Here is a 138502-nt window from a genome sequence, read left to right as displayed (position 1 = left end):
ATTCTCTCACCTGTACATGAGCTACACCCACTTTTCCAAATGGGGTGGCTGCAATCCCTCCTCTCTCCATTGAAGAAGCTGTGGTTTCGTCTACATTCAACTCCAAAGAAGAGTATGTTCTTCGCACCTATAACTGCATTTTCATGCTGTCTTCTCTTGTGCTAGTTTCTGCACGGTTTTTCTTTGTTATCTTAATTATTGTTCTTGGCTTATTAGAGAATGATCAAGCAACATCCTACCATTGGCACAGGACTTTCTTCATGGCCAATCTGTGTTCAAATTACAGTTTCAGTTCCAATATCCGAGCATCTTTCTCCTGGCATTTTCTTTTCTCTCTTTTCTAATGATTCCATGTGAATTTAAAACCAGTTCTCAAGAAATCCAAACACCCAGATCCAATCTCCTTTTTATGTTTCTATAGAAATCGTTTTGCGAATTCTGTCTGACCTGCCACTAAAGACTCCTTCAATTTTTTTTTTTAATTGGCTGCATTTAATCAAACTTCATCCTAAATTTTATAATTACTTAAGTGCAATTTGTTGCATTTTTCTTTTTGTTTCAGGAAGAGGGATATACATTCTGTATGAGGATGTAAAATCCTGCCAATATGAAGATGTGCACGTCCTATGGTCAATACTAGTGGAGTCACAGACACCTTCCTTGCCATCAAAACATTGAAGTCGTATACACCAACAAAAAAAATTCCCAAGAAACTGAGAGATGTCCACTCATGTACATAAGTATTTATCTTGTTTTATAATCTTTTGAAAGGATTTTTGGTTTTCTAGTTTGCTTCTTGAGTTTCTTGTCATCTGGGATATACATCAGAGCATAGCTTTTCCTCAAAATTCGTGTTCTTTTTCTTTTTTTCTTTAAACTTTATGCAGATGGTTTGCACCAACTCTGAATTAAAAGGCAATGGGTGAAAGAAGGCTCTATTTCTCTTCAATTTGCTCTGTTATTTTTCCCCCCGTCAGTTTCCAGCAGTTGGGTGTAGCAGTTTATTTCTTCTTTTCTTATCAACCTGAAGTTGACTCGCGAAAACTATAGAATGGATGGAGTAACCTCCATGATGTTCATGTCTTTAATTAATTCTTCCACAAATATTATTAGCTATACGCAATTCCACCGCTGTTTTTTTCTTCATTCATTAATTTTGTCTTAAAAATCCACAAGATAGTGGGGGAGACTACTTTATATAAATGTGAATTACACCACATGGCATTTTTAAAATTCAATCGTCATTATATTTTAAATGTAAAATGTGCATATAGCTTTGAATATACTAAAAAGATAGCACAGATTACCTATCTTTGTCTAGCAAGTTAGAATGATTGGATTTAAAAGGTGCCTTCCATATTAAGAAAAAAACAAAGATTTGAACTTTGGAGGGAGGAAAGGTCGGTTGTGTGGGTGAGTACCTAACAATTGAAATTTTTGACATCTTCAGTCCATTTCAGGGAAGCACAAATCCATGATATATAGAGAATATGGCGAGTATTTGAAAACAATTCCAAGCCATTCTGCTGGTCCCGAAATTGGAACTTCTAGGTTGTAGGCATTTATTATTCCTTGAAATGTTATTTCACTCGAGGGAAATTTTAAGCTTAGCGCATTAACAGCACCACATATGTCGCAGAGTGTAGTCAACTATATTTCCCAGCCATGAACATATAGCATCATGCAGAAACGGAAAATTCAGGCAACGTTATCGTAACTTGAAGGAAATGCACAAGTTATTATCATATTGACCAGAGGGTCTGTAACAGATTGCACGGGCTCTTCTTGCTAAATATAGTATTTCGAAGCATTTATGACATTCTTAATTATTGGAAACGAGTGCAATTACAAAAAAAAACCTGACAGGTTGGAAGCTGGTGAAACATTGCCATCATTTAGCAAGGAGCCAGACAATCACTTTCTAAGGATATTTTATTTAAAAACATATTAAAATAATATTTTTTATTTTTTAAAAAATATTTTTGATTTCAAAATAATATGTAAATAGAAAAAAAAAATTAATTCAAAGCTAAAAAAATTAAAAAGTATTGTTGAAACGCAATACGCAGTACCAAATGAGATCAAATAACATCTGCCCTGCTCTGCATTTTTCAGTTAAAAGAAAGCAGAAAATATTACAAGCAAAGCTAAATAAAATGGAACTCTTGCAAGAGTAATAATGAAGGGAAAAGGGGTCAATTATGGATATTTATGTTATGGAATTCAGTAAACCTGCAGTGTCAGTGAGCAACCTTCGGACCAGTAAGATGAATCTACTCGCTTAGCCATTTCAAAACAGTATGCAGATTTCTTGGCTAAACACTGGATTATTTTCCCCTGGATAAGTCCAGTTAGGTTACACCACTGCCAACAACATATCCCGTATGCAGACATTTTGGCATGGACAGCAAGCCTCAGGAGATATAGGGACAAGTTGAAGAAGTACCAAAGCATGATCATTCTTCAAACTAATACAAAGGAATCTTAATATTTAGAAAAAAAACCCGTAAAACTCACAATCCCTAGAGCACCTATTGCCTACCCACCACAGAATTAGTAAAAGAAGAGAGCGTGAAAATCCTCACAAATCTTACGGCATGCAAGTTTCAGATTTCAATTCTTGGAATCATGTTCGATCTTCTTCTCCTTTGCTGCTTTATCAAACTCTCACATTTCACAGTAAGCTTCCAAAGTGTAATTATCTAGTTTAAGCACTGCAGGACACAGAGGAAGCAATCGCATGAACTGATATGCAGTGGATGACACCAGCGATAAAAGCTGGAGAAATTAAGGGGTAACAAAGGCTGTTAAAGCTGTGTTACAGGATTTTGAATTATTCTACAATTAACACATTAAATCAAAGTGGAAACTACCATGCTTTTCCTTCAAAGTTTAAACAACGCATAAATCTACCTCTATGATAATCAGATGAAAACCAAACAACAAATTCAAAGGGTATAGGACAAAGAAATCGTCAAGGTTGTCCATTGCACGGTCTCCAATTTGTCTTGTGCTATGTAGTTCAACTCCTGTAAGTGAATTCATTAACAGAGCTTGTCTAACGTGGAACAACACCTTCTCCCTAATACTTAAACTAAAAGAAATACCATTTTCATCGTGCTTTAATGCTTAAGCCTCTCTCTGTCTCTCTCTCTCAGGCTACCTTACATGAACCAAAAAACTTACTTCAAAACATTGAAGAATTTTTCAAAATCAATAGAGTAGAGACTTCATATTCAATTAGTCCATATTGAAATCTCCAAAAGATTAGCAACTCTCAAATCCTTTCCCTAGTAACCATGCAATATTTGTCAAACCCATCTTGCAATTATTTCAGATTTTAAAAGCAAACATGATTCTGAAAGTAAGAAATCCTAGCTTCTTAAAATGAACCTAAAATAAATTCATTGCGATTTCAAGTTCTAATTTATCAGTAAAACATTGACAGGCGCTGCCATCTTGTGAACCTAATGATCAGTCATCGTATCTACATAGCTTATGATGCTATGCCATTATTTGATTTTCTTGAATATTACGAGATCTTGCACCTTGTGTTTTTAACACTTGCAAATTAAACACAGCTGTGGTTTATAGGAATTGTTTATAAAAAAGTTATAGCAAAAGAAGAAAAACTAATTATTTTTCTTCACTTATAATTAATTCCTAACTGAGTATACTACACTAATTACTCAAAATTCTTAATTAGTGGAGATGATCAATTGTTAAAGGGTCCAAATGCAACTTAGTCCTTCAAGAAGACCAATAAACCCATTGCTAAAGAAAAATAACATTTTTCCTGCCAATTAACAGAGGATATATACACAATGTCAGGGTATAAGTATAAGGAAGTTCCAAACTTCCATTCTATTATGGCAGAATAAGTTTCCAATTATTGAAGCCATGCTCTGATTATTTAAGGAAATTGAAACAGTACATAGTTCAACAACGACACGAGGAAGTATAGTTCTGATACTATTGTCGTGCATAATTACCAGCGGTGATTGAGAGCATATTAGATATTTTTTAAAATATTTTTTTATTTAAAAATATATTAAAATAATATTTTTTATTTTTAAATTTTTTTTATATATCAATACATAAAACTATTTAAAAACACTAAAAAAATTCAATTTTTTTTAAAAAAATTCACAGTCAATTGAGTCAATTTCAAACAATAACTTAGAAGGTCTGTGTTGTGTGGTTTTCACTGGGCAATAATTCAAAGGATTACAAGGCTGCCGTTCTCCCACTCTAGGTAGCCAATCTTTAAAGTGCAAGTGGCAGATTACTTATCTCTGCATGGAAGAGCCGCCAAGGGGGTCACAGTAATCTTAAACGAATTGAATGTATGGCGTTCATTATCCGGCCTGAGAATTGATTTGATTCACTTGATAAAATCAATTCATATATTTAGAATCTGTTTAAAGATTTTGATTTAAATTTTAAATGAAATTTAATTAATAAAAAAATCAAAATGAAATCAAATGAGAAACCCCCTCTAATTTGTTTAAAAAACCCATCAATCTAGTTAACATTAAAAATTATTTTTGAAAAATATCATCTATTTATTTACCTCTAAAAACCCTAACTTGCATCTTTTCTTTCCACACTCTTTTCTCATCTCTTCTTAAAAAAAAGAAGAAGAAGAATACCCGAAGTGGAAAAGTGATTGTATTCCATATAAACGATTAAATTGTTAAATAAGTCTGTATACCAATCATGTCATATGGAGATGGCAGGTGTGTGTGTAAAATTAAAGAAGGCAGCATTTGAGGGCCTAGCTGTTGTGGTCACTCGTGTGAGTTGTTCTGTTCCTGTCCCGGGTTCGACCCTCTATGTGCATGCTTGTCACCCCCGCGGTGCCTAACCTGCCCCTGGGCTTGCAGGATGTCCAGTGGACCGTGGGGAATAGTCGTGGTGCGCGCAAGCTGGCCCAGACACCCCACGTGAATCAAAAAAAAATAAAAAATTAAAGAAGGCAAGCCTCTCGAGCGCCAGCGACTGTTCCTGAGTACACACTGCAAATCCAATGAAAGACACTTTTAAGTATAGGTTGACAGATTATTTACATTTATTTTTTCTGCATTTTAAAAGTTTTTTTTAAAAATAAAATATTTTATTTTTTTAATTAATAATTTTTTGATATTTTTAATTTTTTTTTTTGTGATGCTGTCAAAAATAATTTTTTAAAAATAAAAAAAATATTATTTTAATATATTTTTGAATATAAAAGTATTTTTAAAAAAATTATTAATACACTTGGAAACACTGTATATATATAAAGACAAATTTCTATAAAATTGTAGCCCCATGCTGTGTAGGGTAAGCAGCACATCAATTATTGTAATCAACTTGTACGGAAATTCTATCTGTCTGTAAAACCACAAGTCTGCTATTCAATTTTGAAACAGATTAATTAGATTTCGATGTCACAAGAGACCAAATCAATTGGGGACAGGTTCTGGTATTGACGTGTCATTTGTTGGATCTGTATGATGAATCAAAAGAAAGAAAATAATTATGGATCCCACAAAATCATTTATTTACTTAAAATCTCATAAATGTTTCCAATTCATCAATTGAGTGATTGGAGAGGAGAAGTTTTTTTGGATTTTATGTTGTTTGTTTTTAAGAGTTCACGTGTTGAAAGGGAGGAGAAGGCAGATAGATGCATTGCACTCAACAAAAATGAGAGACAGCGGGAACTTTTTTAATAGTGTTTTATGAAATTTAAAAAAAAAATTTATATTTTTCGAATCGATTTAAATATACTAACATTTTAATGTTATTTTAATATATTTAAAATATATATATATATATATATATATATATATATATATATACTTTAAAAAAATAAAAATTTCACAAGGTTGGCCCAGAAGAAGACAGGCAATGTGGTTCTTCAACAAGGTTTAAAAGCCACTTTTGTTTATCTTCTCCACTCTTTCCTTCTTTGACCTTAATTAATGCTAACATGTGATAACCTTAATTAATACAAAACAATCAACTTAGTAGATAAACCAAAAAAAAAAATATCTAATATATATTTAACAATGGTCGAATTGTAATTTCTCGCTGCAACGTGAATCCAAAGGCATTATTTTTCAGGAATGAAAAATGAGATCTTTAACATTTCTATAGGTACAATTAAATCCATTACGGTCCAAAGGACTCTCATCAAAATCCCTACACTAAGTGGAGAATCGATCCATTAATCTCCTCCGAGGAAAGGGAATAGCCCTTTCTTTTCTCTTTTTTAAGTATCTCTATATTGTATTTTCATAATGGTTTATTTTAAACTCTATATTGTATTTTACTTTAAAATATGTTAAGATAATTTTTTTAAAAAAAAAATTAATTTTTAACATGAACACATCAAATAAATTTTAAAATATAAAAAATAATTTAAAACAAAAAAAATATATATTTTTTAAAAAAATGTTTTTGCTATGACATGAAAAAAATTCCTCCTTCCATTGTGTAGTCAATAAATTACTTTTTTAACCAATATATATATATATATATATATATATATTTGATTGTTACAAGGAAACTACTCGAATTTGAATTTTTTCTTATTTTAATTAATGTGGGTATTTGGGTCAGTTTGCGCGTACCTCAACTAATTTCACGAGTCCTGAAGTTAACGATTATGTAAATCTCCAGTGACTATTATATTAATAATTATAGAATTTAAACTTAAAATCAAAAAAAAATAAATCTTTTAATCTTAAATTTTTATCACCAAACCATTTACTAGATAGTTATATTGGCTGGAATTTGAGATTTTAATTTTGAGAGAGGAGGTTAAGAGGACATAACTGTCATTATGCTACAACCTAGCTAATAGGCATTGTTTATAGGTCAAGAATAGAGGACCAAGGTAAAGATGGATTAAAAACGTCACTATAAATTTTCAAAAGAAAAGAACTGTTGCTAGTTAGTAGATGAAACCCTGTTTTGGGTGTTAATCAATTTTTAACGTTTAGGGGATTATGATTTTGCACCATCCAAGGTGGGTGGAGTTTAGGTGTATCTCAAACGCTAGGTAAAATGTGTCCAGAGCACAATGGATCTTTTCAATCTTCGTGCACTGAGAAGATTTGTGTATACCCGGCCCCGCCGTATCATAATCTAGCCACGGAAATATTGCGATAATATTACAAGACAGGTTAGTGTCCTTCTGAGATCGATAGGGTATTAATTTACTTGATCACTGTGTTGTTTGTAATGCTTGATGCTGGTCTTTTCTCCGTGGTTGAGGATGATCTCTTAAAATACAGCATGTGCAGGGAAAAGATAATTTGATTTTTGGAGGGTGGTTAATTAAATTTTCATGTCAATATTTCTTTCTTCTTGACCATAAAATTAATGATAAAAGTCTTGATACTTTTATCATGTAGTTAGATTTTAAAAAAATAAATTTGATAGCTTATTAGATTCATGATATTTTAGATTTAGATTACAACCGAACATAGATATATTGAGTTTAACATCTTATTATATCTATAATAACTTAAATTCAACTCATGGTTGAATCAAAGTGTATTGAGCCTAATATTTTATCAGACTCATAATGACTTAAAATCAGCTTATAACATTTTATGCAGCTGGAAGATCAGAAAAGATATGTCACTTTTAGAAAATAAAAAATGACGACTAAGGAAGCACTAGGGGCAAAGTTTAGTTCATTTAGAAAAGAGATCAGTCTTAGAGGAGACCATGCGAATGGTTGAATTGATAACTTCGCTTCGATCTTTCCTGTTAGAAAGTCTCTTTCAATTCTTTTTATTTAACTAAAATTTATTGAAATTTAGGTTTAGTTCATAGCTGAATTAAATATCATCTAGCATCTTGCTCCGTTAATATTTAATTTAGTTGATATTATGGGTTTAGATTTAAAAATATCAAGTTGAAAATATTAATTTGTTAGGAACTGAAATAATACTTGATTAAGGAACAGATAAAATCAACGATCATAGCAAGCAAGGTGAAAGGAAAAGAATAATCCCTTGACAAAATCGTCACCTAAGATATCTTTGATTACCAAATTATGTTTCAATCGACATTGATATAGAACATTTTAGATGCTCCATGCCCACGAAACTTGGACTGCACCCATGTTTACCAGTCAATAACGTAAACCAACGACAACAATTCTCTTTCTCAAGTGGGATTACGTGCTTGCTGGTGTCATTAAACATTTTTTGGTGTATATCGTTGTCATGGCACAGGACTAGTGGCTTTGGTTCCAGTTTTGCCCTGTAAAGTTACAGAGACCTCTTTGATCTTTAATGGGCCCAGATACCTTTTCAAAGACGGTTCTCTGACTAAACCACTCTGATCCAAACGAATCGGATGCATGAGTAAACGGAGTGGTCTACCAGAACTACGAGGCTGCAATGATCTTGTGGCTGCACTGAACTGAGGTTGACACGCAGTAAAAATATTTGTTTTTTTTTTAATAAATTGTTCTGAAAAAATTTAATATTTTTGTAAATTAATTATTTTTTGGAGTTTTTGTATATACACTGATATTAAAAATAATTTAAAAATAAAAAATTATTTTAATATATTTTTAAATAAAATAAACTTTAAAAGATAACTAAAATAACAATCAGTATTTACTCAAACATCTACAGTCTCTTTGCCTTCCATTAGGTGCACTCTTTGCCTTTGATGTTAGTGTGTCGTGTCGGCTTGTTCTCATCGCTGACATGAAACGAACGCAACTAGACGTACTACGGACTTTGATATTTCAAGGGACCTTGGAACTTCCTATTTTAGAATAATACTAGCTATTAGACACGTCCTTTGCAAAAAGTTAGGTAAATTTTATTTTTAAAAAACGAATATATAATCTTTTTAGATGTATTTTTTTATATAAAAAATTATAACTATAGATTAAAAATGTACTATATACAATCATTTCTACAAATAAAAAAATATATTATAAGATTAACTGTATATAAATCAATAAATTTAATCTTGTAATATGAATTATGTCGTCAACAGTGTTTAATGATTTTTTTTCTTTAAATTAATGTTTTATTTAATAAAAAAATAATTAAAAAACATTTAAGAAAGTTTTTTTAAAATTAAACATGTCTATGCCAAAAAAAATACTAATATCATAGAAAATAATAGAAAATTTATTCATAAACTAGGAAAAAAATTCAATTGTATAAAAAACATCATAATTTTTTTAAAAATATGTTAGAATAAAAAATAATAAAAACTTAACATTAAAATACATGGTTCATACGTTAAAATACATGGTTAGTAAAAATAATAACAAGAAAAAAATCAATTGACTAAAAAAGAAAGGCTCGGGATCACGCAGGGCTAACTCATTGTTTTTGGGCTTTAAAAAGCCCAAGCGAGCTAGCCTTCCAGCCTAAGCTGTTTTATTTTTATCAAGTTTTTAAATGGTGAGTTGAGGTGGTTAGGAAATCATAAATGATGAAATTTTTATTTAAAAAAATATTTTTTTACCAAAAAGTTAACTTAACACTCGATAAACTCACATATAACTTTAGATAATAAAAAACCAATCCAAAAATATACAGGCAAACAAAAAGTTCATGTGTACATCTACCATATCATGTGATGAGATGGCCAAAAAATATATAGGTAAGACTACTCCCGTCAAATAGAATTTATTAATACTGAGTTTTATATTTTTTATAGTTAATGTCAACTTAAATTTTCTCTTTTATTCTTCAAACTAAAACCTAAAAAATAAAAAAAATAAAATTTTAGATTAAAATTAAATATATAAAAAAATTAAGAAATTGAAAGTTTATATTTTGAAAAGTAAAGAATAGTAAAAATAAATAAAAAGAATTACAAACTTCTTGGTTCTACCATAAATATTGTTTACTTTTAATATATTGTACAATACTTCATAGTAAGTAGTGATCATCGTGGGAGAACTTAATAGACAGGTTTGTGATCAAGGAAATTTCGCTATTTTACTTTGCTCCTTGAATTTGGATTTTACGATCAGCATTCAATAAAATCTATTAATTTAAATGCACTAGATCATTATAAAAACTATGGTTTTGAGATTATATAAAAAAAATATTAAACCTCAATTAACGCCTAGCCGATTCAACAAGACTATGTTTGTTTTTTGAAATTCACCTTCCGAAAAACTATTTTTAAAATTTTTATGTGTTTATTTGATATTAGAAAAGTTAGTCAACAGAAAACACTTTCTAATCAAAGAAAAATTTTGCTTGATTTTCAGGAAAGTGTTTTCCTGAAAAATTTGGACGGAAAACACTTTCCGAAAGTTGTGAAAAATTTAGAAATATCATATTATTTCTTAATTATATTAAATTTAGTCCTCAAACTTTTGATTGCTATATATATTTTGTTTTGAATATTTATTTTTTAATTTCATCTCTTAAAATTTAATTTTTATATTAACTTTGGTCCTTATTTTTATAATTGTTATTTGCTTTTCTTTTATTATTTTTCTATTGAAATTTTTTATCTATCAAATTTGGTCATCATTCTTTTGATTATTACTTATTTTTTCTGAAATAATTTATGAAATGTTAATTATTATTATTTTAATTTCTTCATCTTTTTTTTAATTTAATCTCTATTATTTTGATTATTATTTATTTTTTTGAGATAATTTATGAAATTATATATTGTTTTAATTTTATTTTCATTCAACTTTTTAATTTGTAAAATTTTTTCCTCATTATTTTAATAAACTTGAGAAAAATAAAATATTAATAAGTTATTTTTCAGCTTATTTTCCATGACATAACTGAACACTAAAAAATATTTTCCAACTTATTTTTCATTATACTACCAAATATCAGAAAATAATTTATTTTATTAAATTTTTTTTTTCAAAATTTACTTTTTTAAAAAAAATTATTTTCCAGTAAATAAACAGAGTCTAAATCTAAAATGTCATTGTCTAATAAATAAAAAGGCAGATATACCCTCATCTTTATTTTTTTATGTTGGTTAGATTTTGATTATTTTTTGAATGAATTTTTTTGTCCATGTCCTATTTCATTCAGAAACGACATAGTTCAATCCCAGTACCCTAATAACCTCACAATCCACCTTGGAGTCTGGAGATATTGTGAGGCGGTGCAGTTGACGAATCATCTACTCTGACACGCTTGTACAATGACACCACCATCATTATGTCGTTAATGCTCAAAAGTAGTTCATAGCTCGTGGTTTACGAGGAAACAAATAAAAATTGAAAATTGCTTTAAATAGTGAAATAAACATGAAACCTTTTTAAAAGTTCCACTTGACTGATCCCATAGTGGCATGTACATGCTGACTCCATGCCATGATCTCCGACGACAAGACATCGTCCTAAATTAAATAACCCAGCCACATAGTCCGAGGCTACCTTAGGTGTTAATTAAACATGAGATTTCAATTGAGAATATATACAATACAAATAAGGGCTTCCCAAGTTCCCAATCACTGTTCTAGACACTCATTAAAGTAGATTAATTGATCATATTTTAAATTTATATTTTAATAATTTTAAATTTGAATTTTTTTAAAATTACTAGAAATTTATATAAATATTAATTTTAAAGTTCATAAAATTAATCAAAGATATATTTAAACTGACTTGGATATCCAAAACATGGTAATAAAAACAAATATAAAGCTTCATAAGATTTCCATGATGCAAAAATGACCTTTCAACAAAAATTAAAAATCCTGGTTCCCACCTTTTCTTCCACAAACAAACCTTCTAGAAAAACTGATACAGAAGAAAAACATGGTTGGTTCAGGTTGATGCAAGCTGTTGCAGGATAGAGAAAGTCTTGGTCTTGCAGCTCGTGACGAGATGGAGATCGGAGAAACAAGGTATGCACTTGCATAGAAAGATAGCGTCGACCAGACAGAGGCTGTTTTGTTGGGTTCTGTCCTTAAGTCTGACTGTAGTAATTGTTATTTTTTAATACGATTTTTATTTAAAAATATTTTAAGAAATATTTTTTTAATACAACACAGAATGATTGGAAATTATATAAAAAAATTAATTTAAAATAAAAATATTTTTAAAAAATTCAAAAATACTTTTTAATGAAAACAAAGAAAAGTCATGGTAGTTGGCTTTTAACTTTGTCCTTCTCATGGACTCACCGAGGCAGCCACTACCCTTGTGACTTCCTCTTTTTTTCAGTTACTAAATAATAATTATTTTTTCATCTTCTTTTAATCTCCTTCCTTCACAAAAAGAAAAAAAAATAACAATAATATTTCTGCTCTTCAGTTTTTTCTACTACTATTAATATTGTGGAGAACCAGCAAAGTATACTTCCTTCCTTCTCTCTTATCTGCTTAGAAATTTTGCAGAGCTTTAAGGATACATAGAATGAATGGCCTTACAAGTCTTGAAACAGATTACTTGGAGTTTGTTGAAGTTGATCCTACTGGCAGATATAGAAGAGTAAATATGCATTTACGCATACCCTCTTTCTTGCATGTTGTCATCAATATTTGGAAATTTGAGTTTTGAGTCTTACATAAATGTCTTTTCTTTATGCTTTCTGCAGTACAATGAAATTCTTGGCAAAGGAGCTTCAAAGACTGTGTATGGATGTTTTCTTTTTTGGGTTTTAATTTGTGGGTGGTTTTCCATTTAAATGCGAATCTAGTTTTTTCTGAACGCGATGGTTTCTATTTTTGTATATTGCGTTGCAGTTATAAAGCCTTCGATGAGTATGAAGGAATTGAGGTAGCTTGGAATCAGGTGAGGCTTTGTGATTCCCTCCAGAGACCTGAGGATCTTGAGAGGCTTTACTGTGAGATTCACCTACTCAAGACCTTAAACCATGAAAACATCATGAAGTTTTATACTTCTTGGGTTGATACTGCTAACAGGAACATCAACTTTGTCACTGAGATGTTCACCTCTGGTACTTTAAGACAGTAAGCGCTGTTCAAGTTTCAAGAAATTTAGTCTTTCCTTCTTGTTGGTTTGCTTATCTGGGTGATTGAAATTCATTAATTATTCAATGTGGGCACGTTTCATTCTTTTTTTGAATTTCAATTTTTCTGCGTAGGTATAGGCTAAAACACAGGAGAGTAAATATTAGAGCCGTCAAGCATTGGTGTAGGCAGATACTGAAGGGGCTTCTCTATCTTCACAGCCATGACCCCCCTGTTATCCACAGAGATCTCAAGTGTGACAACATTTTTGTTAATGGTAACCAAGGAGAAGTCAAAATTGGTGATCTTGGCCTTGCTGCAATCCTTAAGAAATCCTACGCTGCTCACTGTGTTGGTAAGTTCAGTTCTAGGTTTCTCAAATTCCTTCTAAGCTCTAATCTCATCCTTTGGTTTTTCAAACTGAACACTTACATACGGTCTATGCCTTTTTACACTTTCCCATGCAATCATAATCACTTTTCAAACAGAAATGCTTGCAGATGATTTTTTCTAATCCAGAGTGCTTAAATTAAACCAACTGCTGAAGCTTCTTCAGTGTAAGTATATATTGGAGTTTATTTTATTACCCAGGAACACCAGAATTCATGGCTCCAGAGGTGTACGGGGAGGAGTATAATGAATTAGTTGACATCTATTCTTTTGGGATGTGTGTCTTGGAGATGGTCACCTTTGATTATCCATACAGTGAATGCAACCACGCTGGTCAGATTTACAAGAAAGTCGTATCTGTAGGAACTACGAACTCTTCAGTTTTTTTACTGATCCAATTTATCTTCATTACTTCATTTTACAATTTCTTATTTTCATGTAGGGGAAAAAACCTGATTCTTTGTACAAAGTGAAAGATCCTGATGTGCGGCAATTTGTTGAGAAATGTCTAGCAACTGTGTCCACTAGGCTCTCAGCCAGAGAGCTTTTAAATGACCCTTTTCTTCTAATTGATGATTGTGGATTTGATTTGAGACCAATAGATTATTACCAAGGAGATTTGAATGGAGCAGGTCCTCTTGTGACACAACCTCTCTATGGAATTCATTGCAGCAACAGCTCTTTGACCAATGGTTACACTGATTATCTGGGTTATGATCTTGAGAATGAAATAGAATACCATCAACTTGAGCTTGAGACAAGCCCAATTGATCTTTTCATCTGTCAAGAGGATGAACATTTGGGAAATGTTGACATTGCAATTAAAGGGAGGTGGAGAGAGGATGATGACATCTTCTTAAGGCTCAGGGTTGCAGATAAGGAAGGTAAGAGAAGTTTCAAATTTCTAGACCTTATTGTATTTTGACATGGATGTTGACTGAATAATGCTGCATAAAAATCATACTGACACTGTAACTTCTCTATGCAGGCCACATACGAAACATCTACTTTCCATTTGACATTGAGACTGATACTGCATTTAGTGTTGCGACTGAAATGTTCGATGAGCTTGGTATTACAAACCAAGATGTTTTGAAGATAGCAGACATGATCGATGGTGAAATCTCAACCTTGGTACCGGAATGGAAGAGGGGGACGGGAATAGAGCAAAGTCCACAGTGCACAGATGCAAGTTTTTGTCAGAATTGTGCTTCACATGGTAACCTCCAGGATTATTTTTCATCAAACAGTTCAGGTACCAGGAACCTGGAAGTCCTTCCGTGTTCTAAACATGGATGTGCTGCCGTGCATGGGCGGTTCGAGGAAATCACATATCAAGTCAAAGGCCCTGAGCAAAGTACTAGTACTGATTGTGCCCCTGTTTCACCAAGCCAATTTACAAGCATCAATTGTACTGACATTTGGGCTCAGCGGGATGCACCCAATTCACAAGGATCTAGAGAGATTCATTGTGGTCAGGGTCACAGCACGACAAACCATACAATCTTTGAGGAGCAAGAAAGAATCGTAAACATGGACACTCTTAGAGAATCCAACGCAAGAAAATCTACCTGCGAGAAGCCTTCAGCATTTAGCACCACTCACTGGGATGATCATGAGAACGAAATTAGGCAAGAATTAAGATGGCTTAAAGCCAAGTATCAGATGCAGTTAAGGGAGCTCAAAGACCAACAGTTGGGAGTCAAATCAAAACCTTCAAGCCTGAGTCCTAATTCAGATGACATGGAGCACCAGAAAGGTAACGTGCCTTCTCTGCCTTTGATGTTGCCTAAAGAAAAGAGAGGAAACAATGAAGCTGCCCTGAAGTTTCTTTCCTCTGCCAAGAATTTTACTTCTTATTTCCCTACAGATGCTGATAAAAGATGTGCTGACTCAGCAAATAAAGAGGTCCAAAATTGTGAGGAAATCAACAAGGCATTCAGCCCCGAGCAAATAATCACGGCCAAGAATTTCTATGCAGGAGCTTTGCTTCCACATTCCCTTCACAGGGCAACTTCCCTTCCTGTTGATGCTGTAGATGTCTAAATGTATTTTTATGATTTTTCTTACGAATTGGTCGACGGGTAAGTATGAATTTAAATAAATATCATGGTTATAAACTGAAATATTAATTAAAATTTTATCGCAATTCCAACCACAACATCCAAAAGTATGCAATTTCAACAAAACTTTTTATTTCTGTGTTATTTCACCATTTATTTGTATTTTACAATTTACATGCTAATTGCCCTCCTCTAAACTCTAAAAGCCTGAAGTCTTGAATTCCCAGAAGTTCATGATTCCTTTTAATGAAATCATATTGTGCCCACTGCCTCTACTTTTCTCTCACATAGTCAGAGCCTTGTAGGATAGATTGACTCACGGAGCAAACTGAAGTGGAATGGTCCCATGCAATTTGAGCGTTCATATACCTACTACCTAGTAGCAGGCTAGTAGCAGGCATATGCTTCCAGCGTGATGTACTGGGTGATCACAAGTTGCCAACTTGAGCTGGACATATCTGAAGGATGTGTGACTGATGCAATACAGCACTATTCCAATGGGCATATATGCCTGCCTCATGCCATTATTGCGACCTGCAAATACCTTGCGTCAGTGCCAGCGTGTGGAAGAAAGCAAAAGAAAAACTACCATGCTGTGGTTCTACTTCGTTAGTTTAAGTCCTCTTCACGTCAGTTAGTTGATAATGTAAAAGTCCTCAAACTTTTTATCTTCTTCTAATTACGTGCTGATCCTTTGATTTCAAGCAGTTGAGTGTGACGACTCTGAACCCTCTAACCTCCTGCATACGATAACGCACGCATTTTTATGATACAATTACTTGAGTGCATGCGAAAAATTGTAGAGTGCTCATAAATACATGGAATGTCCTTTTTTTGTCATCAGGGGATTTTCTTTTCATGGGATTGAAAGTGTTTTCGTGGTTTAGAAAACAGTAAGAGCACTGTTGAATTTTCAAGTCGAGGCTAAAATAACATAAGTAGATCAGTTATTTATAAATTAAAGGATTGGGACTGAATTACAACAAATTATGAGTTTGAGGGCTTGTATCACAGTATTAGCACATCATTGATAGTAGAAGGACAGATGGAGCTAACGGAGGAAATGAGAGTCATTTCCCCCCTTCTATAGAGTAGCTAATGATGTAGGAATCCATTCAAAAGAAAAGAAAATTCCATCCTAGAAAAGTATTAACTTTGAACTTTCGCTTTTGGAAACTTATAGATTTGTGTCATGGCGGCATTCCAAGCATGGAAAAACTTGAGCAGTAGAAAAGTTATCCAACGCGGAGAGAGCTTCCTTTATGACCTCTCATTATTGATCTTTTTTAAATGCTAGCGCCCTCCCAACTCAACTTTTTCATGTAGAATTCAATGTAGTATGTGTTTTTTATTTAAAAATATATTAAAATAAATTTTCATATTTTAAAATTTATTTTTAATATTAATAAATTAAAATAATTTGAAAAAATAAAAAAAAAATTAAACTTTTTTAAAATTATTTTTAAAACACAAAACAAATGTAATTAATGCCGGCATCCCACCCCCCACTTTCTCACTTATGGCTCCATGACTTCTTGTTGGGTTTACACAGGGCTGTATGACTACGAAGCCTATAACGTGCCAAATATACTGGTGTGTGTCTTAGTCGCCCATTAATTGGAACCTGCTACACATAATTGTAAATATCTGTTCTTCAGAGCACGTACCATTATTGTCATCTGTGGAAATTCGAGGCTTCACATTTCCGATTAGTTTACAGAAACCAAACTTGCAGCTCGATTTCGGTACTGTTAGCTTGAGAATATCAGACACAATTTATCTAGAATGAAACATCTCTACCGAGGGATATGGCATGGAGTTGCAACCGTGGCTTGTACTGGGCACACTTCTCGTTTAAGTTTGATTGATGAAATTATTCTTCTCTAGTGAATAAGCTTACATGATTATTTTACACCTTATTATCTGTTATCTTTATCTGAATATAAGACTACGTACCCCTGCAAATAACTTTAAATCAGGACTGTCGATTTCAGAAATTAGAGCTTAAAAACAAATATTTTTAAGAAATTCCTGCTCAGTCAAGGTATTATTCTCTGCCTGCGGAGTCCATAGCACCTCGACAGCCCATATAGAACAATGGTAACGTATATCAGATACAACGTACACATAGTGGATAATACAATATTTAGGGTGTCATTATTATTACCTCAAGTTCTTCTGCATCAACATTCAAAGATCGCGATGCACCTTTGATTTCCTCTGTGAATGAAGATAGGTAGTTTATAGAAAGTGAAGAGTCAAGGTAACAAAACTTGGCTACATAAATGGCACCAAACTGTTTGTGGGATATATGTGAAATTAAACGGGATGGTCGCATCAAGTTACAAGAACAAAAACTATCATCCTCATAAGTCATATCCATCCTTTGTTGTCAGATTAATTTCTTATGTTCGCCCGAAAAGTACCTGAAGTACAAAACTATGATTATGATACAAACAAGCCCTGGGTAGAGCTTGTTTATTTGGAAAATAGCAAATCAAATGGTAAGCCTGCAACAAATTTCTCAACTGTTGTGCTATTCGCAGAAATTGTGTCTAAATGAGGTTAGTCTTTACAGGCAGATATATACAGAGTGATGTTTCTTAGCACATAGAGGTGTCAAACATATCCTAGAGTATATTGTAATCAATCCTACAAGTGGGGGAGACTCTTGACATAACGAAAACATCTTCCTACTTGCAGTGTATTGCGTTCCAAAACTAAAAATTGCCTGCCATCAAAGTTTCGAACAGATGCCTTTATCAGGTCATAAAATCCGGCCTCAAACGTGGGTAGTTTTGGATAAATCCCTGCTCAGACAATGTTTCATTCTCAGCCTGCGGAGTCCAGAGCACCTCTACAGCCTATATAGAACAATGGCAATGTATATCAGATACAATGTACTTATAGGATCAACAGGAGGCCCAAACTGAAAAGTATTATATAGTGGATAATAAAATATTTAGGATGTCATTGTTATCACCTCAAGTTCTTGTGCGTCAACATTCAAAGATAGCAAGGCACCTTTGATGTCCTCTGTGCTTCTAATAGCAGGAACTTTATACATGCTGTTAGCAGCCACCAGGATTGTCACCTGTGAACGGGTGTCAGGAGAAAAGTATGGGTAGAATAATAAAAAATACAGATACTTCAGACTTTCAAAATACGTTCTGCAAGAGGTCAAGTTAACAAGTAGGAGCCATCTAAAGACAAGAATAAACAACTAGTATTAGCTTCTGTCCAGCTTACGCATCACTTCTTTCTTGGATAACAAATATCCCCTTATTTTTCTCACAACATCATTTTAATTCCATTTGAAGGAGGACGCAGAAGATTTCACCATAAGAAGATCTAGATGCAGATAGTCTAATGTTTACCAATGATAGTTTAAAAAAGGAGAGATTCAGCAGACATTTCGGAGCATCAAATAATGTCTGGTTTATACATGTTTTTGTTTCATTTGAAGCTACAGCGAAGGCTATCTTCAAGTTAACAATATTCGTGATACGGAACTTCCTTGATCAATTAAATAACCACTTAAAGTAGATTCAGTAACAATAAGAAAATGAAAGAAAAGGAGAGTTTGCCCCTGTAGCAGTGTTCTGTGATCATATTCCTTTTGTAGAATTTGCATCTAGGGGTTTGGTGACCATGTGCTACTAAAAAAAACGAAAAAACTCTAACGTTCAGAAGCGTATGCTGCTCCAATTGATCAATCCAAAGTCATCCTAAAGAGTATTTAGTAGACATGTGTAGTACTTTGAAAAGGATAAAGTATTACGAACAAATAGTTAGCTCAGTATGTCAAAACAAACAAGAAAAGTAATCGATTTGTCAGAGGAAGTACTTGAAACAGATGAACTTACTACTTCGTAATTTTTTCCAGGAACGCCTTCTCTTTGTATATTGACGTTGTTGAAATTTACCAGTGATCCTGCATGACACTTCTCGTTTTCTTCACTCGAGAGCTGCTTGAACCTCATTAGCAATACTCCAGTGGTACTATACTTTTCTACCTATTAGAAAATTTGTGGGGCACATAAAAACGTTCAATCGTTATATGATTTTTAAGAAGAAATGAAGATAAACAAAGATTAGTGGTCAGCTACAGCTTCTATTGATTGCTTAAACATAAGGCAGTGACTATTTCATAGGTATGCAGTAAATAGAGGGGCCGAAATCATTTACAGAATAAAATAGGTTTGACATACCGATGAAAAGCCAGAGATCATGTATTCTGGATATCGTAGAAGCGCCGACACTGTTTCTGAATCCATAGTTGAAAAAGAGACACGGCATTAGTTGAATGCCACGGAGTAAAAAACAAATCATAAATATAATGTTCCAAAAAAGATACAAGGAAAGTCCTGATCATAACTCACTTGTCAGTATGCGGTGCCATCCCCTCGCTGTAGAAGTGTTTGCAGTGCTGGAAATTTCATTGAGCTCGTTTTGAAGTGAAAGAGCCGTGCCCATTAGGCCCACCTACCATGTCAGGATTGCAAAGAACTATAAACTAGCTCTAGCATGTTTTGGGTATTGATTTCTTTACTGCATCAGATTCCTTCTTTTACAAATGAAAGCAGGAGTCCTTTGTTTAGAAACCAAAAGGACAGTTGATTTGATTTGAATCTTTGTTCTGTTAAAGAAACCAAAACACTATCACTATCCGATATTCAGAGTGTACCTGAACCATTATAAGCGTGTACTGTTCTGATTTTATTGGCTCTCTCCTGTACTGTTCTGATTTTTTCCTTTTCCGATCTTTTTCGTTTTCAGAGCAGCAGAAGGCAATCATAAAACCGGCACAGAATAAAACTAAGATCACGACGCTGGTAACGAATATTATAACATCTACTTTGCTGCCTCTCCGTCCTCCTCCCTGCCCTCTACTTCCCCCAGAGTCTATATAGTCCCAGGAAGAGGAGCCTCTTCCGCCGGAGGAGAAAGAAGAGCCACCGCCTGAAGAGACGGGAGAACTTTCTCCAGAGGAGCCACCCATTGAACCACAATAGGGGGCCAAAGATATATACAAGGAGGACATTAAGAGAAGCAAAAGAAACGCAAGAATTGGTGGTCTACTAAACTTGATCGTTGATGTCATTGTGCTCTGCTTGTCTATATGTATGAATTATGTTAGGCTTTTAAAGATTCTTCTTCTTTTTTCCTGTGGGTTTTGGAGAGATTACGAGTTTTTTATTTTTATTATGGATAGAATTACGAGAATAAAGAAAGTTAGTAGGGGAAAGGGGGTTGGTATTGGACTATATACGTAACGGTTTCGCTTCGCCCTATAGTTGCTAGTTAGTTAGAGTTGTAGCTTTTGGAACTGGGGAAGTATGCCAAGTTCAATCAGGTGCGGGCGTGTCAACTAACAATTGGTCCCATCTATTATGAACCCATGAATCTGGACCGTTTATCAATTCAGACATGTAATCTATCTGATGTTGTTGTGGATGGACTGGAAAGTTACATTTGACCTGAACTCAGGCCCGTATTAGGCGAGTCTTTTTTGCAGGCCCATGTCCTTTGATTAGATATCACGAGCTGGAGCCGGTTAGATCTAATCACACACTGGAGCGTACAACCACCGAGAGCCAAACAGAACCCAAACTGCTTCATTCTGTTACTGCATAAAACCCTAATAATAATACCTTCATCTTCCACTCCTTGCCCAAAGGCAGCCTCCGTCCGAATCAAAGCCTATCAGCGTCGTCAAGGAGAGAAGAAGCCTATTAGTCACAGACAACCATGGCAGACAAGGCTGTGACTATTAGAACAAGAAAGTTTATGACAAACAGGCTTCTTTCTAGGAAGCAGTTTGTGAGTTCCATCTCTTCAGTTTCCTTTCTTTGTTCCTTTTTAGGTTGTTTGGTTTCTAGAATAATACATTCTATAAACTAACCATGGTTTTTGAAACAGATCATTGACGTCTTGCATCCTGGGAGAGCTAATGTTTCTAAGGTATGTGGTTAGTTTTTTTTTCATGTTCTTAACTGCTTTTTTTTTCCTGTGATTTTTGGTATCTGATAATGGGATATTATGAAGGCTGAATTGAAAGAGAAGTTGGGAAGTTTATATGAAGTGAAAGACCTGAATTCGATTTTTGTGTTCAAGTTCCGTACTCATTTTGGAGGTGGGAAATCAACTGGGTTTGGGCTGATTTATGACTCTGTTGAGAGCGCCAAGAAGTACGAGCCCAAGTACAGGCTAATCAGGGTAACTGCCAATCTGCTTAACTCCCCTGCTACTGCTCTAGAATGTTCATCATCTGCTTACATTTAGTGCATTTGTTGAATGTCTTGTTCCTTTGTTAGTGTCGAATCATCTTTATGCAGCTGCAATGCGTATGCATAACACTCAATATGTTAGTGAGACTAATAGTTAATTCAAGGAAAGAATGGGCAAAATAATACCTGCTGATAGATTTTTTGAGCATTATTTGATTAAAAGAAAATGTGATTATCTAACCCTTTGCTTGATTTCTGATTATGTGGACTTTTTGGTTTTTGCTAGCTTGAAATTTCTCTGTGAATGAACAAACCTATTCTGTTAATTCAGATTATAAATAGAATCATGTGTGCGGGTAGCCTACTCATAGTGCAAACAAAGAACAAAACCTAGTGTAGGATAGACATTTTCAGAACCCTTCAGGATGCTTATTAAACTATAAACATATCAAAACCTTTTCATGATCCAAGCTACTCGATTTTTTTCGCAATAACTTTCCTTGCATCAACTATTTCTCCAGTCATATAAGCACTTTGGTCAAATCAGCTCTTCTTTACATCCATGTGGTATGTATGGAAGTAGCCTGGGAATTTTCTAGCCAATACCTTAAAACACACCTTTCAGTTTCTCTTAACTTTCAAATAGAATTCCGAGAGCCTATATGTATCACTTCTTTCTATAGCCTTTTGCACATTATTCACGGAGAGTATTGTCTCCAGTTTTGAATGCAGAAATGCAAATGAATTTGTGATCCTAGGATAGCATTAGTTTTAATTGGTAAGATGGTTTGAGGGGTTATGGATAATGTGTCACTCTACATTTCCATCTAGTCTTCACGTAATTGAGAGACGACAGAAGTTAGCTGCTATAGAAGTACTTTGCTTGCTGGTTGGATCATTAACTTGTCAATTTTTTGGAAAGTCATCTCCTGTGTTATTGATTTAGAGTTCAAATGCTCTCCTTTTTCCTTATGTTAATGAGCTGGGGAGTTTGGAGCTGAGGTGAGCTAATATTGACAAACTGTTGTATGATGATGCTGGATGCATTTTTTATTCTTCTTTAGACTTGTCTCACAAAAGCATCTGAAACCTGCATTATAAAGGTTTTTTATTATGTTCAAAGACAAAACAGATTCAACATTTGCTTACAGCTTATATGTTTAACATTTTTCTTGCTACAATTCAAATTTGACTGAATTGATTCTGGATCAATAACAAGGAATTTGGTACCGCTAAAAACTATTCAAGGTGAAGAGAATATCTTTTTTGCCAATGCAATGGAAGCTGATATAGACAAGCTACAGTATGAAGATGTTGAATGCCTTTTTTACTCTTCTTGAGACTAGTATCTGAATTTTTATGTTCAGACAATGCAGACTCTATTTGTGCACTGCTTTGGTGTATTTGTTAGAATAATTATGTCTGCTTTTATTGTTAAGCCTCACAAACATCTACAGTTTAGGATATATGCTAGCTATTAGCTCTTTGATCTGGAACCATATTTGCCATATGACCACCACATGTATTGGTGAAACAAGAAACTGATTTAGTTTTCTGAAGTTCAACATGATTTTGTTAGTGTATACTGAGTACTCTAGTGCCTGGGTTTTTTGTGTTTTATGCTGAATAATTGCTTGTTTTTATGATAGAATGGACTAGCCACCAAGGTGGAAAAATCAAGGAAGCAACTAAAGGAAAGGAAGAATAGGGCCAAGAAAGTTCGAGGTGTAAAGAAGGTAATTTAGCAAGTTTTCTTTGGCTCCCATTCCTTATTATTTGATTTTTCTAGCCTCCACATCCAAACTATTGATCCTGAACATGTTTCTTCTATGTAAAGACTAAGGCTGGAGATGCTGCAAAGAAGAAGTGAGATCTAAGTGAGTGAGCTACCTACCCATCACACTAATACGACTGGGAACCTGGATGTTTCCTTCTTGCATTTTATCTACCAATCCTCCAATGAAGTTTTGCAAAGTTTTTTTTTGTTTTGGGACGCTTTAGTTATTTTTGCCAGGTGTCTGAACATGCCCGTATAGAGGTTTAATATCCGAGGAATCATTTGTTGAGGTGAGATTGTTTGACAATTTTGCGTTGGTGATGTTGTTTTGGGTGGTCCTGATGCTGCTAATGCAAATTGTTCTCGCTTCACTCTTCACTCTTTTGGAATTCTTATGCCCTATACAGGATTATGAATATTTTTGTTTTCCAAGATTTCTTGTTAGTTTCTACAAGCAATTCTTGATTGTAACGCTGTGTTAGTCCTGACCTCAATTTTACTGCAACAGAAGTTGACTGTCAGTTTCTTCAAGGGGAAAAGGGTCATGGCCTGAGCGTTAAATTCTATTCTGAATTTTTCACCTGTTGTGAGCGTGGATAGTCTGGATGCAAACGTATTACCCGGCGATATAACTGGATGGCATTGGTGCTGCATGGTGAATACTAGTTTTCAGTGCCTCCATGCGACATCAGTAGCTGGAAAAAATTGACTTTAGCAAATGACAATCAGGTGTAAAACTTAAGCATGAGCTGTAATTGATATCTCAATCGATCATTTCGGCGCGTTTCTATTTCGATCTTGAGCGTTGACTATCTCGAAAATTCCTCCCCTTTTTTCCTCCTTCTCCCTCTCCCGTCACCAATCTCCTTCCTTCTCTCTCCGGCCCTCCCATCGCCGATCTCACATCTTTACCATCAACATCCCAAACCGAAGAAAAAAACTTAATCTCCAAAACCCACAAATTCACAACCGCTCCATCTATATTCTATCCGATGAACGTGCAATAGTAGCTTTAAAACATGAGAATGACCCTTCATTTTTCTTTGAGCTACACCACAGCACTTCAGAAGCCTCTTGAACAGAAAAGGCACAATTAACACACAAGTTCTAGCGTCCAGTGATGATGTTGGTGGCCCTTTTGAAGTGCAATTGTTTTTCCTTGTACATGGTATCTGAGTGTGAGAGTCGATTGTGAAAGAACTTGGACTTTACACTGTTAGAATATTGCCTAGAAAGCAACCATGTAAGTAAGGCGCGCACGGGGTATGCTGGCGGGGCAGGGGCCCGCACCAGCATCAGATTACTCTGGTAAAACTGGCAATTTCACCATCATAAATTACAGATAACACAAGAGTTATAGCAAGGCATGAGATTATTGAACATAATCTATTACTCGTAATAATTCTTCATAGTATTCGTTCTTGTCAGGTGACGCCCATGGAAAACAAAAAAAAAAAAAAGACTAGACATAGGCTCCACATCACTCTTCCAAAATGAAGAGTGGACTATTCCTTTTGCAGGCAAGGATCGAAATCTTTGACTGGAATATGTGAATGTGAAAATGAAAATAAAAGCTCAGCGCACACATTCATATTTTTATATTTTAAAAGTGTTTATAAAAAATTTAATTTTTAAAAATTAATATTTCTGTAATATTTTTATATTATTTGAATGTGCTATTAAAAAAAATTTAAAAATAAAAAATATTATTTTAATATATTTTCAAAAAAAATATTTTTAAAAATAGTTATAATAGCACTTTTAAAAAAACTTATTAAGGTGGACGCGCGTTGGTGCACCTTTTATTAGAAAAGAAATCGAAAGTCTTGCATGTTTATGGCAGTAAATGCTTCGTGAGTTTTTATATTGCAGAAAGTGAGATATAAAGGAGAAAAAAGCGAGAGCAAAGGACAATGGAGTCCAAGAGAGTTTTGAGTTTAAGCAAGTGTTCAACTTGTTGAATAATGACTTACGGAGCTTGACTGAGAAAAAAAATATAGTTGGTTACTTTTCAATATTATACTGATGAGATCATTTTGAGATCCCGTTGTTCTAATAATAAAAGTTTTTCTAGTGGATTTTGATTCTATGATTTTCCCCTTTCATATTGAGGTATTTTTCCATGTAAAATATCATTAATTTTTACACAAAACAAGGTTGAGTTCTCTAGCTAGGATGTGGTTATTTAAAGTGTTGGTTCAGTAGTAAGAGTTTGAGACTAAGAGGTTTGTTTTCTCTGTGGTCTCAAATTCGAGCCATGTAGTTGCTCATATAATGACCACTGAGACTTACATGGTCGTTAACTTCAAGGCCCGTGGAATTAGTCGAGATACACGAAAGCTGACTCGGATATCCATATTAAATTAAAAAAAGAAAATATACTGCAATTGAGGTCATGGTCTAACGAGGAAAGGGACTTGTTTTCTTTTTCTATATTTGGGTTCGATTCTCTCTTTGCATATATGTCATCTCCGCGGTGTTTTACATGCTTGCTGGGCTTGCAGGATGTTTAATGGACCCGTGTAAGCTAACCCGAACATCCTAAATTATACATACACGCACCGCACACCATATATTTCATTAAAAAACAAATATTATATTTTTTTTAAGGTATATTCAGTTGTATATTTTACAAACAAATACTATTGTAGTGTGTTAGAAAGTGTGTTCCAAGCCAACGGATTGGTGGCATGTGAAAAAAAAAAGAAAAAAGAAAAATCAAATTATAATGTGCTTGGACATGCGTTATAACATGATAGAACGTAATCTAAAGTCAGACTCTAATCTTCCACTTCAACTAGTCGACTGGTTGGATCTAGTTATATTGATTAGTTAACTGTTACATACAAAAATTATAATTTTATAAAAAAAAAATTTCAAATATGTTTTACGAATTAAAAATACATTTGTCAAACTTGCAAACTCAAAAATATACAACAATTAAAATATTTAAAAGTTATTGTTCACATGATATGGTGATTTTGAGTTATGAGTCTGCCATAACTGAATAAGGATATGCCACATACAGATTATATTGATTGCTGGCAGGTGTATTTATGGACTAGTGAGATGAGATTAGGCTCAAGAGGAGGTCTGATTGCATCAAACTAAAATGACAACTCAAAAGGATCATAACTTTCGATTCAACAGTTGGATTGCACTTGAATTTTCACAAGAGTTTTCAGAGGCAGTTTTCCTTATATTAGCTACTATAGCGCTACACAAACCGTCAGATCTTTAGATATTAAAAATCTCACAAATTCCTTGGTTTTGATAGTTTTGAGATTTTTCTTATTATTTTTGGAACCAATTAACTAATTTCACTGGTTAATACAGATTGACCGATCAACTGAGTTAAAAACAGCATGGTGTGACCATGACGCGCTTTAGAAATGTAATATTTACTAAATATTGCTATTTTAAAGGGCAACAACGATTTTACTGTGCTCATGGAACCAGCACCATTTTATTTTACAGAGAAACCTTTTGTTTTCATGTCAATTCATCAAAGTTTTTGTGTGTGTTAATTATCAAATTTATCCAATTCAATATTAAATCAGATCTGGACTCGCAGTGAAAAGAGAGGTTTTAGGGGGAGAGAGAAAAAAAGAAGAAGATACATTCCCAAGTTCACACGGCCTTTTTTAATTTTTTTTATGTTCAAAGCATTTTCAACGTCGCTTTTACATCCTTTTGGAGATCAAGTCTTGACAAGCTATTGATGTTCAGATAATTCGTTCCTTTTTTTTTTTCGAGATTCAAACTTTTGCGGCAAAATAGCAGTAGAAATTATCTTGTTAGCCTTTTTTTTTTTAATTTTTTTTTATCGAGTCGTTAATTAAATGGGAATGAATGAAATCAACCTGGGAGGTACTATTCCACTAGAAGCAAACCAAGAAGAAAAAAAAGCCTCCTATGCATTATGTAGTTTATTGTTTGTAAAATTAACTCGTAAAATTATATGTTTTGTGTTATTGTCTAAATTTCATCGAAAATAATCTTAAATGATTTTTATTGATGAAATTATTTATTGTGTGTATAAATCATGCATGGATTTATTTTTTAATGATTTTATAATTTATTTTAACAATTCAAGTGTATATTATATTTTTCATACGTTGTAAAAAACATATATTCTCAACAACGTTGTTGTGGTTGTTAGGTGTTACTATAAGAGCTAATTATAAAAATTAAACCGGAACAGCCTGATCTCATCAAAGGGAACCAAAATCCAGGTTCTCCACCTATAATCCACCCAATCTACTGTCGTCCCTCCTGCTCCCCACGCGCTCGACCTCGCAATTCTACGTCACCTATCTAACAAGAGGACCACCATCTGAGTCATCCCGCTATGATCTTGCCACGTCATAAGAAGCCCGGGCACCATTCCACCTGCCAAAATAAGATTGGTGACGCCACAGGGAGAATTGGAGGGAAAACTGGAAAATAGTCATACATGCATGCAATAAAGAGAAAATTAGACCAAGAGAGAATAAAGAAAAAAGGAAATAGAAACAGAAAGAAAAAGAAATGACATAACAGTAACAGGGAAGCTAATGGCTTACTGGCTTCTTTGCTTATAATTTTAGACAGGCTACTCCTACTTCCTTAAAATAAAATTAAAAAAAAATACCCCCTCTCCATTGCTTTCTTCATCGGAAAGTAACGTCAGCAAACGGTGATGCACCGCTTTTAGATTCCAAATTTACAGAATCCGGCAAGGTACTACTATTCTTTTTCTTGATAATAACGCTGAAAACCCAAATCCTCGACTTCTTTCTATAGTTAGTGGCATCAGATCTGGTGGCGTTTACTTTGATATTGTGATTTGAGATAGATTTAGACGATAAAATCTGTTCCTATTGGAAATATTTTGTATTTTGAGATGATTTTGAAGGGAATTTTGAAAAGTTAGGGTTTTTGGGTGTTTTTTTTTTGTCTTTATGGAAGAGGGAAGGAGATCTGGTGACCCATCTGGGTATATAGTGAAGAATAGGAGTTCTTCAGGTTGTTTGATTGTGAGAAAGAAAGGTAATGATGGTGTGGGAGGTGCGGGGTCTTCTGGTTCACACAAGGTTTTTGAGTCAAAGAAAGAGAAAAAGAGGCTTAGGGTGGAATACAGTGACTCAGGGTCTAGTGACGAGTTGTTAATGCCACCGCGTAGAAGGGTAGGCCCTGAAACATCGAGGGCATGTAATGGTTTGAGTGGTTATGAAGAGAGTTATATTGGCAGGAAGAGAAGCAGAGGGGAGGATATTAAGCGTAACGAGGTTGGTTTGATTGGTAGGAATGGGGGGGATTTGAGTGAAAGGAAGAGGAATAAGTTGGATATGTTTGGGTTTGATGAGTATGATGGGAATGGCTTGGAAATGTCGAGGAGGCAGCAGTTTGATGATGGTGGAATTGAAGGGAGGGGGTATTTCAGGCCGATGATGCCAGGGAGAAGTGGCATTGCAAGGGAATATGAGTCAGGCTCCAGCAGGCATGCTGTTATTGATAGAAGAAAGAGTTCATATTTTGAGAGGTCAAGTGGGCCAAGTCAGGGAGGTGATATGGTTGGAGCTCGGTCATCTTTGTCGTTTTTGAGGGATAGTTATGATTCTGATGAACCCATTCGGGTTCAGGGGAAAAATGGTGTTTTAAAGGTGATGGTCAACAAGAAAAAGAAGGTTGGTGGGTATTTGAATAGTTATGATCTTTTGGAAGCTGAGGGAAATAGAAAGGTTTTGAGAGCAGAGGAATCTGTGAAGAAGAATGTTCTAATTCGTCCTCCTGTCTACTCTGATCCTAAAAGCCTTGATAAAGCTGGTTCAGTTTCTAGGACAGAGAAGAATGCAATGAATATGAAGAAATCGGTGTCAACTAAGAATGGTAAAGTCAGTGATAGGAATTCAGAAGACAGTGAGACATTGTTGAAGTTGGGACCAAAGAAAGTTGAAGCTCACAATCCTATGAAGACACCATTGGCAACAAAGAAAAGCAAGGACCTTGACATGGATTCTGATGACAGTGATGCATCTTTAAAGCTGGGACCAAAGCACGAAGGCAAAAAAGCAGGGGACAAGCAGGGGACAAGCAGCGAAGGTGAAAAAACCCCTTACAACCAGCACTCAGAAACTAGAATCAAAGAAGGAAAAGTTAAGCGAGGTAGTGGCACGGAAAAACAGAAGTTGCGAGAACGGATAAGGGAGATGCTTCTGAATTCAGGCTGGACAATAGACTACAGGCCTAGAAGGAACAGAGACTATCTCGATGCAGTTTATATAAATCCTACTGGAACAGCTTACTGGTCCATAATCAAGGCATATGATGCCCTTCTAAAGCAATTAGATGAGGTTGAGGCAAGATCCAGAGGTGATGGTTCTCCTTTTACGCCTTTATCAAATGACGTGCTCAGCCAACTAACAAGGAAGACAAAAAAGAAGATTGAGAAAGAATTGAAAAGGAAGAAAAGAGATGTCAGCGACAGTGAGGATGCAAGAGAAACTACTGTAAGAAAGTCAATTACCAGGTATGATGAGGAGAGCCTGGACAGCGGTAGCCGTGAAGAGAAACTAAGCTCCTTTGTAAAGCAGGTTGGAAAGTCATTGAAGAGCAGAACTAGTGGCAATGGTTCTGTCAGTATAAACTCAATAAGTGAGAGTTCCACGCATCATTTACACGACGGCACTGAGAAACCATCATCTGGGTCCAATTCTCTTCTGGGAAGTAAAAGTAGAAAACTGGGCAGATGTATGTTGTTGGTACGGAATTCTAATGAGGGCACATTGCTGGATGGTGATGGATTTGTTCCATATTCGGGGAAACGGACACTCCTCTCCTGGTTGATTGACTGTGGAACTGTGCAGTTGAGTGAAAAGGTGTGCTACATGAATCGTCGACGAACAAAAGTGATGCTGGAAGGGTGGCTTACAAGAGATGGAATTCATTGTGGTTGCTGCAGCAAAATCCTCACAGTATCGAAGTTTGAGATCCATGCAGGGAGCAAACTGCGCCAGCCATTTCAAAATATATATCTAGACTCTGGTGTTTCTCTTTTGGACTGCCAGATTGAAGCATGGAATAGGCAGGAATCAGTTAAACGCCTTGGTTTTCAAGCTGTAGACATTGATGGTAACGATCCAAATGATGATACATGTGGCCTCTGTGGAGATGGTGGAGATTTGATGTGTTGTGATGGCTGTCCATCAACATTTCATCAGAGCTGCTTAGATATAAAGGTATGTGTAGTGGCATGTTCTTTACTTTGACTTTGTGATCATGTTGGTGTCTCCTGTTTTCTCCTGATGTTCCCATGTGGCCTCTTTTTCCATCCCGTAGTCTTGAATGGTATGGGAACAAAAGGATGGGAGAAGTAAATGGCTGGAGTTGGATACAATAATACTGGCAGAATATGTGCGTGTGTGTGTGTCTTTTGCGTCCTCTTATGTTGAATTACCCACAAGTATGCTTAGTAATTGTGCCCTATAAATGGTCCCCTTGGCTCCACCACATCATACAGGTTATAGTTTGGTTGGACAGAAAGAATAACGATACATGTTTTTTGATGGTAGAAACTTTACAGATGCTTGGATTTTGCATTTTCATAGATGGAATATATCACTCCACTTGGGAATAATGGAATTTAAGAAATCCACCTATTTGTTATCTCACAACCCGGTCCTAGATCTGCCACTTGCATGCGAGCTTGGTTGAATTCACATGAACCATTTTGGTTGCTCATTTGGGACAATCCCAACAAAGGTAAACCATCTTACTAGATGGTTGACACTGGAAAAATACTTGCACATAATGAATGTTAAGGTTGATTATTACACACTCCAAATGATATTCTGATTAAAACACTCATCGAGCATTTGGTTTTCTTTTTTGGGGTTGGGTTCAACTTGCACCTTAAAAGTAGGGGGCAAGTTTAATCCACTTGCTAATAACACAGGAATTTATTGGCTACGCTAGCATTTTTGTTTAATAATTGTGCTTAGTAGCTTTGCTTTCCTCCATTTGTTTTGGCCTTGGCATTCAAAATACTCATATTTATCTTCTCATTGCAGATGCTTCCCCCAGGTGATTGGCATTGTCCAAACTGTACTTGCAAATTCTGTGGGATAGCGAGTGATAAAAATGCCCAGGGAGATGATACAACAGTCTCCAAGCTTCTCACCTGTAGTCTGTGTGTAAAAAAATGTACCTGTCCTGTTCTTCTTTGGTTTGAAATCTTCTGCTTCTATGCATATCTTTGTTCGCACTATTGTTCTGTTTTCATTGACATTAACTTTGCATGTCTCTGTAGATCACAGTTCATGCACACAGGAGTTTGATGCTCTTTCCATTGACACCAACAGTCCAGTCGCTAGGTTTTGTGAGAAGAAATGCGGAGAGGTAATTTTTCAGGGGTTTTGTGAATTTTAGCTATCCTTTTCAGCAATTTCCATGATTTTAATATTTTAATTTCGTGATTTTGATTGAGTTAGTCTTACTTGTATACTTTAGACTCTATGAGGATCATAATTTAATATTTTGCGCAAAACCTTTTAATTTCATGATTTTGCAGAGTAATGGTTATTAGGTTTTTTAGCTTTGTGAAACATTTGTAATTTTATGAGTCTAAGATTTTTGGCTTCACTATTTCAGCAACTGTATCAAGGCATTGGTTAATACCAATGCTAAATCAGGAAGCTATTGAGTTCTTAGCTTTCCAATTCCTTTTCCCTTTTGCTTTGTCTATTTCAAAGGGTAGCACATGATTTTTGTGTCATCACACGATGGATTTGGTGTTGGTAATCCAGTATCCTGTAGCATACTGCCTTCCAGGTCTAAGCTTGGTCTAGAGCATTTGTTGTTTTGGAAATTAGATTCTGTTGCATAAGAAATTTCATATTTCTAGTAAAACTTTTAAAAATGTTTTATGGAAGCATTACTCTTCCTTTAAAACCAGAAACCTTTCTTTGAATCTTTCTGTAGCTTATGCATTTTAAGATCTTAGATCTAGGGATATCTTTTTATTAGTTTTTAATCCATAAAATACATCTGGTTTTGTTAGTCGGTGACACTTTTTTTTCTCTTGCTGGTTGGTCTTTGCTACATTGTTTTCATCTATATTTGCAAAAGATGCACTATATTGATGAATCCTTTTATTGCTTGTACAGCTCTTTGAACAGTTGCAGAAGTATCTTGGGGTCAAACATGAACTAGATGCTGGGTTTTCATGGTCTCTAATTCATAGAGTAGATGCAGATTCTGACGCCTCTCTCCAAGGACTTCCACAAAGGGTGGAGTGCAATTCGAAGCTGGCTGTTTCTTTGTCTGTCATGGACGAGTGCTTTTTGCCAGTTGTTGATAGGAGGAGTGGGATCAATTTAATTCAGAATGTTCTCTACAACTGTGGGTAAGCATTCTCAATTCTCAAATAACATGGAATGAATGTCTAAAGACATTCTTTAGACATTCTACTTTGATTGAAAATTGTGGCTATATTATCGCATACATTTGTGAGCATGGATGCATGAAGCATTTATGGGTTAAAATAATATACACTCAGAAAACTTGTTTGTGCATAATTACTGACAATTGGTTTGGTCTTGAGGCAGTTTTTGTTGAATGCAGTGTTTTGGATTTTGCTGCAATTCTCTTCTGGTTTATGATGAAGTCGATCAACAGCGTTAAAGTTGTGTTTTCATTTAACATAAATAACTTCTTGGATATGAATGCTCAGTTTCAAAGTATCTAGCTGTTAAGTACTATAACTTACATTTTTTTTAATGGAATCACTTTGCTGTTAGATATTATCTTATGAAGTTTTTAATGTGATTTGCATTGCCAATTGTTAGGAAGAAGTATGTGTATGTCAACAAGGAGATTAAACTTCCTTGCATATTCAAGTTGTGTATACCTTTGCATAGAATGAACCATCAGATGCACCTTTGTACGAGGTGGTAATTTGCTAAGCTTAGACCATAAGAGCACAGATGCTACAAGTTGCATGTCTGATGTAGAGGATTTTTCGTGGATCTTTTTTGGCTCGATCACTTGGTGTTTTTTGGTTTCCCAGCTCACTCAATCCAATCTGGAGCAAAACACCTTCTAAACGAACTTAAAAAGTACTGAACCTGTATGCTTGTCTTGTTAATAGCAGCAAGCTGAGATTTGCTCGGGCAGATGCATGCATACACACTAGTAGAATTGGAATTAGTTCAAGTCTTAACTTCCACAGAAAAAATAATTCGAGCCTTTATACTTGGCTCACCATGTGGCTCTTTTTAAGACTGATCCCAGTAGCTGGTGGCAGTTATGTCAATCCCAGTTATGTCTCATGTCTTTAATCCAAGCCACCTTTTCCCCCTTGGATTTCGGCATAGTCTCTCTTTTTTACTCACCAGGCACAGGGCATCTAAATATCAGTCTAGTCTTATAATAATGCCACACAGTTCATATTTCCTTATAACCTAAGTCAACCAGATGGAATTACATTCTAGCTAGAAATTACCTCATAGTATGAATTATGTTAAAAATCTGGTGCAAGAGTTCTCCATGTAAGAATAGATCATTAATAGGGGAGCACAAAATTCTTAGGCATCTGTGACTCTCATGAGGGTAACAAGGGGCTGGCAAAAAGAAAACGTACAGCTGCTAATGAGGAAAAAAGGAGGGGGAGGGGCTTGGGATTTTGAAATCTTTCTTAGCCGCTCAAACTGCCTTTGCATTACTGGATTAATGCTGGTGCAGTGCATCTACTCGATCACATGCCTGAGTGATATCCTCAAGTGACATTATGAGAGGTGGGTTAATGCTTCTATAATGAAAGTGGAGTCGTCCAGGATCACAGTGCTAGACTAGAGTTATCTGGTAGTGGCCAGGGATATGCTGAACCTTTGCTTAATTTGCCCAAGATATGGGGGAGTAACCAATGGAATGGATAAGCTTCCTTGTCTTGCTATCTGTCACTGTGCAGCTCTTGTTGAAGAGAGAATCATGAGGAAGGCAACTTGTGCATGAATCATCTACACATGTTTTATGCCCATGTAGAAAGCACAGGTTATTTCAATTGTTGAGCATGGTCTAGCCATCTTCACACCATTCTCTCAAATTGGGCGCCAACATATATGTGCTTTTGTGTCTCTGGTTTAATAGCAATACATTGATTTGAGACTGCTCTGTGTGACCCATTAGCTCTTGTTACTTTGTGGTGCCAATGTCTCTTCATATTGTTATTGGTATGACTGCTTCAGTGACCCTGTGTTTTTCTTTCTTTCTTTCTTTTTTCCTGGAGGTTGCTAAAGCTTTGCTGATTGTTCGAGTTCCTAATTGCTTAGAACTTGTATGAGATATTTTCTCTTTTTTCTGTTTGTCCATCAGGATCATGACCGTGCGACTTTATGAATATATATGCCTGAGTGTATAAATTGTTGAGAGTCCAACAAACATCTTTGGTTAACTTGGAAGCATCCTCCTCCTCCTCCTCTTCTTCTGGATAAAAGTTCATGTGCCTTGATTCTTTCTTTTTTGTAAGCATGCTGCATGGCTTTGTTATATGACGAGTTCTTAATTTTTCTGCCATTCCTTAATTGTCATTATCTTTTTCAGATCAAACTTTAACCGGCTGAATTTTGGTGGCTTTTATGCTGTTATTCTGGAAAGGGGTGATGAAATAATATCTACTGCATCCATCAGGTTCTAATCTATGGTCATTTGCTTGCTATTCCTAGTGCAATCTCTAACTTTTGAATGGAGTTTTCTAGATTCTTTTAAAAAGTGAGTGACTGCAATTCCTGGAATCAGATCTTCTTGTTTGGAAAATAATGATCACATGTTATGCAGGAGTCATTCTCTTCTTAAGACTGTTGTCTTTTATTAATTTCTTGTTATAGATAACTCTGCGAGTCTATTGTCTATACATTTTTGGTTCCCCTGTCATTTAATGTAGCAAATACCTGTATGTTTTACCAAGTTAGGTTTTGGTATGGAGGACATCGTGTTCAGTTTGAATACAACTTTGCTGTGTGTGTGTTTGAGTGTAGATTTGCTTCAGTTGAATTCTGATAATGGCACCGTCCTGGTTGGTTAGGTTCCACGGAACTCGGTTGGCAGAAATGCCATTTATTGGAACTCGCCATATGTACAGGCGTCAAGGGATGTGCCGTCGGCTTTTCTATGCTATTGAATCGGTAAGGAATAAGAACTGTTTTGCTAGTATTTACATATTTAAACCATTGAAACTACAAGTTCTTATTTGTCTTGCCTTTGATTTGTTTTTTCCCTGCTATCTGTTGATAATCCAATTAATTTTATTTTTTCTTCTCAGACACTATGCTCTCTGAAGGTTGAGAAACTGATTATCCCTGCAATTTCTGAACTCATGCATACATGGACAGAGGTTTTTGGTTTCACTACTCTTGATGAATTACTCAAGCAAGAATTGAAGTCTATGAATATGTTGGTGTTCCCTGGTATAGATATGTTCCAGAAGGAGCTCAGGCAAGAAAATATTGATGGAAAGAGGAGTACCAGCATAGGTTTTGGTCAGATGCTTTGTTCAATTTTCTCTTTTTAACTTTATATTTATGTTCTGTTGTATTGATCTACATTTTCAACAGGTGCAAACCAGATGGAGTTCGAAGAAGACAGTGAATATATTAAAACTGTAGTAAATAAATCTGATGCAGATTCTCCAGCTGGGCATGATGCTCATGATTGTGATAATAGTGGTTTGGAATGTTCGATTAGGAAAAATGAAGTGGCTAGTGCTAGTTCTGATTCCCAATGCCCTGATGTTTCCTCGAACAATATCTCTACTATGAATAGTTCTTTGGATGTGTCTCATGGACTTCAAAGTGCAGTGCCACTCAAGGAGGAAACCATACAGACAAATTCTAAATCAGAGGACAAGTTGGTTCAATCTGCTGTGGATAAGAAAAGTGAATGTGTCTCTTACACAACTCATGATGTACATGAGATGGTTAAATCCAAATCCAATTCTCCTGTTGAAGATACCTCTCTGACTTGTTTCAAGGGAGATGTGGCAGCTAAGGATACAGATACCCAACTTCCAGGTGCTTCCCTAGGCGATGCCTCGGTGATGAGTGGTTCTTTAGATGCTTCTTGTGAACTTAAAGATGCAGCACCTTTTGATGGGACTTCATCTGCTGATTCTGAATCAGAGGGCAAGATACTTGGGTCTGCTTCTATAACAATCTTGAACGTGAGTGGTGACAGTCGAGAGGAAAATAAATCTGAAATGGGTTCTCCTGCCAAAGACAGTGATCTATCTTGTAAAGTGGATGGAATTAATCTATTTCATTCATTGAATCTGAATGAGTCTGTGTCTGGGGAACTTAAAGTTTCAAATTCAGTAGAAGAGAGTGGATGTGCTGATTCTCAATCAGAGGAAAAGTTTGTGGAAATAACACTGAAGATGGAAACTATGCCCCTATCAGATTCCTCAGTTGTAAACAATAACGTGGCTTGTAATGATGGTGATTTGGGTGATATTCCTACAGGAAGTGTCGATATGGTATCTCTTGAAGCTGTCCCTTCCATAGAGAAGACAACTGAAGAAAACTTTGTTGAGAAGGTTAATGAAATTTCAGGTGTATCTGTTTCTGGATTCAGTGGTGCCGAGGAGAATAACATGCAAATCGAGTCCAACCCAAATAGTGAAATTGGCCATGAGAGGGGAATCAAATTAGACGTGGTTCCAGAGGCTGTTTCTGATGCAATGTATTGTGGAGGAGCTGCATTGCATGTGCCGGAGGAGAGTTCTGTGATTGATGCAAGTGAAGGGAAAATCGAATCTGGCTCTATCTGACACTAACACTTCCACAGAATTCCTGCTATGTGTTTCTGTGCTCAACTTTCATGCGGAACTTGGAATGCTCCAACTGGTTCGTGATTGTTAGGGCACTGTTTTGGCATAAAGAAGCACCATCAATCGTTGCAATCAGCGCCGATACCATTTCTTAGGATGATTTTCAAGATTCAGTTTGTACTATGGCAAGCACCAAGATAAATTTTGATACCAAAGAGTTGCAATTCGATCTCTCGATGGAATTATCAGGTGTCATATCCGCTCGACGCTGGAGGAGAATCTACTGTCGTGAACCGCAGGCAATGATGGAGGCTGGTGGCAGATATGTGGAGATGTTCAAGTGTTGATGATCAACGTATTGATGCAATGCAGTGTACATATCTGAATCTGCCGAGATCCAAATTCCGAGTTTCTTACGAAGTCTTGTATTATTTCATTTTCATATGGCAACATCTTGACACATGACGTAGGCGGTTGGAGAAAGATTTTGAACTCTATTTTTCCATGTAATTATAACTTATCCTCTGTTTTTTTCTCCTCATTCCTCCGTTTCCCATGATGCCTGCACTTGATTCATAAATTTTATGTCATTTGCGAGCTGCCCTTCTCCATTGAGTTTGAAAAATATCATACTATTCACTTCTCATTAGATGGGTCTTTACAGAAACTAAGCTCCCGAAGTTCGTACTCAGCTTCTGATTGGTAGTAGTGCTCTGTGTGGAGCAGGTGACTAGGTGAGGTTATTTTTGGGCGGGAAATGTTTAAAAACACCGTACTTTTATTTATAATTTATCAATTTAAGCAGGAAAATTAGCAAGAGTGAAAAAGGCTGCCATTAAAAACGACGCCGTTACAGGTTCTGGTGCCTTCATGTGGGCGACTTGTTAATGAAGTTGAGAAAAGGGCTGGAAACGAGTGGAATGGAGGTGGTGGCGGTCCCTCGTCATCTCCAAAGAAAATTGCCCCCACTCCTTTTCTTCGACTCCTTTGCTAATGGATTCTCATACTACTATTACTACTACAACCTCAAAACCACTTCAGGCCTACCGTTCCTCTCTAACCACCTCTTCTCCAATCGAATCCCGTACAAATCTCTACATTATTAACAACTCTATTTTCATCAGTTTCTTTCCACAATATTTTGCCAAATTTGGTTTTTTTTTTTTTTGGGTGGTGTTCAGCAGCAAGTGCTCGGATTGGGGAAGCGAAGAGAGTCACTAATGAAACGAATGTTTCAGTCAAGTTTAACTTGGATGGGACTGGAATTGCTGATTCTACTACTGGCATTCCCTTTCTTGATCACATGTTAGATATTAGTTATCTTTCTTTTTTGCCTTTCTTCATTTGGAAATTTGGATTTTACTATTTATAGTTTTTTATTTTCTTATAATTATTTAGTTGGTTTGTGTTCTTAGCAACTTTCTTCGCACGGGCTTTTTGATGTGCATGTGAGGGCAACCGGCGATATTCACATTGATGATCATCACACTAACGAAGATGTTGCTCTTGCTATTGGAACTGTATGTCACTGTTCTTTTTTTAGTCTCTCTCCCCCCCCCCTGTCACTGTTCTTTTTTTAGTCTCTCTTTTTTATTTGAAACTTGTAATTGTAAAATTAAGCATGAATCATCAGCTCTTTTTCTTTTTTTTTTCCTTTTCTTTTGTATATGCGAGTTTATATTTCTGGGAAATGAATGGGAGGCAATATGTAAAATTTGCCTCTGCAGGCTTTGCTGCAAGCGCTTGGGGATAGGAAAGGAATTAATCCGTTTGGCGACTTCTCAGCTCCTCTTGATGAGGCATTAATACATGTTTCCTTGGTAAATTATGCGCTTAGTTATCATATAAATATCTCCATGCAGCTATTAATGAAAAAAACTCCTCCTTTTCCACCTCTCTAAAAGCTTACACCTCTACCTGTACCGCTACCCTCTAAGGCAGACAAACACCTAGTCCATGAGCATGTGATCTTCGCTCACGCATATGCAATAAGCATGGTGAAGATTGCACATTTGAATCCCTTGCGACTTTGCTTAAGATTGCTTGTTTTGGAAAATGAAGAAGAATGGCATCGTTATGATGCTTTTAAAGTGTGAGATGGACTAACACGTTATGAGGTCACTAAGGGTGGGGCTGGGTGGAAGTTTGGAAGAGAGATACCTAAACATAATTTGTGTCACCATGCTTGTTGAGTGCCTTATAGCATGACCATGTAGACTCGTATACTTCTGTGCAAAATGCATGGGCATTGCTTGATGCCACCACTGATTTAGTTGTATGATGAAATTTTTTTGTATGCATGTGATATGGGGTTGCTGGGTTGGTAGTGACATAGCCATCACAATTGTGGGTGATGTGACTTTGTCATTGTCATTGTGCACGCTGAACACCCGTGCTTGTGGTTAAGTGGTCGTGATTTGTGTGTGCAACTTCTTCATAGGAATTGCACAGTTGCATCACCTGCCACTTTGCTTGGCATTGCTCATTTGAAGGTGGAGAAGAGCAACATCAGAGATTCAGTTCCATGATCATAATGCTTTTTATTTATGAAATGGACTTAGAGGTTGCAGAGGCATCATGGAAGTCGAGACTAAAATCTTAGTGCATGTAAATCATATAGCTGTATAGCCTGTATTTACTTAAGAAGAAGGATTAGCTTCCCATCATATCATGCTTTTTTTTTTTAAGTTATGCATATTTGTATTGAATTCAGTTTTATTTCCTTTCAGGATTTGTCTGGCCGACCATATTTAGGTTATGATTTGCAAGTTCCTACTCAGAGATTTGGATCACATGATACTCAGGTGCTCCACTTTACTTTCTTCACTTCTGCAACAATGATTTCATGTTCTTTTGCCTGTTGCCAACTCTTGGATATTGGTCAAAGCTTCAAGAAGACAATTTGATGCGGATAAAGTTCACACCTTGGAATTTCTAACCTGGTCTATCATTTTGATAGGTGAACACCTTTCTCCTTGTTTCTTTTTTCAAAATTTTCCATTTTCTAAGATTAAATGGTCAATGATATTCATGATTAATTTTAAATATCTGTTTTTAGCTGGTGGAACACTTTTTCCAGTCATTGGTGAATACTTCTGGTATGACGCTACACATTTGGCAGATAACACTATAATGTAATGCTTAAATTTTTCAATTTAGCCTGAAGCATTCCTGTGCTATTGACTGTCCATGCAAACAGTCTTCACTATCTTTGTAATTAGATTATTAATATTCTCTCATTATAGCCTTTGAAAAAGAAAAAGAAAAAAAACAAGAAGAAAAACTCCAGAGCTCCTGTTGCACAGTTAACTTGGTACACTTCCACCCTAAACCCTGTCACTTCTCCATTTTTTCAACTAATTTTATGTAAGTTTAACATTCGCATGATAAAGTCTTTTGATACTTCACTTGTGCTCTCTCTAATATATTTTGTTTCTCATCTTTTCTAGATTTTATAAAAACAAAATGATTTTTTCACTCCTCTCTTCAAAGCCATCCGTTTATGTTTTAATTATGGCCTGTTTTTACCCTTTAAGCATCAAAAGAACATGATGAGATCAATGGCTAGAGTCAACAGACAAACCCAGAAGTGGTTCAAAGTACAGTTTATGGACAAGAATGGTTTAGATTCCTTGAAGAGAACCCAAGATACGTAACAAAGCTGATCAGAATCCTTCGAAGAATTAGCAAGGGATAAGGATGTGATAGGAGTAGATCTCCTTTTGGTGGAAGGGCTGCATTAGAATTAAACGTAGGTTTTCCTCAAGTTTAATTTGGATCCATTAAAGCATAAAATGTAGAAAGAGTGGCAGATATTGGTCCTAACATTTACTCATGTAATTGAAACATTATATGTTGATTTTATGGTTTCGTTACTTATATGATATGGCAAATTGAATACACATCACATTCTGGTGTAGAGATGTACCAAGTTGATGGTACAATGGTAGTACTGGAGGTTTTCCATGAACTTTGTTGCAATCTTCAATCTTTTAGAAGTTGGCTTGCTTGTTATTTTTTGTACAATCTTTCCCTTTTAATTTTATAATTTGCATTTTTCCTTGTATTGATTAGCTAGCTAGCTTTTCTAATCCCGTTTGCTGTCAGATTTATATTTATAAAAGAATGTTCCAATGTGGACCACAGCTTGCTGGAAGAAATTCTCATCATGTTATTGAGGCAACCTTCAAAGCTTTTGCCAGGGCTCTTCGACAAGCAACAGAATATGACCCACGTCGCCTCGGGACTGTGCCAAGGTTTGATTTCTCCTCTTCAGCTGTGACTACACTGGCATTGAAAGCATCTCCCCTTGTAAACATACTCCAAATTTTGAAGTTGATTTAAAGCTGAGAAATAGTCGTATAAGTGTATTGCACTGCACCAGTTTCGATTCCTTTTTTTTTTCCTTTCATCTTGTCGCTACATTAACGAAAGAGTACGGTATGCTTCTACTTTGTGGATCTCAAAAAGTTCCTGCTTTGACATCATTTCTCCTTTTTCAACCTGATATGTGATTTTGTGACTTGTCCCCTTATTATAAGATTCTTCTTCAGTTCTTCATGAGCAAATCATTGCATCAAAGTTTTTGCAGCTAAGAAACCATAATTTTTGTTAAATTACTTCAGCAAGATTTCTTAGATTGGCTGGTAGCACCTTACAAATCATTTCCTATCACTTGTTTGCATTTTCCTTTTCTTACCTTTTTAGCATGTTCACTATCCATTAGGAAGCCAATTTTCATGGCATGTTGTAGAGTTCTTTAGCATTAGAAGGTTTTCTTGCTTATTCCACATAATACTTCTTGCAATGAAAACGTTAAAGCACGTCTGATTTGTTATGTGCAGCTCAAAGGGGGTTCTATCGAGATCGTGATGATTCATTATTACTTTAAGAATGATGGTTTAAATTCGAAGGTGATGTGACTTTGGATGCATTGTCTTCAAGCATCCTCCATGAGATCCATGTTTGTGATCTCTACTAGTTTGTCGTTATGATAATCAGTTGAGCGCCATTTATTTATATGATAAACCGAAAGTGATTAAGTTACTGTTCTTGCTGATGCAGTCCAATATGGGGACATGGATGCTGTGAAGGATAGGCTATTGCTCGTATGGTTAGTTGTATTTTGAACTCGTAATGAATTGATGTTTTTGTATTCCAAACGTTGTTTTACTCGTGGCGTAGGGAAAAGGAGGGAGCAGCAGGGAAGATGTGTATTTGTCAAGAACAAACTTTTGAGCTCGTAGTTATTTGTCCGTTCTCACCTGTCACTTTATTGAAGCTTCTTGGTGGTGTCCTCTGGGAAATGTACACCGAGATCTCTTGAACCGTGGCCTTTGGTGACTTGATTTCTAGTGATTGCCAAGTTGTTCCACTGTGGTTTAGACTAGGCACTTGAGTGATTTTTTCTATTTGTCGGATTCAGTACCTTTCTCTAGTCATATGAAATTCCCCTACACTTCTTTACTACAATCTTTTCAAGCGGAATGAAATGTGTTGCTTTCCAAGTGCAGATTCTAATGGTTTTGTGATTTATATGAGAATGAATTGGCAAATGCTAACCCCTCCTTTTTATTACTTCTCATATTTATAATTTACAATGCTTTTGTTTTGGGATTCATATGCCTAAATCATGTCAATCTCATTCAATTTGGAAAGAAAATCAATATGCATTAGTCCATGGGGTGAGATTTTGGTTCCCCCGAATTTGCTCAATGCATAAGCGTTGAATGCTGCCCGACCTTTTATTTTCTGGTGGAGTGAAATTTTCACAGCCAACGAATATTGTATTGGATATGTAATGCCAGAGATGTGATTCATAAAAGAAAGGGAAAGCAGTTGCGGAATTTGCTTAAACCATCCTGCTTTCTTGGATGGATGCTAAAATGAAAAACAAACAAACCAACCAACCTTGTAATTATCCTGATTGCATGAACTCAAAAATGATAGCTAAGAATTTCACAGCATGTAACAGTAGTTTTTCTGTTCATATTTCAAAGGAAATAGACGTGATTGCAAATAGAGAGCACAGCCTGAATTTCCCATCCAGAGTTGGGTTCGAGGCCATTTAGCTGATGTGCATCTGATCACTCTACAAAAATTCTTCAGCGGTATTCAAATCATTCAATATCTCTGATCTAACCTCTTCCGGGAGTTGTGCAGATGGACCAGCCCTCGAATAGAAACTGGCCAAAGACCTAATTGCCTTCTCTAATTCTACATATGATTCCTGCAACAAGAAAGTAAAAAGTGGCAGATTGAAACAACTCTTCAAACGATGGTAACGAGTTGAAGGTGCGTACCTCACGAACTACCTTTTCTTGTCCCCTCCAACTGCCCAGGTATTCCCGGATGGACTCCTTTGCTGCATCTGCAGTCCGTCTAAACTTGGCAATATCCTTGGTATCTTCCTTGAGTGACTCGCGGAGGTTCTTCACAACTTCTCTTGCTGCCTTTAAGTATGCCTTTGGCAACAATTTCCCAGATTTTGTTTTCTCATTAGGATCAAACAATGATTTAATGGCCCCAGCGACTCCGTCGTCCTTTTCTTCCTCTTTGGCCCGTGCTTGTAATGGTGTAAGAAAGCAATTTAAGGTCAGAACTGTAACAAATGAAGCGCTAAAGACCAAGACATGTCGACGACTTGGCAAAGCAGCTTGAGATGATAGAACAGCATTACACCTAGAATTCAGTTTGTCTGTAATGTTGCATTGAAACCATCAAGAAACAAGGTTGGTGAATGGTGCGCCGTTGTCAATACTGATTTACGAAAGAAAGAATACAGGGAGGGAATTAAAGTTGTTGCTTACAGTCCATATCAGGTTTAGAGGTTCTGTTCATTGTCTTGAAAGTGACAAATGAGCATATTTTAGCTCCAAGAAGCACAGCCATTCTTGTTCCTGTAACTCAACCAAGCTAAATCCGCGGCATCCTACAAACCAACAAGCATTTACTATGGAGATTAACGAGTTCAGAGGAAAACCAAAAACGAAAAAGGAGAAACAAAATAAAACATGCATACCCACACAACCCCAGCTAGAATTGGATGCAGAGTTGTAGGTGGTTTTACCCTTGATTCCTTCCCTTCCACACACACTTCGCTTTCAATCCTTTCCTCCTTATAAAGAACGGTCTTTCACTAGTTGTTGAATTTATCCAGAAGACACCTTAAAACGTCGAGGTGACGTGTCGTTCCGTAAAAAACTGAACGACGTGCAGTTGGCCTTGGGATCATCCGTTTTTAACAGACCGTTTTCTCATCCTCAGAGAGAGGCTTAGGCCAGAGCATCTTTCCCCGCTGAAAGTAAAACCTCTTGCACTCTACTCTCTCCTCTTCTCCGCTAAAAATATTGATATCCATTTAGAATCCCTAATCACACATTCTGCCGAGGGATGGCAGGTGGCTCCCACCCCAAATCCTCGACTCAAAAACCCCCCCCCTCCTCCTCTTCCTCCACCCCTGCCCCCGACCGCAAATCCCGTTGGGAATCCACCGCCACCAACAACAACAATCCACAACCACGGCAATCCAACCAGAAACTCCATAAACCAAACCCTACCCCAAAGCCCAACACTGGCCCATCCCCCAAGCCCGCTACTTCTACTGCATGCCCAATCCAACCTCCACAAGTCCCTCCGTTCCCATTCCCAGACCTTGGGCCTCCTCCACCACCTACATACGGCTTTCACATGCTTGAACGCCGCACTATTGTGCTCGCCAACGGCAGCGTCCGCTCTTACTTAGCTCTCCCACCAGATTACCAAGACTTCCCTCGTCCTCCTCTTCCGCCGCGGTTCCTTCACCGGGGGGGCCACCTCGACTTTCTCCCCACTGGGCCCCGCTTCCCTCCATCGAACCCTGATGCGTTAGGTTTTCAAAACCAGAATCAAAATCAAAATAAGAGGAAATTTGATGAGGAATCAGTGAAGCAAGGGAATAGTAGTAGTAGTTATTCAAATTGGAAAAATTACACTTTGGGGCCGGATAATCGAGTTTCCGGAACGACTAGTGTGGCGGGTGAAATGAGAGCAGGAAAGCAAATGAGGATTGGTAGTGGTGATGATGTAGGGTTGGCTAATAGAAATAATAACAGGAATTTTGATGAAGTGAACCAGAGTGAATTAAAGAAAGCCTTTTTTCATTTTGTGAAGGTGATTAATGAGAATGAGACCGACAGAAAGAAGTATTTAGAGGATGGCAAGCAGGGGCGGCTTCGGTGTGTGGCTTGTGGCAGGTTTATTACTTTTCAATTTTGTTTGTTCTTTGTTTTTTTTTTTTTTTTTGAGTATTTATTGAATGTTTTTAGCATACAGATGTTGGTGTGTTAGTTATATAATGTTTTGTTTGGGTTTAATGGGAGCGAGATGGTGGTTTTCCATGCGTTTAGAAGTGGTTTAGTGTAAATTCTGTTTATAGGTATAAAAGGATATTTGTTGCTCCAGGTTTGGTTAGAAACTATTTTGTAGTTTTTGTTTGTATTTGCAAGAGGGAAGATACTCCACTTTTGGTCTGTCCGGGACTGATGAACCCCTAAAGCCTCCCATAAGTGAGGCTTTTGTGTGTGCGACTGTGCGTTTAAGCTTGTTGCTAATTACATACACTTTTATCCAAGGATTAGTGAGTTTGAGGGTGTTAACCTTCTGATATGCCTGGTGATATGTATGGTAGGTTGCTAGAGTATTAGGGCTGGAAGAATAATCATTTCTCAATTTCTGTCATAGAAGGTTATCCTCTGTCAGTTATTGTCAACTTCTATATGGATACGGTTCCTTTCAACTTAGGGAAATTATCTGTTATTTAGTGGTTTAACTGAGTGCATGAGGGGTAGGCCTAAGACTGGTAAGATGCTAGCAATGTTGATAGAAATGCACTAACTGCAGAAATCACATTTGATTAACAAATTATCACTGCTATTGCATGTAGTAAGACATGAAAGTTCTTGACTGGTACATGATAGTTAAAGAGCCTTTCCTCCTGTTAGAGTAGTTTAATGAATTCTTTCCTAGCCATTTGTTTTGTCACGTGGTTACTTCTCTTTATTGTTCTTACTCAACTGTAAGTTCCTTATTGTCATAGATGTCAAGTTGGCAGCTGAGTTTGGACTTGGAGTAGTAATTTTCTGTGGTAGAACTTAGGTATTTCTTTTGGTTCTCACTAAAACTGCTAACATCATCATAGGCTTAGTAAACTTATTGTAGATAAAAATATAGGTTTCTGGTCTGAGTTTCAACCTAGTTAGAAAATGAGTTTGATCATTCACCTTTTCATGTGCACTTTTTGTAGAATTAAAAATATACTGTCATCTCTTTATGCTTTTGCCAATAGATTCATAGATGCTTTTTTGTTTGGAACATGTGTTATCCTTTGATGATTGCTTAATTTCCGTGCATGGTGAGAATATATACTGCATTGAATTGGATACTGGTGCGTGAAATATTCTTAACTTGGATGAACTTCATCACATCTTTGCTATTACATTATCAGGTTAACTTTTCTGACAATTTCCAAATGTTGATTGTTCATATACTACCTTTGTTGCTTATGATTAGTCTTGATAGGGATGCCTTATTTGGAAAGTGAAAAAAAAATCTAGTTTTTTGCTTGGTACTTCAATTAATCAAGGAAGGTAGTTGGAGCTTGTTTCCATGTGTGATATTCTTTATTAGATTTTCATTAATTGGCTTATATGAGACTGTACTGGGGTGTAAAAGTTTTAGAAGTTATTTGCAGATTAGCTGTAGTTATAGTCTAGCTGTTTGTCTTTTCTTCTCGTTTCTTTTCTTTTTCTTTTTTCCCTTTTCTACTTCAGATTGGTAGGCCTTTTGGTTGTATCTTGCCTTGTTATCTTGTTCTTATATCTGACACAGAATAGTTGTTATTAAGTCGCTTACCTTGAGTTATGAATGTCAGCTTGCCTACTGAATTGCGACTCACATTGTAAATTTCTGTGATAGATCCTGTATAGACTTGGTTTGCAATTGGTCTTAACAACATTGTAAAGTTAGTGCATTTATTGCAGACATATGCAAGTTCCTTCATTGATTTCAAACTTTCAAGTTGGAAAACAGTCTATGCATTCACCTTGTCGTTTCACTTTTTGTAAAGAGAAGATTAGCTGTCATGTCTTTATGCCTTTTCAAATGGGTTTACGGATTTGTTTCTCCTATGTAACCTGGCAGATTGTTATGCTTTGAGGATTGCTTAATTCTCAAGGGGCAGTCAAAATGTACATCTAAGAGCATTTTGATGAGTGAAACTTTCTGAACCAAGTTGACTTTTGTTTTTTCTTTACACTTATAAACTCTAAATCATTCGGATAACTTACCTCATAAAAAAATATTGGCTGTACATTTAATGCTCATGGTTTTTAAATATGGACATGTATTTGGAAAGTATGAATAGTTTCATTTCCTTGTCTGGTGCTTTAGTTGACCAATAAAGGCAGTTGATGCCAGTTTTCTTGTGCAATATTATTTATAACATCAAATCTTGGATTTTATGCTTGCACTATCAAGGTATAAATATCCTAGAAGTTATTTACAGGGTATCAGTTTGCTTCCTTTCTCATCTTTTCTACTTCAGATGAGTTTTGACCATTTTGTATGATAGACTTTTATCATATAGATCCTCTCTTTTATGATCTCAAGATGGCATCAATTCCTGCTTGTGCCTGTTTGACCATAAGTTGCTTTGTTTTGGTTGTGGGCCATTTCTCTTTGCTGACTATTATGAGGTTTGCATGTTGGCTATGAACTAGCTATAATTCAAGCAAGGACTGTTTAAGGTGCTTTGCCTTGTCCAATGTGGACTTGCGGATGTACAAGGTGCTGAAGAGTAACTGGTTTGGAGCAGTCAAGAGGGAAAAGGTGCAAAGATGGATGGATAATTTAGGTGTAAAATATATCATAATGGAAGAGAAAGTATCAAACTAGTTTGAGGTTCAGCTTTAGTTTGAATTGACATTATGCTTGCGAAACATTTCTTCTTAACTTTGGAGTTCCCAATAACCCTTCTATTTTATTATTTTTAGTACATGCGCACTAGTGATGCAGGACAGCAAAAGGAAAGTTTTTAGATGATTTTGTTAGAGTTAGGGTTTGTAGAATTTAAAGGCTTTAGGGACTGAACGTGTGAAATTGATGGGGGAGGAAGTGAAAAAATCACTAGCCTGACACAAGTAGGGTTAAGAAATCATTCCTTGGAAGAAAGCATCAGAAGATTATTATTCTTGGTGTTTATTGTTTATCTCGGTCGAAGCACAGAAGGCATGGTCTCTATGATGTGTGCTTGACGTGTTATTTGTCTGTTTGTGCCTTAACTTATCGAAAATCTGGTGGTGAATGCGTCTTTGCTATTCATTCAGTTAGAACTTGTAGACTTAACGATATCTGAGAGAAAGCTGAATTATTATTCTTCGATGCCCTTGATATGCAAAATTACAGGTCTTCCAAAGACTTCCCAGACATGCATGCGCTTATAATGCACACGTATAGCTCAGATAATGCAGATGTGCGTGTGGATCACTTGGGCTTACATAAAGCTCTCTGTATTCTAATGAGATGGAATTATTCGATGCCTCCTGATAACTCAAAGGCCTATCAGTTCTTACCTGCTGATGAAGCAGGGGCAAACCAGGATGATTTGATTATGTGGCCACCAATGGTGATAATTCATAACACAATTAGAGTGAAGAGTAAAGATGGGCGAATGGAAGGTTTGGGAAACCGATCAATGGATAGCAAAATGAGAGGTATAGTGTGCCCCTTGGTTCCTTTCTGTGACTGGCACCATATACAATGGTATTTATCTTCTTAATAGAATCCTCCCGTTATATAGGACGTGCTTCTCACTTTGCATCAGTTCTTGAAGATGCCGGTAACTTGCTATATCCCAATACACCACCGTGTACTTTTTGCTAAAAATACTGATGATATCTTGATGCGAGAGCAAACCTAAGTTCTCGCTCAAGATTGATAGGTGACTTTAGCAAGTGCTCCAGCATACTGTACCTGGTTTCTTTGGGTTAGGGTTTTCCAGTTTCTAGTCTCTTTATGCATATTATTTTGTTATGGTATTTAAGGACTAGGGTTTGTCATGTTAGGGTATGCTTAACTATTTAAGGGCTGTTGTTTCTGTAATGAAGGATTATTTATACTTCTGACAATTTTGTTAAGTAGTTTATTTCTTTTTCCTGGCCATACGGACTGGAAGACCAGCCATGTGCTTGTTCACTTCTTCACTCTCTTTTACATTATATGAACTCAGAGAAAACTATCAAGGAGAAATCATTTTGAACTCTACGCTTCCCTGCTCTTGTGAAGCTCACATGCAGTAACTAGCTTCCAAGAGTTTAGTTGCTACACGAAGGACATTCACCAATAAAAAGTCTCAGAAATGCATCATATTACTAGAAACTTTCATCTACCCCAACTAAGAGATGGAATCGCTATGCAAAAGGATAATTATGAGGTAAATAAGTATATTGATTGCAGACTTGGGTCAGTTGGTCCAAAGCTTTATGATGTTGAGCATATTTAAATAATCTGCTCTGTGAATAGATGGTTTCTGTCTAGGGAAGTTTGAGTAGCAAGAATTTGGGTTGTAGGTTGCAGATTTTCTGGTGCTGTGGCTAATTGTTGTATTTAGAATTCAATTTGATGGGTCAATCAACTGCATGAACTGTTATGGATGTTGTAATGTTGTTGCATGATTATGGATTAGTAAAGCAAGCAAAAAGAATGAAATATGGAGGCTGCCTGGGTGCTGTGAACGGTGCCCGGTGCTACATCATGAAAGAATGGACCAGGATACAAGTCATGGGTGGGTGTCTTAGAAATGAAATGAGAGTTGATTTGATGTGAGAATAAGTTAATGCAGTGATGGAAGTTGGGAATAGAGATAAAAGAACAAGCAGGTAAAGAGGGGAAGAGAGAGAAATAATGGACTCACTGCACATGCATGGGCCTCCAAGCTAAAACCAAACAGTTTTAATTCTGTTATCAAAAGTCTAAGAAAATGAACTTTATACATTGGTGCTTGTAAAGGCTACTGGGACTTTTTCTAGTTCTTGTTCTTGCTCCACAGGGATTGGAATTTGTAATTTGAGAATTACAGAAAAGCGAATTGAGGTGCAAAGATTAGAGACAGAAATTCTTAGAAGAATATGTACTTGCAAACAATAACAGGTTCTGTTGCTCGAGTACTCGTGAAAGAAACACCTAAAACCACAAAGTTTGAAGATCCCAATTAAAGCAGTAACTAATTGTTCTTTTCAATGGCTTTATTACTTTGCTTGATGCAATGACAAGCATGCTTTTGATGAGAGTTTAGATCATCAACTCTGTTCGGTGTCTTTTTTGCATGATACTGAAGAGCATGTATTTCAGTCAGGGGCTGAGGTTAAGGCTTTTTAGTTGATTTGGATCATACACTCTTCTTATATTCTTTCTTTTTAGTTTTAACTTCCACCCCATCCAAATCCATTACTGAAGGAGAAACAAAATATCCTTAGGGCCCTGGTGGGCGACTCAATTGTTTAGTGTTTCTAGATTTGTCAAAATGGAACCTCCAGTGGCTTGCTGGGTTTCAATTTTTATGCACACAATTTCTGAGGCCGTACATTCTAACTTGTTTTATGCAGACCAAGCTACGTATATTTATTTTGTATTCCTTAAAGTTACCAGATTCTTGGGACCTTCAGTCTTACACCACAGTTTAGTGACTTGTTTGTGCTTCGTTCCATGTAATATATTTATTTGTATTTTGTTTCCATGATTTATTAATTTGCTTTCTCTTTGCTTTTCTGTTTTAATATTAGTTTAAAGGGAAGGCTGTAACAACAGGCTGGTTTTATTCTGTTTTTTTTTGTAAATTTATTTAGTGTGTCAAAGTCTACCTAGCAATTAGCCACTGCAGTTGCAAATTTAGGCCCATCATTTTCTTTTGGATGATCTTCGGTTGCTAACTGATATTTCTAGACTCTGCTGTCTTTTTCAGCTGAGAATTATTTATTATTGTTTTTTTTCTTTGACCTAAATCCATAATTATGAATGCAATGTATGGGAACCATTGGTTTAGTTTAGCCTTGGAAGAAGAGTTGATGATGATTCTTATGAGTTTCATCATCTGCTCAATATTTTCAATGGTGCAACCCTTGACACCTACTTTTGTTTGATTTTACCTTCTTTGGTCAGATCTTGGATTTGTGGTTGGCAAGTCAAAGTCCTTGTATGGAAGAGATGGTCATCTAGGCATTACTCTTGTAAAGTTTGGTGGTGATCAATCAGGACTGAAAGAGGCTATACGGATGGCAGAATACTTTGAGAAGGATAATCATGGACGCAAGGCTTGGGGTTGCCTACAGCCTGTGACATTGGGCAAGGATGACGAGAAAAATCCGAGCCTTGTGAAGGTGGATCAGAGTGGGGAAAAAACCAGGATTCTATATGGTTATCTTGCAACAGCTGCTGATCTCTACAAGGTTGATTTTGAGACAAGGAAGAAGGTTGTGATTGAGAGCCTGCGGGAATACGAAGCATCCAAGTAGATTTGTCATGACAAAAAAAAAAGGTACAACAACGTAATTTAATGTGCTGTTATTTGACCTGCAAACCTCTGAACTAGTTGAGGAAAGCTTCATGTGGGCATTTTTTCCTTTTTCTAGACTTCATGTAGGCCGTTTTCTAACCGAATTTCAAGTTAAGAGGAGGCCTGTCAGTGTTCTGATGCTAATTTATCAGTGTTTGTAATTACAGCTTGTGGTACGCAGGAACTTTACAGGTTCAAGCTGTTATTCGTCCAGTAATTGTTAGACATTAGTGGACATCACACGTGGAAAAGCAGAGTTTGCCAGCATTGATTATGCAAGCTATCATATACCTGTGCTAGCTAGACATATGATTAGATGCATGGGAAAAGGGGGATTTCTCTCGTAGGAAAAGTCTCCATGTGAGTGGCTTGTGAAGTCGGGATGCCAGATGAAGATGTTTTCTTTGGAATTGAATAGGCAACAACTCGCGTGGTGGTTGGACGCTTTAGTACGATGCTGCGTAGCTGGCTTCTTTGGAATTTAAGCAAATCGGCCATTCCAAAGTCACGGGTAATTTGAAGATTTTCTCGTGTTTCGTTCTGCATGCTCCTCCTTTTTTTCACTGGCGAGTGTAATGTTAATGGCTGGATGAATGATTGGTGATTGGGTCGCTCTCAGACAGGATATAAACTGTGATCCTATGCCCTTTCAAAGATTCAAGAGAAGAATAGACATCTGGTAACCCACGCTTTTTAGAAATTGTACAAGGTGGTGATGTTTTGATCGTGGCCAATTATTTCCCGGTGTCCTTGAAGAGGACAATCGTTATCTTATCACTACTTATCGTGTTTGCAATTATCGTCCTTGCTGCTTTCCGAGCTTGAAAATACCCCCTCGTGACGTCATCTGCTTTTTTTTTGCTAGTCTTTCCTGTCCTCCCCGCCTTGTACTATTACTATTGAAATACATGAATGTTTCCGTCCCTTCTAGTCTGCACTTCACATCCGTTCTGTTGCTGGTCAGATTTATTTTGAACATAAAAATAAATAAATAAATAAAGGCACTGTTAATATGTTTTCATAGCAAAAATAATAATAATAAAAATTACTATTGTGATCTACTGTGACTTCCGTGCAGGATTAGTATTCTTTGCTAAAATAATTTCAGTTCTTGTTTTAGTTTCTTTTAATAACAATGAAATGATGAATGTGAGAGGGGACTGGCCTTGCTCTCCCACGGTCATTTCCTGGGCCACGACAATTTTTATAGGAATATGTGGTCATGGAAGTAATAAGAGTGTGACGTGCTACTATTGTGTTAATACAAATCCAAAATTCAAAGTGAGGGATATGTTAAAACTATATTATTTTTTAAATATTTTTTTAACCCAAGATATTTTAACGTTACTTTCCATCGTTGAAATGGTATAATACCCTATGTTCCGTTTGACGTGCTGCTACTGTATTTGTGCATTACCATTGGCTCCGCGCTGAAGACACGATGTCATCCTCCCTGCTGCTACCTGTTCTTGTTTCCTTCTTCTTCTTTTTCCCCTTTAAATTAGATGATTAGCAATCCAGCAACCAACTGTCCCCTCCCAATCTGATCCTATGGTCCAACTTCTGAGGATGCGTGATGACTTGATGAAAGACGATGGCGATGCTATACGTCCTCGAAGAGGAGAAGAATATAATTGGATCCAAACAATGTCTTATTTAATGGGAACAGACCCGAAACGGACCCACCAACTTTCTTGTTTGCATGAACGAAGCATTTATCAATGAGTTGACACTAATTTAAACCTCGGCTACCTGGTACTTATTGGAGGGTTAGCTACACAATTATGGCCATCGGTGGACCACTCAATAATTATAGTAAATGGAGATTTGAAAATTCCCGGCGGTGGACTTCCACATGATCGTAAGCCATTTCTTCGCAGAGCTCGATGAAATTGTTGAGAGTAAGGTGGACATGCACACATGCACGGAGAATGAAACAGATCATTCTTCCGTTCAAATTTAATCAAGGGTTCGATCAACTCTGTTCTCGAAAGTTCAACCCACAGGCCTTCTTCCTTGTTCTTTCAACTGAATCCGGGCAGGTAGAATTCAGATGAGTTCTCTAGTTATTTGACGGGCCCGGCGTTGAATAAATAAAAGCGCCGCCCTTCTAATTACTATTCACAACCCAAAGTCTAGAGTTAAAACCGGCATGTAAGATTTCTGCGCTGTGAGCCCACTTAGGTACAGTATTGCAGAAACAGATGTTATATCCTATACAGGGCCGCGCTGCTGCTGAGTTCGGGTCATTCTTTTTAACATGAAAAATCAATATAAAATATATTAAATGATGTATTTTATTTAAATATTTGTAAGACAGTATATTGAATGATATTTTTAAATAAGATATTGAGATAATTATATATTATATAGACAATGGTTAACTTAATATATCAGTGATTGGACTGTAATAATTTTAGTCAGAACAGTATTGAAAAATATAATTAAAAAAAATATTAAATTAATAAAATATTCAAAAAAAACCTATTAGAATCGATCTATATGAACTTGTCGAATCCACATATTGGTTTATAAAATCGAGATAGTACTTTTGTAAAAAAATATTAATGAAACTAATATATAACTCAATATTAAAAAAAAATTATGAGATATAGTTTTCAAAACAACTTAATAATGAAAATATTAAAAGTAAAATACAAAATACTATTTAACAGTGTTCTAGAAGCTAGGCTGTATTTTCCAAAACAACTATAGTGTTCTGTTAATAAAAAATAAATACACGCCCCCAGCAATGCTCTATTCGTGGGTAATTTGGGACCAGTTGTTAGGGGTGAGCAAAAAAACCGATAAATTGATTAAACTGAGAAAATCAGGAAAAAAATAACCAAAAAAACTGAACCGAAAAAAAAACCGAATTAACCGATTAAAAAATCACAAAAAAATTCCGGTTTGGTTCGGTTTCGGTTTCCAAAATCTAAAACCGATTGAACCGAACCGAACCGAACCGGTTTAACCAGACCAGCACTAAAAAAAAAAAACAACTATAAATAGGATGCTTTTTCTAACCCTAAGCCAACTTTGCTCTCTACATTCCCTAAACAAAAAAGTAGCCGCCCCTCCTTTTATGCATCTCTCCCCTCCCCTTCCCTTTATCTCTACATATCTCCCCTCCTTTTCTCTTTGCATCTCTCTTTTTTGATTGGAGAAGGAGACCGAGTTGGTGCAACAAAGTTGGATCGGTCGCCATTGAGAGCGAGTTTAGGGTTTTTTCTTTACAGGTGTGTGGCGGCGGCTCCAAAACGAAGTGGAGGGAAGATTAGAGAGTAGAAAAGGGGGATTTTTTAACTAGCGTGTAAGGGTTTGGCCCTTCCTCTTTGATTTGTTTCCTCTTGTTCAAATAATAATGTTTTGATGGTTTTACATTTTAATAACAGATATCTTTTGATCTTTTCTTTGTTTTTTTTTTCTTCAGTCAAATTACTTCTGTTCTTTCCTTTTGTTTTGTGTATCTTTTTGCAAAGTTTAATTCTTGGGCAAAGATCTAACAAAAAGAAAATCGGGATTGATTTTCTGGATATCATGCATGCCCAACCAGTTAAAAAAAGAGTCATACTTGTTGAGAAAGCCAAGATTTCTCAGAAAATAAACATAGAAAGCACAGATATGTGAAATTAAAAATAAAACGAAAATAAGATCCTTGAAAAAATATGAACAATGAAAAAACCCAGAAATAATGTTCGGTTTTAATTGGTTTGGAAGGGAAAAAAACCGAACCGAACCGAATATGGTAGGTTCGAACCGGTTTTCGGTTCAGTTCGGTTCAAAAACTTGAAAAAAAAAATTTCAGTTTGATTGTTTTTTTTAGCCCAAAACCAGACCGAACCGAAAATGCTCAGCTCTACTAGTTGTTCCTCTATCCATCACTATGCTACACTTTCCCGATTTATAAAAATTGAAAACATACATGCTACAACTTCATTATTGGTTTTAGCAGTACAATGATTCGGTTGTTTTCACTAAATAATCTTATTAGGCACGTAGCTAGGGTGAGATTATATTTTTAATGAGATATATTTAATATTAAAAAATTAATTAAAAATAAAATAATTTGTTCAAGTTTTTTTAAGTTTAATGGTAGAGAATGATATAATTGTTAGACACTTAGCATTGAGATAATGTATATTTGTCAGACCCTAGATGCTTGGACCAAATCTATTTGTCTGGATCTATCATACCTGTTTTTAAGTCTGGCATCACACATGATTATCAGGCCCAAGTAAACACATCTTAATTACTATAAACAAATCATTACAAAAATCTAATTTAATAATTTAAATATAAAAAATTAAATTATATATTCCTATTGAAATAGTTTATGTTTTATGTTTATGAATTTGTTATTCTCTTAATAAAATTTCTATCTTCAATTGTTGTTGTTATTATTATTATGCTTATAATTCATCATTCATTATTATTGTTGTTGTTGTTGTGATTATTCAAGTAAACTTGAGCCAAATATATTTGCTAGATCCAAGTAACGCAGATCAAAAAATTATTTATAAACAAAGTATAAATAATTTACAAACAATAAATTATTAAAAAAAATTTAATTTAACATTTTACATCTAAAAATTCAAGTCACATCTTTCAATTGAAATAATTTATTTTTTATGTTTATGAATTTGTTATTCCTTCAATAAAAAATTGATTTTATGGGTGTTACTGATATAGTTTTTGTTCAAGAATATTTTTGTTTTAAATATAGAAAAATAACATTTTTTTTTATTTTTTTAAAATTTATTTCAATAGTAATACATTAAAATATTTTAAAAATATAAAAAAATAATTTAAAGCAGAGAAAAAATAAAAAAAATTATTTTTTTTAAAAATTATTTTTGAAATACAATAACAAACATGCTATATCAATCATGTTTTTCTTATAAATCTATAATTAATAAAAATATTTTATAAATTACCACAGTTAAAATAATTAATAAAATTATTTTTAAAATGTAATAACAAGTGTCTTGGGTGTGACTTTGCCGTTAAATCCAAGGGTTTTTTTTAATAATTTTTTTATATATATTTATTTAAAAAATTATTATTAATCCATTATGGAGTGGGATGATACATTGATACATGCTATGTAAAGGTAGTACTTGGCCCAAAATCTCCCAGTATTTTATAAACTGAGAATCCATGCTGTTAATTTTAGTCTTTTTTTATAATCAATTTTTTTTTATTATTATTATATAATAGTAATTTTCATGCAATGTAGAGATAATTTGTCACAACACGGAAGTGATATATAAAGCAAAGTAAACTCCAAGCATGAAAACATGACACTCGAGAACAACAAGATAAAATAAAATTTAAGGACAAAAAAATGATTAGAACCTCGGCACGAGAAAGGTCTCAACTGTCTGAGTACATTTTATAAATAAATACAAAGGGTAAATGTAAATGTAAATGTAATTTCCTTATGTACACAAACATAAAAAGAAATTATTCACTTTTAGGTAAAAAACAGGAGGAGTAAAAGTAAGGATCAACTGGATCAATCAGTCACTATAAAAACATATCAGGACATGCCAAGTGGAGTCCTCCCATACGTCTGCATAAAGTCGCAAGCAAGATTTTAGCTTAGATTTTTTTTTCTCTCACAAGGTCATAGAAAAATGATGCGCATGACTGAATCTCTGGTCTGGACTGGACTCCTCAGCAGCCGCAGTACTTGATGGCTGATGGATGGATGGATGGATGCTTCTCGCTGTATTCATGCATGCATGCATACATAGTAATTTCCACGAAGAATGGTTATGCTAAGCTATTACTGTTACACCGGCAATGCCTTTACTTTATCTGACTCCCACCCATGTGGTGGTCACCAGTGGGCCTGGCCCACCCTCTCCCTTTCCATTTCACTTTGCTTTTTTACGATCTCTCTTCGGTTTCCGCGAAAGTAATCTCATCCCTTCTTGTCCTCACTTCCACCCCAAACCAACTCCCCCCTCCATTTCTCTTACGTCATGCCCCCCCTCTCTTATCCTACGCACCCGCTCACGTTAATCTCCACCCACTCTCTTGGTGCGAACCTCAGTTCCTACGCATCCCCGGCGCATTCTAGACCCCTCCATTACCACTTTCTCCTTAGTCGCCACTACACGTGTCCTTTTCTGAAACGCTCCATGTCATCGCTGTCTTGTTCCCTCTAGCTAACTTTATCCCCCCCTCTCTCTCTTCCCTTGATCTTTCTCTCTCGGTTCTAGGGTTTCTTCCTCTAAACTTCCACCCACTGTTACCAAAAACTTGATCGAAACAGCCACCACCATGGGGTCGATCCCCGATCCAGGCGAGTTAACTGAGCTAACTCGGCCCAGCTTTGACGAGTTCCAGCGTCAAACTTCACTGATGACAAGCTGCACTCTCCTCTGGAAAGAACTCTCCGATCACTTCACTTCACTGGAACAGAACCTCCAGAAGAAATCAGAAGCTCTGAAACACAAAATCCAAACCCTAGACAACCAAACAAAAGCTTCCCTTGCTTCGCTCAAGAAGCGCGAGGTAACAATCGACGGTAGCGTCGAGATCGCACTAGAGCGCGTCGAAGAACACAGGGAACTAGCTCTCAAGTCACTGTCAGATCCTGATTATGAAAATCCGGATGGAGAGGTGGATGATGGAGATGGATCTTTTATGGTTCTGAAGTCTCTCTGTTTGACAATGGAGTCGCGTGACTTTTGGAATTTTGTGATTACCAAAAAGAAGGAAATTGAAATTTTGAGGAAGCAAATTCCTTTGGCTCTAGCTGAGTGTGTGGATCCGGCAAAGTTTGTTATAGAAGCGATATCGGAGGTGTTTCCGGTGGATAAAAGAGGGGAAAGAAGTGGTGAAAAGGGAAATGATTTAGGATGGGCTTGTGTGTTAATCTTGGAGAGTTTGATTCCGGTTGTCGTGGACCCAGTAATCGGGAAATCCAGGTTGTTAGTTACGCCTAGTGTTAAGGAGAGAGCGAAGGAGATAGCGGAGACTTGGAAGAAGAGTTTGGAGGAAAGAGGTGGGATTGAGAATGTCAAGACTCCTGATGTGCATACTTTCTTGCAGCATTTGGTGACTTTCGGGATTGTGAAGAAGGATGATGTGGATTTGTATAGGAAGCTTGTTGTTGGGTCTGCTTGGAGGAAACAAATGCCTAAGCTTGCTGTCTCTCTTGGGTTGGGTGATAAAATGCCTGGTATGTTTTGCTTCATTATTTATTTCCGGGTTTTGTGCTTTGCTTTGTGTTTTGAGATGTTTTCTTGTTGTTTTCGTTTTTTCTTAAGCTTACATTTATTGGTCTGTGTTGTGGAAAAAAATATTGTTTTCTGCCGACAAAGTGTCTGAGCCTGCAATCAAGATTCAAAACAAAAAAAATATGTCGCTAGTTGATATTTACTTAGTTTTTTTTTTTTTGGAGAGTGTATGGCGGATCTTGGTCCCTAAACTAAGTGAAGGACGGGTGAGCCATCGCACACTTCAGTGTGGGAGAAAATGGGATGTATGTTTTTGCAAAACTCAAGGGATTAATGGAAACAAAGACAATGTACACATGATGTATCAAAGTTTTCATTTTGAGAGAGTGTGGCTCTTGTTTAGGGATTTTGATTGCTACATCTAGCTTTTTAAGATCCCTTTCATGCAGTGTGCATATGTAGGTTGTTTGTGATCCAGACATGGTTGAGAACTTCAGAATTCCTCAAGATAAGCTTATGAGCTTCAAGATAAGGTTGCCTTGGTTCCTTGCGTGTGTTTAGCTAAATGCCCTTGTACGATTTGAATGGGTAATGGGATCAATTTCGTTTTAATGTGCTTCTGTTCAGTGCTAATTACTGAATCTGTAGGCTACATCGACCTTTCATTTCCTGCCATGGGGCTTTGATTGCCTTATATCTAGTTTGGGTTTTTGTTGATTTGTTGTCTTGGAAGTTACATGCCATGATGAGGGTGACCCTTTTAACCTAGTGGTAAAAATGAGAAGGTATTGCTCCAAGCAGTTTTGCACGTTCTATTGCCATTTGATGTGCTTTAGTCTTCCAGCTGCTTGACGTGCATGCTAGTTTGTTGTTCTGTTCCTGACAAATTGATGTACAATGATTATGAACCCATGTTGGAAAGCATCTTGTTTCTATTACGAGGGCAATAATTTTTTGTTATGTAACTTACATTGAAACTGGTGAAGATATGTTTTTTATAGGAAGCATTGGAATCTAGCTGTTATAGAAGTCAACATTTATGGATTTGATAGTTTAGATATGTCCGTGTAAATAATGTATTTGTATTAGAGTTCATCCAACACAACCTTTGCATTTTCTGTCTGCAAGCATCAGTATTAGGTGTGTTAGATATATCAGTTCATCTCAAATCTATTCATCTCAATCTCAAATATGTCATCGAGTTTTACAGTTATTATCACCAGATCATGTTGTTTTTGAAGTAGCCTTTTGGTCACTGTCATGGATTTTGATGCAACCCATTAATTGTGTAGTATATTTGCTATAGATTAGTTCGATGGTTTTACACTGCTCTTACATGCAGATATGATTGAAGAATTAATCAGTAGGGGACAACAGCTAGATGCAGTGCATTTCACCTATGAAGTTGGCCTTGTGGATAAGTTCCCCCCTGTACCCTTGCTGAAAGCTTTTTTGAAGGATGCTAAGAAGGCTGCAGCTTCTGTATTGGAGGATCCTGAAAATACTGGTCGAGCTGCGGTATTTCCTGTTATCCAGTATAACTAGTTGATTTTTGTTCACAGATAATTTATATGCCCTGTCTTCTGAGGAACTGATTATGTGACTTTATTTTGTCACTGGAAACTAGTTCAACTGCAACATGTGTTTGGACACCAGATCACATGTTATGTGATTGACCTGTGTGGTGATCTTGATTTTGTGTTTCGTCATTGGTAGGTGATTTAAAAAAACACTGCATTTTTCTCTGAAGTGATAAATGACTGCAGGGGTCATAGTATTGAATTAATTTACAGATCTTTTTAAACTAGACACAACATTTTACTATAGGGAGTGAAGCTCTCATTTTTTGGGTATGACCTACAGCGGTTGTTTTAATGTTTTCCATCCCTGTAAATAACTTGGTGTCACTGGCCACCATCCTGTACCTCCCCGTCTATAATTTGTATAGTCTCTCCAAACTACTAGGCAAACCACCATTTCTTCACTTGAGCTAATTTCAAATGCAATTGTTTTTTCAATTACTTTAGGGGCTAAAATTATATTATCTATGCCTTTCTCTGTCTTTGATTAAATGTTTTATGCTTGTAATATCATGTCTTTGCCTGCAACAATACCTGTAAGTCTTGTAATGCATGCTTGGTAACTGTGTTAATTGTTCGGGAGAAGAAAAGGTTTTGAAGTGCACACATTCCTGAATTTCATTCTTTTGCATGAGCAACCACGAGAAACTCAACTAATTAGCATTATTTTTTTTTAATCTATTTTGTAGCATCTTGCTGCACGAAAGGAGCAGTCAGCGCTCCGGGCTGTCATTAAGTGTGTTGAAGATTACAAACTAGAGGCACGGTTCCCTCCAGAAAACCTTAAGAAACGCCTTGAACAACTGGAGAAGGCCAAGACAGAGAAGAAAAGGCCAGCTGCGGTTCCAGCCAACAAACGAACACGTGCCAGCAATGGTGGCCCAATGCCCCCAGCCAAGGCTGGTCGCTTGACGAATGCATATGTGTCATCTTTTCCTGCACCTCCAACTTTTGTCAGGTCTCCCTCACATACACAATACCCTACTGGGGTACCGGCATATCCTTCTCCACCAGCTGTTTATGGCAGCAGGAGTCCACCATCTCCGTATGCTTACTCTCCTGAGGCTGCCGCACCAATTGCTGGGTCATACCCTGTAGCTCCATTGAATTATCCAGCATATGGAGGGTATGGCAATGGTTTCGCACCAGCTTATCAGCAGGCTTACTACCGATAGACATGACTACTCGATGATGGTAACCACTGATATGATGACCCCAATCTCATTTGCTTTCTCAACTGGCTTGTTTGTAATCACTAACCGTCTTAACGGTAGCAATCCGTGTGTGTTTAATTATAACTGTTCTACTTCTTGCTCTGCCATGGTGAGAAGTTGTATTTCTAATATTGATCAAACTCTAGCACTAGGTGATTGTGGAAAGTAATCATGATGGAAGCATAACAATGTCAATGAACTGAAAGTACTACCACTGTTACTAGGGTTAGTTGTAGAAAGACTATTTCTTGCTATCCTCTTCGGTTCGTTTTTGTTTCTTGCGTGGTCGGAATTGGAACAAAAATTCCATTTAATGTGTTGACGAATTCTCGCTATTGCTTGCTAAGATCTTAATCAAAATGGAAGCTAGCTGGCGTTTGTTTCCGTTTGAGCGCCCGCCTTTATAATGCCCGCAATTTACGGCCTAGGTGATCCTGGTGTCCTTGTTGCTTGATCGGATGGCACTCGGCATCCAACTAGGGTTGTGTGGAATATATAATTAGCTGGTGATATGACACCCCAACTGTCCTAATGTGTTTTTACGTGCAGAGATTAAAGTAAAAGCCTTGTGTTTCACATTTTGTAGTTGAGGTGAATTCCAAAAACGGCCACAGGACAGGAAGTGGTTAGTGGAATGAAATGATTCTGTTGATGTGTTATAGGTGCAGTTGTTGAATGGTTGTTTTCATGTCTGAAAGGGACAAGTGTCAATTCGGTGCCTTGTAAATTCTGTGAAGGCACAGTGTAATAAATGCAAAGCCTTTCCCTGGCACGTGTTATGTTAAACTTAAAAAGAAGCTCCCTTCCTGGAGCATCGCAAAATCGACCTGACAGAATTATCGGGTAACCGACCTTAGGGGAGAAATTACAGAATTTTAGAGTGGTATCAATGCATAATCTATAAAGCATTGGGAAAATTGGCAAATCGGCAGGCACTGCCTGTAAAGTTTTCGAGCTTGTCTGGATTGGTGTAGCTTGGAATGCATTACGAAAGTTGGGTTGATGAGAATTTCTGTAACTCATCAGACTTTGTTTGCTTGGAAATTCCGTGTCCTCCATTGTTCAAAATTCCGGTGCTCTACTCGCTACTCCGGTGAAAATCAAGACTGGGTTCGGATGTTAATTGTAATACGGCCAATGGTAGATGCATATGTACATCGGTGATTTGAGCATGTGTTATTTTGGTGGTATTCATGTCAAGAGACGATTCCTTGAGTGTGAGTATCTTTATAATATCTACACAGAATTCGGATCGTATCCATCAGAGATATATTTATCAATTTACATACAGGAGTTTTTCTTTGTTTTCTAAGAGCACTATGTTCTATCAACTTTTGTCGCTGACATTAAAAGGGTGGTTTTCTAGCTAGCAGATAAGGTTGTTTGTGTTTCCTGGGTTTGTGGTAACTTGCAAGTACTGATGGTATTTACTCGACCAAGCCTTGGTGAAGGCAGAGATGATTTCAGGTTCATTGACATGGGGGCTAACATTTTTTTCCCTGCAGGAAAATATTCATATGTTAAGGTACTTTTTTAGGGACAAAAATGATAAAAAAAAATTTGTATGGATTAAAAACAATTGTTTTTAGAAAAGTGAAACATATATGTCAATTTTGAAGAATTTTGTTTATAAATAACTGAAAGGGTCTTTCATCTTTTAAGGATCAAGTTAAAACTCTCCAAGGAAAACAGACCAAATTTAATATATCACTGTTGAGGGGGGGGGATCTTTTAACCTCAGGGCAGCGGTGGGGGTTGTTACCGTCGCTGGGTGAAGGTCCTTTGCCTTATTACTCCCTTCAACTGTCTCGTTGGGTTTTGGTTCATGGTGGGACAAGGGGATGCCGATGGGAACTCGGCCAATACTAGACCAGATTTCTCCCGCCCGTGGCATGGGATTTTCAAGTGATCATTTTATGCAGGCAAGAAGTGGCAATGGTTGCAGTGTGGGAGCGCCTCACAGATATTTAGCGTGAACACCAAGTTGTTATTTGAATGCGCATCGACAGAAGGCATGTGAAAAGCTTAGTTGCAGCCGGAGGGGGTGTGTGAAGCCCACGCTCAGGCCAAATATGTTTTCTTGGTAGCCTCACAATAGTCCCCGGCCTACAGGTTCAATCCAGATTAGATGTACAAGGAACCTCATCAAAATGAAATTTAGGTTGAGAACCTAATCTAGATTTTCCTTATGAAAATCTTTTTTCTATACAAATTCATATAATTAGAGGAAATGGTAACAAAATATCTTAAAATATGTATACAAAAGTTTTATTATTCTAAGTGGTATTATCTTCTTAATTAATGTAAAATTTATTATTCTTAATTAGTTGGCTGAAGAATTCAAATATAACTTAAGCATTATATATATAAAAAAATCATTTATGTTCTTCTATTTATCCATGAATTGTATATAAGATTTCACTCATCCCACATTGGAACTTGACTTTTCATATAAAGATTTTGAATTTGGTTACAATAATCAAATTATTTCTAAATATAATTTTTAAATATTGAATTTTTTATTATTTAAATAGTATATCTCCACATTTGTAGTGATTTAGATATTTTTGATTTGTATTAGTAATTGTTTTTTAAAATAATTTTTGTTTTAGTAATTATTTTTAATATTAGTAATTTCTTTTCAAAATAATTTTAATTTTAAAATATATTAAAATAATATATTTTTTATTTTTTAAAATTTATTTGTAATATCATCGTAATAAAAAATATAAAAAAAATTATGCAAATCACCGTTTATCCGCGTAGACAAACTGCTTCTTAATTCGTAATAAGGTGCGGTAGGCGAACACCAATCGCGCTGTGAACGTTGAGTTGGATTACTATGGAGTCCTCAGGCCCCACCATAAGACCATTTTACTCCGAACCAAGTTAAACACTGGATTCTCTTCACCTTTTTCCGCAGTTTGTAACCTTGTAGCGGTGGTATCTTACGATAAAGACTTGCCTCTACTTCAAACATGCCTTCGTTTATTAAGGAGGGGGGAGAAAGTTCGGTTTCTGGCTGTTGCCTACCAATTGTTTGATGAATTGCCCGCTTATTTTTATCTCAAATTCAGAAATCCAAGATGACATCAACCCGAGTTAGGGTATTCATCAGCCTCCAATCACGACTGAGCTCACATTTTCTCTCAAGAGTAAGTAGCTTTTGCTCGAAGGCTTCCACAACTATTGACAAGGCAAACGAAACGACCGAACAAGCATCGCTTCAAGAGATGTCAACCAGCTACTCTAGCAAGATTCATCTTTCTCCGTTACTCGGTGATAGCAGGCCTCATTTGGATGGTTATAATATTGAGCTCGTGGACGATGACGCCTGGCGGGTATCATCGAGTTTAGTTCATGCATGGCGAGGATTGGATAGGGAAAAGGAAGCGAAGTCAGTGATTGAGGCATTCGGTGAGCAGTTTGATGATGTTAAATCTTTGCAGGGTAACCCTGATTTTGATGAGATTGATAATATGAGAATTCGAGGTAATCTCTTTTACAAGCTTGATCGGGACTCCAAAGAGTTTGAAGAGTACAGTTTCGACTTCCACAGGAAGAGTTCTTGGAGGAGGAAAGATGATCCTAAGGGAAATGAAAAGAAAGAATCTTCAAAGAAGAATGAAAGTAGTAAAGAAAGCAAAAGGAAGGAAAACCCAAGCTGTAATTCAGCTTTTGATGTTGAAAAACTTCCAAGAATAGCAAAGGATCCGAAGGTTTATACTTTGGTTAGTAACATGGATAGTTCTGGCGGTGCCGAGAAAAAGAAGATCAGGACTCCGACTTTCAATCAGCTTACAGGTCCTTATCATGAGCCATTTTGCCTTGACATTTACATATCAAAAGCCTCTGTCCGCGCTTGTGTTATACACCGGGTAACTAGTAAGGTGGTGGCCGTGGCACATTCGATATCTAAGGATTTTAAATTCGACCTGGCTTCAACCAAGAATGCAGCTGCTTGTGCTGCTGTTGGAGGGATTTTAGCTCAGAGAGCATTAGCAGATGACATTCATGATGTGGTCTACACGCCAAGAAAGGGGGAGAGATTGGAGGGAAAGCTTCAGATTGTGCTGCAGGCTATTATCGACAATGGCATTAATGTGAAGGTGAAGCTTAAGCAAAGGAAGCCCTCGAAGGCTAGGTTCCCATCCATTGGTTTGAAGCTTGATGCAGGGTTGGCTGTTCAATGAGTTCCTTTTATCATCTACAAGCCTTACATTATGGCATTGCTTACATTTGTTGCGAACAGCTTCTCTTTCAAGTAGTACCAGACAACTTTGATTTTAGAAAGATAATTGAGTAATGAAGTGCCCTTCATTTCCCTCCTTATAGAAGCAGTCAGAATTTAGTGCTTGGATTTCTTGTCCAGTGGCATAAAGAGGGCCAGTTCCTCCATTTGCTGAGAAAGGGACTCGCGTCCACCATTAGAAAATTGCAAGTTCGTAATCTATTCTGCTCCTATCGGCATTGCTTACAACAACCAGGGGCACGCTTGCTAATTGTAATGCCCTGTTACTTGTGGTATGCAAACTAGAACTGAGGATCGTCCTGCGGTAGTCTGTGTATAATCTGACGAGGTGTTGTTCAAGCTTGTTGTGCACAAATGAATGAAAAAATTTGAAATCCCTTGCAACAATTCATGTCATTATTTAATCGATGTCTTGCTATTGGATATATCTACACCTCTCGACACATTCAACAATTCATAAGATATGCAGTCAGAAAAAAATGACATGAAGAAGCAGCCTTTTTTCACTCATGTTTTATTCGCTTGTAATGATTTTTTTTTAAGGAGGACATGTTATCAGAGGATTTGAATCAAATTCAAAGGACAACACTATTTGAAGATATGATTTGCTGGTCGCATTAAGATGACAGGGATGATCCAAATTTTGACAAATCTATTCAGCATTCCATTGCAAAATAAGCGTATGATAAAGATTATACTCTGATTCAACATGAGATAACAAAAATCCTAACTTAAAACATTAGGCACAAAGCATTTAGTCATTAGCTGTTGCTAGTTGCAGTGACAGCAGCTCCTCTTCGGGAATAAGCCTAATGTGACAATCCGACGTTGGATAGGCTGCGCAGATCAGTGCATACCCGCGCTCCACCACATCATCACTGAGCATACCTTCACTCTGATCAACAGAGCCACTTATTAGCTTTGCTGGGCAAGTCATGCACACCCCAAGTTTGCAATCATGAGGCACAGTCAATCCAGAGTCCAATGCCTTGGATAGTATGGTCTCATCCGGTTCCACCTTCAGCTCTGTGGATTGACCTTCATGCTCAATCACCACTTTGTAAGACCTAACTACAGTCTTCAAGGATCTGGCAGCTTTGTAGTTGAGTTCAGATGAAGAGAGTTCGGTGGGTAGTTTCTGTCTGGTGAGGATAGAGGAAGGGGATGGGGTGAAACGAAGGGTTGCCATGGTTTTTTGTGAGGTGGGAAATGAGGGAAGCTTTTGGGAGTGTAGAAGTAATTTGTGGTGTTCGATAGGATAACGTTTTGCTGGGAGTAGAAGGCTGTCGTTGGAAATTAGTTTTTGCCTTTAGGTGGGCGTTTCCCTGTGAGGATAATAATAAATTAATAATAATAATAATTAAGAAGTGCAATGCTCTAAAAATGACTTTTTTAAAAAAAGCACCAAAATGAACTGCTTAGAAAGCTGGGAAGGGTCCATTCTTTCAGTTTCAGAGAAAGATATGTCATTAAATATCTATAGGTAAGTTGTTGCCTTCTGTTTTTGGGCTTTGAAGCCCCTCGTAAGTGAGTCATAAGTAATCAAAAGAAAACAAAAACACAATAATCTTAAAAAACCACTCCAAAAAAGGAGTTTTTTTATTTATAAATTAGCATATTTGTGAATAAAACCGTAGTTTAAATAATTGCGCTATTTTTAAGAGCATAATATAATTAGTTGTGTTATTTTCAATACCACAGCCTGATAAGATTTAAAAGGTTGTGCTATGGATAATAATGTAATCCAAAAATATATAAAAATTTTTTTTGATATAAATAAATATTTTTAAGCTTTGCACTAATAAAAGTAGTATAATGTGTTAAATTTTTATTGATTATGCTATACTGCTAGCATAACTATGCTATTTTCTTAAAAGAAAACAAAATATGCTAGTTTTGATTTTTTAAATAAAAAATATTATTTTAATATTTTTTAAACAAAAAATATTTTTTAAAACAACTATTATTATACTTTTAAACATCCTCTAAATTTAAGAAGTTTATGTAACTTTCTGATTTTTATTTATCAATTCTCTCATCATAATTTTACTTTTGGATTTTATAATTTTCATAAAAAATACATTTTTATTTATATTTTGAACTATATATATTTGTTTCGCCGAAAATAAAACCCTAACATATTTGATTTTTCCGCAAAGTCTGTTTTTTCTTTATCTAAATATTTTTTTAAAGGCGTATTATAATTATTTTCTTAATATTCATCATCATTACCATCACCATCACCATAACCATCATCATCACTATCAATTTCTAAGCCAGCAAGTTAGAGTTGGAAGGGGACATATATGTTATTTGAGATGTGGTTATTTTTTAAAATATATTTTATTTAAAAATATATTTTTGCAAAAAGAATAGTTAAAATATGAGAGAACACAGTTTACAGTTCTCAAATAAACTTCTCAGGAGAGGGGGAAGAGCTTTTAGCATTGAGATTTAATTTATTTTTAACTGTGTTTTAAAAGTGTATTTGATATAAAAAATATTAAATATTTTTTTAATATATCTTTTAAAATTTTGATGTATTGATATATAAAAAAATTCATGTATTTTTAATCAAAAAAATATTTTAAAAAGTATGTTGGCAGCCAATGTAAATGAATAAGTAATTGCCAATATCACGAGAAACATGAGCTGCCCCTGCTAGCTAAAACAAACCACCATTAGTTATTTTTGTGATCAATAAATATTATTATCTATACCATATTTTTTTTGGTGAAAAAACAACTATTTTCTGCTCTGGTCTTCCTGACGAAAAAATCTAAAATATCCAAAACGAGGCCTAACCGTATTAATATGGCCTCGTATTCGTAACATCGCATTCAACAATTAATCTAGCCTTATAATCGAGTTAGATACAGTCTATCTCATAGGTCACATTACAAGAATGATGAATTTCCACCCTATTTGTTTTTTAGGAGATTTCCGTTTCTAGCACCATAATTTGAGACTCCATAGATAGCGACTTGCTTTTATATTTTTTTTCTTGCATTGAGGTGCTTATATAAAAGAAACCGATGGTTTTGTAGGAAACTGTACTCCTTGACAAAAGTGTATCTGTCTGCCTATCAGCTTCCACAAAGCCATTTTCTTGTCGTAATCCATAGGTGAGTTTTCCCTCCTTAAACCTCCCGCTGTTACTTCCATCTCATTGGTCTTTTGACTTCTGTTTTCTTGAGCTGCAGTAATCTGAAACAATGGCGGTTGAGAAATACGAAATTGCCAAAGATGTAACTGAAGTAAGTTATCTTCATTGTAAGGTCAAATTATAATCCTGTCTTCTTTACGGGTTCGGTTCTTTCGTTTGCTTAGGATCTATTTGTCATGTTTATTTGCCCAGTTGATTGGTAAAACTCCATTAGTATATCTCAACAACGTTCTGGATGGTTGCGTTGCCCGTATTGCTGCTAAACTTGAGGGGATGGAGCCATGCTCCAGTGTCAAAGACAGGTATAATTAACTCCTTATCATTTATGCTTCCTTTTTTTTCTTGACTTCTGACTCGTCCCTATTTTTCGCTTTGTTTATTTTTGTAAAAGTATTATTTCCTTTGAATTTCTTGCTTCGAATTTTTGCTGGGTTCTGATCATTGTGGCCTGAAATGCAGGATTGGCTATAGCATGATTGCTGATGCAGAAGCCAAAGGCCTCATCACACCTGGGGAGGTTAGTAAGAACAATTCTGAATGCTATATAATTTGATTAATATTCTTTGAATCATAGCTACGCCATTTTGCAAGTGCATGTATTGGTGACTTTGGTGCCGTTATTGTGAAAATACCAGCATAACTTGTATCCTCAAGTGATATATTTGTTAATTTTTCATGCTAGTGTGAAGAAAGAAAGATTGTGAGGTTAATTATTTGGTGGAGTTTTTATGCTGTTGAAATTCCCATTGATTTTGATGGGGCTTCACAACTATTGCTGCAGAGTGTTCTAATTGAGCCTACAAGTGGAAATACTGGCATAGGACTGGCCTTCATGGCTGCTGCCAAGGGTTACAAGCTCATCATCACAATGCCTGCATCAATGAGTAACGAAAGAAGAATAATTCTCCGTGCTTTTGGAGCTGAGTTGGTTCTCACTAATCCTGCTAAAGGCATGAAAGGGGCTGTCCAGAAGGCTGAGGAGATCAAGGCGAAGACACCCAATGCTTATATCCTCCAGCAGTTTGAAAACCCTTCTAATCCAAAGGTATTTGCTCTACCATTACTTTGATAAGTCATTGATTGACATTATTATCTGATACGTGCCATTATTTAAGTAGGTTCATTATGAGACTACTGGACCTGAGATATGGAAAGGTTCTGGAGGGAAAGTTGATGCCCTTGTATCTGGGATAGGAACTGGTGGAACCATTACAGGTGCTGGGAAATACCTAAAAGAGCAGAATCCTAACATTAAGGTATGCTTGGCCTTGGATTCTTACGTTGAATCACAATAAAGTTTTTTTCGTGACTATTCTTAGAACAGAATTTAAGCGTATCTGCTTTATTTTTATTTTTTTTCTTACTGTCAAGGTTTTCTTTGTTTTCATGTAGCTATATGGAGTGGAACCAGTTGAAAGCCCCATTTTATCTGGAGGAAAACCTGGTGAGTTTTTTAAAAATTTAATGCGACTCATATGCTTGATGTTTCACGCTCCTTGCACGTGCTGCTTTTCAATTTTCCTACACAATCTACTATATAGGCTAAACAGATCAATCATTTATGAAATTTGGACCACAAGGTTTTTAACATGACTGCATTAATGAGTGGAATGCGAAATGAAAACATTTCTATGGTAATATGCATGTTGGTTCATCTGATGATTCCTTCTTGGAGCTTTAATCTTGGAACAACCACTGTCATGTTATGCAAACAGTTTCTGATTTCCCTTTAGCAAAAATACTGTCTAGGACATTTTACTTGGTGAGCTTGCTTTCCATAGATCCAAATAATTCTAGTTTATTTTTGTATTACCGTAGTAATTAAAGTAAGGAGGACCCCTTTTTTATATATAGGTTATTGCTAGCTTACTGATTCATGCATGCATTTATGTCAAGGTCCCCATAAGATCCAAGGAATAGGTGCTGGGTTTGCCCAGGGGTTTTGGATGTCAATATCGTTGATGAAGTTGTTCAAGTAAGCCTAAAATGTTCTTGATTACTCGTATTTTTATATTAGTACTCCAGCAATTATCATTTCATGAATTTGATTCATCACATATTATTCTGCACTTTCCCCAACAAATTGTTGCCAGATTATATTGGCTGGTTTCAAGCTTGCTTTAAATCATCTCATGAACTGGTGAATAACATGTCAGATTACAATATAGAGAATGAAATGTCTCCTTAGAGAAATGCAATGATTTGATGTGCAGATACGAATGATAGCTCTGTTTTGCATGTCTGCACAGATTTTTGACAGTTTTTTTATTGTCCCAGACTGTTCCCCAACTAATTTATGCGATTTTGCAGATATCAATTGATGAAGCAGTTGAAACTGCAAAGCTTCTTGCATTGAAAGAAGGTTTGCTAGTAAGTTCTCAACCTGTAGAGTCTGCTACTGTTACTTCTATGATGCGCTCTTAGACTGTCTTATAAAATATCTGTTATACATTGTATATAACTTGCCGTCGCTGCAATTCTGTCCTTTACATCACACTGATTGTGGGAAATTCTTTCAGGTTGGAATATCATCGGGCGCTGCTGCAGCTGCTGCAATTAAGATTGCAAAGAGGCCAGAGAATGCTGGAAAACTCATTGTTGTAAGTCAGATTATAGCGCCCCAACATTTGTATGAAATTGTAAAGCTATAATATTAGTTGGCTTACATGAAGCATTACGTTCTGCCTCTACAAACTGACTTCCTAACACTGTTAGGGCTAATGGTGTTCCCTCCCTTAGTCAAGCTATGCTTCTCCTTCCCCACGGTTCTTTTTGTAGCCTTTTAAATGACAGCTGGGGTGTGGAATGTCAAGATTGTATAAAATGGGATAGCCAATTTTGTTTGTGTGATTTGAATATTCTATGGTTGTGTCGGGGTGGGAATGGGAAATAAGAACAAGATAATCTGTTAGCTTTCTGCAGTTTCCGATTCGTTCAGCCATTAATCATTTTTTGTTTTTGTTTTGTGCAGGTGGTCTTTCCCAGCTTTGGAGAGAGATATCTGTCCTCTGTTCTGTTTGACTCTGTGAAGCGAGAGGCGGAGAGCATGAAATTTGAAGCTTGAGCGTTCCAGATTTTTCAGATTGGAGAAGAGAGGTTATAAGAAAAACATGATTTCCCTTTTTGGACAGCATTTGGATTTCCCTACACTTTGTAATAAGAGAAAATCGAGTGATGGATGTCTGCGCATCTGATTCCAAACCCCCATGCTGTGTTTCTTTCACCATAAATAAGCAATCATATCTTGTCATTTACTTCCGATTTATTGACCCATTTTCTCATGTGTCTTTCCGATTTAGGACGCGAACAACGCAGCGTTGCCATTTAGTTTAACAGTGAAAAATGGTCCAAATGGACGGGAAAATGTTGCTCACTTGCCATGACAAATCACCTCTACCGGCATGCTACCATTGTTTTGCTTATGAACAATGAAATCCAATGTCAAACTTCAAACACGATTCTCAAGTCAAAATTGGAACGATAGAATCTTTGTGATGCACTATTTCGTTGTTCAACTAAATGAAAATCAAAAGCCATTGAATATATATATTTTACATAAAAAACAAACCACGAAAAAATCTACAGCTCTAAAATTGCCAGGTGATAGATAACTCAAGTGATCTGATCTCCCTCCAACGCAAACCAAAACCCATGGTCAAAGATCTCTGCCATTTGTCCAAGTCTCAGCTTCTTATTCTAATGCTATCTTGTTTTGTTTGTTTTTTAGCTAAAGAAATCTTGAAGGCCTCTACCAGCAAAAACCCGATCGGACAACTCGGCCAAAACGGCGTTAACAGTGAGTAAAACGACACTAGACCCAGCAATGACTCCAATGACGACACCTGTAGTTCCCAAGACCTTACCAAAAGCAGGCCACTCTATCTCTTGAATCTCCTCCGCTACTCCACTCCAAAAATTCCCTTCCTCTTTGCTCTTCCTCTCCATCATCGCCTTCTTTATCTCCGCTCCCAACTCTCCAGTCACCGAAGACTCTGGTTCTGATTCCATTCCCGGTTTCTCGACTGCCTCGGATTCCGTGCTCTCCTTTTCAACTGCCTTGATTGCAAAACAACCCCGGCGCTCTTTTGTTTTTGAGTGCGTGATGATGAGTATTTTAGGGTGGGATTGGAAGATGTTGAAACTGAGAGGTGGAGGTTTGAATTGTAATGTAGGATTCGAATGGGTGGGTTTTGATGGGGGTTGTGTGAGTGGGAGTTTGATTGAGAGAGAAGAGAGTGCCATTTCTCTATGGTGTTTCACTCGCAGATGTTTTTGGTTTTGGGTGGATACTGGATAAGAAACGAAGGAAAGTTGTAGCGTTCAGAGAGGGTTGTTTGGGCTGGGCTTAGCCATGGGAGGCCCATATTGTTTTCATGGTTTGCGAATTGCGGACTGTGATATACGTCCTCCAACCAGTTACTCGTGTTATATATATATATATAACATAGACTATTAAATTAATGATTCTTACATGTAAATCTCATTTTAAAAATTAAGATAATGATTCAACTTATTTTATTATTAGAGTTTTTCTTATCTTGATATTTAGTATTGTACTAGATAGATAGGTGACCCATGTTATACCGCATATCGGGTTAAGTTTTTTCTAATATAAAAAAAGAATGTTCAGGTGATGATATTTTTTTAACTAAATGAGAAAAATCTAGGACCTAAATCATTGATTTGAATGGATTCAATAAACTCAGTTAATTTAATAATATAATTAAAAAAAAAAGCAAACAGCAATACAAAAACAATTTGTCAATATCATGAAAAAATACCCTCTAGGTATTTTTAAAACATCTCAACAATCATATTTGATAAAAAAATAAAAATTAAATGAAAATGAGATAGCCTTGTAAAGAAAAAAAATGCTATGAAGCTTAGTTACTAACAAATAAACATTGGAGGATGAACTAAAAATAATAATTTAAAATAGAATAAAAAACATGACTCAAGTCAGCATGCTAAATTCATAGTCCGCTCATGAGACACGTAAGAAATTAAATGAAATAATGGAGGTCAACTCTCAAGCAAACTAAATAATAAAAGACGAAACTTAAAAAAATCAATTTAAAAGAAAATGTTAGGAAAAAGCTCGAGTCAATCTAGGTCAACTTGACTAATTTGTGACCTTGAGATATGAGATTAAGATGACCACACAAAAAGAAGAGCACCGAATAATCTAATGCCAAAATCAATTTCTTTTTTTTAAAAAAAGAAACCTAGGATCAAAGTTACATTGAGCTAATTTTTGAAACCTTGACTTAGGTTATGAAATTTAGATTACCTCATAGAAGACAAACCTGAAAAAATCCACCAGGCAAAATCCCTAGTCATCCAAAATTAAAAAACAAAACAAATAGCGATCAAGAGAATGAGGATTGGATATAAAAATTGAATGAAATAAAAATCAAGGAGAAGGATTAAAAACAAAAATAAAATTATCAATGAAAAAATAAGGATAAAATTGAATACAAAAATTAAATGAAATAAAATGTCGAGAGATGAGATTGAATCAAAAATCAAGAAAAAGATTAAAAACAAAAAAAAACAACAGAAATCAAAAGAATGAGGACAAAATTAGATATAAAAATAAAATGAAATAAATTATCGATGGATGAAATTACAAAAAATAAAATCAACCTCGAAAAGATCTTAAAAGCAAAACAAATAGTAATAAAAAAAACAAAAATCAAAATTGATATAAATACAAATTAACATGAAACATTTGGTCTTTGGAAGGGCTGGTGTGAAATTTGAGACTAGGAGATAAGAGGAAGAAAAGGTCATTTGAGCCTAATAGTTGTTGCGTTATGCACATGCTCCTGCCCAATAGAAAGGGAACGATGCAGCACTTTCAACATTGTCACTAAACATTATGTTTGATTGTCGATGTACCCCAAAAGGCACGAGCATCTCCTACTCGTTGACACTCATGCACCAACCATTTTTAATTTCTTAATTATACTTTTACTTGTTAAAAAACTGAATTATTACTTATTTAAATTAATTATAACTAAAAAAAATGTAACAAAATAAAAAAAATGCCCATAGACATAAGTTTTATTGTTCTTTAACTTCAAAAGACAATACAATCATTTTAATATACAATTAAAGCGATAAAAGATCAAAAGCATATTGTACCCAGGTTTATTTTTTATTTTTTATTTTTTAAAGATATTTAAATTATTTCACCGTATAATTAAAAAATAAAAAGATTGAACTGTCTTCCATCTATGGAAAAGATAAATTTGCTTTTAATAACAAGTAAAACAATTTTGTTTAGAAAAAAAATAAAATGATAATTTTAACTGGTGAAAAATAAAATTACAAGCTTTTTAGTAACTGTAATGTCACGGAAACAATCTTCATCATTATTTACAAACAATCGCAAACACAGTAAATCATAACAACCACAATTTAAAAAACCTTGATTTTAACTTTATTTCCTCGTACTGGTTTTAAAACTGTTTAAAAAAGACATTAATCCAACTATGCTAGACGTCAGGTTGATACTTGTCCAAACCCCCGAATGCCAACTTGATCATCCTGCGAATACGATCAATAAAGGGAGCAAGCTTCTTTGCAAATGCGTCTGTGGATACAAACAAGAACAGGACTGCCTGCACAAGCCAAGACTACAGGAAATGTTATGATGATCATCAAACTACTCTCATTCCCAAGACACAATTAATGCCATGGAACTGGAGCACAGATAACAAAAACTTACAGAACTTCTCAAGCCATAATATAATACAAGCAGCAAAATCTAAAGGAAGCAAACAAATTTGACAGAATCATTCTCACATTTTTTCACGAGGCTCTCTCTCTCTCTCTCTCTCTCTCTTGATTCTTGGATTTGAAATCTTGGCTGCTTCACCTCTGTCGCGTCTCTAGTACTGGTACTGTAGCGGGGAGTGGTTGCTGGGGCAGTGGCACGCAGGTTCTGACGTGCCACCAGAATTTTGATTGGCTAAAAAGCGAAGATCTCTAGGTCCAGGAAATCAGGTTGGAGTTGATTGAGATGAACTGACAACCATATCAATCGGACATCAATACCAGTTCTCCTTGCATTATTATTATTCAATTATTCATGTCAATGCCACACGAAAAGAAAAGGGTTAAGATAAGATACATGCATGCGTGGGTGATTCGAAGCATAAGTATTCAACGTTATTTTTAAAGATTTTTTTATTTTTAAATATATTAAAATAATATATTTTTTATTTTTTAAAAGTTCATTTTATATATCACCCCATCAAAATAATCTAAAATTATAAAAAATAATTTTAAATAAAAAATTTAATTTTTAAAAACACGTGGAGAACCACAACAAAGTTGAGTCCATTTATTTTTGTATTTTTGAAAAAATTAATTTTTGTATTTTTTTCTTTGTTTTTATATTATTTTAATATATTAATATTAAAAATAAAATTTTAAAAATAATTATTACTACAGTATCAATCGGCTCTAATAAGTAGCAAAACAAAAACAGTAAAAAAACTATAATATAAGTACGTATCAATCGGCTCTAATCATCAATGGAGCTAATTAAATACTGATTAATAAAAGGTTATATCTTCTCACACAATATTTTAACAGCGTATTTGGGCTAATTTCCGTACTTCATAGACTATATTAGTCTTTTTATACATTTCAATGATAAAAAAAGATCCTTCCTACATGGCTAGTTTCAATTATATCTGATGTTGAATAATTAATAAACAAATACGTGTTTGTTTAAAAGGTATAACATGCTCATGAAAAAAGCATGTATCATATGTTTTCTGTAAGGGGTGCATGTAACTCCCAAACAAATACTACTCTTTTACTGTAAATCACGCAAATCATACTAAGTTATTTCCTGGTTTTCTTTTCCTTTTCTTTCATGACAGTTTTTTTTATTCGGGTTAGGTTTTTTTGACAAATTATATGATCAATGATTAAGGTCATATATAATTATCCTGCCAAAAGATTGATGTATGAAACAAAGACAATCTAATATATATATTGGATATATAAACTTTGTCTACAGCACACATTGTTTAAAACTTTAGCATTTTGGAGACCGTCCTTGCATGACTTTGCTCCTGCTCCTCGTCCATGTTGGTGTCTGTAATTTGTTGAAAAGTTAAAAAGAAAATCCCAGACAACGTTCAGATTCTCTGGGTCAGTTTTTAAATTTGGCCCTACTTGTTTTAAATGCGACAAATAACCAATCTTTGCATCTCTTTGATTGTCCTTCCTCGTCTTTTTTCATGTCCTAATGGAAAATCAGAAATCAATCAAGGCCGTCCAATTGTTACCTCGTTAGCGTACACAATTGATTTTATAACACTTTTAATTGGTGTGGATTTCTGATATACTACTCTTATGTCCCACGTACCAATTAATTAATGCCATAACTGATTAGCCCTAAAGAGCGAGATATAATAATGGGAGCACTCAAGGACAAATGGTCTGGTGTTAAACTTGCCTAAACCGACCAACTTTACGGTAAGAACACTTAATTAATCAAACATATGATAGAAGAAAACATTTCACTAGTTCTTTTGTGCTAGTATCCCTCGTTCCTTTTTATCGAAAATAGTTAGCATTTCTTTGGATCCTCTTTCTTTGTCTCCCCTTGTGTACTACTGTACAAAATGAGAACAAAACTAGCTCTCAATCCCTGTAATATTCTTAATACCATGCCTCCTTTGCTCTCTTTTATATATGCACAAGTATGGGGGCTCGCACTGCACTTTTTTCATGGGGACTGATTCGAGTTTGACAGTCCAAATTTTGGACCGCGTCAGTTCTATTAAAAATCAAGCTGATAAGCCTTTTATTTCTTGTTTTTGTCTCTATCAATATCATGTGTTGATAGATTTGAGCATGCATAAACAGCTAACTTGGATAGAAAGAACTGTGCCAACCTATCTCTGTATAAAATGGTGTTTTGCTTCAAAATCGTTAAAATTAAAATCTTGCTAAATTAATGTAGTGCCGTTAAATTAATGTAGTGCTAATATAAAGATCATCCCGCGAAATCTACAGGATTATAGCAGCTTCTCAAGTGTAATTGGCTTGAGTACTAACATTTTGGTACTGGAAACAGTATTGTTCACAGTTGCAATTCTCCAGATGTTAATTATTTTTCTATTTTGTGGTGCTAATTAAGCTGTTAATCATGTCGCTGAGATTTCACATCCTATTGTAAAGTAGAAAGTTAATTATGTATTGTTGTAATTATATATATAAATAAACTGAACTTAAGCTTAGCTAAGCTCGATTTATTAAAACATATAAGCTGACTCAATTATATATGTTTAGATATAATAAGCTTGTTTAAAAGCTTGCAAATGAGCTGATTTGTAAGCTTCTGAAAATTAAAAAAAAAAAAAGAGTTTGTATAAGATTTGATAAATTAATTAATTTAATATGTAAACAAAAATATTCTTCTTGTAAAATGAGATTTAATAAATAAATCTAGTAGTTGCGTGTGTGTGTTTTATTAAGGGATTAAGAAAAATATATAAAAATACATTATGTTTATAAAACTTTTTATGATATTGCAATGTGTTTGCATGTCAAAACTTAAAATCTAGCTTATTTATAAGGACATTGAAAAATCAAACAAGCCGAGTTTTAAATAAACTTGAGCCAAGTCTGAGCCTAAAAAAATTGAACATCATGTTTTAGGTTCTTTGTGAAAACGAATCAAGTTTGAACTTTACTAAAATTAGATAAATTGTTGTAGTGGATGCTGAGCTCGGCTCGGTTTATTTGCAGCGCTACTCGTAAATATAAGATATTTGACAATTACGATGGCAGCACTCACAAATTCGATGGCCGGGCATGTATAATATACACCCACGCACGTGCCTAAAGGTTCATTTCTTGGCAAAGGCCCCTATGAACTAGGCTCCTAGTGAGGGTACTTGCAAAGCTCAGATCCCCAAAATGTTAATTATATTAATCAGCTCCTTGTTGTTGATGCTGATGCTGGTTCAGCACCCGCAGGACCACAGCAAAAACCAAGGCGAATATATAAACGAACTCTAGCTGCCTGCCGCCATGCATCGCCAAATTTCCCAGCCAATCAAACATCCGTCCAAAGTATGAACTCTTAACAAGAAAAGAAAACACACAAAACTTTGCATAAAACCAACACAACCCTTAAAAATTAAAACATGCATCGAGACATTAACATCCCACGCGAATTCCTTGGTTTCCAAACTTATTATAATGTACTTTACCCCCATTGCAAATGACCTTAACTGTCTTCATGCATGAAAACATCCCTTTTCAGTACCAGATACAAGTGATTCCACGAAACAACGAAAAAACGTGCCTCCTCTAACATGCATCACGAATGCCCTTTCTTTTTACATAACAAAACAAAATTTAAAAGATGTTCATCATTGACATCACACCAAGAAACGTGAAACCTTATGTCACCGACGAAGGCCGTCGGGTTCCCGTTGTGTGTCGGATTCCTGCGAGGGCGAAGACAATAAGCAAACTACTATGTCAGCAAAAGCACTAATGATAAACTTGTGAGTGTGTTTAGGATTTAATTTAAGATAGCAAGAGAGCAACTCATGCAAGTAGTCCCATTTAGTCCTAACGTCCCTTAGCTCTCTTGCTTCAATCATCTCTTGCATTGAATGTTTAAAATCCGTATAAGGATCTGGTGAATACTTTTTAATCGCAACACCTCCACTGACTGGTGTCTGGGGCTCTGGCAAGGACTCAATGATGGAGTTGGAGCGGCCAGGGGAGGAGAAGAAGAGACGTTGGGAGGCAAGAATGGTGGCAAAATCAAGATTTGATTCGGTGTCTGAGTCGGAGTAAGAGGAGGAGAAGGAGTTGGTGGAGGGAGTACTGAGGGATTTGGAGGTGGGTGCTGAGGAGAGGTCGTAGGGGGAGTTGAAGTTCTTGATAATAATTGATGTGGTGGGGGAGATGAGGGTAGTGGGTGATGGTAATGGATCCCTATACTCCTGCAACTGATCTGAGGGCAATGGATGTGAGGATGGGGTTATGGTGGGTAGGCATTTGAGAATGTTCTTCCAGAAGATGGTGGGCATTTCTCCTCTTGATGGAATCAGACTGAGAGAGATTATGATGTGTTTACTGTGGCAATGGGAATGAAAAGGAAGGAAGGTTGAATGGTAGGGATTTTATTTGGTCGGAGAGCTACTGTGCAAGGCGCGGAGGAGTGAGCGAAGTAACATTTATTTATGTTTTCTACTCGGTCCCATCCATACAATTTTTTTATTCCAAGCTTCTGTATCTAGGCTTATACACAAGGGGACACCTTGAAGAAAATATTGTGTAGGGTTAATGTAGATTTCAGTGGTGTCTTGCGCATGCCTAAAGCAGAAAATCTTATGAGATGCGGGGTATACGAAGTATTTAATAGTGCAATAATAATTATTTTTTAAAATATTTTATTATTTAAATTATATCAAAATAATATTTTATTTTTATTTTTTAAAAATATTTTTCAAACCCGGGCACCCATATTTTAAAAAAAAAAAACTTCAAAAGACATCACCACATGCACATGTTTCCTCAGAGTTCTTATGGTATATAGTGTCGTACGTACCCTGTTCAACATGATCAGCGCCTCATTTATATCTTTTTTGGGACAACAAACATATAGCACAAACCTCTCATCTAAATAATTGACAGTCCCCGCCAGTGCAAGCAAAATATTTACCTTATATATGGTTAATTCTCTAACACATTTAAAGAAAAAAAAAAAACAAGTGCAAGGCGACTCTTGATATAACCTAGCTCTGATGACAAGGGAAAAAAATCAGAAGGAAAAAGGAGAGAAATACTTAATGAAATTTATCTTTTCTGATGATAAAATTCAAATATTGACCAAAGACCTGAGCAATAAGAATGCTTACAGCCCTCACTAATTTATTTTTAATTTCCTACGCACACAATTAGAGAACTCAAAATGCCTTTTTTATACCTGTGTTTCTACGTTCCATTAACACAACAAGATCCTTACAATATTAATTTGGCACTGGCACAACCAACCTTGGAGAGTCTTATATTATATGTGTAATGGAGAAGACAAGAACCACGAAGTTAAAGGACACCCGGCTCATCCTAGCCCTACACGGACACTTGGTTTGATCAATTACCAACAGTATCGGTATCCGAATGCAGGAATCGTATACCGTACGTGGTACTCATCGATTCAAAGCATACATTTCCGAATTCCTACCGAGTACACTGACCAAATAGCTGTCTACCCGGCGCTATCCCGCCGCGACCAGATTAAAAATTTGTTTAGCATGAAAAAAAAATGTTGTTCATTCGAAGCAAATATATTATAAGAAAGGGGGATCCGCATAGTAGGTCAATGACCCGATTAAGCCAAATATGTTGTATTAGTTTTAATAAAATAATTAAAAAAAAAGACAATGACAACAATGTGAGAACAATCTAAAAAATGGAAAACGGGGTGGCTAAATTCTGAGCAAACTAAACAAATAAGGAAACAACTGTAGAGGAAAAAGAACAAAACAAATCAGGCTAGGCGTACTCTTGATCCTTATGCTTGGTACATTTAAAAAGAGGTTTCTTGAGCGGGCCAATTCTTTCTTGAACGAAGATGAAAAAAAATTTAAAAAACAAAAACTCAAATTACACACATACACACATAACCTATAACCTTAAATATGAGATATTGATATATAAAAATTAATAAAGTTAAATTCTCAAATAACATAGTGATGGATTATGAAATAAATTAAAAAAAATTGAGTAAAAAAAACTGGAGTCAACTCATGCTAATCTTTAAAACCTGTCACTCGGGTTGATAAGGTCGGGATTAGTCCATAGAAAACAAACATGAAAAAAATGATGATGAAATCAAATCCCTCATTGTGAAAAAATATCAAGGGACAACATTTAAAAAAAAACAATAAAAGCAAAAATGAAAAAAAAAACAAATAGAAATCAAAGGAATAAGGTTAAAAATTGTAACACGAATAGAATAAAATAAAATATTAAGGGATAAAATTAAAAAAAATAATCAAAAAGGAATCAAGGATAAAATAAAAAGAAACTAGAACAATGAGGATCAAATTAAAAAAAAAAATCAAGTATGAGGGATGCAGTTGAAAAAAAATGATTCAAGACAAAATAATTAAAAATTAAAAGAATGAGGAGTAAATTGGAAGATAAATAGACTCAAAGGATAAAATTAAAAAAAAATCAAAAAATAATTAAGGATAAAATAAAAATAAATCAAAACAATGAAGGTCAAATTCTAAAAAATTGAATTGAGTCAAATATGAGGGCTACAATTAAAAAAAATAATTTAAAATAAAATAATCAGCATAAGAGAAAATAGATTCAAATGATGAAAGTAAAGTTTGGCAAAAAATAAAAGAGGAAAAAGTGAGAGGAAAAGAAAAAAATCAATTGGAGACCAACCATAGCTCTACTGTTAACATGCATTCGACCACTATGAAGAGAATAATCAAACCTTTTTAATGTTGTCGTGGAAGGTGGGGTATGAACACCGTCACACATTTCACACATCGATCAAATGGTATAGATGGAGATAACATGCCTCCAGATGAATCTAATTAGCCTGACAATTTTTTATTTCAATAATGTTAGATTTTTGCTGAAAGACATAAAAAATCTAGTTTATCGGAAAAATAACAAAAAAAATCTATATGAAAATACAAAAAATATCGTTAAAGCAAAGCTAAAAGAAATCTCATGCAAAGGTCAGTCAAGTATTTTCACTGTACAGTAAAAAAATGAAAAGCCCATAAAACCCTTAGAATGATTCTATTAAAACTTTGATTTTAAGCGTAATTCATTTATTACACTGTTTCCAAAAAAAAAAACAAATCAAAAAACCCTTAATGAATCTTATAAAAACTATTTTGTAACATGAAAAATATTATTTTATCCCCAATCAAAGCTTTAGAAATAAAAAAAAAACAAAGGGAATTTTACTATAAAAATTCACTATAAACTATATCTATTGTTAAAATAAAGGGAATTAATTCGGGGGTACTTACCAATCCCCATATTCAAAAGATCGGAACTCATGAATTTGGGATTCCGAACTTAAATCATAGTTAAAATTCCACTCTTAAGCTGTCGAGGTATATACCCTTCCTTGTTAAAAACGATCGATGATAAGAATTCACAGCCTCGAGTTCAATTGTGAATTGCCCCATGAGAGCATTGAACAATATGATGATAAGTTGCCACCGTGGATTTTTTTGAAAATTAGAACAGTTTAACCCAAAAAAAATCTAGCAAACACCGTATGCTAAAAAAAATAAATAAAAATAATACAGTTTTAATAAGGCACTGTTAGAAACAACTTTTATTAAAAAATCCAAACCGCACGCATTTCTGTGTCTGCCTGTCTGCTGTATTTGCAAAGGGCAGCTATGGGTTCTCTTCTCAGTTGCTAGAAAGATATACGGTGCTCATATTGTGCGGCTATGGTTTAAATAAAAAATAGGATTTATGAGAAAAACACTTAGATAGAAATGCTCAGATTGCAAAATTATTTGATTACGGGTGCGTTATCGAATGAAAAAATATTCGATAATTTAAGGATATGCAAAGTGCTTGAAAATATCTTAGTAATTGTGCGTGGAATTTGAAGATATTAACTCATTTTCTCTCTTAAAATCAAGAAAAAAAACATACTTTTAATGATTTACTCAAACTTAAATTTTTACCGTAATTTAAAGTGTGCTCACAGCTTCTTCCCATAACCCAACAAATTCTGAAGTTGAAGTTGCGGATTGGAAACCTGATCAAAAAGCTTTTGCAAAAAGCAAGACTTGATTCGATGAAGTGTTTGGTATTGCTTTTGCAATTGTGTTTTAAAAAGTGTGCTTTACTTGATTTGAAAAAAATATTAAATTAAATTTTTTTACTAGTTTTCAGAAGCAATCCAGAAAGGCTGTCGCTAATGGATATATGTCAATGATCACCCATCTCATGGCAATGCCGTGGTTCAAGCTAATGACTGCAACGAGTGCTTCACGAGATGAACAGTGCTCAATATAAGAACTCTTGATAAACTTGGAAGCCTAACCATGCCAATCCCCACTATTATATGCCCAACTAACGTTCTAGAAATTCCCTTTTGCCAGTGGAGTGGCTAAACAGACAACTCACCTGTCCTTTTTACGGTAATGGCATTTCAATGCTATGGGATCATCCTTTTCCTTTGAAGAAACAGCAACATATAAAAGATGCAAAAAATCCGATCAGCTATACCATTTCTGCTCCACAAGACCACATGGTAATGTATAATGCTACCTCCATACTATCGCTATCCAATTTTGATGATTTTGTTTTTGAAGGAAGGAAAACTAGAAAAGATCCAGAACTCCAGGAATACATGATCATAAGAGTCATGAGTAACTGCATACAAATAAGGGGTTTTTATTACATTTTATTTTAATTTTATGTTTCCCCTTACAGGCTTACAGCCCTATAAACATTTATCCATACTCACAGGTAGAGAGAAACCCTATTCATCACGACTCGCAACTTCCAATCCATTACCTGCACCATTACCAGAAAGATAAAGCAAATGTCTTTTACACAACTGATCTTCAAACCAAACATCAAACCCAGAAAAAGGGTTACAAAAGCTCACCATATGGATCAGAAGAAGACCTGCCTGATTGGCCGATTAGGTACAGACCTCTGAAACGTTTTTATTCCCTTGTCCTGCAATTACCACAGTATTTAGCTTCAATTTACTTAAAAGAAATGTAGAAGACAATACTTAAACTGAACATAATCGTTTAAATGCCACTAATTCATAGTGAAATTTGCTGCTAAAACGCAGAAAAATGCTTCAAATTCAACACTTTCTTTGATTCCCAAGACTTCAATAATCATTCAAAATGAACATAATCATATTAAACAACAAAAAAAAGAACGAAGGGGATGATTCGTGATACCTTGAGAGATTGGACAAAGGAGTCAAAATTAGAGACAGAGAAGCAGACATGATGTCCTCTAGGGAGATGGGTAGGATCAAGAACCGGTGAAGCGGCACTGTAGGGTCCTTCAGGAAGCTGGGTATCTGGGCTCCTTTCGATTAAGTGGATAACGAAATATGGAGAGACCTTAAGCCATATAACTTTGAACTCGAACTTAGGGCTCTCTATCTCCTCAAAACCAAATATCTCTTTGTAGAAATCGGCAAGCCTTTCTTATATCTGATGATTCTCGAGATATGTGGTTCAGGCACGCACCTTTTGCTGCTGCCATTTTTCTCTCCTTCTTTAGTTCCCGATATCAGGTAAAAGATTTTGAGCTTCTTCTATGCTGTGTAACATGTACAAGAGGCCTGAAGGGTACTGTGGGAGATGAGAAAACGACCTCGTTTGATTTACGTGGCTTAATGGGATACAGTAGTAACAGTACTACTACTAATGCTGTCCAATCTTGCCGTCTTCGAAATGACTGGTGAACTAGCGAGTTAATCGCTGTCATGTAATATTTTTTAAAAGAAAAGAGAGAGATCAGTAAATCACAATTCACAAGTGCGTTGGAATCCCACCATAAGTAGAGAAGCAAGGAATTAAAAGAGTTTGAGAGTAACCCTATTTGTGTAGTTGATGAACTAACAAGTCTCGCATCCAACCAAAAAGAAAATTGTCAATTCTAAAATGGCAGATGGTTGGTTGGAAAAGGAAAAATTTATGTAACTTGGTTACTGAAAATCAATCACCAAAATTATGAATCATTTAATATGGAAGTTTGAAATATAGTTACGAGTTTGCATTAAATAAGTAATTTTTTTTTAAGGATTCTATGTGAAAATTACCTAACCCGTCAAAAAATTGTTAATAAGTATAAAAATTATCACAAAAAATATCTGCATGAGCACTCACAGTCCCGAAATCTATTGTTATCTCTGCCAATAATCTCCCTCCCAACAAAGGCACTATGACAATAATCACATATCCTGAGATTTTTTGTGATTCTTATAGGTTAACTCCAGGAGGGATTGTCTAAGGACGAAGGCAAGGGCAATCTTCTCGCTGTGATACCCAACTGCTGTCATTCTCTTTTAACCAGCTGCCTGCATTTATGTCCTTAGCTTAACTAGCATCGCCTGAATCTCACTGTTCTTTTCCTGGGATGTATCCTTTGCCTGGAAGATATGGACTTTTTTCTTTACAGTAACCCAGCTACAACCTACCCCCTTCTTGATCCCAACATCCTTCATTTCTTTTCTCACAAGAGTGGCTTCCTCCCATCTGCATTTAGGTCCAAGATAATTGGATGACAAGCAAAAGGAGAATATAGACAAAGAAGAAAGCTGAAATTAAAAAACCAATTACCTAGAGCAGAAGAAAGAACACCATGGTGAACGAAGCATCTCTAGTATATTACGTGGAAGCAGACACTCGATTATTCATAAATTTGATGCGCTAACAAGCAGGACAGGGACCCTCACAATCCAGTCTAAAACAATCGCTACCAAAAAATATTGTCCAGGATACGGTGCAAGGGCTACTGGATTTTTGCTAAGACATATCCATAAGCTTGACTGGGAAGTTACTACCTTTTCAGATAATAAATGCAGTGACTACGAAAATCACAGCAGGTGATAGCATCATTTCTACCTGCAAGAATAGCATCATTCCAGGTCCTAATTCTGAAGGTCCAGACAAAGACAGTTTCCATAAGCAAGCATCATTCTAGAAATTGTTGGACGAATTGGCATTTTCTGTACAAATTCATAAGCAAGCTCCACCATTCCAACCCGCCATAACATGTCCACAGTACAAGCATAATGCTCAGCTCCCGATTCAATCATGTACCTGTTCCTCATTGACTAAAAAATCTAGATACCCAATTTAACTGCCCCTCCTCTGCTACAAGCTGATAACATAAAGATCAGTGTTACATAATTCAGCACCGCGTCAGGCTGTATTTCTTCAAACAATGTGATGGCCATGCAACATCCCCGTGATATGCATACCCGCTAATCATAACATTCCAGGAAACCAAATACCTTTCAAGCATCTCATGAAAGGCCTGCTCACAATCCTCACTACTTCCGCATTTTCCATACATGTCAACAGGGGCACTCCCAACAAAAACATCACCCTCCACGCATGCTTTCACTGCACGTGCATGAACTGACCTCCGCAATTCAAGTCCTGAAAGCCCTGCACATACGCTGATGACACTTGAAACCAATTAATCTGTCAGCTCAGTCCCTTCCCTTCTACCCATCAAAAACACCACGCAAGCCTTCTCCTTCGCATCATTCTGCTCACAAGCAGCACCATCGAACACCACGAAACTGAATTACTCCTCCCCGTCCCACTGAAAATATTTCAGCCAATCCAACTTCCTTACAGTTCCCATGAAAATGAAGGGTTCCATTGCAACCGACACATCCCCTTCAAACCCACTGCGAATCACAAACCCATGCAGCTGCCTCCCAAAGTCCAAATACCCCGCATCAGCACAAACATTCAAGAACGCACAAAATGTTATCGAATCGGGTTCTCCAACCACCCGGTGGAAATCAATAAACGTATCAATCGCTTTCCGAGGATTCCCATCAAGCACTGCATTAGAAAAGTATGCATTCCACGTAGCGATGTTTCTTTCAGCCATTTCGTCAAACAGGCGTTTCGCTTCAAATTTAAGCCCAGTTTTCGAATACATATCAAACGCGGTGCAGCCAACAAATTTATCGTTAATTTGGCCCAGCTTCACCGCAACCGCGTGAATCTGCTTCTCTGTGAAAGGCAAGCAAAGCGCAGCAGATGCTTTGAATGCACAGGGGAAAGTGAAAAGGATGTTTTCACGGCGCATTTTAGAGAAATAGAGCAGGCCGGAGGAGAACTAACAGTTTTCAACAGGGCCAGAAATGAGGGCGGTCCAGGTGGCGCTTTGGACAAAAATTAATGACTTGTTTACAAGTATACCGATCATAAAAACTAATAACTGATTTACAAGTATGCCGGTCATATTGAGCTGGTGATTTACTGGCCGTGTAAACTCAAAGCATTAACTTCGGATAAATCTTTCTTTTTACTTGGTTGTGTCCGAGAGAATTTTTACTTAGTTGTGTCCGAAAAAAATACTAAACAAATTGTTATTGTTTCTTCATATGCTATAAAGTAATGATGAAGCTATTTGACTAAGGCACTTCATTTCTGATTTTGTTTTTAAAGTTGCTGATTCAACAAAACCAAGTAAGAAATCAATGCAGCAATGCACTGCAATTTTCTTCTCTATAAATAATAAGAATGGAAATTCAAACAAGAATGTTAATATAAAGTATTTCATTGTAAAAGTGATAGAACATATGGTAATTATTGAGTATATTAGCACTAATTTACTGATTGCATATCCATAGATAAAGAATTATCAACAAAATAGCATTTGGGTTATGTGTGGATCATGTAGGTATAGCTAGCTAGTTTAATGTATAACTTCATTTTATTTTAATTGATTGTCGACAAAATTTTCTTATTATTTTTAAAGATTAATGTAACGTTATGTGTACGTAAAATATCGACTTGTTGACTCGAGATATAAATCAAGTAGGATTTATCTTGAACCATCCATATAGTTATCCAATCAAAACCAAATAATTTTGTAAATTAAACTATGACCCAATCAACTTTTTAAATTTTTTTTTGGTTTGTAACAATATTGTTATTGAAAAAAAATAAACAATGATAAACTCAAAAAATAAATGTTTATAAATACCATATAAAAATATCCCTCAAATATCCTTAAAATATCTTCATGATCATATTTCATAATGGAGCAAAAATAAATAAGAACATGATTATCTTTTGAAGGCAAAGTGAAAAAAAAATCAAAATTCAATTCTAAACATATCAAATATTGAATGATAAGATTAAATAATAAAACTTATATTTTAAAAAAGGCAAAGAAAAATCCCTCTCATATTAACATGCCAAATCTATTACCTGGTTGTGATACCGGAGCAACCTTGTTGAAAACATATTTACTAAAACCATGAAGCTTCATGATCAAACAACCAATCGTTGAAGGGTGGAACTGTAAAAAAATAATTATTTAAAAAAATAAAAAATACTCGAGTTAACATGTTAGGCCTGCGACGCATAATATAAGATTGTGATAACTTCATATAAATAAAAATAAAAATAAAGATGAAGATCAATTCCCAATCAATCAAATATTGAAAGATAAAATTAAAAAATAAATAAATAAGAACACAAAAAAGATTAAAGTTAATCCGGGTTAATTTTTAAAATTCATAACTCAAGTTATAAGTCTGAGTCTAACTTCATAAAAAGAATAACCAATAAAAAAAATCATAGACAAAACAAGAAGTGATAAAAAAACAAGGACAAAACTTATCATAAAAATAAAATAAAATAAAATATCGATGAATAAAATTAAAAACAAATACTTAATCAATAAAACAATCAAAGAAAAAGCAAATAGCAGTTAAAAAATAACAATTATGTATGATATAAAAATTAAATGAAATTAAATGTCAATAAATGAAATTAAAAGATAAAATATATTAAAAAATAATTTAAAATAAAAAAATAATAAAAAACAAAATTGATATAAAAATAAAAAAACCAAACATCTTTAATTTTGGTTGTACCAAAGAAATTTTTGATAAGAGATGAGAGAAAAAGAGGATGAAGAAGTAAAACATACTACTACCCCCTAACCACCTATTAAACACCTACATGTGGCCACACTGGAAGAAAGAACTTAGAGCGTGTTTGGTAGTGTGGTAGTGGTTGTTTTTTAAATAGCTTTTTGTGCCGAAATACATGCCAATAATTTTTTTTATTTTTTAAAAATTATTTTTGACATCAGCACATCAAAACGATCCAAAAAATATAAACCGCACTCAATTTTAATAAAAAAAAATTAAATTTTGGTCAAACACAGGTTCAACCGCAGAGCCAAACAAGCTCTTAATGCGACACTTTGGATGACATCAAGAATGACTAGGTTTGGCTATGGATGAGAATGCACGCACCGCTTGAACATGACGAGCCTCTTCACATGCTAGTAGATGTGCACCACGCACCAATCTGGTTGTCCTATCCATTTACCTAGTTTCTATATTTGTTTCAGTTTTATTCTTGGTCGCACAATACTTAATTATTTTATATCAATGTATTTTTATTTTATTTTGCCAAATCAAGTATCAATTGAGACTCATTCCGCCATAGCAAAAACTTCATATATATATATATATATATATGCAATTAAAACAAATTTGAGAGTCAATTTTTAAATAAAGTCAATGAAAATAGATTGTTTTTCTAAAAAACTAAGTAACCGGAAAAAAAACTTCTCCATTGACCATGCAAATCAACCATTGATATTAGTCAGAAAAAAAGAAATTGTATATTTGTCTAATTTTCAAATACGGTCACCGAAGTTTTAATGCATTGTTCTAATGAACACTCTGTAGATATATGTCTTTGTATGAATAATATTTTTCCACGGACAGTTAATTTTTATTAATTCCCGCTGTAATTATATACACTCACGCATTTAAGATTTCTTGGAACAAGAACAGCACAAAAAAAACAAGCAACCTTGTTATTGAAAAAGAAAGTCGCCACATTCGTAAGTGACATGCTGTTTTTTTTTTTCTTTTCCAAACAAAAACATGGAGTAAGCTTTTAATTCTGATAACTAGTTTCGTTCTAATCAACTAAACTAGTGCTAGATGTGCTTGTATGGTCATACACGACTTGGTTGCTGATAACCTGTTAACTAGTCCGGTTGGAGTAACATAAACAGTGGACTCTGTCTTCTTTACATCGTCGTCTGTCGAGTTAATGTTGGTCGTTTGGCAATAGCATATACCACGCGCCAATCATCACGTGAAATGACTACCAACAATAGGACCTTGTTATTTATTTATTTACAGAGAATACTGAGACAAGCACAATAGTTATCCTCATCCAGAAGGGTAGGAGTATTGACTTAGTTCTCCGCTGACTGACTTCCTAAAAAATATCCTCCTACCAGCCACATGCAAGAGCACGACCCAGCATCTTGCCCTTCTCTCTACCATCTTAGCTCACAGGAATCCCAATACAGAAAGCTGTGCTCGACTACTGGAAAGAGTGAGTGTTGCTTTAATTCGTGATTTTTTGTTGATGTTGCTGTCCTTGATATTCTGGTTCGATTTCAATTCTCTTTGTTTCGGTTTAATTTGGTTGCAGGTGAAAGAAAGAAAGTGTTTTTGGGTTTGCAAATTAATTCATGGCAGATCCGCTGCACTCTCCTTCCAGTAAACCTCATGATCATGGTCCACACACTGCATTTGGTTTGATTTTCGGTCCAGAGTATGTTTTTTTCTTCAATTTTGGTTTTCAATCCCTCTTTATTTTTGTTGCTAGATCCTGGCTCTTATTCTTCACATGTTCTGTGCGTCTGAATCGGGGGATCTAAAAAAAATTCATGATATTTTTTGTCAAAGGTCAATCGAGCAATACACAAAGCAAAATGTCCTCCAGATAAAAGTTTCTTCTTTACCCCGTTATTGAAGTAGGTATATAACTGAAAGATGGAAGGCGTTGCAAGTTTTCCAAATCACCCTTGAAATTTGTAAATTAAGGAGCCTTAAAAGTGTCCAGTAACAAATGTGAATTGATTTAACCCAAAAGAAGTTTATGGGCTATTGAATTTCTAAATTCCGCAATTGTAGGTGATATGTAAGGATGTAAATGTTCTAAAACTGTGTCTGAAAGACATTGATGGCTTCTATTTGCTTAACCTAGAGATGAATTAGTCATTTCCTTGCATTAGTTGATTCTTATGTTATGTTTGGATTTATTTCATTGTGATGACAGTTATGGCACGCCAGTCTCGACAAGCTCTCAGCAGAATGAGCAACAATTAATGGAGAATGATATCCCCCATGGAAGTACTGGTAGCATGCACCTGCTAGATGATAAAGATATTTTTGGTCAGCAGAATGAGGAATTTGTGGACAATGGTGTTCATCGTGAAAGTAATGGGGGTGGGCATCTAATGGATGAGCATAATTTCTTTGGTCAGCAGAACGAGCAATTTATGGAGAGTGATACCCCTAGTAAGAGTGATGGTGGAAGGATCACAATAGACGTGAACAGTTCTGTTAGGCTAGTTATGCCAGGTGAATCTGGTGAAGGTTTGCCATTTGCTCCGACAGATTGGCCAAATCCTGGTGATAACTGGGAATGGAGAGTAGGAAAGAGGATCAACTCTTCTGGCCACTTCCAGGACAGATTCATTTACCTTCCAAAAAGCCTTCAGGGGAAAAAGAAGCAGATGTTTGCTAGCAGGCCTGCACTTGAAAATTACATTCGATCTGCATTCCCAGGTGCAGATGTTGATGCATTTTTTGCATCGTTTACATGGAAGATACCGGCAAAAGTCCAGTCTCCAACAAAAGGTGCGTTTAAATGTTGTCACTGATGCTCTCTATTCTCTTTTATAGAAAAGAATTCTGTGGTAAGAGGGAAAGACTGTAAATTTACTAGAAATTATCAAAAGAATCACAAGGCATTCTCTCAAATGAAAAAAAATGGAAGAAGATGACTCAAAACAGTGAAGCATTTTAATTTGACTGAAAGTCATATGAGGAAGTTTCCATTACAGCTTCCAAAGAAAAACTCTATGTTATCATGTTCTTCTTTGTGTTGGAATTTAGATCATAATTTTCAGGTTTTCAAGTTTTTTCTCATGTCACTGCAATTCCTTAGCTTGTTCTTTGCTATTTGTTAGTGCTGGGACAAGAAAATACCAGAAGCATGTTCTTTTCTTCCATTGCAATACATGAAGCGCATTACTTATAATCTTTGAGTAGGATTGTTGATGTAATTGGGCTAGTCAATCCCTGTTACTTTGGATAATGTTTTGTTGAGCTACAGGGTTGCTTTGACCAGGTGGCTAAACTCTCGTCTTTGTTACAGTGGAAGCTGCGCCTCTCCCTCTTGAGAACCCTCTTGAAGATGAAACTTTGAAAGTTCAAGAAGGGAAAGTAGAAAATCCTCGTTATGGTCGGAGGCAAAGGAAGCAGATTTTACCCATGTTAGCAGAAGAAGCTGAAGAACAGAAACAAGAAAAGAAACAGAGAACTCCACGTTCCAGCCAGAGGAAAAGAAAAGAGGATGGGAAACAGGATGCACCTACATCAGCATCCACGTCAAAGCGAAAAGCTACGCGTTCTTCTAAAAGATCTGTGTCTCATACTGCTAATGGTGAAATTGTAATAACTGAGCCTGAACCTGTAGTTAATGTCATTCCAGAGGGTTTTGATAACTATCTCAGTTCTTTGGAAGATATTCTCACCCAACCTCTCTCTGAAACTCAAGTAGCATACTCTGCAGCCACTGAAGCTCCTCTTACCGAAAGTGATATGGCAAAAGCCAGAAGCAAGCTTTCTTCCCTTCTACTCATGGATTTTCCCTCTCTAGTCTCTTCCAGAAGCATTTCCAAACTCACAACTCTAGCATCCAAACTAAGGAAGGATCCCACTCTTAGTGCCGAACAACTTGTTAAGTTAAAATTGATAGAGGAAATCCCATCATTCAGCAAGGTTTTTCTTGAGAGTAGGCAAACAATAGAGCAAGTTTACAAGTTCTTTGGTACCCTTGAGGCAAACAAGGCGAAGGTCAGCTCTCTGAGGGATGAATATAATGAATTGAAGGAGAAAGCAGACCAGCTTCAGTCACAGGTTGATTCCAACTTACTGACTGTGCAGGAAATTGACAATCAAATTTTTCAACTTCAAACCTGGCGAGCAGAGCTCACTGATACAATTGAGAATAACAAGTCAGCAAAGGTCGAGGTGGCCTCTGCTCAAGGGATGGTGGCAAATTCAATTCCAAATGTTGTGCGCGATATTCAGGTTGCTAACTCCAAAATTCCAGAATGGGAGCTGAAAAGGGCAAACGCAGAAAAACGTGAAGCTGAAATTCTGGAAAAGTTTGCCCCTTTAAAAGGGTTTTCCTTGTAGGCAATGTCTTTTTTTCGTTTAGGTTGCCATGGGAGTCTAGGTAATGTCTTTAAGCGTACGTCTCCATATTGCAATGTTTATTGGCACTTGCCTAGAAACTTACTTGGGATCATGTAGGCTTTTAGCAGCTGTTGCCCTGCATGTCCTACTGTATTAGTTTGTTTCTTCACTTCACAATGCTGTAACAGTGACATCTATGGTCTGAAATAATAGGGTTTTATTGCTATGCGTTTCATTTTATAGAATGTTCTGATATCTGGCATGATGCATGGCATGCTGGGTGATGATATGATCACTTTTCATCCATTGAAGCTTTGTTTATTTTACAGGACATCATTTGCAGTGAGCACCGTTTTGATTAAAGATCTCTTTCTTCTAGCACGATATCTCTGCAAGTGCAGGGGACTATTGGCAAGTTTGGAACAGACAATAATGGTGCTCTTTGCAATTATTTTTCTTCCCCAAAATTGTTTGCTTTTTTTTTTTTTTTTTATAATTGACATCATACATGATACAACATGGTTCATTTATCTTGTAGGGTGAGTTTAGTTATGCAACCACGTTGTGTTTATTTAAAAAAATGGATTTTTTTTATTTTAAATTATTATTTTCTATGTTTTTAGGTTGTTTTAATATTAAAAATTATTTTTTTAAAAAAATTATTATTTTAATTTTTTTTAATTAAAAAACTTTTTAAAAAATATTTGTTATTATAATGTAAAACATTATCTTAATGTACAATTCTCTTGAATTATAAACATAAAAATTTACATGTTTTTTATTGTTTTTTTTATGTGATTCCATAAAACAAATTCAACCATACGGTTTTTTTTTAAAAAAAATTTAAAAATCAATTTTTATTATTGATTGTGTTAAAATATATATTTAGTTAAAATTGTTATTAAATAAAAATCAGTTCAAAGATATTTTGTTAAATTTGTTATTAAAAGTGTTGTTCATAATAAAATAATTAAAAAGAACAGTAATTTTGTAGTTTTAAATTATATTATTGTATATTAAATTATTAATACATTATCAACTAATATAATATTAAGATTTTATTGTTCTTATTTCATTAAACTAAGCTATAATCTCATCACAAATATAATTAATTCATGAAGATTTCTAGTATCTATGACTTTGCAAGCATGGAACTATATCGGTTGAAAAACCTGCTCTCCTGAGCTGACATTCGGGTCACTAGAGACTTAAAAGGTTGCTTGATTGTGTCAAAATAAAATAAATGAATAACACTGATATGCTCAGGGTATTGAAAAGTTTGTTAGTTTTGCGAAAGAAAGAAAAAATCCAAGAGTTAATTAATTTTTTAAAAAAATATACTATCCAAAAATTGCTATTCAAGAAGTTTGTTTGGCTATGAAACTTGATAAGCATCTTCATCCATGTATGCTGGCATGCTTTCCTAGCTATACTTCGTACAGTTTCCTTTCTATTATTCATCAATTTCTCTTTAATTTCCTCCCATTCTCTGTTTTCAACAGAGCGTGAAGCAGGGGATCCCAAAACAGAGTAACTCTAAAAAACAATCCGCATCATCTGAAGTAAAAGTAGCTTCTCCCCATGGAGAAACAAAATGTGTTGGTTCTAGAACACCATCTTTTGATAAACCAATAAGTAACCTAAACCAGTAGCAGCGTTGAAGGTTTTAACTTCAAAAATATTCAACCAAGCAGAGTTCAATGATGTAGAATGCTAAATGCTCAAGCTGGCAACAAAAGTGAATATTAGGTTAATAGATTTAAATTGCTACTGACAACAGTACATCAAAGAATGCATGGCTTTATCCATTATCCAGCTTACTATGACTGTAAAACCTGGAAAATGATCATCAATGTATACGAGCAATAAAAAAAAATAGATTAGCAACTAATGAGTTGCCAACATAGAAAGAGAACAAGGAACGAGAACGAGACCAATAAGGTGAAAGTCAAACAACCATTCAAGTGTCTGGTTTCATCAGCTCCAGGTCCCAAAACAAACTAAGAATGGAAGAAAGGAACTTCCAGTGGAAGAATATCAATCAGTTAAGAAGATATTTGACTTTTATCTTTCTTGTTGTGTTTCTTATTGAAGCTTGTATGATTTGAGAAGAATTAAAGGGCGTTTGAGCAAAAACTTGAGCAAAAGGATGGTGAGGGTTGTTCTGGTGTGTGTATTTTCAATGACTCTCTCTCTTTGTTTCCGTCGGCAAAGATTAGTTGAAAGGAAGGCGAAGGCGAAGGTTATTCTGGTCTCACTGTATTTTCAACGATTATCTCTCTGTTTTGGGAAAATAAGCTTGACAAGAGATACCACTTGCTGAGATCAGAGCTTAGTGAAAACAAGTTAAAGTTACCTTAGTTATATTTAGTCTTGATGACAAAAATAACTCTTACAGTAAAAATAATAATAATTAAAACTTAAAAAAAATGATAAATACGACAACAACTGTGCATTCATTAACATACATATGTTTTTGCTTGAAAAGGGCAGAAAAGTCATCTGCGGTCCTCGGCTCCTCCAGGGTTTAAACATCGAGTGACTCTCTCCGTTCTGTCCCCCACTCTCGCTCGGTTCCCTTGTTAGAGCAGATTAGAGTTCGTTTGATTTCTCACTCTCACTCTCATTTCATTTTCGTTTCCATTTCCTGAAGTATCGAAACCACTTACTTTTTCTATCATCGATTTGAGGAGTAAAACTGGTGATCTCTTTTACCTTTTAGGAGAAAAACGAGACCACCTATTTGTATCAGGTAAAGATCTTAATCCTTTTTTTTCTTTCACTTTCAAGTGTGATTATACCAGTATATGATGTTGTCGAAAAGTAATTAGGTCAAAATTATTCCAAGATTTGCACCACCAGTATTGTATGTGTTGGGTGCAGTGAATACTTTATTTCCAATATTTGCTTAGGGAGGGCATTGTGCAAAATTATCAACTCTAGTTCCCCAACTCATTGTTAATATTTCCAATTTTAAGCAAAAATGTAAAATTTTTGGTTTAGCTTAAATTGTTGAAGAAAACCTAGGGATTGAATCTGTAATTGCCTCCGTTGTTGTTCTTGTCATCATCATCATCATTATTATCTCTTGGATCAAATGTTGTGCCATTGAATTAACTGCTTCCCTATTAGTTAGAATTGATAATTGGCACATTTGCAATTTGGACTTGAGGATCATCTTTCCGTTTGCACTAGGCTGTCTATCACTTATATGTAGCAACTTTTATTTTTCAGAGTATTTATGCCCTTTACCTTTGCACAGAATCATGGCTGAAAGTGATAGAAACGAACCAATCAACGAGCAAGTAGTTGCGAATATGTACACTGCTATGCGATCTGAACTAAACCAAATTTACTCGAAAATAACTGAACTTGAGATGGATGTGAGTGAGCATTCATTAGTCATCAATGCTATCCAACCGCTTGACCCTTCCAGACGATGCTACCGAATGATTGGAGGTGTGCTGGTCGAGAGAACTATCAAAGAGGTTCTGCCTGCTGTGCAGCGCAATAAAGAGGGCATTGAGGAGGTTATTGCAAGGCTTAATGAGGCTGCTGAAAGGAAGAAAAAGGAAATTGCTGATTTTGAAGCCAAGTACAAGATCAGGATAAGAAAGTCTGACAGTGAAGTAAAAGATGATACTAACAAGAAGGAGGGCTCTTCTCAAGGTGTTCTTGTGGGTCCTGCAGGTTCAAGTGAATGAGAGCTCTCATATACTTTTCCATCTTTATAGTTTATCGGACATGTTTGATCAAGTTTTCCTCACTCTTTTGTGTATGGTGTCCGCGCTATGGACATGTAGTTTGTTGAAGATGGTTGTTTGACTAGCTTATATGAATGAACCTGATTGTGTTTGAAAATGTTTGAATGACAGAGCTGATTTTGAACGAAACCAAAGGAGAAGGCTTTGGTTTTTCTTAGATTTGAAGGTAGGGGATGAGGCTCTTATAACAACTTAGTTTTGTCAGTGTTGCCTGGGCCATTTGCAATCCTTGGAAACTACCTTCTCGAGGTGATTGATGCCTGGTGAATTAGACGATATGCCGAATCTCTACTTGATAAGCAGTGAAGGCTACGAGCAGAGTGTTTTGACATGCGAGGGAGAGAAGTTGGATGGCATGATGGGAGAAAGCGCGTTTAAGAGGACAGTATTTTTCATTGGAAGCTTGGATGTATTGAGTGGCTCTTGGGATCATAGGATGGCAAGGGGTCGGTTGCCTCCTCGTACCTGGTCCTGTAAATTGCCGTTTAGCATGTCAAATGAGTAATGGGATGGGTTATTAGAATTAGAAAAGTGCATGCCCTTGAAATAAGCGGGTAAAGGATTCATACCCATCAAATGTACTATGGGGTGTCTTTAGAGGGCTCACAGTCCATTTTCATTTTCAAAGTTGTTTTTTTTTTAAAAAAATATATATATATTAAAATAATATTTTTATTTATTTATTTATTTTCATTAACATATCAAAATATTTCGAAAATATAAAAAATAATTTTAAATATATTTTTTAAAAAATTTAGCTAATTTCTATTTGGTTCACATTTCCAAACATGACTATCCAAATGATGTTTCAAGAAAATTTTAATTTTTATAAAAAATTTAATTTTTTTATGTTCTTAGTTTGTTTTGATGTGTTGATATCAATAATTTTTTTTTAAAAAATATTATTTTGATATATTTATAAATAAAAAATAATTTGAAAATCAATTATTAACACACTCCTAAACACTTCTTAAAATAACATGCAAATAAAACAATTTTAACATGGAGACACAATTGTGTAGACAAAAAAATATGATCAAAAATCAAAACTAAAAATTAGAATGAAAATAATTTTTTTAAAAAAATTATAGGGACTAAAATGAACATTCATACTTGATTTTTTGTTTTAACGGGGCATGGGTTGGGTATTTTTTTTAGATATAGATTTATCATAAAATTTGTTAAGGAGTAAGGATTGGGTAAACACAGCTTCTTCCTTTTTTTTAAAAGTAGGACTAAAATCATCTCCATCATAAAATCCGGGCTAAATGGATGCTACTTCTCTAAACTTTAACTCATTTGATAACCACTAATTTAGTTTCTAATTTCTTTTTTAACCTCTTTCAAATATCTTATATTTAAAATCAAATCATTACTGTTTTATCCACAAGTTAAAACATTATTCAAAAAAGCATTGTCGAAACCCACCCGCTAAAAAACAAGTACTCCTGATTATGTGAACAGTACCATGGAAGGAGTTTGCAGCAGAGCCAAAAATTCGCTGGTTTCTCTCTTTCTATCTCTGCCACAAAGCAATACCGAATTCAATCCCCCAATCATTCCTCCTAGAATTCGGATGATTCATTCTTAAATTATTAACTAGCCAGGTTTAATTACCAGTTATGGAGTAGAAAGCCTCCGTTTCTCTAACTTCAACAATTCTATCCCAAACCCCACGTGCTCTTGGGCAGTCTCGAAGAGCATGGATGATTGTTTCCTCATCCGTCAAGCAATGACAACAAGAATACACAGTTAATGATTCTTAAGATTCCCTCTCTCGGTAGTTAACATGTTTGTATCATTAATACAACAGCCGTCTCTCCTAGTGGAAATGTCATGCTGGAAGTTAATAATCATCAAGACCTTCTGAAATCAAGAACGAGCTCTCCGGATGTGTCTATGTCTACTGATAGCCAAACTGAAACTATGAAACTTGAGGATGAGATCAATCAGGTTCTCCAGGGGCTACGGGTTTCACAGGATGCTGAATACAAACTTGCAGAGGAACTGCTTTTTGCTCAAAAGAAAACCTTTACCAGCATTTGGACAAAGAGAGGTCTGAATTGGCGAGTCACACGTCAAAAACCAAGCCAGATACTTTGCTGAGTGCCGTATTGAGCAGGGTTGATCAGATAAAGCGGGAAATGATAGGAAACTCAAGGATATGGAAGAAGTGGCCAATGGATTTGGAAGGACCTGTAAAGATATTCTCAAGGAACACTTTGGTTTGGAAGTTGGGAGATAAGGTTAGTCTTTGTCAGACACTCATAAAATTTTGCCGGTGCGCTGTCTTCATGCTTGATCTGATCAGCCGTATATTCTCTAAGTGTACAGGCCGTGGTACTTTTATCTGCGGACATGCAAATGAGCACATATTCAGAGATCTAGTCTTGTTAGTTAGGAAATTTAGTGTCAACAATACAAAGGATGAAATTGGGGCGATTCAAGTGACCTCGGTGCCATGGCATTGAATCAACACAGCGATTCAGAACAATGTTGTATCAAACAAAATATGGTATAAAATGAGAAGTAAACACTTAAGATCTGCAGATCTGACCAAGGGATTTGGAAACACCTGCAAAAAGTAAGCACACGGGTCTAGAAATTGAGAATTGAATCTGACCTTTATGCAACTTGAATGCTGTTTTTGATACTTGTTGGTAATATTCATTAGGTGATGAACGATAACGCGTGAATTTTGGCTCAAACAGGCCTACCCGTAGAGTTCTTCTTTCCCCAGTGCTATGTCGCAGATAAAGCTGCATGAGAATTGGCCACACATGTTGTGAAATAACCACCGTTGACATTTCTTGTCAAAATCTGTAATTTTTGTTTGAAGTCCATTTTGATATATCGTCAAAATAATCTTCACTTAAAGATTTGGGTTTCTAGAGAGAGCTCGATTTATTTGATGACTTCTATTTTGTCCCAGGGGCGGTCAAAGGAACATGGATTACCCAATGAGCAGTCCTCCATAAGTGCTGGGGAAAAAAAATGATTCACGACATGATAAGAGGAATTTAGTACCATTGATTTTGGGGGATCCGCATGTGGAGTCCACTAGTCAAAACATAAACCGTAAGTGTACGTGCCAGTGAATTTTTCTTTAGTTGAATCCCTAAATTTCCACTTGTTTAAACATATAATTTCTAATGAAAATCCCATAGTCTTGACTACGAAAAACCCTTTGGAAGATGATAGCTTTTTCATTTTGTTTTTAATTAACAAAAGAGTTCTGCTGGTTCATTGGAATCTTCAGCAGTTCTTGAGTAATATAATAGGGTAGCCTTTCCCAATTCCTAAATTACCACCTCATGTATCTCAAATTTCGATCCATAATCTCTTAATGAAAGTCTTTAGTTTTAACTATACCGTTAACAAATCAAAAGTTACACCAGGAATCGCTCAGGTTACCCTTTAATACCACGCAAAATCCTCGCATTTCAGTATAGATTCTGGTTTCGAATCTCTTTATCCATGGTCCAACTCGTTCATTCCAGAGGTGCGATTCAAGGAAGCCAATTGCTCTGATCGTCTACTCTAAATTCAGAATCTATATACGAAGGTGTTCCCATAAGTAGTCGTAGCCTTCTCCTTTCTAATATATCAGTAATTGATTCTGTAATAAACTATAGGAAAACCAAATAGGTAGCGTAACAATCCAGAAACTGAAAACCAAGACAACGGGTTGTCTTGCATCCAACTTGACTTTGATCACTTGAGTTGGATAACTACGGCCAAAAGCATAAATCCTCCCCACGTAGTTTCAGTTGAAAAATGTTGACCTTTTCATGCTAATCAAGGGCCGTATATCTGATAGTGATCACTCGAAGCTGCCGTGGTTCGTACACGCGCAGGCCAAAGAGGAGAAGCTTGCTAGTAGTAGATTCTTGAAAGTGGACACTTCTTTTTCCACGACCAGAATTCTCAACGATGACCATACAATGCAGACGCCTTTTTTCTTTAATCCAAAAGGTGGTGTTGACAGGTGAAAATTTTACCTCCCTAATCCCCGTGCAAGAATAATAGTTTCAACTTACATTTCAAAAATTACTGACAATACAAGAACCGATCATTATGTTCGACTTCTCAAAAAGACGCAAAAATTCCAAGCCAAAATTTGACAGTCACTGATGTAAAACGAGGGGAGGGTGTTCCAGCCAACCTAGTCTTCATAAACACAATCATTTCTTCGGTCACATACGTCAAACATAACACCGACACCATTGAATATATAAGAGAGTCTGGCACAGAGAAACCATATATATCCTGCAATCACGTGAATGAATGAACTGTACAAATGAAGCATATGCATCCCACTGAAACAAACATTGCGAGGCACCCAGCACAGTTTTCAAACAAAGTGCACCACGGAGTATCACTAGTGCCAATTGTTGCTAGTGATGCGAGGCAACCAGAGGAGCATTTAGCGCTCATCGCACCCATGTCTATCAAGGGACTCCAAAGAAAAGTATCGTGTATGCATCTCTGGCTTTAAAACAGACAGAAAGGGATGAGGCAGTGCGGCAATAAGTGTCTGAGTATGCAAAATTAACAGGCAAATTCTACAAGGATGCCTAAGAAATCAAGATTTTGATGTTCCTCGTACATGTGAAGGAGTCGACTCATTTCTTTGAGCTTGACACTGCCTTGCAGTTGAAGGCCAAGTTGGCTGATTTCATTTTGTGAAAAGAAAACGCGGGCGTCATGATAAATCAATTACTCAATTTAGTCTAACCATATAATTAGGGCTCAACACAAAAAAAAAAATGTCAAAAGAAGACCACGATGAAGTGTAAAGCTATAAAAATGCATTTGATTTAATAGGAAAATCTTCCACTAGTACAGAAAAATAAAGACATCCAATAAAAATAAAGAAGAAGACATCCAATAATGTGGAATGCCTTGTCAGCCAGGAATACAACGAGAGAGAAAAGTGGTCATTAATCTTTAAAGCTATACAGAGAATAAAAAGAAATGTTAGAGAAAAAGATTTGTCACGCAGAAAAAAGAACAAGTTGACTAAAAGGTATCAAAAGATAATATAATTTACCATTCCTTTACAAAACTTGAAATTCTAGCCGCAGCAGAGATATTATAGTGCTAAACTACAAGACAAATGAAGGAGCTAGGTCCAGAGTAGGCGGCTCTACACGTGGATAAGAAGAACATGTATTCGCAAATCTCAACCACCCAGAGAGGATCAATAGAAGCAGTTTTTACCATTAATGCATGGAATTATGCTTTTGATTTACAATGACTTCAAAAATGCAAGCATGTTTAACACCATCAGTGCTAGGACTTGTAGACCAATCAAAGAAACATTGCCAAGGAATAACATCCAGCTAATCAACGAAAAATGATATGAGAAATCAGAAAGAATACATAGCAAAAGCAGGAAGACATGAAAACATGTAAAAAATCTTATAATAAACATGGAGGCCAGCAATTCCAAAGAGATACTCGATTCAATTCTAAAACTAGCATAAAGGAAAGGCAACTTCAATGGAAGTTAAAAAAATATGAAGCTATGATGCTTAAAAACCAAGTCCAAACACCCAACCAAAGTTCTCAATGATACTCTAATAACAACAACAATCAAGCTGGGTCGGCGATATGGACGAGTCACGTTCCCCGTGCTCATACAATATTAACACCGAATAAAAATGAAGAACTATCCAATACCTGGACATGCCAAAACATAATAAACTAACTAGACTCTCAAACTTTCCAAATTCAATGCTGCTGCTAACACACTCATTATGCACACACAAAATACATAAATAAGAGAAAAGGGAGAAACCTTGATTGATTCATTAATCATCAATAACAAAAGCAAGCACACAAATCCTAGTCCCAAGTCCCAACCACCAAAACATTTAAATCAAAAAGAAGAACAAGAAAAAACTACTTCCAGAAGCTGTTAACATGAGCATGGAGGTCATGAATACGAAACGAATTACTCAATTCAAATCTTAACGTAACAAAAACCAACAGAAAACATATAACATCCAGTTCTGCTCCTCTTATTCTCTACAGCCACATAAGAAATGAAAGCACAGAACAAAAAACTTAGTCTACGATGATCAAAAATCAACCTCTCAACAAAAGTTTTCACTGATAAAACACTAAAATCAAAATGAAAAACTATTTAGTATCGGAGCATGCCAAAACATGATGAACTACCCAGTCTCAAACTTCCATATTCAATGCTACTGCTACCATAATCGTTATCAACACACGCTGACCAGAAAAAGGAGAAACCTTGATTCATTGATCGTCAATAACAAGAGTGAGCATACATATCCTGTTCCCAATCACCAACCTTACAAGACAAAAAAGAAAAAAAAAACTAACTCCCACAACATCATTCATTTAAATTAAAAAAAAAAAAAAGACAGCTAGAGAGCAGTAAATTTTATCATTACCATATCACTGTACAAGCACAAGCCTAGCATTATTATTGTTATTTCCCATACCTCCTCTAAACTCCCCGTTGTTATTATTACCATTCCCTTCCCCCCCCTCCCCCTCTCCTTTTGGCACCGTCACAATCAACTCTCCGTCAGCAAGAACCGCACTCGCGAGCTCCGGCCTGGTGGTTTCCGGTAAACGGAATCTCCACATATCCAACTCTAAATCGTCAAGTGGCGATAATTCAAGATACCCATTTGGCCTAATCACAATTTTAATGACTCCAGGATGGATTTCAACTGTGTGGGCCCTCATATCACCAATGTTATCATCAGTTTCAGCTACAAATCGGAAACAATCGGGATTTTCCTCGATCGACACATCAGCATCTGACCGGAAGGGCAGTTCCAAGATCCGGCTGAATATGTGGGGTAGCCTCCTAAGTTTCTTGTTTTGGAACCCACCTGCAGAAGATGTTAATGGGTAGAATTGGATGGTAATGTTTCTTTTCTTGGGTAATGGGTGAACCTTCATGGTTCTTGATTATTATTTTTTTGGGTGTGTTGTTGGTGGGGGAGATGCAAGAAGTGGGTAAAATAAATAGTGAAATGAAAGATGCTACAAGGATAAAAGAGAGTTTTTTTTTCTAGACAGGAATCAAAATCTTGTTGGGGTTGTGGAGGGGAAAAGGATAAACAAAAAGTTGATCGGTGTTGTTCAATTTATTTGATGTGAGAGGAGAGGAGAAGGGAGGAGAGAACCAGAGGGAAACCCTAAGGCCTAAAGAGAAATGACAGTAAAGAGATGATTATATATTATAGCCCTATTTGCAATATGTGTGCATGTGAGAGATATGAATAGATTCTTTGAGTGCTAAAAAGGGCAAATAATTTTTGTGGAATGGAATTGGATGGGAAATGTTGGGAGGGAATCCATTTTAGGAAAAAAGAAATGAAATCTTCTTTACCTGTGAAGTCTGTGCAGAGACTGAGTGTGCGGGAAGGGGATTCAATGAACAGATAAAATAGAGAATGACATTTTCTTATTACCCCTGCCTTTAACTAAATTACGAGGAATACCATTCTTTTTTTTAAAAAAAAAAACCAGAAAATTAAAGTTTCCTTCTTCTTCTTTTTTTCATTTATATATCCACTGTTTTCTATACAGTGATAAATAGGTGGCCGAGCTGTATCGCAGATTAGGTTAAATTTTTTTTAATACTACGAAAATATATTTATGCAATAATAATTTGATACAATTGATTAAAATGATATAAGATCAAAAGAACCTTTAAAAATAAAAATAAAAGAAAAATATAAAGTTCAAGAATTAATAACTTAATGTCAAAGATAAAAATAAAAAAAACTTCAAAAAATACAACGCTGAAAAGGAGAATCCAGGTCAGCTCAGGGTAACTTGACGAACCAAGAACCCGCGATATAAAATCAAGATAAAAAAACCAAGAAGATGACCTAATAAAAAAACCAAAATTTGACAAAAAAACATTCAAAAAAACCTCAGTCTAGGTTAACTTTACCAAACCATTCATGGAATACCCAAACAATAAGAAAAGTAAAAAAATGACAAAGCTTAAGCTTAAGGGTAAACAATTTAATGCAAGATAATGATAATGAAAAAAAGAAAAAGGTCATAAAAAATTGAGGAAAAAAATTTTAAATCAACCCGGGTTAACTTAACAATCATACCATATGCGACATGAGATCGGGATAAAAAAAATAGAACTCCAAAATAAGGGCCTAACAAAAAAAGGCACAGGGCAAATAAAAAAACATTACAAACAAAAATACAAGTTGACCCGGGTTAGCTTGACTAACCCGCTCTCGAAATAATGAAATAAAAAGAGAAAGGAAAAATGTCAGAGCTTAAGGGTAAATAATTTAATGCAAAATGGTGAAATTGAAAAAATAAAGTCATAACAAATTGAGGGGGAAAAAACGAGTCAACTCAGATTAACTCGATTGATCCACCAATCGCAACCTTAGATCAAGATAAAAAAAAATGTAGACTTCCAAAAAAAAGACCTAGTAAAAAAGATCGAAGTTAAATAAAAAAAATACCGAGTAAGAAAATACAAGCTAACTCGAGTTAACTTGGTTAACTCATACTTGAAATAACCTAACAAGAAAAAAAGTGAAAGAATCGCGTTTCTTAAGAGCCAATCAGTTAATGTTAAAATATGAAATTATTAAAAAAAATCAATTTCATAAGAAAACAAATGAGGGAAAATATATGAGGCAATCATGGTTAATTTGACTAACCTTTTATCCGGGATATAAGATCGTGATAACTCAACAAAAAGAAAAGCGCAAAAAACAATGAAGCTAAGGGGCTTAATAACCTAATGTCAAATGATGAATTTGCAAAAAAATTATTTTTCAATAAAGAATTGACTTGTTGGAAGGCATCTACAAAAAAATAACAAAGTAAAATATCAATCAGTAAAACAATTTAAAACCCAAACAATGTAGATCAAACATGGAATAAAAAATATAAAAAAAGATAATAAGGAGCTAAATTGAAAAACAAAAAACAAACAAACAAAATGATAATTTTTTTAAAAAAAATGAGGGCAAAAATTGGATAAAAAAACCAAATAAAATTAAATGTCGAGGGACAAAATTAAAAAAATAAATAAATCAAGAAAATGATAAGAATATAGTAATCAAGAGAACGAAGACAAAAAATAAATTAAAAAACAAATGCAATAAAATTAAAAGGGACAAAATTGCAAAAAAAAAAAATAATAATCAAGAAAAGTATAAAGCACAAAAATAAGGCGATTAAAAGTAGAGTGATCAAATTGGATTAAAAAAAAATTAAATTGAATAAAATACCTGGGGATAAAATTGAAAAAAATCCAAACTTCAAAAAGCATCAAAAGCCAAATAAGCAGTAATTAAAAGAAGAAGGACAACCTAAAACAAACAATAAAACCAATCAAAAAAAATGACAACACCCTCTCAAATAGTCTTTGTTTTTTTCAAATTACAAGGTTGATTATGTTATTTTATTGTAAAAAAAAAATTATTGAAGAAATCTCTCTATGCATGGATATTTTTTTTCTCCTTCAATAATATTCTCGTAACTCAACTATTAATTTTTTAAAAAGACAAAAGCGCCCTACCCAAGGATTGTTTTTTTTTTTTGTCTTTGAAGGTAAAATAATCATTACACTTTAATAAAAAAACATGTCCCGACCATTTTGTTCCTATTTAATTTTACATTGATGAATATATCCCATGAAAGAGATATTTTTATCCCCAATTGCATGCTTAATCAGTTTTTCTTGGAACAACAAAATCATATCTATACTATTCCATCACATAGTTTCTTGTGTTTTCGGCATGGAGACTGAGCTCATTTATGTTTTTTTTTTTTTAATTAAAGCCAGTCCTTAGCAGTGCATAACATTGCTTAGATCTGATCTAATTTCGACTGAAAAAATCTGAATCACATGGTTGGTAGATGGTAATGGGGGGTTTTGTTGGATTCAAAACTCTTGCAAAAGATTTGCTGCTTGTTTTGGAGCGCTTGACTGCTCTGGAAATTTTTTTAAAAAAGAAGAAGTGATTTTTCTACCTAAAACGCGGCAGGATAATTTTTCAGCACAAACCAATTAGGACAATTTGCATCAATTTAGATTAAATCCATTTATTATATATATATATATATATATCAAGTTGATCAATTAGCGAAAAGAAGATTGTCTGTTGCAGTTGCACATCGATTTTAAACGGAAACATATGGCTAGCAATATGTCCAACATATATAAATTATAATATTGTCACTAAATTTAAATAATTCATTTATTCGTGGCTTCAACGTAGTCCCATGACTACTTTATATATATAATGTAACGTAAGACATGCAATCTGCTCAATGCTCAATCTCATCGTTCATCTCTGTTGTCTTGTGGTGATGATCACAATTCGGATCAAAGATATCCGTAATTGGGACTTCGATGACATAACACACACACACACACCTACATTGCACGGACAAACACATTTAACTAACCTGCACATAAGGTCACTAATCTTTGCCTACGTTATTATTAATTAAAAAAAAAACCTAAAAGGAGAGGAGTTCCAGTGTATGCCTCTTCGCATAATACTATTTATTGAAATAATTTTTTTTTATTTTTTTTTAATATTAATTTATTAAAGATTGAGTCTTATAATATTTTTAATTTAGTCTTTGTGAGATTATCTCATACTTATAATTTAGATCACGAATTTAAAAAGTTAATTCTAGTTTTTTTTAATTGAGAATTGAATTTTATAATTTATTCTAATTTATCTTCTTTCAAGTTATCCTGGTCTCATGATTTAGATCGCGAGTTTGACAAGTTAACCCGGATTGACTTGAGTATTTTGAGTTTTTTTTTTTTAATTTCACCCTTCAACATTGAATTTGTTGGAAATTAAGTTTCGTAATTTATTTTGATTTGTTTTCCATAGGGTTATCATGATCTCATGTGTTGGTTTACAGATTGATAGATTAACCCGGGTTGACCCGAATCGATCTAATATGTTTTCATCTTAATGTTTATTAAAAAAATCTCATCTTAAATATTTATTTTGACTCAAATTATGTTTTTACCGGTCATCCAGGTTATCTTTAAACCTATTAAGATAACCAAATTATATCATATTAATTTCCAAGTATTTTTTTTCAGCTAGAAAAAATATTACCAACACCTGTATATTTTTTTCATGTTATTTTTTTATATCCTAACGCAACATAAAACTAGTTAATTACTATAGTCTATTCGTGGATGGCAACAGGCACAAGGATAATAGATTACTTGTGAATCTTGAACTCATTCTGTGGAGGGGTTCTCTTGTTTAAGATGAAGTTATCGAGACAAGAAAATAAAGGTTCCGTGTTCCTTCCTATAATAAAACCATCGGTAGAGAGTGTTCTCGCGATCACAGAACTCTAATCATTTTTGGTTTGGCTTAAACTTGTCTGTTCGACCAACCGCGTGCGGTAGGTCCTGGAGATGGCTGTAGTTTCTAGCCACTCACAACTTGTCCTTCCTTGAATGGAGGCATTTAAGCCAGCGTCCCCATACGCTCCCGGAATTATACAGCTAACAACAGCCATGTCTTCTTTCAGGCAGCAAATTATAGTCCTTTCCTTTCACTTGATTGGATTTGAACCTTATGCTTCCTACTCTTCAATTATGTGAGCTGAGGCACAATAGGCCATATCACTAGGTTCATACATACTGTTTCGCAACTTTTCATCATCTCTGTCCCTACCCAGAAACAAGGCATTGATACGTGTAATGGCAAGAGCATGCTTGTGGTCAGCAACCGCTAAAATTAGACATCACCTCAGGCAGATATGTTTCCATCCCATGATTGTAAACATTACCAAAATGATCTCCTTGACAAATTGCTACCATCATCATCTGCACAATGCATTTTGTGGTTTGGTCATTATAACGCTCCACTATCTTAAATTCACAAATCTGGCAACTGTTCGAACATGATCAGTTCCTGCAATGCTTAATGCCTATCTACTTTCCATCATAGCAACATGCCGCATATAGACGTTCATGGTCATCAGAGTTGCTTATAGAGTTAATGGAATAATGCTTACAAAAATTATCTGACAATTCCAGTTTAACAGTAGGCTTATGTGACACTTAAGAAAGGTTTGGATTTGAAAGGGCATTCTCTCTGGTTCGCTCCAAGTCATTCATTGACCTTAAATCTACAGTGGTTGCAAATGTTCGGAGTCCAAAGACGTTTCTCGATGGCGCATCCGACGCCTATGATGAGATCTTTTCTGGCTACGATTAAGTACCCTGGCAGGTTTACCTGAGGCACCAGGGTGATGGATTTCCTCCACAGATGCCATGAAACCAAAAATACTTTCTAGAGGGTCTTCCATTACATCAGCACCAGGTTTCATCTAGAACACAAGGATAAGATTAGATGATGTGATAACCAAGAAACCATTACAATCTTCAAGCAAGAATTTTGATATTGGACATGGATGCTCAAGAAGAATAGACAAATAGTTATTGAAGTATAACTACATCTCTCACCCTTTTTCTTAGTTTTTCCCTTGTTTTTCCTATACCAAAGTGAAAGACAGTAGAAAAATAAATTCAAAGCGATTGAAAAGATCTGCAAAGAGCAACTTTATGAGCATGCTCCCCAACACACAAAAAAGAAAGAAAGAAAAGAAAACAAAGAAAGAAAAGAAAAAAACAAAACAAAACAAAACACAACAAAGCCTAGCCTAGCCTGTAACAGATGCAGTTGCTTGTTCATAAAAAATTTCAGTAGGTACAGTTGTTGTCCTTCCATCACAAAAGTACCTGAGGAAAACTTTCTTACCTGTGGCAAGCAACTAATGTATCCCAAGCTTGGTACCAAATCCCTACAAATTCACTTTTAAGGCCTAATATGCTCTAAAATCATACCTCTTCCAGCAGAAAAGCTTACTACAGTAAACAATGGATCAACTACAGAATGTATTGACTCGTTGAAGGAGTAGAAAATCTTGTCCGGTGCTGCCGACAATCCTGTCCAAACTGGGGAGAAGGTTACCTCCTTTTCCATGAGAGTGCATTTGTTAAGTCCCAGTCCAGGCCCAAAGCCCTGGCTGTTTCCCCATGACTCCATATTGAAAACTATGGTTCTGAGATTTTGCATAAATGCCAAGTCTTGCCTGGTGGATGCTTATACATGCACTTAACCGCATAATTTTCTCCACAACATCTTGGCTAGTCTCATTTTCAAATATGCTGAGATACTGGGATTTTCACTTCTCTTCCCCCCTAATACTGCCCTCCCTATCCTCACTCTACAGTTTCTGCTAGAGGATGTAGAAGCCAAAAAAACAGCCTAATTTTTGTTTGCCCAAGAAGACCACGCAACTATGAGTTAGTCTACCCACAGCAACAGAAACATAATGAGAAAGAAGCAGCATCTAAATGTTTCATCAGATATCCAATGGATATGAATTATTCCTCATGATTCAGATTTTCTACCTCTAGATGTTTCTGCCTTCAGTGTATTGATGGAATAGAAAATAAAGCTCCCTAACAAATTCCAAATAAGCAAGGGTTTGTTAAACCAGTTCATAAAATGAGTAAGATTTGTTTTATATATGATTTTTTCTTTTGAAGGCCTCTTCTTTTTTCCACATTTATCTTGCATTGCCTGCTAAATCGAATGTATGAAAAAAATTGCATGTGAGGACCAAAAATCAAAACTATGAAAATCAATTGGTGACACTTCTAGTTGCAATATTAGGGATGTTTATCTGCAATTAAATACACTGTTTTGCATGTTCACTCCTGACTTTATTATGACTCCAAAAGCCAGTAAAGTAGTCATGCCAGTGTTCAAATAGGAATATTTGGTCATTGCACTTACAGGAACTTTCTTGGACTCCACATCAGCCCTTTCGACATCAGAGTCAACGTGGGAAACATTGTGGGAAACATTGTGGGAATCACTGTCATGCGTTCTTTGACCATAAGCAACATCATCAACAAAGAAATTCCGATTTCGATGCCTTATTATTGGCCTGTCTGAGTTTGAGTCAACAAAAACATTCTCTGAATAGAAATGCTTATTCAAACGATGCATTGACCAAGGATCATCTCGATATTTATTTGCCATTCTGTCATTAGGAATATTATTCATCACTAATCAATAGATAATGATTCCTCAAGCAATGGAGCACAGATGTTGGTGAAATGGAATGTAAGGGAAAAAATGGAAAATGAAAAGGCAAAGAAAGAAATGCTTGACAGAGAGGAAGATAACTACTAGATACATTAATTATACTAGAAAAGACAGTACTCAGCATTTAATAAGAGATTCATCACAGTCTGGAGAACTGCTATTTATGTCACAGATACTTATCTTAGGATCATTGGTGAAGATTCAGACAATTAGCTTGGAAAGTTAGGAAAAAATAACCACATATACTTTTAAACTAGCTGGCCTAAAGCACCTCAGCAATCATGTCAGTTCTAGTGGCCAACAAAAATATAATTTCAGACAAACTAAGGTTAACTTAGTTATTTAACAATGTTGACTTGTCAGTTTTTAGAGAAGTTTGATTTTGTAACACCCAAACAAGCACAAATGATTTCAGCAAATAAGAGGTTTTCCTATTCACTTGATCTATCAATCTCAATCTTCTTGCAGAAAATTCAGGTTACAACTAAGTTCACCGGACACATAAACCAAAATACTCTGCAACTAATACACAACACAGCTAGTTAATTTGGCTTGACAACATGCCAGTTCCTTCAAACAGGAGAACATCAATATATTCTAGTACATTGCAGAAAACAAGAAAATTTCACTACAAACAAGCAAGGTGAGGAGACCTACATATTTGCTAACTCCTTCTGCAACCGACTTCCATCCATAGCAAGAATATGATCAACACAGGTATCCAAAGACTTGTTAAATCTCCAGAATCCAAATAAAGCAGCAGCACCTGCATATAGGCAAAACTTACAGATTTTTGTCATGTAAACCGACAATATCAACAAAAAGACACTAGTCCAAGGCCTTAACTGCATAACCTCCTGAAATGTTGGCTTGAGCAAACCGACTTAGCTTCCATGTTGCTGCCAGAATGCTACAAATGATCAAATAAGCAGCAGCAGTAGACTAAGATGATTCTGATGGCAGCGACAAATTCAGATTACCAAGTAAAAGAACAACATTAACAGCAGGAGAATGAAAACCAGCAGAAGAAGAGCAGACAAGCACGATGTTCTGTTTTGACCCCGGCGATTTACTGATTGGGCATATCTATATGCATAAAGAAGTATTAAAATAGATACCTGCCCAAGCAACAGCGGCACCGGTAATAACACCGGCCGTAAATTGCCTAACAGCCTTAGACTTGCATGTTTGAAGTATGTTCGCTTCTTCGAGTGTCAATGCCTCCTGTAGGAATTAACCAAAAAAAGAAACCCACCATGTGTTCACCCTATAAAAGCTTAACAAAAGGTTCTATTCTCATAAAAAGAAAAGAAAAGGTGGAAGGGGAAGGATTGAGATTTAGGGAGTAGGATCACTTACAAAAATCAAAGAAAGGGAGGAACCCATCTGTATTGGAGAAGATAAAAGAGGGTTAGAAGAGAAAGAGAGGATTTTATAACTTACCTTTTGGGACTTGAGGAGTTGTTCAAGATCAAATAATGCTTCGCCCATTTCCTCTAAAGTTCTTCCTTCGATCTCCTGTTTAATTTAATTGCAAACACACAGAATGTCACTGCCCACTGCTTTGCTGTCTGCGCTGCAGGTCTTGAAATTGCTGATGTTCGCTCGCATATAAGCAAGTATTGTATAATCTTCCAAATTGGAAGAGATGGTCTGAGAAATTACCGGGCCAGGCCCAAATTACAATGAGCCGATTAGACCAAATATCATTACTTTTTCCGGCCCAAACGAAATAAATATGAAACCTTCCCTGCTCCCGCTCCTCCCAACCAAGAAAATGTCCGCCCACGCCCACGAAAATACGTGTCCCGCTCATTTCCACCACCCTACACCCAGCTGACAGCCCTCTCCTCCTCCTCCTCCTCCGCCAACACCAACACCAACACCACCTCCACAACCCTCTCCCACCTCAGACAAATGCACTCAGCTCTAACTTCCCTCCTCCTCAAACTCCTTCCCTCCTCTTCTTCCCTCGACTACGCCCTCTCCGTCTTCACAGACCTCCCCACATGAGACAATCCTCTCTCCAACAAACTCTTCCGCTATTTATCTCGCATCGCCGAGCCTGAAACCGCTTTTTTAGCATATGAGAAAATAAGTTGAAGATGGCTTGCTTGGTACTGACAGTTTTAGCTTTCCTTCATTGCTGAAGGCAGCTTCCAGAACTTCTGGGTTGATTGAAGGGAAGGAGATTCATGGGATTGCGGCTAAATTGTGTTTTGATAAAGACCCTTTTGTTCACATGGGCTTGGTGGGTTTGTATGCTGCTTTTGACCGGATTTTGAATGCACGTTTGGTGTTTGATAAAATCTCTTATAGGGATGTTTTTGCTTAGAGTATTATGATTGACGGTTACAGATATTTACACTGAAGTTTAATTCTTTCGGTTGCTGAATTAGATATCTTTTTACTGATGTTAGTTTATTAACAGGTACTATCAGAGTGGACTTTATGATGATGTGTTGCAGCTTTTTGAAGAGATGAGGAATTCCAATTTGAAGCCAGGTGAAAAGGTTCTGTCAACACAATATTGGCTTCTGGTCAATCCCGAAATTTAAGTTGTGAAAAAGCAATAAATGATTTCATTATTGGAAATAATATTGTGCTTGATACTTATTAACAGAGTGCGCTGGTTACCATTTATGCAAGCTGTGGCTGTTTGGATATTGCTGAAGAATTATTTACTAAGATCTCAACAAAGAACTTGGTTGTTTTAAGTTTTAACAGCCATGGTTTCTGGGTATTCGAGAGTTGGGAGAGTTGAAGATGCTCGCTTTGTTTGTTGCCATATGTATGAAAAAGACTTGGTTTTTAACAGACTTGGTTATGCTGAGAGTGATAAGCCTCAGGAAGCTCTTAATTTATTTAGTCAAATGCAAGTTTTGGGAATCAAACCTGATCAAGTTACTATACCGAGTATAATTTCCGCCAGTGCTCGTCTTGGTATTCTAGATCTCTTAGTGGGCTGATGAGTGAGGGAAAAAGGTCATGCATCCGAATAGTTAAGAATCTCAAGTGTTTGTGAGGACTGCATACCTTTATAAAGTTGGTCTCGAAGGTTTATGGGATGGAGAATATTGTTAGAGACAGGACTCGATTTCACCTTTACACCTTTACAAAGCTGGCGTGTGCTCTTCTAATGACTATTGGTGATTTTGTTTTCACCTATCTGTATAGAAATTGTTCCTAATGGAGGTAGTTTACAAATTTGGATCTGAACAGTTGAAGATCCTGTGGTGCTTGTTCATACACATTGTTCCTGTGAATACACGAGGAAAAGAACTTACTCAACCGTGGAAAAGAAAAGGTAAAAATCAATTAGACCTTTGTGAAAAAAAGGTAAAATCCAATATCAATTGGAGATTACCTTTTCAGCAAGAAAAATTAGAAACACTGGTCATGTAGTATCAGTTCAGCGTGTACAATTCCAATTTAGAATATTAGAAATTGAAATTCTTGTCATCTTAGAATATCCAAACATCACTACGCACTTAGAAAATGAAATTAAGATTCAAGCAAAAACATGACAAGGAACTTGAAATGAAGGGAAATGGTCCTTGATACCCTTAGGTTTTTGTCTTTCTTCTCACAAGCAATGAGAACTGGAACTGTGCTGGAGGAATTAAGGCACCGCGTCTTCTATCAATATATTCTCTCTAAGTTGGGATGATCTTGACACGGTCTTTTACTGTAGAGACACTGTATTGGCGCTCAAAATCAGAGAACAACCAGAATCCTGGATTCATGCTTTTCAGAGCTCGTGACATTCTGTATTTGAAGACCCCTGCTACTGCTGAAAACAGCATTGAGTTATCCAACATCAACCTACTCTCATACTCCAGAATCCATGTATTGGGATCTAATTGGACAACAGAGGCAGCCCAATTCCTGTGAACCCAAGAAGTGTTGGCTTTTCGAATTGAGTAGCCAATCTTCCCGTCAGACCACTTTAAAACACAAAAAAAAAATATATATATCATGAATTTGATTGACAAAGGTAAACCATCTACTATTGTAATTGTCATAAACTGCTACTAATTAGAGAAGATGCACATGCAACAAGATTTTGGGTTTACCTCTGTAACTCTGCCTGACAACACTGTAAATGATCGTGAAAAAAATTCTGTTTTGAGCAATCCTCCAGTTTGCAAAGGCCAGCCCCATATGCTCACCTCTTCCACTGCTGACTTGTACAAGACGCACCGTGAATTCAAAAGCAGCCCATCCTGCAGTTCATACTTATTCATGATATTATTGCGTTGAAAAATACCTCACGAATCTTTGAGCGAAATTTTTTAATTAATTCAGAGTTTAGGCAAATGAAACCTTGTTGATTTCCCATATTGAATTCATAAAGCTGCAATTTGAAACCTTCCCATCGGCAACAAAATCTTTCAATTCACTCTGCAAAAACCTTAGCCTCCGATTCGAATCTTGTACAACCCAAGATCTCTCACCAATACTTCTAATCATATCAGATGAAAACGCAGGCCTTACAACCCTACAAACCCCCCAAGAAAACCCATTTTCCACACCATAAAGCAAGCTTAATCCCCAAACCAGGCTAAAAAAAACACCCCAAAAACCAAAAGGCCGCGGTTCTTTCTTCTTTTCTTTCTTTTGATTCAGAGTCAATCTTGCTGTTGATTTGAGTGTTGGAGAGTCCATTTTAGGACAAGAACTTGATCTCGGTGTAGAGATAACTGAAGTATCAAAAGAAAGGGGAGAGCATTCCATGTTGGCGCGTGAAGAAGAAAGCTTGGCGAGAGAGGACTTTTGAATGCTGACTGGCATGAGGTCAAGGGTAGCATTGATGCTAACTAAGCAAATATCACAGTTGCAATTGGCACCTTTTCTGCAACCAGGGAAGTAACAGCTATCTCTTTCTTCCATGGCCGTGCTGTTAGTGTTGGTGGTGCTTGATTTCATGGAGAACAGTGATGTTATCGTGCTGTATGCTTTCATAGCTGAATTAACTGTTTCTGCTTGTTTGGTCAAGAAGAGAATTTTAAGCGAGGAGGCGATTAGGAGACTGTTTGAAATTTGAATACAACGGTCATGTACGGGCGATTTTACGAGCACACTTAAGCTCTACAAAATGACTGAAATAGCCCCATTACCTTTTGTTTTCTTCGCAATTTCCTTTCCTTTCCATTTCCCTTTCCCTTTGTCTAAAGGAATAAAGAAAGCAAAGAAAAAGAAAAGGGTTATTGTTACTGTAAGTTTTTTCTACCTTCAAATTTTTACCCTCCTTCCTCCTCTCTTTCAACAGTTAAAGTTTATCCATCTAGGTGGTGGCCTAGTGGTAAGAGCTTGGGACTAAGGAGTTTGCTCCCTCTTAGGTCTCAGGTTCAAACCCTATGGCTGCTCATATGATGGCCACTGGAGGCTTACATGGTCGTTAACTTCAGGGCCCGTGGGATTAGTCGAGGTGCGCGCAAGCTGGCCCGGACACCCACGATAATAAAAAAAAAAAAAAAAAGTTTATCTCCCAATTCTAATCATTTAGGAATTAGGAGCGGTTCGATGATGCGGTGGAATTCATGTTTTATGATTTAAAAAAAAATTATTTTAATATTTTTAGATTGTTTTAATGTTCTAATATTAAAAATAATTTTTAAAAATAAAAAATATTATTTTGATATATTTTCAAACAAAAATTAATTTAAAAAATAATTATTATCACAATTTTAAACTTTCTTAATTTTAGATTATTATTAAATTTCCCGCCTCACTTTGTGCAGTAAACTACTTTAATTATTACCCCAGCAATGCTTTACCTCGTAGCAAACATCTTCCAATATTTACAAATGATCTAGATCCGTGACTTTCTTGGAAGTGAGATTAACATCACACTTACCAATGTAAAAAAAATTATTCGAGGTTAGATTTCATTACTCGTATAAGTAAATCTATAACTTACATATAAAAATATAAATTTATTAACCGAGGCATTTAATTCAATTAATTATCTTTGTCCCACGTCACACTTTTTAATATAAAAATGATTCGAGATTAAATTTCATCACAAATAGATATAAATTTCATAATTTTATATCAAATTACGAACTCTATCAAAATATTTAATTCAACTAAAATATTTGACTACATATTCAATCCAGTTTTGGTCTAAATACACTAACATCATATGACCTATAGAGTTGTCTTAAGAAATCAATTAAGAAATATTCTCCAGAATTTAATAAATACATTAATTATCCTATAAAAAGAAAAGGAAAAGGAAACATGCGCTGGTTAATTCTTCTTCTGTGCGAATTAGTAGTTCAACGAATAATTCCCAATTTAAATTGATGAACAAATAAACCAGAGCCCTGCCGCAGTTCGATCTTGATAACGCTAATTCCAACAATCTCTCTGGAAAAAAACGAGGTGCGTATTTTAAAGTTATCTGCATCTGCTTTATGCTAGTAGAAATGAAGACCGCATGGGGTTTGATCAGAGGTCAACCTTTCTCAAGGTGCCAGAGCACACTCTGAGTATTCGATCGACACCTGCACCCTTTTCCATTTCTTTTTCCTGTCCTAGAATCTTACAAAGATATATGTATTGACGGGACAATGTACATTTGTCTGCAATGTAAACAGGAACAGAAATAATGTCAAATGTTCTTATTCCCTGGGGAATCAGGCATCTATCTCACGTCTGATAATTAATGGTGCTCCTTACGGAAACGAAGCAATCTTTTTGGGCACTGCCAGCTCGTATAAGTTCTGGAATCCAATTCGAGATGTCAAGCCATGACAACAAAACCAAAATGCACGGTGCGGTGCGGTGCGGGTTAATGCAAAACAGACACCTGTTATAGATTGAACGCAATGCCAGTTTCAAACGACCGAGATGTTTGACCTATTCTTAGACTGGAATCATAATACCTAATCACATGGAAAATGATTGATTTAGTGATATGTAATTGGTCTTACCTCCACTCGAGGATGCTGCTTGCTGAGGCTGTACTATTTCTTATACTTAAAAAATGGTTTAGTATTGCGATTGTTTTTGCTTTTTGCCCTTTAAAAAAATTGTTTGGTTAATTAAATTGTATAATCGTGCCTCCAACTCTGATTTTATAGAAAATAAAATAATATTACTATAATTTTAATTAATATCAAACACACAAGTAAACTGATAATTAGTGAGATGATCTTGGATTGTTGGAGTCGAAGATTTCCGGGGCACACACATTTATTGGACATGTGAAACATTGATGTTACATGTAATGCATGAGTGTCTGTTTGACTATGTGGGGACCTACTACTTTAATCCCCTCGCTCATTTCCCTCGCCTTGCCCTGGGGTTGGCATCGGACAAAGAAAGCTGTCTTCATCACGAGAACTAGTTACGCTTAATTAACCAAAATATTAAAGCCCAATTTTGGAGCAGATTAGATGGCGCATTAGCAAATCCGATGATCATAATTTGATCCATCAAACAGCTAACTTGAACTGCTATGTCAATCCGGAGCAATGAACATGTCGGAGATTTTTTTATAGAATTACTTCGTCGTCAATCACCAGTTATTGTGGAAGAAATTATACCCTAGCTTAAATAATTGGAGCCCTTATATAATATAATATAAGCATGATGTCGAACTAGTACCCTTTTTAGTCTTAAGTATTGTGAATAATTATAATTAGCGTGTCACCATTTCTTTTAACCTCCTCGTAAACATGTATTGGGAAGTTGACTCGTACTTCTGTATTAAAAAAATATAAGATTTCTTCATGGTTGTTTTTCAGGAGCCAGCAGAGCCAGGTGAGAAAAAACATACCCGTGGCATCAAGAAACCAAAGGGCTATTTGTTTGTACCATTTCAGTTACTGTTATTTATTTATTTGAGTTCCTATGAGTCGACCGCTCAACATAAAATAACGATGGTATCACTAAATGAATTTAAAATGTTAAATCTCTGCGTTTCACTAAGCAACATTTTTTTTTTATTAGCGTTAATTTAAAGGATGAACGGAAGAAATCTCAAACTTTTCAGGCATGACTACCTGCCCGGCAATGGTTAATTAGTTTCTTGGATGGCTTGGGGGGTGAGGGGTGATAATGATATAAGCCAGAGGAATGAAAAACTCTCAACTCAATTCATAGAACCAGTGTTCACGCTGAGTTGAGAAAGGAAAAAAGGGTTTCTTTCATACCACCTGATCAATTAATATGAACTTCGGGTTTTCCCTTCAAAATCTCTGCCTCCTTGCCCCTTAGCGAAGAAAAAGTGATGAAAAGCATACCAAAGATCAAGCGAACAGTAAAACTACGAAGAAGCCTCGAAAGACTAGCTATCAATATTATTTCTGCGAGGAAGAGTCCTCGATCTCCTTAATTTTATTTATTTTTTGTTCAATTGGTACAGTTTTGTGGTTGCCGACCTTGAATACTTCTTGGAAGAAGATTTTGATGAAGACAAGTCTCCTGACCGTCTTCTCAGCATCTGCCTCATACCATCAGCAACTCTAACTGCTGGATTCGAATTGAATTTACCACAAAATGACATGTGAGCTCTCACAGCTTCTTCCATTCCAGATTGCGTTTTACCCCTGCTAACTTCATCTCTAACAGCTTCTGAGCACAATCCACATAGCCACTTGCCATCAAATTTGGCCTTCACTTCACTAATATATTCTTGGGTGCAATCCTCTTTCAGTTCACAACACTCACACTGGACCGATTCAATCTCCATATCCCTTTCTTTTTCCCTGCTTGAAGAGGTTTATGAATGAGAAACAGAACTCGTTTCAAGTAAAGTGATGGCGGCAAAAGTACGGTATATAATTACAGGTGCTTTGATATGACTGAAATGATAAAACAGAAGTGGGTTTCTTTTCTTAATTTCTTTGTGATTGACGGACTTCTTTGGCACAAGAACTCAGTGTGTGTTGTTCGGTGTTATGTGAGAGCTTTTATGGTTGGTTTGGAAGAGAGAGGGCTTAGAGCAGGGAAAGCTGCCATAATTTCCTCCATGTTATAAGGGACATGGAGCAGTGACAATTGAGACAAGGTGGTCGGAGGGGCCTCAAGACTTGCCCTTCCTAGAATTTAAATCTAAATTCAGAGGACTTCAAGTCTTCAATAAAACCATTCTTTTTAGCCCTTTGTCATTTTGTTCGTAATTATAAGTTCTGACACTTGTAGTAGTTTTTCTTTATTTGATTGACAGTTACATTCGGTTGGTGTTTTGAATAGGGCTTGTCTTGGCTAGTGGCTTTACATGACTTGTCTGTCTCTGGCTCGGAACTTTTTAGGCTAGGCCTTAGCTTGCCCTCTGGGCTTAGGGTTGTTATTTTTCTCTGTTGTCGGTACACTGGGGCTTGTTTCTTTTCTTAGAACGGGATCGTGTTTAATGGATATTAGTTAAAATTTAATTATTATTTTAATATACTATATTAAAAATAAACTTTAAAAAATAAAAAATACATAATTCTAAATAAAAAAACTAATTTTAAAAACAACCACAGCCACCAGACATAAATTTTATTAAATACTCATCCAATCCTGCTCGTGTTCTAGCGTTGTGATTCAATGAATACGCTTTGATTGTATCAAAACTTACTATAAAGTCAAAATCACTATCACACTTTATTGACTAACTGGCCCTGGGGTGGTTCAACAGCCAATGATGGATCCAATGGAGATGAATTTGCTATGGTTATCTGTTAAAAAAAAAAAGGATTGTTGATAATGTGTGTGTGTATGTGCTCCCGAGAGAATTGAAACAGCACTCACAAATATACAGTGCGGTTTACTTTCTAGTTTCTCGTTATAAAAGTATTTTTTATTATCTTGTAATATTATTATTTAAACATAAGGATAGTAGATAGAAGAAGAAGAAGAAGAAGAAGGTGTCACGTTATCGATCCTGGAAGAAGAAAATATAATACTGACCTCAGCAAACCACAAATGTGATCATAGACGGCCATTTACATTTACTGGTTACTGAGTTTTGCTATTTACGAAATGATGAGATGCAATTTTGAACAAAAAAATATTTTTGTTGTCTTTGATGAGAAAAAGGTACCAGTACTGTTTATGTCACGCAAAGAATTCTTAGTTGATTATGAACCATGAAATGATTTTTACTTGATATATTGTAATGATTTCTTATTAGCTTGTAAACTTAGTGACGAGACATAAGCTAGCTTAGCAGCAAAACGCAGCAGAACCCTCAACAAAATCCAGGACCGGTTGTGCCTCTCTCCTCGATATATATTAGTCATGCGTCCCTCCTCGAATGTTATGCTCCTCGACATATATAAACCGTGACTATCTAAAAGCATTTGGTATGCTTTGATGGATGAATAATACATCCCATTTCAATGAACAACTGATAATGATGTCTCGGAATCTTATATACTTGAGAATAAGGTTTTTTTGATAATGTTCATTTAAAAAAATTTTATTTTCGAAATAATTTTTTTTTTCTTGATAAGTATCTTTGAATATTTTAAAAAAATTCTCCCTATAATACGATTAGTAATCTTATAGAAAAAAAAAATACTAGAGAATATTAAATTCTAAGAAAAAGGTTGTTTTTATATTGAATATGGATTTATTTTTTAATATAAAATCTTGAAGTTTTTATCTGAGTAGTTCCAGTATTTATAACTTATAAAACTTATTTTTTTCTTGAGTAGGGGGGCTTAAGAATCATTTTACCCTATAACATTAACGAATGACAAAAATCTTTTGCACATGCATTAATAAGAGAAGATATCATTTACACATATTATATTAATGAGGGATAATATCGCTTACACATGTATTAACGAGAGAAATTATCTTTCACATGCATTAATAAAAGAAAAAAAATGATTGGAATTTAAAAAGAAGTTAGAACGCAAAGGACCAGGCACACCCCTTGGAGCTGGACTTGGATGATGTTGGGTACTCACCCAACACCCGAGTTTAGATGTGTAACCCGAACCCACAAGATACTAGATATTAAACTCATAATTGTAGGCTTGTTCTAAAAATAAATATTTAATAATATTGATATAAATCTTGTTCCATCAACAATATACAAGTATGAAATTTTTTCATTAACTAATAATATATGTTGTTAATGTCGCCATATGTCCAGTGACATCATTAATTAAACTGACTATATTATCACTTTTCACAAAGTGCAAAATTCATATCTTGAAGATAATTTTTATGATAGTTTCATTTAGAAAAGATATCATTAATCTTTAATAGATTCAAAACTACATAAATTATGCAAAAATGATTATTTTGCACCTTTTTCGCAACAAACTCATGTGAATTCAAGGTAATATAAAAGGGTTTAAGTCCTAAGATAAGGTCTATCTACTCTCTCTCTCTCTCTAGACTTTTTTCACTTTTTTTTCTTTTTTAAATGTTGCTCTTAAAACACATACAAAACAATCTTATGAAGTTCTTTCCTTCATTATCCGTGCTACCTTGAGTATAGGTACTCTATCATTTCAAGAGACTTTTCTTAATTTATTTTACAGGTTTTTTTTATTTTTTATTTTTTACAGGAGTCTCAATTTCTCTGTAATTATAGTTTGTTTTATCATAAAATAAGCATATTTTCAGTGGATTTGTTTCTCGACCTGGTCAATATATAATATATAGTTAAATTAATAATTATAGAGATTATAATGTATTTTGCTTGATATGCTAATTAACTTACATTAGCTAGTGAATCTTTTGTGAATATATTCATGCTGCTGCCGAGAAAATGGGCTAGGAAATTTCTTTATACCGACAGCGGGTTAGGAGAAGTTAAAGCGGTAAAGTGCTGTGAAGTCTAAATTTTGTATGCAAAAGATTTATAACAATAATTTCGATTTGCTGCATGAGTTGATGATCAAAATTAATCCTGTTAGTATAGTAAATGCTGGAAAAGAGAAATTCTGTGGTTATGGACAGTTGAATGTGACCGAACAGGGGAATTGACGATCTGGGTATGGATATCGATCTCTATCTTGTCTTGCAATAATTTTAACTTTTTGGCACGACTATTAGTTCAAACTTGTTTTCAATGTGGAAGGTAGGTTCATGTGATTATAGTCAAAGTTTCACACACACGCATATATATATATATATATATATATATATATATATATATATGTTAATCATGTCTTATAAAATGAAAATTGTCTCCTTTATATAAAAGAAATTATATTTCTTTAATATCTTGAAATTAAGAACTCATTTTACTTAAAGTCCCTATTAACTTTAAGCGGTTATGAATTACACACATGTGTTTGTGTGTGAGCTTGTAATTTATTGCAATTTTAGCCAACATCACATCATTCCATGCAAATTATTGCATAATTCGTTGAACATTTTGCCGTTTTGTTCACATCCATAGTTCATGAGTTAGTTCAATTTTTTAGGCTACGCAATTTTGTTCTGAAAAAAAAAAAAGCAATTTAGGATTTATAAGAACGTGATAATAGTTATTTTTTAAAATATATTTTAGTTCAAAAATATATATAAATAATATATTTTTATTTTTTAAAATTATTTTTAATATTAGTATATTAAAATAATTAAAAACATAAAAAAATATTTTTAAATAAAAAAATTCAAAATTTAATTATTCAACTCATAGATTATATACGTAGTCTCTCTATTTTTCCTTTAAAATTAGGTGACGTGAGACTGACCTTGTCTTAGCATAATCGGAACAGAAGCTTTAAATTATTACGGGTTTTTCTAGTATTTTCCATCTTCTTAATTCTGCGGTTGGTTTAGGGTTACTTTCTGTCCGCCCATGCTACCAAGTTGCTTTCACCTCCAACCATTGCATGTAGTTTATATTCTCATTCATTTTGACTACAATTTAATTGGCACTAGCCTTCTTCTCAATTTTATAACCATAAATTAATGGCTGATTATATATAAATCAGCCACATATATATAGTTAATCAGTGATTTGATGATTGTCAAGTGTTGATTCAGTGACAAGAAATTAACTGCACCTCTATCATATTTACTCCTTGTAATTCTAGGTTGCGTTGTTTTTGCTAAAATGAAAATTTAAAGATGCATGGGAATAACCTGTCTTCGATTTGATTGGATAAGATAAATAAATATAATTACAGCACGCATGCAGAGGCTAATGTGAGGATACATTGTGAAGATTTTGGTTTTCTTCAAAGGCTTTGCATCGAGCCCGAAGGAATTATATTGATGCTGATACTGAATTAGCTAGCTAAGATATATAGTTGTGCAATCTAAAACGATAGGTTGACCCATATTGACGAGTACTCAGCGCTACCATATCGAATCAACCATTACATGTTTCTGCCTCGATGTGATCATAATTCCCAAGGAAAATCTGCAGAAGGGATTCATGTTATTTGGATGAGATTGTAAATTTGTAATCCATATGTATAACTTCCGATTGATTGCGTTTTTTAAGCAGACACATTTCGCAGTCAACAAAATAAAGGGCGATTGTTATCAAATTCTAAAAAAGTCAAAAGAGGGCATTGATTGATAGATTTAATACTCTGATTAATTACCACTGGGAAGAGTTTTTTTATATTCTATCCGAGAAAAAGCCCTCTGATCAAGGACTTAGATTAGTTCAATTATTGCAAAGAACCAGTTACAGTATATAAAAATCCAACGAGAATTAAAGAGCAATGTCAAGGAAGGAAGGATAGACTGGAGAAATTTTATATTTAATCTTGTTACTGATCGATGATGCATGTTTTTAATAAAATTAATTATAAAAAAGAAGTGTTTACATTGATTAATTAAAATTAAAATTCGTGGTGCTCGTTTCATGCAACAAGTGTAATATATCATGGAGATGCTAGGCTTCTTGTCACAGCTAACACCTAGTATCCTGTTAATTAGGACCTGTTTGGTTGCAATCGACACCTAACTTGATTAATTAACGCTGATTAGGCTCGATCTTTTCTTCACCTCAATCATACCTATGCACTCTCGCCCTTTGAAAAATCAAGGGTTAACATGTCTCTGGTCAAAATGTTCGTTAAAATGCTTATCACGTTATCCTTTTCCAATTGGTTTAAATACTATCAGTACTCTTAATGTTACCTGTTAGTTTCTCTATTGGATTTTTTTATATATATAAAAATAAATATTCAAGTTTCTCTAACTTCAAGATCATGTTTTATTTCATAGAATTTTGGATACATTGTACATGTGCATGCTGCGATTAATTAAAAGTAAACATCCATTTTTTTGCACCGAACACTTTAGGCATTGGCTATTACTATACGTACATTGTCTTCTCCCATGTGAATCAGGAACTGCATGCAGTCAAGCTTCGTGTCCTTAACGAAAGAATAGAATACATGTCGCAAATTGCAATAGGCCACGGACAAGCCATGGCCAGGCATGTGGGGCTGCTTGGCCTGAAGCATCCAATACATTTGAATTCAAGTATTCACAAAGTTATAGAGTGAGGCCATTTCTGCACATACAGACATGCAAGGCCTGTCCGGTTGATGTCCGGCAATTCCAGTGGCCACAATGGCGTCTCCATTAATCCTCGCTGATTTTATTTTGTATATTTTTATGTTTTAAAAATAGATTTTTTAAAAAAATAGATTTTTTTCACTTCAGATTAATATTTTTTTGATGCATCCATAAATAAAATAAAATACTTTAAAAAACAACTAAAACTACACTTCCAAACATCCCAACATTCTACTTAAATAAAATTGGGTGCTTCAATTCCAGTGGCCATTCCCATTTATTATTAATCAAACTGATTTTGAGAATGTTCCATCGGTTAATTTATTCCCCTCATGGAAACGGTTGTTAGGTATACACATAATATTTCATATTATAATTATTTTTTAAAGTATTTTTCACTTAAAAATATATAAAATAATTTTTTATATATTTTAATAACAACATATTAAAATAATTAAAAATATTAATTAAATTACAAAAATAATAGATGCTTACCAATTCCTCCCTAGCTAGTTTTTCTTAGCTGCCGCCCCCCACCCCACTCCTATATATATATATATATATATATATATATATATATATAGAGAGAGAGAGAGAGAGAGAGAGAGAGGGAGGGAGAGAGGGAGAGAGGGAGAAATCAATCCCGTCTATTAATCTTTTGCCTAGCGAATCTTATGACAATGTTAATTACCTTGTGTTTATAGCAGTGGAGCTTAGTTAGCCATGTAAACAATTTGCTTCTCGTCTGCTTCTGCATAAGCATCCAATTTCCAACATATGGATTTTAGCTCTATATCCATTGTTCTGAGGGTCAATGATTCTTCACATGGGATTCTGTTTGGTTTCTCCATGATCTTATGGAGCTAGGCAGTGTAAAAAAGAGAGAGAAAGAAGAGGAAAATAGTGGGGAGTTTGAGTTTTTTTAAAATTCAATGCTCTTCACATGGCATCCCACATGCATTTCTCTTCACAACCATGGATTTTTTTTCCTTCTCACCCAACCAATTTCTTGTCACCTCCTCCCATTAAGAATAAATTGCTGTGCTTTTTGCTTGATCATATCCAAATTCTCTACTCAGTCGTTATTATGCTCTCCGATTCGCCAATTGTCTTCCATATCATAATTCTCATTCAAAATACAATAATGTACAAGAATAATGATCTCACTAATTAACTGGGTTTTTTTTTCCTGCCATGTAAAGTGGATTTGTCTAATTATGCACTGCCGCATGAGTTTATATATTTAGTACGGCTTTTGTAAAACTGCAACCGAATTATAAATTTTATTGGACTGTATTAGTTTTTTTATATTTTATTACATGATAAAAAATATAAAAACTAATCACAATAAATCTAATATCATATAATAAAATTAATTAAAATTTCAATACTAAAAGATGAGATTAGAAAATAAAAATAAAAAAAAGACAGATAAAAATTCAAATTAAAAAAATGAAAAAAATAGTCCATTCTTAAATGATACACACATAGTCCAGTTAAAAAAAAGCCTAGATGAGTGGGTTTTATTTTTTATTTTTTATTTTTTATGTGGAGTAGATGATTTTTTTTAATGGTCTATTTGTTTTTGTATTTTAAAAATATTTTTTAAAAAAATTAAATTAATTTTTTTTTTCATCTTTTCATATCATTTTAATGTGTTGGTGTCAAAAATAATTTTTAAAAAATAAAAAATATATATTATTTTGATACATTTTAAAACAAAAAAAAAAACAATTAAAAAAACAATCACTATCATACTAACAAACACTCCCTCGTGTCACTTCAAAAATAAATCTTCTATATTATTTTGGTCTACCGAGGGAAATTAAATTTTCCTTAACGTTGGATAGAAGGTTCAGATTAGAGAACTGAAAAAGAAAAGAAATATCCTTAATCACCTTATCTACACCTCAAGATCAACATGGCTGTTATTTATCTATCAAAACTCAACATTATTTACAAAAGAAGAACAAAACAGACCTCAAAATTAAGGACGTAGCGGATCACACAAAACCATGGGCCTGCAATGATTGGATGTGAAACCTTTGTGGTTATGCAGTTCTTTATTTATTCAATCTGTTCGCAGTATCATGTGTTTGCTCGGCCTTTTGTTATTAAATTTGCTTCAATCATTAGCGACTCAACATCTATTTCAATTCCCATCTCCCCCCATTCCAAAACTGTTGACTTCGTGATCGCTCTGCTACCTGATGACCAATGGAGATCCTAGACTGGTATAACCATCGGTTTTTGGAAGTTGCTATGCTTCTGCTATACATGCACACACACACACTGTAACATGCAAGAGACATAAATATTCACACGCATCTCTGTGTCAGGCCAAATGATCTCTACTGGTCTACGCGGAGCGAAGCATTCAGTTTCAGTGCGACAACATGTGCGTTATCCATTGCATCACCTTCAAGTTTTGGGATAATTAGCTTAGACTGGATTTAGTTCATTAAAAAATAGAGTTCTAAAGAGCTCATGGATGATTTGTATAGCCACTTGATATTCAATTTGAAAAGGGTTTGTTTTTCAAGAACAAAAACTAATCGGGAATGTCTGAGACAGTGGACTTGCAGACTCATCGGAACCAGAACTCAGTTATTGATAATTTGATTGGTTTTGACTGGAATAAACACGTTCAAACCAAAGGCAAAGGCTCTGTAGGGCATAATACCATACACAAAGAGTCAGGAGGTGGAATTAATTTAAGCTTACAATTTTGCATCCTAGTGACGAAGATTTACTCAAATTGATGTGCATGGTTACTTGATAAAATCAAAGAAGGATGACGACGTGGATAGGAAGTCGTGATTGAAGCACAGCATGTATGGATTGTCGGCAAGAGAGGAACCTTAGTATAGCGTGTTTGAAAGTGTATTTTTACATGTACTTGAGTATATGTCTAGTATGAAAAAAAAAACATTAAATTAATAATTTTATAATAATTTTGATATATTAATATTAAAAAATAAAAAATCTAAAAAAATATTATTTTATTATACTTTTAAACAAAAAAAAAAACTTTTAAAAAAAAAAGCAATTTGCACCGACATTTGCGTTAGTTTGATGGGCCATGGATGCTTGATTGTGAAGAATTGAGACGTGCCTCTGGTTCTGATGCACTTGAGTATATGTCTAGTATGAAAAAAAAACATTAAATTAATAATTTTATAATAATTTTGATATATTAATATTAAAAAATAAAAAAATCTAAAAAAATATTATTTTATTATACTTTTAAACAAAAAAAAACTTTTTTTTAAAAAAAGCAATTTACACCGACATTTGCGTTAGCTTGATGGGCCATGGATGCTTGATTGTGAAGAATTGAGACGTGCCTCTGGTTCTGATGCCCAAAAATAGTTAATTCAGGACCCGAATTTTCAGTTCTCGGCGAGTCTTGGGACAGATGGAAACAGGGGAGGATATGATAATTTGTATTTTGTAGGACCCTACCACGTGGAGCACTCAGTCAGTTTGCCGCATGGTCAGCGTCCCTTTCCCATGTGTGGGCTAATCTTCGGCCTAATCTAACAGAACTTCGGATCTCTTCAGAGTTCAGGGTGGTGTCCCCCCCTAAAAATCACAAAAACATTGTCGTTTTATTCTGCAAGTTGCCCGACCAAAACAATGCCACAGTCACATTGATATGTGAAGGGTCGAAGGCCCCCTTTTTCATTTTTATTATTTTTACAAACAGTTGTGCTTTGATGGAATTTCCTCGGGACGACATAACTACTCCATTATTCGGGAAGTCGGAACTGATTCGAATTTATTTTCTTATTCATTTCTCTTTTAGTTTTTTGGCCCCTCTTCCCTTTATAGCATGTGAAGGGTCGAATCACGAATGATATAATTTAAGAGGGCAATAAACGCAATCAATAGCCAGGCTTTTTAGTACCTTGCGTTAAAGGCCGAGGGTCCGTTGGGCAGCCTGTATCAAAGACGTTGACCCGATAACATTAGCCCAACTTAATCTCGAGCTTGGAAGCCACTGGTCCTGGCTAGGTTGCACTTAGGGCTCAACGCATCAACCCCCGGGCAGGAGGCAAGACAATTTCTTCCACCATTACATTACAGCGCGCATGTTACATTCTATTAAATGTATAGCTCAGGTCCCTAGAATTCAAGACTACTTGGATCATCTCTCTATAGTTTGCGTATTCAACCTCGAGATATTTACAGAATCTCCCTCTGTAATAAATTTAATCTACAGCCAAGCAAAAAGCTTACTAGCAGGGTCACTACTACCACGGACTGAAAGATGAAGCGTGCATGTACACTGGATAATTAGGAAGCAATCATCCCAGGTTCAACTGTACTTCATCTCTATATCTCTACCTTCCTTTGAAATGACATCAAAATGGAGTCAGACCAGCACCAATCAGGCCTCCAAGAACACTCCCTCCATTTGAAATGGACATAAGGGTTGCAAAAAGTGTCACTTCCATGCCCTCTGGACATAACTAATTCGCTGCTAGTACAAGAACTGGCATGAAAGAAGCCTGCAAAGTAAATAGTTCGTTAGTTTACCTGCTTCGGTGTATGACTTTTGCAGATCAACCTTGCACGGGATAAGAAATAAAAAAAAAAAAATTGTCATGTGAAAATAGGCAGCTAAAGAAAACATATATAGCTCATGTTAATGAAATGGATGCCTGAACCTCCACAAATACAATGCCACAACAGAATGATCCTGCTAACAACACACACATAAGGAACTAAATATCCAACTAATAACTAAAGTCATTCCTTAAAGCGGATGTATTAGAAAAACAACACAAACAGTTTGAATGTAAGGATAATTCCTGGTCCTTTTGGAACACACTTGGTAGAAAGAATTGCTCAAAATCACTGTAAATGTCAAACCATAACACCCCTCACCCCCTAAATAAGAAAAAAAGAAGGACAAAAAGCTTCCATGAACTGGGAGTAGCTAGAAAGCGTCCAGGCATAAAACGCTTGTCTTCCGCATTAATTATTGGCATGCCACATGCAGAGAACTAACAATTTCAGAGGTCTTTATGTTACCTGGCCAAGGACAGTTAGAATCAAAGAACCTCCAGTAGCAAACCACTCATCACTTATCCCAAACTTTCTGTGTAAACCAGTAACAAGGAAAACCCGAGACAAAACATTAGCAAAAGAATGAATACATCTAATAGAATCCATTAAACACAATAATCCACGGCTTAGCCTGAACAGAAGTAGATCATGACACGATCTTGTGCAAAGGAACACTTTTCAAAAAGCCATTATACAGCCCAACCCCAAGCAATGATGCAACTGAGGTAACAAGCTTGGCTCGTCCAAGAAATTCTGGGGTAAAACCAATTTTATTTGTGCTGGAAACAAGATCTTTTAGATATCACAAGCAATCAGAACTCTTGAGTAGAGATGAATAAAAATTTAAACGGTGAGGAATAATGCTAATCGTTACGCACACACGTGAAATAAAACATGGCATAGTCTGATTGCGGTGTTGCCTGCCACAGGAAAATAAATAATGTGGGAAAGAACACATTGGACTGAAGAGAAAAGGAGTAATGGCAATCACAACTGAATAATATGATGCTTTGAGCTTTCCTGGAAACCAGGACCAGTCAAAGCAAGATTCACTCCACTTGTGGAACCAAGCACACGCTGTTCTTTCACAAGTAGATGTTGCAACTCAGGAAGCACCGTTGTCGGGAGAAGAAATTTAAAACAGAAGACCGTTATTGAAACAGCGGCGTTTTCAGCACTTGCATTTTATCAACCAGCCAACACGCTGTGGTAGTTCATTTCAGTTGTTCTCACTATCATCTGGACACGTGTACCCAAGGCTTGGTGTTATTCTAGAATATATCATCTGCTATATTTGTAACAGAGCTTGTAACAGAAGAAGGCATGATGAAATGAATTACAATTCTCGTGTTCTGCTTCCTTCTTCTTCGTCTTCTTCTTCCTCCTGTCACATTTCTGTTATCCTATCTATATACTTTGTTAGCTGGAAGGGCACTCTGCCACCCTAGCTCACTCCCTGGGTTCTCTTCTGGTTGGTTCCCTTGAATTAATTCAACTTGCAACACAAGAACAGCAACTGCAGATGTTATCAGAGGAAGCAACGCTGTAACAACAAAAACAAACCTGAGATTGAAGAAATCAGCACTTGTTTGATTAATTTAATTGTCATCAGTACCAAGAGATTACATTTATCCAACTCGATTAAAATCTTATACTCTTGCCGGCTCTTCTTTGTACCTTGTCTGTGATCAGATAATAAAACAACACATGAAAATAACACTCATCAAATTGAAGAGAAAGATGGACCACCGGTGAGAAAACAAAAATAACAAGTTCATTAACCTGATAAAAACTCTACTATTAACTATTTTCATAATCAATTATGATATATAAAACATGCAGGACAACATACCTCAGCAGGATCTAATTGCGTAAAAACTGACGGCGAGCCTGGCAAGGCCCAAGACACCTTGAACAAAATACACCATTGCTATTTGGTGGCAAGCCCACACCAAAGCCTATTCTACTAGTAATATAAATCTGTTTTTAGGCATAGCATTTTTAATAGGTAAACCCCTCTCTCCTTCAACGTCTTCTGTTAAAATCTAGCATGAACACAGGTGCACTAAATACGTTATCTGATCTAGCCGAAAAGCTTCTATGAATCCTAAACTTTTTTAGAATTTTCAAATTATAAAGATTGAAAATCTTTAATTCCAGCTCGTGATGAATGTCAATTGATCCGATTTTTTTTTATTTAAATTCATGTTTAATCTCTGAAATGTCTCTTAATCTATCAACTTAAGTAGCCATTAAATCTTAAAGACAGAAGTCGGCAAGTGCAGGTAGAGTTGATTTTGGGATATCAAAAGAAAAACGAAATCACTATAGACATATTCTGATCGTCATTCATGAGTGTAGACTTACTACCCGTCGAATCCAAAAAAGAGCCCTGGTTTTTGTCACGCTGATTAGACGGCGTGGGCGTGGCGACATCAACAGACATACCCTCCCCCCAAGCTAGTTTCCGACGTGGTCCCCGGCGAGTTTTTTTTTTTTGAGAGACAAGGGACAGCGTTTCCGTCAATCTGGGAGGCGACACAAGGTAAGAGAGGATAAAATTGCGAACGAGCTACTAAGGTATGTTGAAGCTAGAAGCATTTTCAGTTCGATTTTCATTTAAAATAAATAATCATACTAGAATTACCGAAGCGAACGTCCTATGTTAACTAGGCAAACAACTTTTACTAGGATTAATGACAGTTCCTATGTCAGGTATTACATCCTAGGAGATCAAATAACAAAAGAATTGAAGATTGATATGAACTTGGTTTATACCCAACAAATCTTCCTACCGAAAATGATTTGTGAAGATTTGGATGCTAGATTTGGTTCCGTGCATCGGAAAATGATGAAATCTGCAAACAGAAAATGATGGTGCCATTCACCTAGTCATAGAAATATTGATCGGCAGAATAAGAGAAACCAACCCCTGCTGGTGATTCCTGGTACAACAGGTTTGCTTCGTCAGCACAAAAGAAATGAATATATCCATCCTGCTTATAAACCATCACTTGGTTGCAGTTAAGAAGTTTTTCTAAAGCAACCACCCCCACACCAAATGTTGAATCAGACTCAGAGGAGAAAACAAACAAGGGAGAAAGGGAAATGATTTTTCAAATGTATTAAAGTAATATATTTTTTAAAAATTTATTATTAATATTAACACATTAAAAAATAAAAATAAATTTTTTTCAAAACATTGCCTTAAAATTGACAGAGTTAACAATAATAAGCAACTTTATTCCAACTACAATCATTTCTGACCAGAAGCTCTCCACCACTGGGTCTGAATGGGCCAATTTCAGAGAAAGCTCCTATCCCAAAAGAAGCAGTCCCGATAAAAGGAACAAAAGAATCAACACAACAATGATTAAACCATTCAATAAAATTGCAAATTCTAAAGTCAAGAATTCTCCAGAAAAAAAAAAGTTGAAAAAAGAGAAAAGTTATTGTTGCCCGTTCTCATACGTTGGTGGGGGTAGTTCGATAAGATAGAGAGACAGAGGCTATCAATGAAGAACAGAGAGAACAAGAGACAGAGAAAAAGCAGGCGACAGACAGAGAAATCTCGGGGTGATTGTTTTTGGGTTTATTTTAGGGTCCAGAAGAAAATCTAATGTTTATATTTGTTTTTTCAGTGGTGTTTGATCTGTTTCAATCAATTTCAAACTATTAAAACAGAAACTAAATTAGGCTAGGTTTCTTTTTTCGTTTTCTAATAGAGATTACTTCATTTTTTTTTCTCTGTTTAGTTTTTCCGGTTAATGATTTCTTCTTTTTTTTTGTTTTGTTTTTCTCAACACTTATAGACATTATTCTCTTACAAAGAACAATAATTAAGCCCTGCAACACATCACGGATACACATGAATTACATGCGACGTTTAAGATGTGTTTTGAAAATATTTTTAATTTATTTCATTATACTGTATGATCTTAATATCCTTTTTATTTACGATAAATTACCAAAAACTATACAAAACATTTTAATTAATTTTCTTCGATATTGATTTGATAGCATGATAGTTTAGAAATACAAAGCAAAGGGCTAAAAATATTATTTATTAACTCTAAAATAAAAACACCTGCAAAAAATAAAAATAAAAATACGGAAAATTGTATCATGAATCTTTGTACTCATTTCAAGTCAAGATGTAACACAATCGGAGAACATTAACAGAAAAAACAAGACAGAGCATCATTTAAATCCCTTACATGCCAGTAAAAAGCATGACCGGTACCACAATACTGTCACGTCTACAAGAATATAGAAATTCCAGGGTCTCAACTCTGCTGGACTGAAGGGTCTCTGGTCCTAATTTGATTCCTTATCAGAGCTCTCCACTAGCCACTGGCAGAGAGCACGCAGTTCTGTTGGCAGGACCGCCTCGCCTGGTTCGAAACCTTTCTTTTTATTATTATTTTTTTAATGTTTTTAACACAGTTTAGTAAAAATTTTGAAAGAATGATATATAGATTGAAAAAATATTTAGAAAATATTGAACTCGACGTATTTTTAAATAGTAGTTTTGTACTCAACTGTTTTTGAAAATAATAAGTTGTTTTAAAATCCATGTTTCATCCAAATTAATTAAAATATGCAAAAGTTAACCTAAGATTTTATAAATATCTAATTATCAAAAATTAAGATTCAAGATACAATATCAAATAAAAAAATTAGACCACCGAACAGGGAATAATCCTTTTGTGCCATCATGGTCATCCTTCCTCGCCTAATGAGACCATCGACTCTCTTTTCTTACAAAAGATACATATCGAACTGGTCTGCTTTCTTCCATTTAAAGCTCCATTACAAGGGCAATCGTTTTCGCTGAAAAGCCAATAATTCTACATCCTGGATAGAAAATTTAAGCCACTTGAAAAAGAAGGAGATCCTGCTCGTGACAGGCTGGTGCATGGCTAGATAGCTTAGGTATATAAAGATCATACCGTTACCTTGTCCAGCATTATTGAAGGCAGTCCACCGGTTCTCCTGCTTTCATGTTACTAATATTTTTTTTTTAGTTTAATGTGGGTGTTCGGGTCAGCTTGCGCGCACCTCAACTAATCCCACGGCCCCCCCTGAATTTAACGACCATGTAAGCTTCCAGTGGTCATCATATGAATAACCACAAGGCTCGAACCTGAAACCACAAAGAAAGCAAACCTCTTGGTTCAAAACTTTTACTATTGGGCCACCACCTAGATGGTTTTCATGTTACTAATATTTAATTACACTGTTGATAACCTTAAAAAATCTCAATTATTTTATTTTAAGTAAACTAGTTCTTAGCTTATATGTATCTTAATTAAATTATTTAGTGGCTCTAATTATTGAAAGAAAAACAATGTAATGTTTTCATTATAGAAATAATTTATTTATTAACAATTTACTTGGGAATTTTTAATTTATATTTCTTAAGAGAATGTTTAGTTTAAGTTATGTTCTTAATAATAATTGTAATTCAAGTTGTTTTACTAATAGCATAGCATACTATAAAATCTATTCTGCAATCCATCACTGAATAATTTAATATATTTGATATCTGAGCATAGCAAAGAACAGAGTTTCACTAATTAATGCAAGGAATTAATTATTCAGGACGTATCGACAGCAATAACATTATTAATAAGAAGACGGGGAAGAGGACGCAGAAAAGAAAAGAATCTGCTACAGGGGCTATGTGTTTAATAAATAAATTATTATATACTATAATTACAGGTACAATGTAATATAAAATAAAGATAAGGTAAGCTTCAGTCACACATCATCATCACACCAGCTCAAAGCCATACGCTGTGGCCAAACCAAACATCATTCACCAAAATTATCACTTCATTAAAATCAAATTTACAGGCCATATTTCAGCCTCTGGGTCGCTGTCTATTTCTCTACAAGGAGAGTAATGAAGTGAAAAAACAAAGGAGAAAACATGAAAACAGATTCGAGCATGGCATTGAATTTCCTACCATCTTTGCTCACGCTTTTATCAATTACATTCGTCTTCAATTGAAACAAAAATTAGGTAGTAGTCCTGCAAAGTTACCCTTATAAGAGAGCAGTTGGTTTATTTCCTGGGTGGGTCCAGCTTTCAGGCAAGGAAGACTGCTCAAAGTTATGAAAACTAGTATCAGGAACAAGTTCCATAATTAAGCATCATCTGGATCCACTCCATCTATTCCCTCCTCTAACTGCATCGCCTGGTACCGGCATTCACTGCTGCAGAATGCTCTTTCCCCTCTGGAAAAAGAATTAAATCATTCAAAGAAAGCTTAATTTTACGGGTATGAAATCGGAGATGAAACTAGAAATAACACAATTGAAGTGCTATAAATAAATCATAGCAGGACAGTCAAATGCCAGAGATATTTGATATTCGTATTCTTTCAGTTCAAGATTTTTACCTATCAAAACAGGAAATAGTTTCGAGATTCCAAGAAAAGATATATGCAGGTTTACTGATGGAATATTTGTTAAATTTTTACAATTATATTACTATGTTTGAGCCAAATTTCCATGTTTAAGATGTATTTTAACAAGCTTAGCATAGTTTTCACGTAAATCATGAGGAAAGAAAGCACAAACATGCGGGGGTTGAACTAACCTGTACATGTAAATGTCTTTTCCCTGCTCAAGATTGTTCTTGCAAGCAGAGCAGAAGCTTAAGAAATTATTAGGCGAGTAACTTGACCCATCACCCAAAAATCTATTATTGTTTTTCTTTAAAGAAGTAGAGAAGCCAACAACACCACAGCAACTCTCGACAATGCAGTTGTCAAAAATATGAGTAGTTTTAGGAATAGGCCCGTGGGTTATTACACAAGTATAATCCTCAGAGAGCTCCATTTCACTAGCAGAAAGGCACCCGGCGAAGACCCGGGGAGAATTAGGAGTTTCCATACCCGAATTAGCTGATCCGAATAATGATTTTTTCACTGGAGAAGGGGAGTACCCAGAAGAGAAAGAACCCAATTGAGAGTTTCTTGTTTTAATACCAAATTCACCTGGAGATTTGGGAGATTGATCTGTTGGTGAAAGAAATGATGGGGGAAAGGGAGGGATTTGGATCTTTAGTTGTGAGCCAAACAGAACTGTTCTGCTTTCGGGTTTCGACAAATTGGAGTCAGTTTTTTCATCATCAAGAGCATCGACAATGCCAAGGCCAATGCCTTTGGAGTCTAGTTTGTCCCAGTGGCGCCTGGTCTCAGGTTCCGGGGTTTTAGGACTGGGATTTGGGTCAGGCCAGAAGGGGTTTTTGAGGCCTGAGAAGGGCTTGCTATCAAGAATTGAAGTTGGGCTCATAATTGCCTCTGACGTTTCTGAGAAGTTCTTGAACGTGAAGG

General features: G+C 35.5%; 19 protein-coding genes, 1 long non-coding RNA gene and 3 pseudogenes across 37 annotated transcripts in view; 11 read left to right on the top strand and 12 right to left on the bottom strand.

Moving 5' to 3' along the window:
• Window positions 1–1123, top strand: part of LOC133705078 (uncharacterized) — a 1285-nt gene extending 162 nt beyond the window's left edge. Inside the window, exons 1-2 of the mRNA XM_062130170.1 lie at window positions 1–112; window positions 563–1123. The exon at window positions 1–112 is cut by the window's left edge and continues 162 nt beyond it. Coding sequence (XP_061986154.1) covers window positions 1–112; window positions 563–678 — 228 coding nt within the window. The 3' untranslated portion in view covers window positions 679–1123. The remainder of the gene's footprint in view (window positions 113–562) is intronic.
• An 11095-nt stretch (window positions 1124–12218) lies between these two features.
• On the top strand, window positions 12219–16093 carry LOC133705852 (probable serine/threonine-protein kinase WNK9). Of its 3 annotated transcripts, XM_062131254.1 has the most exons (9): window positions 12226–12454; window positions 12561–12598; window positions 12709–12936; window positions 13071–13291; window positions 13528–13685; window positions 13769–14210; window positions 14315–15085; window positions 15197–15410; window positions 15695–16093. In XM_062131254.1, exons 1-8 carry the CDS (start codon window positions 12380–12382, stop codon window positions 15370–15372), a joined length of 2109 nt encoding a protein of 702 aa, XP_061987238.1. In that variant the 5' UTR covers window positions 12226–12379; the 3' UTR covers window positions 15373–15410; window positions 15695–16093. The 3 variants fall into 3 exon arrangements, with proteins under 3 accessions (XP_061987235.1, XP_061987238.1, XP_061987237.1); XM_062131251.1 differs by having other exon boundaries at window positions 12219–12454; window positions 14315–15410; XM_062131253.1 differs by lacking the exon at window positions 12226–12454 and having other exon boundaries at window positions 12709–12757; window positions 12889–12936; window positions 14315–15410.
• Window positions 16094–18151: 2058 nt separating this feature from the next.
• LOC133705235 (uncharacterized) lies at window positions 18152–20391 on the bottom strand. Its single transcript, XM_062130372.1, has 6 exons — window positions 20077–20391; window positions 19772–19874; window positions 19601–19656; window positions 19316–19405; window positions 18373–18483; window positions 18152–18253 (listed from the first exon to the last, which is right to left on the bottom strand). The coding sequence occupies exons 1-6, from the start codon at window positions 20389–20391 to the stop codon at window positions 18152–18154; spliced, it is 777 nt and encodes a 258-aa protein (XP_061986356.1).
• A 584-nt stretch (window positions 20392–20975) lies between these two features.
• On the top strand, window positions 20976–24190 carry LOC133704139 (small ribosomal subunit protein eS24z-like). Of its 2 annotated transcripts, XM_062128897.1 has the most exons (6): window positions 20976–21212; window positions 21312–21353; window positions 21438–21608; window positions 23269–23355; window positions 23457–23496; window positions 23905–24190. In XM_062128897.1, exons 1-5 carry the CDS (start codon window positions 21141–21143, stop codon window positions 23487–23489), a joined length of 405 nt encoding a protein of 134 aa, XP_061984881.1. In that variant the 5' UTR covers window positions 20976–21140; the 3' UTR covers window positions 23490–23496; window positions 23905–24190. The 2 variants fall into 2 exon arrangements, with proteins under 2 accessions (XP_061984881.1, XP_061984880.1); XM_062128896.1 differs by lacking the exon at window positions 23905–24190 and having other exon boundaries at window positions 20978–21212; window positions 23457–23828.
• A 3679-nt stretch (window positions 24191–27869) lies between these two features.
• Window positions 27870–37738, top strand: LOC133705943 (uncharacterized). Of its 2 annotated transcripts, none has more exons than XM_062131401.1 (8): window positions 27870–30616; window positions 31448–31580; window positions 31687–31775; window positions 32543–32781; window positions 34977–35063; window positions 35458–35557; window positions 35695–35905; window positions 35987–37738. In XM_062131401.1, exons 1-8 carry the CDS (start codon window positions 28340–28342, stop codon window positions 37195–37197), a joined length of 4347 nt encoding a protein of 1448 aa, XP_061987385.1. In that variant the 5' UTR covers window positions 27870–28339; the 3' UTR covers window positions 37198–37738. The 2 variants fall into 2 exon arrangements, with proteins under 2 accessions (XP_061987385.1, XP_061987384.1); XM_062131400.1 differs by having other exon boundaries at window positions 35695–35911.
• A 770-nt stretch (window positions 37739–38508) lies between these two features.
• Window positions 38509–42752, top strand: LOC133705944 (uncharacterized). 2 transcript variants are annotated; one of them, XR_009844367.1, is made up of 7 exons: window positions 38509–38717; window positions 39927–40001; window positions 40085–40156; window positions 40256–40295; window positions 41344–41453; window positions 42042–42110; window positions 42262–42752. It is a non-coding gene; the product is annotated as an uncharacterized LOC133705944 (long non-coding RNA). The 2 variants fall into 2 exon arrangements; XR_009844368.1 differs by lacking the exon at window positions 38509–38717 and adding an exon at window positions 38969–39017.
• A 331-nt stretch (window positions 42753–43083) lies between these two features.
• On the bottom strand, window positions 43084–44404 carry LOC133705469 (photosystem II D1 precursor processing protein PSB27-H2, chloroplastic-like). Of its 2 annotated transcripts, none has more exons than XM_062130706.1 (4): window positions 44267–44404; window positions 44007–44128; window positions 43500–43894; window positions 43084–43426 (listed from the first exon to the last, which is right to left on the bottom strand). In XM_062130706.1, the coding sequence occupies exons 2-4, from the start codon at window positions 44086–44088 to the stop codon at window positions 43289–43291; spliced, it is 615 nt and encodes a 204-aa protein (XP_061986690.1). In that variant the 5' UTR covers window positions 44089–44128; window positions 44267–44404; the 3' UTR covers window positions 43084–43288. The 2 variants fall into 2 exon arrangements, with proteins under 2 accessions (XP_061986690.1, XP_061986689.1); XM_062130705.1 differs by having other exon boundaries at window positions 44219–44368.
• Window positions 44405–44450: 46 nt separating this feature from the next.
• LOC133705467 (uncharacterized) lies at window positions 44451–52797 on the top strand. 3 transcript variants are annotated; one of them, XM_062130703.1, is made up of 4 exons: window positions 44451–45431; window positions 48640–48947; window positions 51391–51766; window positions 51966–52797. In XM_062130703.1, the coding sequence occupies exons 1-3, from the start codon at window positions 44590–44592 to the stop codon at window positions 51741–51743; spliced, it is 1503 nt and encodes a 500-aa protein (XP_061986687.1). In that variant the 5' UTR covers window positions 44451–44589; the 3' UTR covers window positions 51744–51766; window positions 51966–52797. The 3 variants fall into 3 exon arrangements, with proteins under 3 accessions (XP_061986687.1, XP_061986686.1, XP_061986688.1); XM_062130702.1 differs by having other exon boundaries at window positions 51952–52797; XM_062130704.1 differs by lacking the exons at window positions 51391–51766; window positions 51966–52797 and adding an exon at window positions 49034–49653.
• Window positions 52798–57928: 5131 nt separating this feature from the next.
• Window positions 57929–62025, top strand: LOC133705465 (FRIGIDA-like protein 4a). Its single transcript, XM_062130699.1, has 3 exons — window positions 57929–58979; window positions 60320–60495; window positions 61247–62025. The coding sequence occupies exons 1-3, from the start codon at window positions 58076–58078 to the stop codon at window positions 61730–61732; spliced, it is 1566 nt and encodes a 521-aa protein (XP_061986683.1). The 5' UTR covers window positions 57929–58075; the 3' UTR covers window positions 61733–62025.
• A 2522-nt stretch (window positions 62026–64547) lies between these two features.
• Window positions 64548–66410, top strand: LOC133704497 (uncharacterized). Its single transcript, XM_062129331.1, has one exon. The coding sequence runs from the start codon at window positions 64858–64860 to the stop codon at window positions 65962–65964; it is 1107 nt and encodes a 368-aa protein (XP_061985315.1). The 5' UTR covers window positions 64548–64857; the 3' UTR covers window positions 65965–66410.
• Window positions 66411–66655: 245 nt separating this feature from the next.
• On the bottom strand, window positions 66656–67335 carry LOC133704498 (ferredoxin C 1, chloroplastic). The gene has a single exon (XM_062129332.1). It carries the CDS (start codon window positions 67210–67212, stop codon window positions 66778–66780), a length of 435 nt encoding a protein of 144 aa, XP_061985316.1. The 5' UTR covers window positions 67213–67335; the 3' UTR covers window positions 66656–66777.
• Window positions 67336–69154: 1819 nt separating this feature from the next.
• On the top strand, window positions 69155–72448 carry LOC133704418 (cysteine synthase-like; annotated as a pseudogene).
• Window positions 72449–72705: 257 nt separating this feature from the next.
• Window positions 72706–73489, bottom strand: LOC133704420 (preprotein translocase subunit SECE1). Its single transcript, XM_062129233.1, has one exon. The coding sequence runs from the start codon at window positions 73429–73431 to the stop codon at window positions 72913–72915; it is 519 nt and encodes a 172-aa protein (XP_061985217.1). The 5' UTR covers window positions 73432–73489; the 3' UTR covers window positions 72706–72912.
• A 5673-nt stretch (window positions 73490–79162) lies between these two features.
• Window positions 79163–80375, bottom strand: LOC133704237 (transcription repressor OFP12-like). The gene has a single exon (XM_062129014.1). The coding sequence runs from the start codon at window positions 80265–80267 to the stop codon at window positions 79632–79634; it is 636 nt and encodes a 211-aa protein (XP_061984998.1). The 5' UTR covers window positions 80268–80375; the 3' UTR covers window positions 79163–79631.
• Window positions 80376–84581: 4206 nt separating this feature from the next.
• LOC133705040 (uncharacterized) lies at window positions 84582–86487 on the bottom strand (annotated as a pseudogene).
• Window positions 86488–86547: 60 nt separating this feature from the next.
• LOC133705039 (pentatricopeptide repeat-containing protein At4g14850-like) lies at window positions 86548–88310 on the bottom strand (annotated as a pseudogene).
• A 2850-nt stretch (window positions 88311–91160) lies between these two features.
• On the top strand, window positions 91161–94464 carry LOC133705199 (uncharacterized). 4 transcript variants are annotated; one of them, XM_062130332.1, is made up of 4 exons: window positions 91161–91340; window positions 91440–91562; window positions 92070–92653; window positions 93174–94464. In XM_062130332.1, exons 2-4 carry the CDS (start codon window positions 91480–91482, stop codon window positions 94217–94219), a joined length of 1713 nt encoding a protein of 570 aa, XP_061986316.1. In that variant the 5' UTR covers window positions 91161–91340; window positions 91440–91479; the 3' UTR covers window positions 94220–94464. The 4 variants fall into 4 exon arrangements, with proteins under 4 accessions (XP_061986316.1, XP_061986318.1, XP_061986317.1 ...); XM_062130334.1 differs by having other exon boundaries at window positions 91162–91340; window positions 91440–91507; XM_062130333.1 differs by lacking the exon at window positions 91161–91340 and having other exon boundaries at window positions 91440–91543.
• Window positions 94465–96494: 2030 nt separating this feature from the next.
• LOC133704525 (prefoldin subunit 2) lies at window positions 96495–98080 on the top strand. Of its 3 annotated transcripts, none has more exons than XM_062129372.1 (3): window positions 96662–96816; window positions 96942–96971; window positions 97482–98080. In XM_062129372.1, exon 3 carries the CDS (start codon window positions 97486–97488, stop codon window positions 97921–97923), a length of 438 nt encoding a protein of 145 aa, XP_061985356.1. In that variant the 5' UTR covers window positions 96662–96816; window positions 96942–96971; window positions 97482–97485; the 3' UTR covers window positions 97924–98080. The 3 variants fall into 3 exon arrangements, 2 of the variants coding, with proteins under 2 accessions (XP_061985356.1, XP_061985355.1); XM_062129371.1 differs by having other exon boundaries at window positions 96663–96816; window positions 97454–98080; XR_009844079.1 differs by having other exon boundaries at window positions 96495–96971; window positions 97656–97854.
• A 6147-nt stretch (window positions 98081–104227) lies between these two features.
• On the bottom strand, window positions 104228–105417 carry LOC133704174 (uncharacterized). Its single transcript, XM_062128940.1, has one exon. The coding sequence runs from the start codon at window positions 104929–104931 to the stop codon at window positions 104416–104418; it is 516 nt and encodes a 171-aa protein (XP_061984924.1). The 5' UTR covers window positions 104932–105417; the 3' UTR covers window positions 104228–104415.
• A 4558-nt stretch (window positions 105418–109975) lies between these two features.
• On the bottom strand, window positions 109976–113759 carry LOC133705688 (uncharacterized). 3 transcript variants are annotated; one of them, XM_062131032.1, is made up of 6 exons: window positions 113493–113757; window positions 113252–113357; window positions 112988–113032; window positions 112791–112899; window positions 111819–112068; window positions 109976–110343 (listed from the first exon to the last, which is right to left on the bottom strand). In XM_062131032.1, the coding sequence occupies exons 1-6, from the start codon at window positions 113622–113624 to the stop codon at window positions 110143–110145; spliced, it is 843 nt and encodes a 280-aa protein (XP_061987016.1). In that variant the 5' UTR covers window positions 113625–113757; the 3' UTR covers window positions 109976–110142. The 3 variants fall into 3 exon arrangements, with proteins under 3 accessions (XP_061987016.1, XP_061987018.1, XP_061987017.1); XM_062131034.1 differs by having other exon boundaries at window positions 113577–113756; XM_062131033.1 differs by lacking the exon at window positions 109976–110343 and adding an exon at window positions 110398–111284 and having other exon boundaries at window positions 113493–113759.
• Window positions 113760–115517: 1758 nt separating this feature from the next.
• LOC133705687 (uncharacterized) lies at window positions 115518–117169 on the bottom strand. Its single transcript, XM_062131030.1, has 3 exons — window positions 116460–117169; window positions 116210–116359; window positions 115518–116080 (listed from the first exon to the last, which is right to left on the bottom strand). Exons 1-3 carry the CDS (start codon window positions 117096–117098, stop codon window positions 115790–115792), a joined length of 1080 nt encoding a protein of 359 aa, XP_061987014.1. The 5' UTR covers window positions 117099–117169; the 3' UTR covers window positions 115518–115789.
• A 3243-nt stretch (window positions 117170–120412) lies between these two features.
• Window positions 120413–121262, bottom strand: LOC133706066 (uncharacterized). The gene has a single exon (XM_062131584.1). It carries the CDS (start codon window positions 120835–120837, stop codon window positions 120487–120489), a length of 351 nt encoding a protein of 116 aa, XP_061987568.1. The 5' UTR covers window positions 120838–121262; the 3' UTR covers window positions 120413–120486.
• A 15714-nt stretch (window positions 121263–136976) lies between these two features.
• The window catches only part of LOC133704151 (FCS-Like Zinc finger 8-like), a 2355-nt gene continuing 829 nt past the window's right edge, over window positions 136977–138502 (bottom strand). For all 3 annotated transcript variants that reach the window (XM_062128910.1, XM_062128909.1, XM_062128911.1), the window contains 2 exons: window positions 137764–138502; window positions 136977–137399 (listed from right to left, as the gene is read on the bottom strand). The exon at window positions 137764–138502 is cut by the window's right edge. In XM_062128910.1, the coding sequence (XP_061984894.1) occupies window positions 137309–137399; window positions 137764–138502 (830 nt within the window). In that variant the 3' untranslated portion in view covers window positions 136977–137308. The remainder of the gene's footprint in view (window positions 137400–137763) is intronic.

This window comes from Populus nigra, chromosome 10, assembly GCF_951802175.1.
Source record: "Populus nigra chromosome 10, ddPopNigr1.1, whole genome shotgun sequence".
NCBI classification, from domain to species: domain Eukaryota; kingdom Viridiplantae; phylum Streptophyta; class Magnoliopsida; order Malpighiales; family Salicaceae; genus Populus; species Populus nigra.
Note: the sequence above shows the minus strand (reverse complement) of the source record. Positions and strands in the feature narration are given on the sequence as shown.

What these genes read in the sequence shown, in the direction of transcription:
- LOC133704497 (XM_062129331.1), top strand. Translation starts at nt 64,858, where the DNA reads ATGACATCAACCCGAGTTAGGGTATTCATCAGCCTCCAATCACGACTG.
- LOC133705943 (XM_062131400.1), top strand. Translation starts at nt 28,340, where the DNA reads ATGGAAGAGGGAAGGAGATCTGGTGACCCATCTGGGTATATAGTGAAG. An exon ending in AGAGCTGCTTAGATATAAAG is followed by an intron (nt 30,617 to 31,447) that starts GTATGTGTAGTG and finishes TTCTCATTGCAG; the next exon opens with ATGCTTCCCCCAGGTGATTG. An exon ending in AATGTTCTCTACAACTGTGG is followed by an intron (nt 32,782 to 34,976) that starts GTAAGCATTCTC and finishes TATCTTTTTCAG; the next exon opens with ATCAAACTTTAACCGGCTGA.
- LOC133704525 (XM_062129372.1), top strand. Translation starts at nt 97,486, where the DNA reads ATGGCTGAAAGTGATAGAAACGAACCAATCAACGAGCAAGTAGTTGCG.
- LOC133705469 (XM_062130706.1), bottom strand. Translation starts at nt 44,088, where the DNA reads ATGGCTGTGCTTCTTGGAGCTAAAATATGCTCATTTGTCACTTTCAAG. An exon ending in CTCTAAACCTGATATGGACT is followed by an intron (nt 43,895 to 44,006) that starts GTAAGCAACAAC and finishes GCAACATTACAG; the next exon opens with ACAAACTGAATTCTAGGTGT. An exon ending in AAGAAAAGGTAGTTCGTGAG is followed by an intron (nt 43,427 to 43,499) that starts GTACGCACCTTC and finishes TTCTTGTTGCAG; the next exon opens with GAATCATATGTAGAATTAGA.
- LOC133705687 (XM_062131030.1), bottom strand. Translation starts at nt 117,098, where the DNA reads ATGAAAGCATACAGCACGATAACATCACTGTTCTCCATGAAATCAAGC. An exon ending in CAATATGGGAAATCAACAAG is followed by an intron (nt 116,360 to 116,459) that starts GTTTCATTTGCC and finishes TATGAACTGCAG; the next exon opens with GATGGGCTGCTTTTGAATTC. An exon ending in TGTCAGGCAGAGTTACAGAG is followed by an intron (nt 116,081 to 116,209) that starts GTAAACCCAAAA and finishes TGTGTTTTAAAG; the next exon opens with TGGTCTGACGGGAAGATTGG.
- LOC133704139 (XM_062128897.1), top strand. Translation starts at nt 21,141, where the DNA reads ATGGCAGACAAGGCTGTGACTATTAGAACAAGAAAGTTTATGACAAAC. An exon ending in CCAAGTACAGGCTAATCAGG is followed by an intron (nt 21,609 to 23,268) that starts GTAACTGCCAAT and finishes TTTTTATGATAG; the next exon opens with AATGGACTAGCCACCAAGGT. An exon ending in AAGTTCGAGGTGTAAAGAAG is followed by an intron (nt 23,356 to 23,456) that starts GTAATTTAGCAA and finishes TTCTATGTAAAG; the next exon opens with ACTAAGGCTGGAGATGCTGC.
- LOC133704498 (XM_062129332.1), bottom strand. Translation starts at nt 67,212, where the DNA reads ATGGCAACCCTTCGTTTCACCCCATCCCCTTCCTCTATCCTCACCAGA.
- LOC133704237 (XM_062129014.1), bottom strand. Translation starts at nt 80,267, where the DNA reads ATGCCCACCATCTTCTGGAAGAACATTCTCAAATGCCTACCCACCATA.
- LOC133706066 (XM_062131584.1), bottom strand. Translation starts at nt 120,837, where the DNA reads ATGGAGATTGAATCGGTCCAGTGTGAGTGTTGTGAACTGAAAGAGGAT.
- LOC133705465 (XM_062130699.1), top strand. Translation starts at nt 58,076, where the DNA reads ATGGGGTCGATCCCCGATCCAGGCGAGTTAACTGAGCTAACTCGGCCC. An exon ending in GTTGGGTGATAAAATGCCTG is followed by an intron (nt 58,980 to 60,319) that starts GTATGTTTTGCT and finishes TCTTACATGCAG; the next exon opens with ATATGATTGAAGAATTAATC. An exon ending in AAAATACTGGTCGAGCTGCG is followed by an intron (nt 60,496 to 61,246) that starts GTATTTCCTGTT and finishes TCTATTTTGTAG; the next exon opens with CATCTTGCTGCACGAAAGGA.
- LOC133705852 (XM_062131251.1), top strand. Translation starts at nt 12,380, where the DNA reads ATGAATGGCCTTACAAGTCTTGAAACAGATTACTTGGAGTTTGTTGAA. An exon ending in CTACTGGCAGATATAGAAGA is followed by an intron (nt 12,455 to 12,560) that starts GTAAATATGCAT and finishes TGCTTTCTGCAG; the next exon opens with TACAATGAAATTCTTGGCAA. An exon ending in TTTACAAGAAAGTCGTATCT is followed by an intron (nt 13,686 to 13,768) that starts GTAGGAACTACG and finishes ATTTTCATGTAG; the next exon opens with GGGAAAAAACCTGATTCTTT.
- LOC133705467 (XM_062130703.1), top strand. Translation starts at nt 44,590, where the DNA reads ATGGCAGGTGGCTCCCACCCCAAATCCTCGACTCAAAAACCCCCCCCC. An exon ending in CGGTGTGTGGCTTGTGGCAG is followed by an intron (nt 45,432 to 48,639) that starts GTTTATTACTTT and finishes GCAAAATTACAG; the next exon opens with GTCTTCCAAAGACTTCCCAG. An exon ending in AATGGATAGCAAAATGAGAG is followed by an intron (nt 48,948 to 51,390) that starts GTATAGTGTGCC and finishes TTCTTTGGTCAG; the next exon opens with ATCTTGGATTTGTGGTTGGC.
- LOC133705688 (XM_062131032.1), bottom strand. Translation starts at nt 113,624, where the DNA reads ATGGGCGAAGCATTATTTGATCTTGAACAACTCCTCAAGTCCCAAAAG. An exon ending in TCAAGCCAACATTTCAGGAG is followed by an intron (nt 112,900 to 112,987) that starts GTTATGCAGTTA and finishes GCCTATATGCAG; the next exon opens with GTGCTGCTGCTTTATTTGGA. An exon ending in CAGAAGGAGTTAGCAAATAT is followed by an intron (nt 112,069 to 112,790) that starts GTAGGTCTCCTC and finishes TCCTAATGACAG; the next exon opens with AATGGCAAATAAATATCGAG.
- LOC133705235 (XM_062130372.1), bottom strand. Translation starts at nt 20,391, where the DNA reads ATGGGTGGCTCCTCTGGAGAAAGTTCTCCCGTCTCTTCAGGCGGTGGC. An exon ending in ATGGCACCGCATACTGACAA is followed by an intron (nt 19,657 to 19,771) that starts GTGAGTTATGAT and finishes CTATGGATTCAG; the next exon opens with AAACAGTGTCGGCGCTTCTA. An exon ending in TTGACGCACAAGAACTTGAG is followed by an intron (nt 18,254 to 18,372) that starts GTGATAACAATG and finishes TGTTCTATATAG; the next exon opens with GCTGTAGAGGTGCTCTGGAC.
- LOC133704174 (XM_062128940.1), bottom strand. Translation starts at nt 104,931, where the DNA reads ATGAAGGTTCACCCATTACCCAAGAAAAGAAACATTACCATCCAATTC.
- LOC133704420 (XM_062129233.1), bottom strand. Translation starts at nt 73,431, where the DNA reads ATGGCACTCTCTTCTCTCTCAATCAAACTCCCACTCACACAACCCCCA.
- LOC133705199 (XM_062130332.1), top strand. Translation starts at nt 91,480, where the DNA reads ATGGCAGATCCGCTGCACTCTCCTTCCAGTAAACCTCATGATCATGGT. An exon ending in GGTTTGATTTTCGGTCCAGA is followed by an intron (nt 91,563 to 92,069) that starts GTATGTTTTTTT and finishes TTGTGATGACAG; the next exon opens with TTATGGCACGCCAGTCTCGA. An exon ending in AGTCCAGTCTCCAACAAAAG is followed by an intron (nt 92,654 to 93,173) that starts GTGCGTTTAAAT and finishes TCTTTGTTACAG; the next exon opens with TGGAAGCTGCGCCTCTCCCT.